This window comes from Felis catus, chromosome B4 (assembly GCF_018350175.1).
Source record: "Felis catus isolate Fca126 chromosome B4, F.catus_Fca126_mat1.0, whole genome shotgun sequence".
In the NCBI taxonomy this organism is placed as follows: Eukaryota; Metazoa; Chordata; class Mammalia; order Carnivora; family Felidae; genus Felis; species Felis catus.
The window spans coordinates 80169150-80282435 of NC_058374.1; the positions used below are offsets into that span (position 1 = coordinate 80169150).

The 113286-nt window shown below is 54.6% G+C and overlaps 8 protein-coding genes and 6 long non-coding RNA genes across 24 annotated transcripts; 8 read left to right on the forward strand and 6 right to left on the reverse strand.

Moving 5' to 3' along the window:
* The first annotated feature begins 3891 nt into the window (after positions 1-3891).
* On the forward strand, positions 3892-6900 carry HOXC12 (homeobox C12). Its single transcript, XM_003988780.3, has 2 exons — positions 3892-4649; positions 5442-6900. The coding sequence occupies exons 1-2, from the start codon at positions 4043-4045 to the stop codon at positions 5678-5680; spliced, it is 846 nt and encodes a 281-aa protein (XP_003988829.1). The 5' UTR covers positions 3892-4042; the 3' UTR covers positions 5681-6900.
* Positions 6901-11377: 4477 nt separating this feature from the next.
* On the reverse strand, positions 11378-20126 carry LOC109501598. Of its 2 annotated transcripts, XR_002743889.2 has the most exons (5): positions 17635-20126; positions 15125-15221; positions 14524-14626; positions 13251-13353; positions 11378-13105 (listed from the first exon to the last, which is right to left on the reverse strand). It is a non-coding gene; the product is annotated as an uncharacterized LOC109501598 (long non-coding RNA). The 2 variants fall into 2 exon arrangements; XR_002743888.2 differs by lacking the exon at positions 17635-20126 and having other exon boundaries at positions 15125-15368.
* Positions 20127-22310: 2184 nt separating this feature from the next.
* On the forward strand, positions 22311-25727 carry HOXC11 (homeobox C11). The gene is made up of 2 exons (XM_003988781.5): positions 22311-23180; positions 24451-25727. Exons 1-2 carry the CDS (start codon positions 22499-22501, stop codon positions 24681-24683), a joined length of 915 nt encoding a protein of 304 aa, XP_003988830.1. The 5' UTR covers positions 22311-22498; the 3' UTR covers positions 24684-25727.
* Positions 25728-32638: 6911 nt separating this feature from the next.
* Positions 32639-34361, reverse strand: LOC109501602. The gene is made up of 2 exons (XR_006600749.1): positions 34201-34361; positions 32639-33331 (listed from the first exon to the last, which is right to left on the reverse strand). It is a non-coding gene; the product is annotated as an uncharacterized LOC109501602 (long non-coding RNA).
* Positions 34362-34630: 269 nt separating this feature from the next.
* On the forward strand, positions 34631-39817 carry HOXC10 (homeobox C10). Its single transcript, XM_003988782.5, has 2 exons — positions 34631-35494; positions 38683-39817. The coding sequence occupies exons 1-2, from the start codon at positions 34744-34746 to the stop codon at positions 38958-38960; spliced, it is 1029 nt and encodes a 342-aa protein (XP_003988831.1). The 5' UTR covers positions 34631-34743; the 3' UTR covers positions 38961-39817.
* Positions 39818-48712: 8895 nt separating this feature from the next.
* Positions 48713-49686, reverse strand: LOC109501596. Of its 2 annotated transcripts, none has more exons than XR_006600748.1 (2): positions 49255-49686; positions 48713-48954 (listed from the first exon to the last, which is right to left on the reverse strand). It is a non-coding gene; the product is annotated as an uncharacterized LOC109501596 (long non-coding RNA). The 2 variants fall into 2 exon arrangements; XR_006600747.1 differs by having other exon boundaries at positions 49386-49681.
* Positions 49687-49737: 51 nt separating this feature from the next.
* HOXC9 (homeobox C9) lies at positions 49738-53099 on the forward strand. The gene is made up of 2 exons (XM_003988783.5): positions 49738-50425; positions 52168-53099. Exons 1-2 carry the CDS (start codon positions 49888-49890, stop codon positions 52410-52412), a joined length of 783 nt encoding a protein of 260 aa, XP_003988832.1. The 5' UTR covers positions 49738-49887; the 3' UTR covers positions 52413-53099.
* Positions 53100-54979: 1880 nt separating this feature from the next.
* Positions 54980-105606, forward strand: HOXC4 (homeobox C4). 8 transcript variants are annotated; one of them, XM_045061885.1, is made up of 4 exons: positions 54980-54997; positions 102746-102862; positions 103011-103951; positions 104447-105606. In XM_045061885.1, the coding sequence occupies exons 3-4, from the start codon at positions 103513-103515 to the stop codon at positions 104800-104802; spliced, it is 795 nt and encodes a 264-aa protein (XP_044917820.1). In that variant the 5' UTR covers positions 54980-54997; positions 102746-102862; positions 103011-103512; the 3' UTR covers positions 104803-105606. The 8 variants fall into 8 exon arrangements, with proteins under 8 accessions (XP_044917820.1, XP_044917818.1, XP_044917816.1 ...); XM_045061884.1 differs by lacking the exon at positions 54980-54997 and adding an exon at positions 102150-102579; XM_045061880.1 differs by lacking the exon at positions 54980-54997 and adding an exon at positions 102150-102576.
* On the reverse strand, positions 54999-58641 carry LOC109501597. The gene is made up of 3 exons (XR_002159775.3): positions 58501-58641; positions 56199-56470; positions 54999-55721 (listed from the first exon to the last, which is right to left on the reverse strand). It is a non-coding gene; the product is annotated as an uncharacterized LOC109501597 (long non-coding RNA).
* On the forward strand, positions 59138-62615 carry HOXC8 (homeobox C8). The gene is made up of 2 exons (XM_003988784.4): positions 59138-59647; positions 61020-62615. The coding sequence occupies exons 1-2, from the start codon at positions 59212-59214 to the stop codon at positions 61310-61312; spliced, it is 729 nt and encodes a 242-aa protein (XP_003988833.1). The 5' UTR covers positions 59138-59211; the 3' UTR covers positions 61313-62615.
* Positions 65925-66830, reverse strand: LOC109501600. Its single transcript, XR_002743891.2, has 2 exons — positions 66725-66830; positions 65925-66285 (listed from the first exon to the last, which is right to left on the reverse strand). It is a non-coding gene; the product is annotated as an uncharacterized LOC109501600 (long non-coding RNA).
* On the reverse strand, positions 73849-87570 carry LOC109501603. The gene is made up of 2 exons (XR_002159783.3): positions 87460-87570; positions 73849-74302 (listed from the first exon to the last, which is right to left on the reverse strand). It is a non-coding gene; the product is annotated as an uncharacterized LOC109501603 (long non-coding RNA).
* HOXC6 (homeobox C6) lies at positions 75819-80610 on the forward strand. 2 transcript variants are annotated; one of them, XM_019835029.2, is made up of 2 exons: positions 75819-78707; positions 79412-80610. In XM_019835029.2, the coding sequence occupies exons 1-2, from the start codon at positions 78308-78310 to the stop codon at positions 79741-79743; spliced, it is 732 nt and encodes a 243-aa protein (XP_019690588.1). In that variant the 5' UTR covers positions 75819-78307; the 3' UTR covers positions 79744-80610. The 2 variants fall into 2 exon arrangements, with proteins under 2 accessions (XP_019690588.1, XP_003988834.1); XM_003988785.6 differs by having other exon boundaries at positions 75826-78707; positions 79436-80610.
* HOXC5 (homeobox C5) lies at positions 82407-85277 on the forward strand. Its single transcript, XM_003988787.6, has 2 exons — positions 82407-83441; positions 84156-85277. The coding sequence occupies exons 1-2, from the start codon at positions 82988-82990 to the stop codon at positions 84368-84370; spliced, it is 669 nt and encodes a 222-aa protein (XP_003988836.1). The 5' UTR covers positions 82407-82987; the 3' UTR covers positions 84371-85277.
* Positions 105607-113286: the final 7680 nt, after the last annotated feature.

Here is a 113286-nt window from a genome sequence, read left to right on the forward strand (position 1 = left end):
TAGAGGAGGTAAGGAAGCTCGCTGCTGACCCCAGGCCTCTTGTGTGAGCTTGAAAGCCTGACTGGGCCCCTCACCCAAGGTTCCTTTAAAGCCTCCCCCCTTCTTCCCGTCAGGCTGCAGATCCCTAGAAAGCAGCACCTGGAGAAGGGGTCTCCCTATTTTCTTCTGAAGTCCTGGACACCCGGAGGGGTGGCTGGGAACCAAGGTGGGCTCCATGGAGGAGTTAGGGAAGGGAAGAAAGAGGAGACGGAGTCCCCCTACCTCCATCCCTCAGCCTTGTCTGATCCCGACAAAGATGCTGACCCAAGGCGGACCCGCCCCAAAGGAACGAAATAGAGAGGTCTGAAGGGTCGGATGGGGGTCCAGACCTTCCTCATCGGCCGCTTTTTCATCTCCCCTATCCCCGCCCGCTCAGTGCCAACACACCCCCCATCCGGGGCCCAGGCCCTGACTCATTTGCATACGCGGCAGAACCGCTTTCTGCAAACTAGGCAGTGACCTTGAACTGGGCCACCGAGGCCTCTCAAGTGACCGTGGAGAAGGCAGCACCGCGCGGAATAATTCTGACCTGGGGTCGGTGGGGGAGCCAGATCACAGCAGCTAGCAATGGCTCCTCGGTGGCCTGAGCCTCACGCAGCCGCTTGGCCCCTGTCACCCGAGCCCGCGCGGACGCGGGAGGGATGCAGACAGGCGGCGCGGGGGGCCAGCTGGTGGGTGCGCCGGGGCACGAGGGCTGCCTCGGGTCTTCAAGGAGAGCCTTGGGCCGCGTCCTAGCCTTCAGTTATAATTAACCCCTGAGTTAATGAGCGGGCAATGGTGGAGCCAGGCCAGCTACAGCAGGAGCCCGTGGCTCAGGGGCCAGCAGGCAGGCCGCCTCCACTAACCTTGTGATTTGATGAATGTGCGGGCGAGCGGACGCACAGATCGCTCCGCGGTTCCAGAGCCTGGGTCTGGCCAATTATAGTTTTGCATGTGGGCTGCGAAATGCGGCGGGATAAAACTCTCGGTTAGACGCAGCTACCCGGCGCTTTGAGCTGCGAGTCCCTCCAGGTCCCCCTCCCTCAGCCCCAGTCGGTTCCCGCCGCCGAGGCCGGTTTTAAATTCGAGGCTTCGCACCCGAGCCTCCCGCCGGCCCCGGGGACCCAGGCTGGGCGCGGCGCTCAGGGGCCTGTTCGTGGGAGCTTGAGTTAAGGCAGGGGCCGAGCTGCGTGTGTGGCTGGGTTCCCTGAAGGTGGGCAGATCAGCGGTGGCGCACTGGGATTGCCTGGGTCCTCGCCGGCATCCTGAAAACCCTCAGGCTCACGATGGGCCTCGAGGAGCTGGACCGGGGATGCGAACGTGGCTGGTGGTTCTCGGCGGCTCTCCCTGAGAGGAAGCAGGGCCAGCTGCACGGAACCAGGAGGGATGTGTGCGTGTGCCACTGCCCACAGAGTCCGAAACCTGGGGAAAGTGGCCTTTTCAGTTGGGGCCGGATCCGACTGGGAGACACTGGAAGAAGGAAGCCCTCACTCCGTTCTCATTTCCCCCAGCGTTCTATCTGCCGCCCTGTGGCCGCGGCTCTGTGTGCTCAGCGGCCTGGCCGGAGGGCAGCGTGCCGGGCTCTGGGCCTGAGATTTTCCAACTAGGGAGGGACACGGGGAGGCTGAGGCCTTCCTCCTGGGGTCGCCTCTCGAGGACACTGGAGTCATCTGGAAGAGTCAAAGAGAATGGGCAGAAGCCTCTGCCCCACACGGACTAGTGATTACTCCGCGCAGCTCAGCTCGGCATCCCTCACACCAACAATAGCGGCTGAGCACCGAGGCCTGGAGGCCTGGAGACCTTGCTGCCCGCGCAGTGTTCTGGTCGAAAACAGCAACAATCTTCAAGTCACACACACACCCCCCTTTTTTTTTTTTAATCTGGAGGACCCAACTCACCCCAAATAAACGTTTTAAAAATTAAATTTTCAGTGGTGCTCACCAATGCATCTCGGAAAGGGGCATAAATAGAATGTTGGAGATGCAGTGACGTGGAACTTGCGGCGCAGGGATGCTTCCTTCTGCAGCCGCGCAGCCCCGTAATCAATTAGGCACCAAAAGGCCAATCCAGGCGGTCTCCTGCCCGCCGCTCGGCGCCCCGGCTCGCGCGGTTCTGACTGGAGGTGACTGCACGGGGCTAGCATCTCACCGCTCGGCCTCGGTTCCGGCAAGTGGGCCCGGCGGACGTGGGGCGGGCTCCTGGGGGCGGGAGGGGCCTGGCCGGGCAGCCGGGGCAGCCGGGGCGGGGAAGGGGAAGGGGAAGCGGGGCGAGGGGCGGGCGCCGCGCTGGGAGCTCTGAGCTGCGCCGGGCAGGGCGACGCTCTTGCAGACAAATTTCTGTCCGAGGGAGCAGTTCGGGTTTAGGAACTGAAATCGCCTGGCGAGCTGTGGAATTCGAAGAATCTGAGTTTCTCTCTGCCGCGTCCTGCAGAGGAGAGAGGGAGAAAAGGGGAGAGGAGAAGCCTCAGCCTAGATCTGCTTTTGTAGGTTCAGCTCATTCTCAGATACTTAACTTTCACCTACGTGGGTTGCTTTCTGCCCGATTCTCGCGGAGACCCTCGGTTTCTCCATCTAGCTCTTCTGATGCTTCCCCGTATGTAGACGTTTGCTGAACTATCTGTTGGACTTTGTGTTACTTAAAGCCGTTCCTATTGTAGAGGAGCCTGAAACGATCAAATAGAAATGCGAGTATTTGGTCTACTAGGCATCAATAGGATACACCTAGCGCTGAAGGCTTTGTTTTGTTTTTCATTGTAATCCGCTTGTCTGTAGTCTGTGGACCTAGTTGAGATCAGACTGTGGTTTCCAGATGTCGATTAATCTCATCAATGGCCAGCGTCGGGTTCTCAGCCTTTTCTGAAAGGAGCTGCCAAGGTTAGCACCGTAAATATAATTTTAAGCCCCCAACAAGATCATTCTCCGGATCCCTCTCCCTCACCCCCAGCACACCTACTGGCATTGGCACCGCCATCTGATGGTCCCAGCGGCAGGCTTAGACGGTTCTTGGTTCTGGAGTGGGGGGGTCTACTCCGAAGTGGGAATCGGGAGCCTCTCAGACCAGCCCAAGCTCTGCTGGAGTCCCAGAGCCTCTTGCTGCAAAAACTCCGGAAGACCCCCCAGAAGCTCATGTGACCCACAGAAGTCACAAGGAAGAGTAGTTCAGGCCCCCAGGTTTTCAAGAGCAGGTAGTCAGGTCCTCATCGAGCTGGGCACCTCCTTTTCATGCTTCCTTTCTGCATGCATCCTATAATGGTGAGTGGAAATGTGAGGCTAGGGTGGCTTCCAGCTTGGGGGGGGGGGTGAGGAGGTGGGAGTACCCAGCATTGCAATTCTCTCATCGTCCTTCCTGGAGGAAAGGACCCCAAGTGTCCCCCCAAATTCCTGTGCAGATAGAGCTGAGGAGGGGGAGTACCGCAGTGGCAGGGCTGGGAAAGACCGTGGCAGGGAAACCTGTCCTTACCCCCACTTCGCCTCTACTGTAAATAAACCCCGAGCCAAAGGGCTCATCCGTCTCCTTAAACAGCCAGTAAACTTTATATGACACAATATCTAATAGTAATTTATTGGGGAGATATTGTAAATTCCAACGGTTTTAGTTAATAAAGGAGCTAATTAAAGAGGGACAGGCTGTGCTTGGCCAGCTGTTGGCGAGAAGATAATACATCTGGGGGGGGGGGTGCATGGTGCAGAAGTGTGTATGTGCGGGGATTTTTGGTGTGGCTTTTTCCCTTTTGCCCCGGGTCGGGCGATTGACTCACTGTCTGCGTTAGGTTTTACGATATTTTTAAAAACCAGAAACCAGCGACTAAATCTGCCCCCGAGTTTTGTCTCTCCCCCCCCCCACCCCAGAGTGGGGAAGGGGGAAGTTGGAGTTGGTGCAAGGTGGGGGGATTCGCTGTCCCCACCCATCCCCCTGGCGGCGGCGCCCACGTGAGCCGGATGGCCAATGGGTGGCCGGTGCAGGTTTAACTATGTTTAATGTCAGATAGCAATAAAGTAGAAGCTGCCGGCCGGGCCCCGCGGAAATGGGCGAGCATAATCTCCTGAATCCCGGGTTTGTGGGGCCGCTGGTGAACATCCACACGGGAGACACGTTCTACTTCCCCAACTTCCGCGCGTCCGGGGCGCAGCTGCCAGGGCTGCCTTCGCTGTCCTACCCGCGCCGTGACAACGTGTGCTCGCTGCCCTGGCCGTCGGCGGAGCCCTGCAATGGCTACCCGCAGCCCTATCTCGGCAGCCCGGTGTCGCTCAACCCGCCCTTTGGCCGCACGTGCGAGCTGGCGCGCGTGGAGGACAGCAAGGGTTACTACCGCGAGCCGTGCGCCGAGGGCGGCGGGGGCCTGAAGCGTGAGGAGCGCGGGCGCGACCCGGGCCCAGGAGTCGGGCCGGGGGCGGCGCTGCTGCCGCTGGAGCCGTCGGGGCCCCCTGCGCTCGGTTTCAAGTACGACTACGCGGCGGGCGGCGGCGGCGGCGACGGGGGCGCGGGACCCCCGCACGACCCGCCCTCGTGCCAGTCACTGGAATCCGACTCCAGTTCGTCCCTGCTCAACGAGGGCAACAAGGGCGCCGGCGCCGGCGACCCGGGCAGCTTGGTATCGCCTTTAAACCCCGGCGGCGGGCTCTCGGCCAGCGGTAAGGACCCCGGCCCACTCTTGAGGCGTACTCAGGACCGGACAGCTCACCGGGGCGGGCAGGGTAGGACTGAGCTAGGGCCGCCTGGGGTGACAGAATGTGTGGTGAGGAAGGGCTTCTTTTAAAAAGAAGTGCGGGGTGGGGGGAGCGCCTATAAACATGTAAATATCCCCATAAAAGAACTGGAGAGATTCCCCTTTTCTGGACCTGCGGCTGGCTAGAGGGGGCAGGGAGCTCCGGCCAAGGGGATTCTGACCTAGACTTCCCCAGGCCTAGGGGTGGTGGGTGGGGACCGAGAGCTTGGTCCCTGCTCTCTAGGACCTCACCCCCCCGCCTTCGCACAGACTCTGTTACCTACATTTTTTTCCTCTCTCTCTTAAGAAACGCCAGTGGACCTGGTTTACTCTGGCCACTGGCTCATTCATGTCTGTTCTAGCTGATCAGGGACCCAGCACATCCTGGAGAAGGTGAAAGGAAGGGGCCAGGATATCCAGGAGCAGAAGAGCTTTGGGGAGAAGTGAGGGGTTCGAAGCACAGAGGGTCCAGGGATACTACGGTGGGAAGTCCAGTCGAGGAGGCCAGGAGGAGCGAAAGGGGGGAAAGAGGATGGTGAAGGTGGGAGAGTTGATGGGGATGGGGGTCTGCGTAGAAGAGAGGAGATGGGAGATGGGAGAGCCGGGGCCTGGGGTGGGGCGGTTAGGCCAAGGTGCAAAGGGCTGGGGAAGGACCGAGGGCACTGGGCTTGTCACCTCTTGGTCCCCTGGCCAACGCTGCCGGTTCGTCTCCACCCAGGCGCGCCCTGGTACCCGATCCACAGCCGCTCCCGGAAGAAGCGCAAGCCCTATTCGAAGTTGCAGCTGGCGGAGCTGGAGGGGGAGTTTCTGGTGAACGAGTTCATCACGCGGCAGCGCCGGAGGGAACTCTCAGACCGCTTGAATCTTAGTGACCAGCAGGTCAAGATCTGGTTTCAGAACCGGAGAATGAAAAAGAAAAGACTTCTGTTGAGGGAGCAAGCTCTCTCCTTCTTTTAGGCGGCAAGACACGGGCACCGGCCCCGGACTGAGCCTGTCTCTGGCAGGGAGCAAGAGGGGGCGCTGCCTGGGACCCAGTCCCCGCTTAGAACGCCAGGCATCTCTGGCAGGCCCTCCCTGGACATCCTCTTGTCTGTTTTGTTTGTGGTTCCCTCCCACACACCCCCAGCAGGCCCTGCCAGGTCCCAGCGAGAAGGGAAGAAGCCAGCCAAGGAGAGAGGAAGCCCACAGCTGCAGGCAGGGGATAGGGGCAGGGAAGGCTGAGGTGCTGGGGAAGGACTGGTTTGCAGTGGGACCGGGGCACTGGGCCCGGGGCTGAGGAGCTGGAGCAAAGGTAATCCAGGCGCCCCCCTCCCACCACTTTCCTCCCGTGGTCGGAAGTCAACCTGCAGTAGGCAAAAGTGGGGACAGTGGAACCGAGGCTCCCCAAACTCCCAGCGGTTGGGGTTAGGAGAGGTGGAGAGGAGGGAGCCAGAGAGGAGCGTCGGCGGAGAGATTGGCAGGGGTCAGCGTAGCTATGCAAGGGCAGGAGGAAGTGGAGAAACCTGGGAGGAAGTGCGGTTTGGGAGAACAGAGTGATCATTAATGCCCAGTAAAGTCCGCTGGGGTCTGGTCCTCTAGGCCTGGAGGCCGAAGGGGCCGAGGCACAGGCGTTGGACAGAGCCGGCTGCGGACAAGGCGACCATCAGCCTTAAGTCCCCTCTGGGGCGGGCTGCCTGAAAAGTCTCCTGGTCTCCAGCCCTCTCCCGACGCCTCTGCCCGCCCATTCGCTCACAGGTGTGCTGCCAGGCACTCTTCCTGCCGCCTAGGCGGCTGCGGACCGGAAGCCGCAAGCGGCGGAATTGAGAGCCCAGCGGACGCAGCCTCGGGCATAGTAGCCACCCCAGGGACCCCCACCTGGCCCTCCAGGAAGCCCAAGGGGCTGTGAAAGGGTCTGCGAAGCGCGGCATTGATTGGCCGGGAGAGTTTCTGGCAGCCGCGGCTACCGCCGCTGATTCTCCCTTCCCCGCTGGCGTTCACGGTCACGGCCGGCCAGAGGCTGGACCGGCATAATTTACGAGGCAGGAGGAGAATCTGCCCCTAAAGGGGCTACCGGCCGCAGAGGCCCCTGCTCAGCCCTGGTTTCCCAGGCTGGTGACAATGAAGGAGGGGGGCGCTGCAGTCCCCCACACAACTCCTTTCTCTCTTTTACCCACCCCCATTCCACCCGCCCCCCACCCCCCACCCCACACCCCACAACGTCGCCCTTTGTCTCAGGATCCTCTGCCTCCGCCTCCCCCTGGCCGGCGAGGCGCCGAGTACAAGGACCGGAGCTGAAGGAGGGACACATCCTCAGAACCAGTCGGAAGCCAAAGAGTGGCTTCTTCTGCAGAGGGCCTTTTATTCAAAGCCCCCTTCAGGCCCCAGCCCCAGCCCACTAGATCTAGGCTGGCTTAGGAGAGAGAAGCAGTGGAGAAGCTCGACACCTTCCTGCACTCCGTTTTTATCCCTCTTGGTGAGAGTTCCCCCGACTTCCCCTCTGCCCACCCACCCACCCTTGCAGGAGCAAGAAGGGCAGAAACAGGGAGCTGATGAGAGTTAAGCCCAGCCTGGACACTGTGAACTGGCCTGCCAGCTTGGGAGTTCTTCCTGCCCTGGAAGAGTCTCTCCTAACACCCCCTCCAATGGCAATCCACAGAGCCTGCCGCTCTCCCACCAGCACACAGCGTCAAGTCCCTGGACAAGACTGTGCAGAGGCATGGGCAAACGCAGGCACAGCGGAGCCTGGCACCCCCATTGGATCCACCCCCCCCCAACAGTACTTGTAAGCAGACAGCCTCATGTCCCCAAATGCAGCCCTGCAGAGTGGCGGTACAATCACATGCCCTCATCGCCACTGGGCACCTGCCACACTTCCCCACTGACATAAACTTGTTTCACCCATATACAACAAGTTCACAGAAATCAGCGCCATTCCTGCTGTCTGCACAATCCCTTGTGGGCTGGCCCTGAGTGTGAGGCACTCTCCCCTTTGCCTGGTCACCCATGTACCCCTTCGTGCAGCCCCTCCTGTGACCTTGTGGGCTCTGGGGTGCTGGATTCAAGCTTCACCCCTCCAGCCTGACTCCCACAGCCTACGAGAGAAGAGAGACCAGAACACTCCAAAGGGGGTGGGGGTGTAAAGATATGCAATATTCTCTTCCTGTCGCTTTAAACTTGACTTCCGTGAGCTTCTCTGTCAATCTGTGTCCTGTTCTCTGTGTCCCTTGCTAGTACCTAGTCTAGTCTCTGTGGGTAGATCCCCTCCCCAGCTCTCTGTAGTGTGCCCTCCTAGTCAAACGTCTGTCTTTAGCACGTTTTCCCTTTATAGAGTCCTTGTACAGAGTTGCTTCATCATATTAATATTAATAATAATAATTAAAACATGACTGAATGATGATGTGATTTTTTTGAGAAAAAAAAATTTGAACTGGGTCCCCATACATGGTCTTTTCTGCCTAGAAAGAATGGGATTCCCAGGCTCCTGACTGTCCCCTACTTTGTTTTCTCCAGTTAACGTGAATAATAAAAATGATAAGTGTATAATTATAAAGGAAGAACGGTGCAGGGGCAACAAAAAACATACAAGCATGTTCATGAGCTGCCGTCCCTAGTCCCAAGCAATTATTAGCAGAGAGAAAATTGGGGGATAGTAGATTGGGGGGGAGGAGAGGGACAGCTAAGGAGTCATGGGGCCATAAAAATAATGTAGACAGCCCAGAGGAGACTGTAACCACTTTCAGGGCCAGAAAGAGGAAGTCTGGGCTGCAGGATCCCCAGAAGTGAAGCCAGAGTAGGGACTCTAGCAGGTTGGAGCAGGGATGGCAGGAGTGCCCTGGGATAGGGGGCAGGGGTTGGTGGAAGGACACTTCAAGTCCATGGTCTAACCCCATGGCTTCACTCTGAGAGCACATTTTGAACACTGCACAATGAATAGACAGGGGACTAAAAACCCCTTGGAGCTGGTGAGATAGGCTCCATCTTCCCCAGCCAGCAACTTCTTCTGGGCCATGCCAGAGACCCAGGGCAGAACCAGAGTCCAGGTCCCAGCAGAGCCCAGGGGCCCTCTGTACCTCCACCTTGCCCCTTCCTTCCGGGCGGGTCATCCTTCCTCTGCCTCCACGCTTGTGCCTCTGGTCCCTGAGTTTCCCTTTCTCACAGCCTGGCTCCAATTATGGAGTCTCCTCCAAATTCCTTCTCCACCCCTCTGGGGCTACTTTGGAATAAGGAGCCCCCACAGAGCCCAGTATCCAAGCCACACCCCTGCCTTGAAATCTCTCTCTCTCTCTCTCTCTCTCTCTCTCTCTCTCTCTCTCCCTTCTTTTCCTTACTCCTGCAACTAGAAAAACTAACAGATTTAGATTGAATCCCATTCTCCTTTAGCCCCTAACCCACAGCTTGTCTTGTGCAGCTGAGGGGTTTGGGCAGGAAGGAGATCCCAAGCTTTGGGAGTTACTCATACAAAGGCCCCCACAGAGTATAGGCAAAGCTGGGGACAGGATAGCTTCTGGCAGCCATGAGCTGGGAGAGGGACTGGGTGGCTGCGCCTGCGTCTGAATTAAGGCGGGGGTGGGCGTGTTGAATCCCAGTGAATCCAGGCCAGAGACTAAGCTCTTCTTAGGACACATCTATACGGGGGGGGGGGGGGGGGGGAGTTAACAGTGAAGGCATTTCTGGCTAAAAAGAAAGGAGTAAATTTAAAGAAGTTAGGAATAACTAGCCTTTAATTTATTCCCTTGATTTAGTCCCAGAGACACTGCAGATCTGAGAGAGGAGGTACTTTGTTGGGTGGTGTCTACACAGGTCCCAAGAGTCAGTAACTGAGAGACTATCAGAGAAGGAGAGACACTATAACCTCCTCCCCATGGCTGAACAACAAATCCTTGGGTCTCTCTGCCAAGGAGAGTGTAATGGTGGGAGCGGCAACCCAAATACTCAGGGTAAGGCTGAACTCTGCATCTGGGCAAGGATTGCATCTATTTTGCAACCGTTTGTCTGATTTAAGCCCTCAAACTACTATTTACTCCACGGACTTTAAGACAAAGAGCTCCGTGTCACAAACTGGGTCTTGAGGGGCAAGAAATGGAGAGAATTATCTGGATAATGCAATGCGGGTGGAAATAATTCTGCTGCTGTGTATTTGTAAGCTTATATCATCCAAATGAGCTGTGTATTTGGCCCTGGCTATCCACCCAGTTCTACTCCACTCTGACCTGCATAGATACAGCTAGGGTATTTAAGGCAGCTATTGAGCGAGCGGGCGGGAGATGGGCCAGGCAGCCCGGGTCCCGTGGATAGTAATGCAGCCGGAAACCGGGCGCGCGATCGATGGCTCAGACCCAGAGCAGAGCAGGGACCGCCAGCTCGATCTCCGAACAAAGCAAACCCCCGGGACCTTGGGTTCCGGACAGGCCGGAGCCCCCGCCCATCCTCCCCGCCATTACCAGGAAAGCAGGAGCGGTTCTTAGGCCCCGGGCCCGCGCGGGAAACGCACCCCGGAGCCCCCAGCCCTCTCCGCGCGGCGGGCACATGGAGGCGCCGAAGGGTCCGGTGTAATTCAGAGCGAGGTGGGCTGCAGGAGGCGGATCCTGCAGCCGCGCGGATGCCGAGCCTTAGACCCCCGCGGCCGCCTTCCGGCGGCTGCCTCCGTCGAGACGGAGTTGCGGGTTTTCCGTGGAGAAGCGTGCTGCCGGCGCCCGCCGACCCGAACGCCGCGCACCGCTTGCAGCCCGGCGCCGAGCTCGCGGTCGTGGCTCTCGGGGACGCTCCGAGACAAAGGCGCGGCGGCCGCTGGTGGATGACGCGGGCGCCTGGAGCTCCCAGTGGCCCGGCCCGGTGGAGAGGGTTCTGGGAAGTCGGTCCACTTCGCCGGCCGGCCGGGCCCCGGCGCCGGATCCGCTGCAGGGTCCCGGCGAGAGGGGACCCGGCGCGCCTCTCAGCCCCTGCTGCCCCGCGCAGCTCGCCGCCCAGCAGCGCCGGCAGCTCTGGTCGGCGCCCGAGGGCCGCCGGGCCCCCGCAAAGGACGGGATGACCCCTGCTGGCGGGAGCGGTGGAGGCCGCCGAGCCCCGCCCCGCCCGGCCGCCCAGCCCCGAGCACCCTAGGCCTGGGGGCGCCCCGCGAGTTTGTGGGAGACCTGGAAGGACAGCCCGAGTCGAGGCGCTGCCGGGCTGTGGGAACCAGGCCTCTCTGCTAAGTGCCCTCCCTCTGCTGGGCACGCGGCGTCCCCACAGCGGCGGCCCGCCCTCCCGCTGGGCTTCTCACCGCCAGCGGCGGCGGAGATTCCCGAAGCCGGTGGCTCCTAAAGGAGCCGGGGAACTGGGCTTGGATGAGACCAAACACAGCCGGACCTTTAGCCAGGGTGACCCAGCCGGCCGCCGGTAGGTGATCCCTCCTCTCTGAGCCAGAGCCACTTCCTGGAGACTAAGAGACAAGCCCTCACTTTGTCAGTTTCCATATCCCAGAGTGGAGGACTTCCTTCCAAGGACAGGTCTGCGCGGACGGAACTCGCCGGTAGTTCCTGCTAGGAGAGCTCCCTGTGAAAGATGCAGAGTCCGTATACAGGGCACGAGAGAGAGGTTTCTGCCAACATAACCGATATATGGAAACAGTCTCGAACGCACAGATATCCATGTGATATGTACACCCTGGGCATGGAAAATATATTTCTGTAGAAAATGTACAGACAGAGGCACTTTTATTTGCACGGGAAAGCAACCTTCTGGGAAAAGGTTACACATAGCATGGATAAACACCACATGTAAAGATTCATTTACATAAACAGTACACTCGCATATCCATCCCACACCGGGAATACACAGTCCCGCATCTCTTGAGCTACATAGATGTATACACTCCATAGGACGTATAAAATCATGCATGGAAAATGCATCCCGATATTAATGTAGCCACATAAAAAGTACACGGAAAAGGCATCATTATATATACAAATTGAATATCTACCCAATGTATGAAAAACGTGTCCTGTAAATTAGTTTGTTTACATGGTGTGCAGGTACCAAATCCAGGGAAGTAAATTCTTTGAGCTCGCATATTATTGTATTTATAATACGCGTTTATTTGGCTGTTTTGCAAACAGTAGCTGGAGGAAGCTCATGCTTTGGCAATGACAGTCTCCATCAACGGAGCCTCTTTTCTGTTTTCCTATTATTTCCATCTTTTGAAAACCCCTTCTATGTCTACATGGACTGTTTATACAATAATCGCTGGTCGCTGATCTCTATTTCCCTGTTACATCTCTTGAAGTCAGGGTCTATATTTAGAATCCTAAGTCCTGTTTGCAGCGGAGTCTGACTGAATAATCACAGCCTGATAAAGAATTAACATTATCTAATTAGGTTACTTCCCTTCCCTCCGTGTCTCAGGACTTGTTCTTTTAGACCTAAGGTAAATATATTACAGTTACTCCAGGCTGCCAGTTGGAAAGTGGGGGGGAGGGGGCGGCGGGAGGGAAATGCAATGGCCTGACAAGGTGTGTAACAGGCAGGTTGGGGTAACAGGCAAGTTTCAGGTGTGCACTGGGCACGCACTGCTCCTGAAAGCCAAAGTCTGTTTACATTTTTTAAAATTTATTTTTAAAATCTGGAGTCTAGAGAGACAGCCTAAAGCAAAGGCTGGACCTGGTCTTCTACTCTTCTACGACTCTCTCAAACCACAGAGCAGCTCCACTCCCTCTCAGCCAACCAGGGAGAAGATTCTGGCCCACCTAGCCCCTCAGCTCTGACTCCCATCCCTAAGGTTGGCCAGGTCTACACCAGCAGCAGGGAAAAGTTATCACATGACCCAAGTTTTTCTCAACAAAATCCACTCCTAAACACTTTCGGAGAGGCAGTAACAGCTTAAAGCATTTTCTGACACTGAGCTAGCTCTGTCTCGCCCCGGAGAAATGAGTCCCACTTGGGTCTTTCTTTAGTGGCGAAAAATCCGCTACTTGACACACGCCTATGGAAAAATTCTTTGAGAGACAATGCACTCACACCCCGCAGAGATATTGTTTATGGGTTCCGTGTAGACGCTGCCATATTTTACTGTCCAGAGGAATCAATTAATTAGTGCCTCGCTAGTCCCCGCGCCGGCCGATGCTTGGCTGAGCGTGAGCGCTGAGATAGATGTGCGTGGCCAGCTCGCTGGTCTTGTTAACAAGCCTCGTCATAAAGATGGAGATGATAAGGAGAGCGAGGAAGCCCTGGCGGCCGCGAGGGGGGGCTTGGAGGGCCCAGCCCTCGGCGTGTGGGGCAGCGGCGGGTGGGAATCGGAGCCAGGGCCAGGGCCCGGTGCTGTCCTGGCATCCGCGCGCGGTTATTCCGTCTTCTCCCTTCTCCCCTTCTGGGGCGTTCGTGCTGTGATCTCGGATAATTCCCTCTCCACTCCCCCGAATCTTCCCTTTTCTTCATCGAGCCCCGAATTAAAAAAAAAAAAAAAAGTTAATACAAATACGTAAACCTCTGTCTGTGAGTGCCTGTCTCGCTCTCGGCCACGTTTGTTCCGAGACCTGCCGCCTCCTCCTCCCCCCCACCCTCCGCCCCGCATTACTTAACCGCGTGGTTCCTTTTCATCGCTGTCTGGAGCTCTCTTCCCTCTCTGGCTTCGTGGTTGCTTTTTCTACCAGGTTGGTGCTGGCTCAGGCCCCAGTGAGCTTGTAAAACAAATAATAATAATACAAATAACCCCTGGTTATCTCGCGGCAGAATGAACACCCCCCAGATAAGCCAGACCCCATGGAAGAAAAAAAAAAAAAAACCTTTTGGATGTAATTGCTGGTTTGGGTTGCAACACTTAATTCTGTTTATTCTCACCAATGTGCATATTTAACGAAGAGATATTGATATTAAAGGGCAGGGGGGAATTAATTTTACTTTTATAGTCATCTATTAAGAGCACAAGATGATCTGAGTCTCCTTTAAAGGGACCAAAACGGGGGGGAGGGAGAGAGAAAGAAAGGGAGGGGGAAGGGAGAAATATGACTGAAGGAGAACAAAGATCTTTGCCTGAAGAAACAATGTAACACTAGACAGAACTATAAAGTCTGGGAATGTAACAACGCAAGACCCTCTCAACTTCCCCCCTTTGGAATCCTGTCCCCTGCGCTAGGGAGGGAGAGAAGGCATTTCCCTTTTATTGTCTGATCCTCTCTGGTGTCAGCTCAGAGGAGGGGGGGGTGCTAGATGGCATATAGAGGAAAAGGAGGTAGTAGGGTCTCCCAGTGTCACCCTATCACCCACACCATGGTGACTCCTAGACCAAGGAGGTCCTAAGCAGGAGCTTATAGATTCTTAGAGATTTCAAAGGCCCCAGTGATCCAGGCTCATTTTTCCAAGATACTTGTCTGGCTTTACTTTGTCTGTATAGACCTGCCTCATCTAGTATTGTAATTATCACAAGTAAGCGAATAATAGATAATTATAGGGGTGTTGATAATATCATTTATTTTATAGCCACACAAGATATGATTAGAGTTAATGTCAGAAGCTCTGTTGGAGCCTGGTAGGCAGCAAGAGGCAAGGTAGAGAGGCCTGATAGCATTTCTCTTTCCGATTTTTACATGAGTGTGAATCTCCAGAAATCCCTAATTCTCTCAGTTCCCTGTCCAGATGTCTTAAGGGAAATCTCTAAAATTTTAGGGGCTGGGAGCTCAGAGAAGGGCTGAGTACTTAACAATTGGTACTTAAATCTCCCCTTTAGTCTCAGGAGCAGTGGTCTCTGCTCTCCCCATATTTCCCCACAATGAAGGGCTTCGCCCTCAGTTCAAGACTACTAGGATCACAGAGACTTAGGTTAGGCCAGTAGGAGGAAGACAGGGTCTTACCAAAACCAAGTTCATTGTCATCCCCAAGTGGGCACTGGGTCCAGAGTGAAGCCTCCTTTGATCCCAAATTGCCTTCTTTTCTGCACCTCTTCCCCAGGGACACCTGGATGGGGGCAGAAGCCAGGCTAGGACTGTGGAGGTTGGTGGGGATGGGGATGAAGACAAAACTGAAAACATGTTTTATTGTTTCTGGTATGCAGAAGACCAGAAGGCTGGGGTGTGTGTGGGGGGGGGGGAGTGAGCGAGTGAGAGAGAGAGAGAGAGAGAGAGAGAGGTTATGATAGAGAGCCAGGCAAGAGGGAGTCAAGGGAAACCATGAAATTGGAAGGCAAGAATAAAAGGAACGAGTGAAAAAAAAGAGCAGGAGAAACCTGGGGGGGGGGGAGGAAGAAAGGAAATAAAAAGGAAAAGGTAAAAAAAGGAAATAAAAAGATGGGAAAGGAGGGACGTTTAAAAAGGAAAGAGAAATTTGGAAGAAAAAGAGAGGAAACAGGGAGGCAGAGGCCAGGGTCTGCAGGGCGCTCGCTGCCTCAGGCTGCCTGCAGCAGTCTGGGTGGGCGGGGGGCGCCATGACAAAGTGAAGGTCAAGTTAGCATCGTACCTTATAAGGAAGGCGTCGGTCCTCCATTTCAGCCTTTCTTTCTGCCGGGACATGGCTGTAGCATTTCTAGTCTTGTAAACACCAGACTCTTTGGGGCCTTAGAAAAAAAAATAAAGACCCCCTTCCTTCCTTTATTGGGGGTGAGCCCTGCTGGCTGGGGGAAGCCGCGGACAGAGAAGTCAACTAATGAAGACTCCAGGAAACTTTTCTCTCCTTTTCTCTCTCTCTCTGGCTCTGCTCCCGCCAGCTGGGGCTCCCTCCCTCCCACCCTTCCTCCCTCCCTCCCTCCCTCTCTCCCTCCTCTCCCCAACCAAACGTCTCTTTTGCTCTCTGTATCTCTCGGTCTTCTGTATCTCTCACCACTGTCTGTAACTCTGGGCTCCGTCTCCCCACACCCCCCTCCCCTACTGCAGACTTCTAAATCCTTTCCATTCCACCGTGAAAGGCAGCAGGACGTAAGAACTGGAAAGCGAATTAGCCATCTCAGAGAAAAGTTCATTTACAGCCTCTGTTCTATTAAAATTTCCTTCTGAAAACAAGGCGGTTCGCTCGGTAAGGAGGAGGAGAAGTGAGGCAGCGCCAGTGGGGAGGGCTGATGAGGTAGGAGACTTGGATTTATTTATTTCTCAGATCCAGAGGCGGAAAGAAAGGGGGAGAAGCAGAAAGGAGGGAGAAGCGTTTCACCCGGCTGAATGAAGGAGAGACTGCGGCGGATGGGGTTGGGAGCAAAGCCGCCGGCCAAGGACCCGGTCCTCCCGCGGCGATCATCCAGCATAAGCCGGCTCAGCCTAGGCCTGGGGTGCAGAGAAACAAGTATATCAAATATTTGTTAGCCTGAGAAGGGGGCGCGGGGTGGGGGCGGGGGAGTAGCAGCAAGGCCGCAGGGAGGCAGGGAGAGACCGAGGCAGGCGGCGCCGCAGCCGGCCAGCCGGAGGAAAGTGAGTTCCGGACCCGCAGCAGCAGGGGCGACCCCGGCTGGCTGGCTGCGGGCCGGGGTCAGCGCGCTGCTCAGCCGAAAACGAGGGGCGCGGGAGAAAGGAACCTGAAGTGGAATCCTCCAGCTTTTCCCTGCAGGGTAGCAGTGGAGGAGAGAGAGAGAGAGAGAGAGAGAGAGAGAGAGAGAGAGAGAGAGAGAATATAGCATAGGGGTGTCTGTGAAGGGCTCACCTCCTTTTTCCTGAACCTGACAGCTTGTTTCCTCCTGCTCTGCGCCCCACAGAGCCCTTTTTAGGGCTAACCAATGCTTTTTAAATGGGAACTCTAGGGTAAGGGTAGGGAGGGATGCTCAGAAAGCAATGCTGGGGGCCTCTGGTTCAATCTGGTGCTCCACAAGGCCCTCATTTTGTCACCTCTGGCCTCTAGGATCAGTCCCCTCCCACTTTACCTACCTGGTTAAGCTGCTCAAGGGCTACTGGCACCTGAAATAGGGCCTGGGACCCCGGTAGGAGCAGCAAGAAGCACTGGGGTGGTCAGTGGAGCTCCAGGCCTAGTGTCTAGAGCCCTCCCACCCTGCGTTCTGATAATGAAAAACAAAGGGGGGATGATTTGATTATTTCTGGCGGTGTTAAAGGAGCCAGGCTTTCAAAAACAGTCTCTGACCCTGAGATCTAAGGTGATAGGCATCTCTCCCACAGACATTTAATCTGGGCAAATGTCCTACTGGCTGAGCTCAAGAAGAGGTGGCCAGGGTGAGGACATTTGCTGCCAGAAAGCCCCAGGAAGGGAGAAGCAGGCCCAGTTTGGTATTATTCAGTGTTGTGTGGAGACTATTTTAAAAGGTCAGAATGAAATGGGGGAGGCCTCTCTGATGTCCCTCTCAGCCCTGGGAAGGGGAGCCCCAGGAAGTGAGGGAGTTTATGAGCTGGGACGTTTCCCCCTAGTTTGGGAAAGACAGAGATAGCCAGACCTCATCCTGCAAAAAATGTGTTTCGTCCCTGTCCCTGTGACAGAAAATTGGTAGCCGCCTCTGGACTTTCAGGGAGTAGAGCAAAGCCAGAGGCTCTGGGGAAGGCAGAGGCTGAGGTGTGATTTAGGGGAGGTGGGAATCTGAGGGAGCCAGACTGGAAAGGTACCACCTAAATCCGTTCCCTTAAGAAAAGCCAAACACGTACACAATGGGCCCCAATATTGAAAAACACCAGATGATCTGCTTCGAAGGGACATAAACAGGCCAAGCGGATGCAGGTTCATAAAACCTGCAAAAACCCAGACAGGAACACTTAAAATGCCCCAGAAACAAAGCGCACCGTGACAAATTCTCACCCAACACAAAAGTACATGCACCAGAATGTTCCCAGGCACAGCGAGACCCTCCCCACCCTGAGCCTCCCCACTTGGACACCCAGGTGTACCTGCCCAGCCCCAGGAGCACACACAAATTTGTGCACTTTCCTAAACCTACCCCCCCCCCAAAAAAAACCCTTGGGGGCAAAGGGCAAGCGCTCAGCCGCACACACACCCCACAGAGCCAGACCCGTGTCTCCTGAGCCTCAATAATGCACGATCCATACCCGGAGATAAAAGTCTAGACAATAGATGGCTGTTTATGACAACGGGGCTCTCCAAGTTTGGAGCCAGGCGATAAATCTCTGGTGAATCTTCCTGTAACTCAACTTCTGGCCGCAGTGACGAGAGAACCACGAAGACCGCAGAGAGGAAAGCAGCAAAATGGGAGAGACTTTTAAATCCTGAGCCGAAGGCGACTTCCCCGCCGGGGCAAGAGAGTGCAGGCGGCCACACTCGCCCCACATGGCGCGTCCACACTGTGGAAGCTTTCGGATCAAGCTTCAGAACACAGGCGAGTCAGGTTTCCTGGCCCCCCGGAAATCGGAGCGAAGCGTGCAGGCAGATGGCGGGGCCTGGAGGCTGGGAGAGACCCACAAACCATTTCTGCTGCAAGCAAGGGGTCTTTTTTTGTTGGTGACCACGATCTTCCTGCTATGTGTCACCTGAATTTTTTCACCCCAGTCCCCTCTTCTCCCTCTCCCTCTCTCTCTGTCTCTCCTCTCTTCTCACTCTCCCCTCTCTCTCTTTCTCTCTCTCTCTCTCTCTCTCTTCCTTTTCCTTTTTGGATTGATGGGCTGTTCCCTTTTGCATTTTCGACCTAGGCATCTGATTACAAGTAAAGAGCCACCGAAGTTCATCTCATAAAAATGCCGCGAGCTCACTTTGATCTGCGCGGACTGGGTCCGAGCCTAAGTAGGCGCTAAAGCCAGGGAATGGCGGCTCCGGCCAAGCTGGGCTCAGCGGCGGCCAGGCCAGGGATCCGGGTGGCCCAACAGGGCAAATCCCGCCCAGAAGGGGCATTTCTGTGCTGCTGCGACTGGGTTTGGACACCAAGGTCCAATGGCAGTGGCTCCATTTCAGACTGCTTTTAAGGCATTTCCCTCATTTTAGAGCATTTGGTGAGGGGCCCAGTGAAACTGGCTCGTAAAATGGGACTTTTATGGGGAGAAATGGGGTCGCGTTGCTAGCCTCCTGGGACAATCCCTCAGCGGAGGAAGGTGGGTGGGGCTGTGGGGGCAGAGGAGCTGCCCTTGTCCTGCCCCTATCCCCTCCAGGAGCCCGAGGAACCTCGGAGCAGCGGCGGCCGGCTTGGGTGACCTGTCTTGGGCCCCTGGCCTTGGGGCGATGGCCAAGGCTGAGAAGAGGTGGGGGCCAAGAACCAGCAATCCCACCCCTTTCTAATTCTCCGGCTGGGATTATGAAAGGGATTATGAAAGGCCTCAGTATTGCTCTAAGGGAGAAAAATTCGCGCAGAAAGTGCATGCCGATTTCTAACGGGGGCTCACCCTGGCGGGCCAAGCCTCTGGCCCGCTGAGGTTGTTCACGCGCCCGTTGCTTATCTTTTACTGACTCCACATGGGACTGAAGTTACGGTCCAAACCCACCGGAGCTCTAACGGCCCCTCTTTTCTCCTTCCTGGCTTTCCCTCCCAGTGCTCGGTCCGTGGGATGGGACCCTTTCCCGGTTACCCCAGTCTGCTCTCTAGAATCGGGAGGTGGGCAAGCCGGAAGGCCAGCCAACACCGTGTGTGGGGTGTCCCAGGCGGGAACTGGGAATTCGGGAGCTACCGCCCCCTTCTGAAGCCGCTTCTGGTATCCGTGTGTGGACTGGAACATCCCTGGAGTCTGTCACGGCCCTGGTCAGGGTACCGCATCAGCTGCCCAGACTGAAGCAGATGCCTGCTAGGGGCCGGGCAGGCGGGCAGGCGGGAGGTGGTGACTGAGGCCCCCAAGAGCCAGTGAGGTAGGCAGGATGGATGGTTCTGCCCTGGAGGATTTCGGTTGAAAGATGGGACTCCAGGATTGTGGAAGGGCCACAGGCACCCATGAGGTGGGGGAGGGGAAGCCACCTCCGCACCGAAGAGTGAGGCTTGCCAGGGCTCTTAGGGACTGATTTGGGGCCACAACTGAGTCTCATGTTGGGGGAAGCACTCCTGGGGTGCAAGCTGGGGCGAACAACTCAGTGTACGCTTTGGAGGGGGCCTGGACCTACGGTTGGGCAGGGAAGGGGCCAGCCCACACCATGGGCATTCTTGCCAATCAATGCCTTGCTGACCTCAGCAACTAGGGCCTTCTTTCCTTGACCCCAGCAGCAACCTCCAGTTGCTAGGATCTTTAAAAAGTCGTTGAAAAATTAAAAGTCAGACCAAAACTGGAAACAAAACATTGATCTTCATGCCTGACTTTTAGGGGGAAGAATATTAATTCTCAGAAGCCTCTGTTGGGAGACCCTAAGAGTTTCCTGGACATCAACCTCTTTGACATTCTTTCTTGCCTTCGTTTTTGTTTCAAGGAAATAAAGCTGCCTGTGGCTCTTTGCAGCCGCCTTGCTCACTTTTATGGTGGCCCTGGAATAAACTTTGGTGGTCAAATTCAAGTGCTCAGGCCCACAGCTGGCTCCTCACAGGAAGCATACCCCCTCCCTACTGTCGGCCCTGGCAGTACAGAATTTGCCTTGGGGGCTTAGGCCCCACAACACCCCGGAGACCAGGATGGAGAGGGAAGCAGGGCCCTGGGGGGGGTGGGGGTGGGGAACTGGGTAAAGCTGAAGCTGAGACTCTGATCCCTTATCCACACCTCTGCAAGGGATAGGGGTACCTCTCACTTCCCTCTTGCTGGTTCCTATCACTGTTTGGGGAACATTTTGCCTCCAATAAACTTGAGTTTAATGAGGTCAGCACGAACCCCATAAAAGCCATAGTCCATAGTTCCCCATCATTATAATTAAAAACGCTAGCCTCAGGTCACCCTATAAAAAGGGGTAGAGGAAGCAGGAAAAGCAACAGGATTTTCTTCTTGCAGCCCCTCCCTGACAGAGAAGTCCTAACACTTTAGCAAAGCCCCAGTCCCGGTCCTCTTTGCCCTCATTTAAGATCCGGCTGGGACTAAAGAAGGGCTCAGGAAGAATGGCCCAGCAAATAATGGGTAGAGGGGTGCTGGAGGCCTACCCTTGGGTATCCCAGAGCTAGCTCAACAATGGGACCCGCGGCCAAGGTAACTCCACCCTGGGTGATGCTCTAAAGGCTGGTCAAATTTGGGGAGGCAAGAAGGCTGAGAAAGAATGGATTTGGGGAATTATATCTGGGAACAGGATGCAATTTTTTGTGTCGTGTCCATCTGGTTTGGGGGCCGCAGTACCTCACCAAGATCAGAAAGGAAAATAAAATCCAAATGATATTTTTAAAGTGGAAATCAATTTTAGCCAAGGGTTAGGAGTAAAAAAAGAGAGAGAGAGAGAAAGAGAGGGGTTGGGCCATTTCTGGCTTTCCTGAGTCCTTGGGGACGGTGATCCTCCCCTCTTACCTGAACAGATCATGCCCTGGCAGCTTCTCCTGGGATCCAAGGGTGCTTTCTGCTTGTAGCGATTGCTCAGGCCCCTTGGATCCAGTCCAGAACCTTTCAATAAAGTGATTCACAGCTGCCTAACTGTGTCCATGGTGCCCAGAGGGATGAGAGGCAGAGGGGGAAAGAACCACTGAGTTCACCTCTTGGGCCACAGCTATCTAGGAGGCTGGCAAATGTGGATGAGGGCAAGGAAAGGCTGAGAAAGGGGAAAGAGGCACCAAGGCCTGCCTACAGCCCCCTTGGGAGCAGGGCCTGGGGGCCTCCACTAGGGAGTGGCCCCGGCCCTGCCCTGCCCACCCAGGTTCCTCAGGTCCTTTCCACTGCCCTGCCAGTCTGTCCAGTGGACCCGCAGCTGGCCCCACTGGCCACCCCCAGCCCCCCAATCACTCAAGGACAGGAGCCCCAAACCCAGTCCCCCATCATGTCCTTCCTGGACCCTGACTCTGGGCTTCTTTTCAGCCCCCAAGCTGAGGCTGAGCCCCAGACCCAAAAGACCTGGGACAGAGAAAATACACAGATCTCATTTCAATCTTTGTCTTTGGGGTTGGAGATTTAAAAAATCCACAGTGGATGTAGCTTTCTGCACATTGATTGACAATAAAGGCAGGCATGAAATATTCACCCAGGGCCACTCTCTCATACTAAATATTTAACACAACATTAGAGAAGGTTTTTCCCAGACTTCGCCAGGCACCGGCTGGGCGGCTGGCGCACTGCTTACCACTCGTTTATGACTAATCTGAGTCCCTAGCCGCCGGCAGCACAGCAAGCCAGACAAAGTTGGGACACTGGCTTGCTGCTGGGCTGCCTCACCTTTGGAAAACTTCATATACTCTTCTGGGGAGTCTCTCCAAAGGGGAAAGGGAGTCTTAACATACAGCCCTGGCCAAGAAAAGAATGGACTTCTTCAAACTCTTGTAAACAGGCACTGGCCCTCTGCGGGTTGGCAGGGTAAGAGTCCCTGAGAGTTGGGGGGAAGGATTCACATCTCTTGTGGGACCAGGCAGTGGGGAAAGAGGTCTTCATTCCCCTCCTCAATCTTGGGCTCATCACCGGCAGGAGGCAAGACCCCCAAACGTGGCAGCCCTCCTCCTTTCCCCAATCCTGGGTGGGGGGGGAAGAGCAGCGGCTAGAAAAAAAAATACAATTACCCCCTCCCAGCCACCGCCCCCGCCCATCCCACCGCCCACCCCACCCCAACCCTCTCTCTCCTCCTTTGCTCGCTCTGTGGAATGGAGAGGAGGGGAGTGACGAGAGAAAAACGAATACAAATCTGCAATTGATTTTCATAATGTTTCTGCGGTGTTTGCAAACCAATCGCCTGAACGTCCCCATCTTACCTAAGAGAGAACCCCTCCTACGTCTGCGAAGTGCTCCGAACTGATATATGACAATATCTACTTTGGATCACGTGCTCGGGGAGAGAGACTAAGACGGATAACGCGTCATCTCGCCTTCCCAAATTTTCCCCCCTCGCTAGATCGGGTCCAAAACCTCCATCTGGAGCCGGCAGGAGAAGAGAACGATGTTTAACTCGGTCAACCTGGGCAACTTCTGCTCGCCGTCGCGCAAGGAGAGGGGCGCTGATTTCGGCGAGCGAGGGAGCTGCGCCTCCAACCTCTATCTGCCCAGTTGCACTTACTACGTGCCCGAGTTCTCCACGGTCTCCTCCTTCCTGCCCCAGGCCCCCTCTCGACAGATCTCCTACCCCTACTCAGCCCAAGTGCCCCCGGTCCGGGAGGTCTCCTACGGCCTAGAGCCATCCGGCAAGTGGCACCACCGGAACAGCTACTCCTCCTGCTATGCGGCGGCCGACGAGCTCATGCACCGGGAGTGCCTGCCTCCTTCCACGGTCACCGAGATCCTCATGAAAAACGAAGGCTCCTACGGCGGCCACCACCACCCCAGCGCCCCGCACGCAGCCCCCGCCGGCTTCTACTCCTCAGTCAACAAGAACAGCGTCCTGCCTCAAGCCTTCGACCGTTTCTTCGACAACGCCTACTGCGGCGGCGGCGACGCGCCGGCCGAGCCCCCCTGCCCGGGCAAGGGCGAGGCCAAGGGGGAGCCTGAGGCGCCCCCGGCCTCGGGACTGGCGTCCCGGGCTGAGGCGGGGGCCGAGGCCGAGGCCGAGGAGGAAAACACGAATCCCAGCTCGTCCGGTTCAGCCCACTCGGCGGCCAAGGAGCCGGCCAAGGGAGCCGCCCCCAGTAGGTAGCAGCGGCCGGGATACAGGCGGGCAGCGCGGGAGGGAGCGGGAGAGGGAGGGCGAGAGCAGGGGGGAGGCGAGGGGAGCGGGGACGGCCTCGTGTTTTGGGTCAGTCCGATTTTATGTGGAGTTTTATAAGCATTCAAAGGATTTTATTATAACCTACAAAGCCCTCTCTCCCAACGACTCGACTTTTTACGATGGAGAAGGGGTGGGGAGGGAGGGAAAAGGGCTCTTTGGAAAAGCCGGGTGAACCCCCCTCCCCGTTATCTCCCTCGGTCTGTGAAATTTTTAAAAGCGCCACCATCGCGAGCGATATTAACTTTGATCGTGAACTTAGAAGAGCATTTAAGGAAGGATGGGGAGCCGGGCTGCCGGGGGGTGGGACGGAGGGGAGGGGTGGAGGGGGAGAAAGGGGAGGGCGAGGGAAAGACAGGGAGAAACTCAGAGAGGGGGAGTGGTGGGGGAGAGGCAATGGAGCAGAACCTGAGACCGGAGAGGCCAGCCGGGACTGCTCCGCTTCTTTTAAAAACTATTTTTGAAATGTTCAAACTATGTGTTCGCGGGTCCTTGAGCAGAACTCCAGCCAGCCAGCCGGGGAGCCTGGCGACAGGGGGTGGGGAGAGGCGGCTCAGGGGGCTCCCTAGGCTCCAGGCCTGGGTCTCCGTGTTTCACTGCGGTCCTCGGCCTCAGCGCCGGCCTAGCCCGGTAGCTGGGCAGGCGCGGCCCCGCCGGGCGTCCTGGGGCGCCAGGGCCCCCGGAAGCGGCTCTCGGGTGGCTTTGGTGCCTGCTCGCTCGCTTCCTCCCCTCCTCCCCACTGCTCCCGCCCGATCTCACTTCTTCGCGCCTGTTCTCCGCGGTCCCCCTAGATTTGGGGGGGGGGAAGGGTGGTGGGTTCTCAGAGCCACTAGGAGGGCAACGCAGGAAGGGGCAGAGGACAGCGGCTGGGCAGGCGCCCCCCCCCCCCCGCCCCGGGACGCACTTGGCCCGGTGGCTTCCTTCTCCCCCAGACTCCGTCAGCCAAGGCTCTCGCCCGAGGGGAGGGGCGCCGACCCTGCGGTGGCCGGGATCGGACGAGCCGGACCTGGCAGGGGGTCCGGGGCTTGCCCCAGCACCGCGGCCGGGGCGAGGCGAGCAGGCCGGCCCGGCGGGAGGGCTGCCTGGCGGTGGGCTGGGAGAAGGGCCGCTGAGCGCTCAGCGGGCTGGGGTCGCCCGGGTCTCACGTGTCTCTCTCCCCTCTCCTCGCACTTGCCCCCTCCCCTCCCCTCCAGACGCCCCCCGCACCCGCAAGAAGCGCTGCCCTTATTCGAAATTCCAGATCCGGGAACTCGAGCGAGAGTTTTTCTTCAACGTGTATATCAACAAAGAGAAGCGGCTGCAGCTGTCCCGGATGCTGAACCTGACGGACCGACAAGTGAAAATTTGGTTTCAGAACAGAAGGATGAAAGAAAAAAAACTAAGCAGAGACCGGCTGCAGTATTTCTCGGGAAACCCTCTGCTGTAACCGCAGACCGGGCCCTTTTGGGGGAGGGGGGGAAAAGGGGGAAATTATTTTATTTTATTTTTATTTTTTATTTTCTAACTCGCCTTCTTTCCGCGGGTGGAAAACTGGACTGTGGCCAGGGCTGGCCCCCACTGCCGTCGCCCGCACTTCTTTCTGGAACCTCCTTCACCTTCCGTCTGACTCTCGCTGTGGGACAGGGACCGAGCCTGGAAAGAGGGTGGAAGGGAAGTGTCCGACCCAAGGCGAGTGGACATAGCTGGCGCCGAGGCCAAGACTCTTTATTTAAAAGAAAACACACCTCGCGACGATGTCTTGCTGCTTGGATTGGGTGGGGGAGGGGCGAGAGTCGTGGGCGCCTGAGAGAACAATCCTTGAACCAAAAGCCTTCCCTTGCCCAAGTGAAAAGATCTGCTAAGACACCGTGTCTGCGAGGGGAGACATCTCGGGCTCCCCGCCCCTATCCCACCTAGCCCCACTGCTAGGGGGCAGCTAAATGTGATCCTGCCTTGCTGTGAAATTTCTGTACCTTCGACCTGGTGTTAGGTGTGCAAAGTCCTTGTCCTACCTCCGTCTGCGCCCAGGCCCCGCCTGAGCCTAGTTGTTCTCCCCGTGAACGTGTAGAGTCCTTTTTTGAAATTTCTTAACTGGTGCATTGAGGTTTCCTAACCTATTTCCAAACGTGCCCCACTCCATGGATTTATAGCTATAGAGTCTATGCAGTTGTTACTTCCCTTTTTTTTTTTTTAAGGAAAAAAAAAAAAAGATTGGGGTGGAGGAAGCCGTAGGGAGGTGGGATTGGGCGCCTCCCCCATGCTGGGGCCTGAATTTTTGTAAATAAATTTCACAAGCGTTGCTTTCTACCCAGAGGGGACGGGGTTGGGGGGGGGGAGGACTCGCCTGGAATGAGATTCCAATCATCTATCTCTCTCCATGTGCGTGAGTGCGCGTGTACGTGTGCAATCCCCACCCTACTCCCGTCCCAGAGGGATTGCTGTGAATTTTTTTTTTTTGGTGGCAAATAAAGATATTTCATTCTGTTCAATATTATGATTTTATTTGACCCTTTTATTAGCCCCTCTCCTCTTAAAATCCTCAGTGCTCCCAAGGCGGAGGAGGAGGAAGGCGGGGAGAGCCCAGCTGGTGAGGACAGGCTGGTGAAGTTGAGGTAGGCCGGAGCTGGTGAGCCTGCACCCTCACTCCGCTGGCTGGGGCAGAGCCTGGCGGTAGCTTCCTCCTGCTCTCAAGCTGAGGACATTCCGGTGCTACTCTTAAAGCTCTCCTTTCTCACGTGCAGCCCGAGCCGCGTCCAAACTCCCAGCAACGCTTTCTGTTTAAGTACACGTTTGTTGTGGAGTTAATTGTAACCATCATCGAATTTAAATTTATAGGAATTTTCTTGGCTCCACCGCCCTCCCGCCAGATGTCTCCGTCTGTCGCAGTTAAATGTGCAGGGTTGAGGGTAGGGCTTTCATTTTTTTTTTTTCTCCATGAGAAGACTGTATTGGAATTTTTATATACAGTTTTGAAGGAGGGAGGGGAGAGGAGGAGAAACCAGCCCCCTCCCTTTCTTCACCAAGACTGGCCCCTGAGGGTGGAAAGGTAGGGCCGGGCCCCCCTCCCCTCAGGCACAAATGGCCAGGGTCCGTCCTCCAGACACAACTAGATGCCAGATTGGGGCCACCCTGATGTTTGTACCTTGGGTCTCCCAGAGTAGAAAGCCCCAGAGATTTGTTTTGTAAAGGGTTGGCATGAGGTGGGGTACTGGATAAGGAGGTGACCCATGGGGAGATTCACCACACCCATCTATATTTGCTGCTTTTTTTTTTTTTTTTTTTTTTTTTTTTTGGTATAAAGATAACCACAGTCCTTTCAAGTGCTTTCAGTGGGGGCACTCTGTCAGTCTCTGCTCCAAATTCGTTATTTAGGGGCAAAGATTTGGAACTAATTCTTCTCATCTTTTCCGTCTCTTTGGAAACTGTTCTTATATAAGTCAAAGAAAATGTTTTGGTCAGTACACCTCTGTGGAATGAAAGGCAAAACACCTTGAGGGTGGACAATCACATCCAGGCTCCGTCGTTGTTTTTGATGACAGGGATCCATGAAGCTTAAGTATCTGAATCTGTAATGTGTACATGTGAGTCTTCAGATGGAATTTGCAAGCTAAGGTATATAGGCAGCCCCACAATTCCCTTATGTGCCCACACACAAATATTTTAAGTCAGTGTACCTATGGGTGCACATGAGAAGGGATATTATATGTATACTTTTTGCTGTAGGATGGAGTAAACCTGACCACATGCACATTAAGGGCTTGTGTCCTCTGTGGTGTGTAACCACTGGCAGTGTTTATGAGCGTCAGCAATAATGCAACTGAGGGTCCTCTGTGTGTGTATGTATGTGTATGCGCAAGACCCCTCTAGCCATGATATTTACCCCCTAGTCGTATGAAGGAATACTGTTGGCCTGCTGGCCATGTTGCCTATAAAATAAGATGGAGATAACTCTATAGAGCAAACCTGTTTATAAGGCAAAATATTAATCTCTGAATGGATAGTGATTTTGGAGAAGAAGATTTAAAACCTACAACCACCACTTTCCCTGCAAGATGCATCCCAGGAAAGATCCCTGGCCCCAGAAGGGATTTCGGAAGGCTGGGGGTGTGGGGGTGTGGGGGTGTGTGTGGGGTCATAGCAAAAGAAAAACAAAGGCTTCTGTGACCCCGGCCCAGGAACCTGCCAGTCCTTGGCGACCCTCTAAAAAGAGAAAAAAGGGGTCTCTGTCCCCCAAACAAACCCACCTTCTGGCCCCTGGGACGTCCAACCCCCCTCGCCGGTCAGGGGCATTCTGGGCTCAGCCTCTCTGGGTAATCCCCTCCAGCCGAGGCGCTGGCCGGGAACAAAAGATCTTCGTCTAGACGCCGCCATAAAGCACCCCCCCGCGCCTCTAAACCCAGTTTCATTTCGCCCTTAACGACCCAGTCTGGCCTGTGTTAGAAAATGCTTCCGCTCTAAATAGTAAACAAACCCACAGCGGATGGTCTTGGCTCCCCCAACACACCCCAGACCCCCACGCCATTACCCTCTTGCCCCGCATTTTCCCCCTCTTCTCTTCCAGCTTTTCTCAGCTCCCAGCTCCCCACCCCCCCCCACCCCCCAGTAAATAAACCCGAGGCCGAGTTCAAAGTTTCTCGGAGCTAAGGAGGAATGTTGGTTGTAAAAATCCAAGTTTATAGCGCACGTGGGAGTTTACAAGGGTATTAAGTGGTGTGGGCTGCGAGAGAGCACTCTGGGCCCCTCCCCCTCTCGCTAGGGGCTTTAGGGGTGCAGGGGGAACTTTGGGAATTTGCAGGGAGAAATAGGTTGGGGCCAGCCTTGAGCTGGGGTTTCTTTGTCCCTCAGACCCCTGGGTTGCTGAGGAATTGGGATGCCAGGGCCCCTTGAAAGACAGCTCACACAACCCCACCGAGCACCCCTGAGAGAAAGCCCACACGTTCTAGGTGTCCCGGATGGAGAGGACGGGCAGTTCTGCTTTGGGGAAGCAAGAAAGATGCAGACCAGGTGTCTGAAAGGTAAACCGACATGGGCATACCTAGAGCCACTTCTCCACCAGAGGGAGAAAAACTACTTGGGGCTTTTTTCTCGAGTGGACTGAGGGCAGAGAGGGATTTTCTCACCAGAGCAAAGAAGAACTTTGAACTTCAAGGAAGTCAAGGGCGCCACCCCTTCCCTCTCCCCGCCCCTCTCAGGAATCTGTAGGGCAATTCGTTTCTGGGCCAATATTCCCTCAAGGGGGCAGTCCCAGGGGTTTCCTGGTGCCCCAGGGCGGGATAATGCTGTTTGCTGAACCCTCCCTGCTCCGAGCCCGCCAGAACCCTGTGCACGCGACTACACTCTTTATTATTCATATAAACCTTTGGAAAAGGCAACGCCCGGGAAGTTTTTATAACTTTGTTTGGCATAAAAGTTTTACAAGATTCCTCCTCCCTTTTTAAAAAACTTAAAGTTTTGGTTTCGCCATGGAATGAAATTTCAGGATCTTTGGGAGGTTGTGGGGAGAGAGGTTCTGGGGCCCGGGTGGGGGAGGCAGTGGTGTCTGAAGCTGCCTCGCTCTGCCTCAGGCAAAACAAGGCTTAAAGGTTGGAGTCCGCTTCTTCCTGAGGCCCACCTTGAACCCAGCGTTGGGGGCTACCGGCTAACAGAGGCTGTGGGCCTGCAAGAGTCCCCGCCACTCAGCTCTTGAGACATACCCTCACAGACCCCCAAAGTTTGGACAATGTCAGCAGGCCCAGACATTCCCCATCACACCCTCTTGTTCTCTTGCAGACATCATTCCCCCCCCCACACACACACACAGCCCCAAACACTCCCTCAACCCACTGCACAAAGTAGAGACCCATAACCTTGACTCAGACCGCTGATTTGGGAGAGTCTACACACATAGTTTTGCCTCCCTGTTTCTTGCAAGGTCCACACTGGGTTTCGAAGAAAGACAGGATTCAAAACGCCAAGAAATTCCTGCCCAGAGGTTCCAGGGCTTGAGTGGTTGCAAGACTGAAGGAGAAGGAGGGCCAGCAGGCTGCAGTCCGGAAGCTCAGAGAACAAAGGTGCTCATGTGGGAACATGGCTTTGGGCTGCTAAGCCCACCAATGACCCCTTGGATCTGTCCCCCCCCCACTCGTCTGGGACTGACAGAACCCCACTCCTTCATTTCCCCAGCCTTGGGGATGCCAGTTGGGCTCAAGTCAAGGCTATTTTACTGTTCAGCTCTGGAGATCAGGACAAAGGTGGAGCGACTTCTCCAAAGACAGACCTGGTGGACGAGCCTCCTTTGCGGTGATGGAACTGAAGACACCTGAGCCCTCGAACCGGGCCCTTCAGGGAGCCATCGGAGTCAGTAGGAACGGGCCCCAGCGCCTGCTTTTCTTTTCCTCTAATGGCGACTGCTGAGGCCTGGCCGCCGGCCGCTGGCAGCCATACACTTCGCCTTGTAAGGAGCCGAGTTATTAAGGCTGAAGGCAGGAGAAGGTCAACTCCAAGCCTGAGCAGTGAGGCTGGGGAGAGATGCGACCGAGCCTGGCGCCTTCCCCTCCCTGAACCCTGCACAACAGAGAAAAACAAGAAAGGTTGGCAGAGGGGGGGAGGGTATGGAGAAAGTCAGGGGGGGAAGGAAAACATTGAGGAGGAAAGAAAAGAGCAAAGAACAAATTGTGTAATAAAGGAAGAAAAAGGGAAGAAGGACAGGAAGAAAACGATGAATTAAGAAAGAGGAGAGATCAGAAAAAATGAAGGAAAAAATAAATTGCAGGGGGAAAAAGAAGGAAAGAAAAAGAGAAAGAGAAAGAAGCAAATAAAGGGAAAGAAGGATGAACAAAAAGGAAGGAAGGAGGGAAGGAAGGAAGGAAGGAAGGAAGGAAGGAAGGAAGGAAGGAAGGAAGGAAGAGGAAAAAAAGATGGAAAACGGATCTCCGAAAAGGAATTTAGTCGGTAAGGGAGGAATGGGGTTTTTCTCCGGAGCAAGCCGGCCCGACCACAGCCCTGACTTCCCGCTGGAAACCCAATCTACTGGGGCAACTTGGGAGCAAATCGCTAAAGTGGGGGGCAAGGCTCCCCCTGACAAGGACACACTCCCCTCTGTCTCCTTCTCTCCAAGCTTCTTACCAAAGTCTTTTCTGTCTGGTTTCGATTCAAGAGGCAAAGCAAAATTACTGGCCGGCTTCGGCAGGGCAAGAATGCAGTTGTGCTGGCTTAGATTATCAGACTTCAGGATATGGGGAGTGCAGGGAGCGTGTTTTTTAGGTAAAGGTGACTGTTTGTGGCTGTGTGCACACAACTAAGCGCAATTTCGACAAGTACATGAACGGGTAAATTCCATAGCATCTGGGTGCAAATGTGTACAACGTCCAGATGTGAGAGGAACTCTGACGGCCGGGTTGCCAGGGTGGCTGTGAGATCCGGAGTGGACTAGAGGTCCCTCCAAGTGTCCTGGGTCTCCCATGTCTCTCTCATACCTGTTTGAAAATCGCCTTCCTGGGCTTCTGAGCATTTTCAGTTTGCCCAGGATTTCCCTGCTCCCAGCTCAGCCTGGCCAGAGCCTTGTGTCAGTGAAGTCAAAAGCAAATTTTTCCTTCAAGTTTTGGGATGAAAATGATTTGTCTGGGCCTCCAAAACAAGAGGAAAACCTCCTGCAACTTTCACCACTGGTGTGATTTTGCTTTCCATTTCACTTGAAGAGATTTCAACACGCAAACTTCATTATTATTTTTATTTTATTATTTTACCCCAAAGGGAGAGACACTCTTCCTTTTTTTCACTTCACCTTTGGAATTTCCCAGATGATTTCCTGAACCTCTTTGGGAAACTCTAATTTTTCCTTGGAAAAATCGGGGTGTTTCTGGGGGGCACTTGGAGGGCTAGAGCCCGGAAAACAGTCGCGGTCCCTTTCTGTTCGTTGAGCACTACATTTTCCTTCTTCTGTTTTCACATGGGGACCCCTAGTGCCCCAGCCCTCAGCCTGCCCTCTGGAACCACCGATCTTCCTGGAATATGCAAGGAGCACCCTTGTCCGCTCTCTTACTCCCAGTCCCACAGGCCCAGCCCCCCATCCCTGCTGCCCTTCCAGGTTCTGCTGTCCTGCCGGGAAGAGGCGCACACAATGCCAGGGTTCTCCGGGTGGGTGGGATTGGTCGACAAGTAGGCACAGCCTGAGCACTGGTCTGGCCGGCAGCCCTTGGATTTTCACATCCCCAAATTGAGGCAAGAAGGGGAGCCCCGGCGTCAGACATAGGCACAGGTCTCTCAGCCCTCCCTGAAAGTTGGGAAAATGGTTTAACAGGGTGAATGCAGCAGCGCGGACTTCTCTGGACCCCAATCCAGTTCCCCAGGGGCGCAGGCCTGAGGGTCTTGGCTCTGCGGGGTAGGGCCGGTGGGTGCCGGCAGCGGCTTGGCCGTGGCAGCCCGAGTGCCTTTGAACGCCAGGCCCGGACAATAGGACGAAACGGCCTTTGCTCGTGGCCTCGGAAAAGACGGAGCCCAAGGGGGCAGGGCTGGGACCCACACCCGACTGTACTTCCTTGGACCCGCTCAAATGCCCCCCTCGCCCCCATCCTCACCCTCACGCTTTCCTTTCTTTCGCCTCCACTGGGGCAGAATCCCAAAGTCTGCAAAAACCCAACAAGTTATTCAAGTCTGCGTCCGCTCGGGGTCTCGTTTAACAGCTCCGGGTTTGCGTTTATCCTGCGTAATTAGAGGCAAACGTTTGTCCCACCGGGGGTCCCACTTAGGCTGATGAATTTGATTTCTTTTTTCATTAATGGGCCGTGTTTATCATACTTTTAATTATTTCAACTTTAAACACTATTCGTTCTTGTGAGGAGGTGAGAGCCTAGGCGGGAGGCTCCTTCTCCCGGGGGGGGGGGGGGGGGGGATAATTTCCATTAATAATGGCAAGAATTCTGAAGCGACTCCAACCCCTCCCATGGCTGAGGTAAGGAGTGAGTTTGGGGTGGGTGTCGGGCTGGTAGGGAGAGCCGGTCCGGAGGCGGAGTGACTCCGCTCCTCTCCCGTTAGTTCCCCAGGTTAAGTCTTGGGGCTTGCTGTTTTTGAGAGGTAATCTGGAATTTGTCCTCTTCACCCCCCACCCCCTTCCTCGCCCCCTCCCAGGCTGGGCTCCCATTCTTCCCCTGCGAAGCTCTTGGCAACCCTCCACCACCCCAGCCAGATCCCAGCGTGGCCGGGGCAGAGGCTCCGGGAGGCCCCCAGCTACGGACGCCGGGAGAAAAACCAGGAAAAGCTAAGGTTGGCCAAGCGGTACCTGGGTGTGAAGGAGAGGGCCCAGCAGACCCCCAAACAGGGGGCAAGGGCAGGAGACTGGGACGCCAAACTCCAGGGACAGGCACACCAGGCGGGAAAATAAAGGAGATGTGAAAGAGGGGGGGAGGGAACCCCCCCAAAGCCATATAATTCTCAATTGCTTTGGTCTTTAATTTCATCGCCCCATAAATGAGGAAATATCAGTTCCCATACTAAATTTTTATCCCCGGCTGATAAATATGACGGGGAATTTTCGTTGGGTCCTCGTAAAAGCGAACAGTTTCGATCAAACTGGTGGGGAAAGACTTATGCAGATAATACAAACAGAGTGGCCATAAAGTCTCCGCCGTTTCCCGCGGGGTGGGCGGTGGGACAAATGGCTCCCTGGATTGAGTGCCGCCCGGGCTGTCCCAAGTCTCGTCTGGGGCCTAAACAGCCTAACCTTGCCCCGGCCAACCCCTGCGCCGAGCCCACGGCGACCCCTGCAAATGAAAACACAAAACCCTTTCTACTCTCCCCCTGGCTGGCCCTGCAAACAAGTCACACATTACACATTTTCTTCCAGGATTCCCGGGGGTCCAGGGACCCCTGTGCCTCCTCTCTTGCCCCCTGGATGAGAGAGTTCGGCTGATTTCTTTCCGAAGTCCTTTCCTAGCAGCCGCTGGCTTGGGCCTCTCCAGGAGCGATCCAGCCTCCACACTCCACGCCAGGGCGCCCTGAGCACCGGTCCTTGCCTTGCCAGACTCCAGCCCTTTGGAAAATCGAAACCCCGGGCTTCGTCCGGGGTGGGGGGAAATGCGGGGCGACCGGAAAGACAAGTTATTCTCCAGATTCCGTTTCCTGAGGAAGGGGTGGAGAGTTTAGTTCGCTTTGGGAGAAAGGCCATGGAGAAACGGAAAGAACTATTTAAAATATACCCTGTCCCTTATTCCTCCTTTCCCTTTATTAAAAAATAAAACCCACAAAAACAGGCTGGTTCCTCTCCCCCATTTAAAAACGCCCCCCCTCCCAGCCCATTCGCTCTGCAAAGGACACGTCTCTGGGTAGGATTTTGTCGCATCTGGTGTCCTAGTTTCCCCGTGTGATACGTGACTCCCCACAAACCAGCGGAGGCCCCGCAGGCTCCCTCTTTCTCTCTGGGAATATTCCCTGTTTTAGTGGGGGCAAGGTCAATTGGAAAGCGAGGGCCGCCAAGGCCTGCAGCAAAGCAGCCGAACCGACTCCAAGGCCAAAGCCTTCCAGCCCCTGAGATGGTGACCCAGGAGCCGCCCACCCTGCAAAGGCCGGGCTGCGCTCCTGGGGTCGGGGAGCCGGTGCCTGTGGTCTTCGGTTTCCTCCTCCCCCGACCCCTAGATCCACTGGAAACCTCCTTTACCCTCCTGGAGCAGTCCTGAAGTGATGGTGACCCCCCCGCCTTGGTCCACTCCAGACACGGGAGGTTCCTCCGTCAAGCCCCACGGGGCACTTAGAACTCAACCAGCGTCCATGAGCGGAGAGGTCCGGGAACTGAGCTCCCGGGCCAAGCCCGGCGAACCGGGACGCGGGAGAGCAGGAAGTTTAGTTCTGTTTGGGATTCCTTAACTTTTTCTCCCTTTCTCTGCCCACTGGAGCCCTCCCCACCAAGTTCACCCCACACCCATCCCAAGGGAAGAAGCGGGGCCCAGAGGCCAGGAGAGGAAAAGAAGAGGTGAAGCGAAGGGAAGAAGTACCTGAATCGTGTCTTGACCTTTTAATTTGAATTTGACTGTTTTGAGCCCCGAGATGCCTTGATCTCTCCCTCTCTCCTGCATTTCCCCCCTCTCCGCCCCACTTTCCCCAAGAGTTACAGGCTTGTTCCCGGGTAAACAAACCCCATTCTTCCTAGAACCCCCCCTCCCACCTTCCTCCACCCCTCTCCTGCCCCTGCCGCCCCGGGGGCGCTTCCTTTGTTCGCGGGGAAGGGCTCCGGCGCCCCTACCCCGAGGCGGCTGCTAGGTGGCGCTGTTACTCCACGCTGCGCGCTCCGCCTGCCGACAACTTGACCCCGCTGACGTCACGGCCGTCTGAATCATCAAGGCCATTTTCAAATCCCATTGGTCTAGCCGTCACATGGTGAGGACTGAATGCGCGGATAATTATGGAGCTGATATTTCCCCCCCCTCCCCTTCTTTTCCCTCCCGCCCCTCCAACCGCCCCCCCTCCCGGATGGGGAAAAAAAAAGATGTCAGCTCCTCCGCTGTAGTATTGCTCCTTAAAAACCCCTCTCTCTGAAAATGACATGCCCTCGCAATGTAACTCCGAACTCGTACGCTGAGCCCTTGGCTGCGCCCGGCGGAGGAGAGCGCTATAGCCGGAGCGCAGGCATGTATATGCAATCTGGGAGTGACTTCAACTGCGGGGTGATGAGGGGCTGCGGGCTCGCGCCCTCGCTCTCCAAGAGGGACGAGGGCAGCAGCCCCAACCTCGCCCTCAACACCTACCCGTCCTACCTCTCGCAGCTGGACTCCTGGGGCGACCCCAAAGCCACCTACCGCCTGGAACAACCTGTTGGCAGGCCGCTGTCCTCCTGCTCCTACCCACCTAGTGTCAAGGAGGAGAATGTCTGCTGCATGTACAGCGCAGAGAAGCGGGCGAAAAGTGGCCCCGAGGCAGCTCTCTACTCCCACCCCCTGCAGGAGTCCTGCCTCGGGGAGCACGAGGTACCCGTGCCCAGCTACTACCGCGCCAGCCCGAGCTACTCCGCGCTGGACAAGCCGCCCCACTGTGCCGGGGCCAACGACTTCGAAGCCCCTTTTGAGCAGCGGGCCAGTCTCAACCCGCGCGCCGAACATCTGGAGTCGCCCCAGCTCGGGGGCAAAGTGAGTTTCCCTGAGACCCCCAAGTCCGACAGCCAGACCCCTAGCCCCAATGAGATCAAGACCGAGCAGAGCCTGGCGGGCCCAAAAGGCAGCCCCTTGGAGAGCGAAAAGGAGCGGGCCAAAACCGCGGACTCCAGCCCAGACACCTCGGATAACGAAGCGAAAGGTAAGGCCGCCTGGGCCGCGGCCCGGCTGGGACGCTCGGGCACTTGGTCTTCGTGGCTGGGGCGGGGGCAAGGGGAGGGTTGGGCCGAGGAGGCCCTGGACGGTCCCGGGAATGCGATCCCGGCTTGCGACTCGTGTCTGCTGAGCGCCAGGCTGGTGGCGCGTCATTTGGCTAAGGAAGGTAAGCGGCAGAGTGGAGGGGCCGGGCCGGCAGCGGCCGTGGGCGCCGAGACCCGGGAGTGGTGCGCACCGCGGGCAGCCTGCAGGCGCCTGGTGCTGCCCAGGGCTGATGACGGCTCCCGGGCGCGTGCTGGCTTCGGTTTGCTTGCTTTGCGGTGGTGACTGGGGGGCTGATGTCCCCCATACGGGTCAGAAGCTGGCAAAAAGCTTAAAATGGCGATCTTGGGCCAGGGACTAGGGAAGGCTTAGGAGAAGGGGGATTTCGCTTTCCTGCGTTTTCCCAGTTGAAAATTGTTTCCTTCGAAGCGCGATTTGTTGTTTGTGAGTCTGATTTGTGCTTGTGGTTTGGGCTCCTGCGGTTTGGGCTCAGCTGGGGGGGCCTCAGGCAGCGGGGCTGGGGCAGAAAGAGGTGGAGGTGAAGGGCTGACCGCCACGTCCCTCCCTCCCTCCCCCAAACGCCTGGCTTGGGGATGGCGTTGGAACAGGGCATTTGGGATGTTGTAAGTTCTTTTTTGTCTCCCCTGTTAATTTTTTTTCCTTTTTCTTTCTCTACTTAAATTTCAAAAAAAAATTTTTTTTTTCGTTGTCTTCCAAAAGCAGCTTACAAATGAGTGGTTGGAAAATTTCTGTGTGCGTGGCAAGCGGTCTTCTCCTGAAAGGGAATGTTGCTTTAGTTGGATTTCATCGTGATTTGGGTTGGAGAGAGAAAGCCTATCCAGAGTTCAAGCTCAGGGTTCAAGATTCATTTCTGCTGCAGGAACTGGGGGCCTCCAGGACCTTTCTCTGACACCTGGAGAAAGAATGTAGGGGAAATGGAAGCAGCCGAGGGAGCCTGAGGGGACCGACTTTCCCTGAAAAGTTGAAACAAAAAACATCAGAAAAGGCCCAACTGGGAGGAGAGGAATAAACCTGTTTCCCATGGCACTGGCTACTGGAGGCTGTATATAAATGGGGCTCTTTGGGTGTAGAGGGAGATGGAATACTGAGAGAGAGCTGAGCAGACTGGGGGCGGCCTGGATCTTGTGGTGCTTTGTATATGGATGCGGCGCACACGCATGCCTGGCGGCGACCTGTGTCACACTCACACACACGCCTCTCTCAGGCTTCGCGCACACTCACGCATGCCCGCTCCCTCTCAAACACGCACACACGCACACACACTGTTTTGGCGGGCAAGGGTAGAGCTGTGCCCTCTTGGGTGTCTCCTCAGCCAGAAGATGAGCACGGGTGTGTTCATGAGGCTGCAGGAGTGAGGTACACACACCCACGGAGGCTTCCCTGTGGCACATGTGCAGCGTGAAAGTTTAATTTTGTGCCCCCTCCCCAGGCTCTGAGCTTTGTTGGGACACGATTTTAGGATGGGAAAACCTGCCTCCTAACCCCCCACCAAAAGCAAAGTCAAGGTTAACAAGTCTACCTCCTAACTGGGACTGCCCCCGTTGGGGTAGGCAACCCTTCCTCTCCTCCCCTGTCCACAACAACCAAAGCCCCTCCACCCCAACTAATCCCTCTAACTCTGCACTTTGCCTCTGCCTTTCTTGCTTTCACCACCCTCCCCCATATGGTGTCTCAACCAGGCCACAGCCAAGAGGGCTTTTGGCCAGACTTCCTCATTTGTAATTTCTCCCTTCCCCCCCCCAAACCCAACAACCCCAATAAGAAAATAAATAGGACAGAGTTAGATGCGGAGAGCCTGGAAACAATTTGGCAAGAGGCTGCAGGTGCAGAGGCCGGAGCGGAATTAAGGACATTCAAATGTCTTAAACTATAGCCTCAAGTTTGCTTTTGTGTGTGTGTGTGTGTGTGTGTGTGTGTGTGTGTGTGTGCGCGCCTCTTGATTCCCCCAGGGCCCCGTCCCGCTCCCCAGGAAGGTAAGAGCGAGGAATCTGGCAGTTTCATTTGGCAAAGCGGGGAGATAGAGCACAGAGCCATCAGCAGAGTCCTTTGCTGGGTGCCCTTCTTGAGTGTCTGGACTCTGGGGTTTTTTTCCCCTAGAAAAGATGGCCAAGGTCTCTTCTGCTGCTTGAGGAGCAAGGCTGGTCCATTCCAGCCAACATGTGTACCAAGGAGAGAAGTTGTCAATAAGATAATGAGAAACACACACTATGTCTACAGCGTCTCCTTATATAAATAGACACGTGTGTGCCTATGCGTGTACATATGTGTGACAGTGTGCATCTCTACAGGAATACACATGTACGTACAGGCATACATATCTCTGTAGACTAGGTGGAGATTTCCAGGAGGCTGCATTTCCTCAGGATATCTCTCTCCCTTGACCTTAGGTCCCATGGCTAGGGCAGTTGTCTGAGGACCCCTCAGCACGCCCCAGAGCTGTTGCCCCTGACCTCTGCTGCCTGCACCAGCAACCCTGCTTCAGCTACTCACACCTGGGGGAAATGGCCAGGAGAGGAAGAGCTGGCAACGGGAGATTGAAAGGGGCAGAGTTGCTCTGTGGCACTTCAGGTGGGAACAAGGGCTGGGGGTCTGGTGCAGGGACAGCTGCGGTGGCCTCTGGCCACAGAGCCTAAGGCGACAACATCCCTCCACTGAGTTGAAAGGGGTCAAAGCTCTCTGGGAATTGCTCTAGGCAGCAGGGGGGACTCTGCAACCCCGTATGAGGCCTGGGAGGCGCTTTTCCTTCTAGTTGGATTTTTCCAGAACTGGAATGAAACACAGAGGAGGGAGGGCCTGGTGAGGTTGAGAGCGCGTGCCAGGGTCAGGAAGCTGAGGGAGAGTGGGAGTACTCAGAATCTGCTAGGTCAAGGTGGATTGGGGTAATTTAATTAATAAATGCTTTGGAGGCGAGAACTGTCTGTCTTTCCCCCCACGTAAGTCAGGACCCCAAAGAAATTCTAAGAGCCCTGAGCCCAAGAGGACCCCACCAGTCAGGCCTGTGGGGTGAAAGCAGCCCCCCTGTGCTCCCTCAGCCGCCCCCACAGCTGGCTGGCAGCAGCGAGGGTTTGCCTCTTCAAGGGATACTTATGTAAATAATGTTATTTTTAACAGAGGAGATAAAGGCAGAAAACACCACAGGAAATTGGCTGACAGCAAAGAGCGGAAGGAAGAAGAGGTGCCCCTATACTAAACACCAGACGCTGGAATTGGAGAAAGAATTTCTGTTCAATATGTATTTGACGCGAGAGCGCCGCCTGGAGATTAGCAAGACCATTAACCTTACAGACAGACAAGTCAAAATCTGGTTTCAAAATCGCAGAATGAAACTCAAGAAAATGAACCGAGAGAATCGGATCCGGGAACTGACCTCCAATTTTAATTTCACCTGAGCGCGCGGCCTCCCCTCCCCCTCCCCCCTCTCCCCGCTCCTTCCTTTCCCCGCCCCTCCTCCCTTTGTGCCTGGTGGTATATTTTTTTTTTTTTCCCTCCCTGAGTATAAATGCAACGCGCCTGCAAAAAAAGGCAAAGACCTCAGACTCTCCTTCCAAGGGACCTATGGTTCGTGCTGCGAAGATGCATCCACCTAAAGCATGAGAAATGGGGTGCCGGGGTGTGGGGTGTGGTGTGCCCGCATAGACAAGGGTGGGAGTGTGGCTGGTGTGTGTGTCAACCCCTCACTCACCCACGCACTCACACACACCATCCTGTCCTCCATGCAAAGTTAAGGTCGAATCCACCCGATCATAGGGGGGAAAAGAGGGGAAAAAAAATCAACCAGAGAAGGTCTGTAATCTCGCAGAGCACAGTCAGAATCGCTCCTTCCTTGCTGCCTTTCCTCCTTAGGATAATAGACGTTTTGGAAAGTTCGGCTAGTGTTTTGTGTGTTTGTCGTAGCGCCCAGCGCCTCCAGCAAACCCTCTCCGTGTCTTTACCTCCTGGTTGCTCTGAGAATCTGCTTGAAGTCTCGTATTTGTACTGCTTTCTGCTTTTCTCCCAATCCTCCCAGCACCCCCACATCCCCCCGCCACTGACACCTCAGAAATTCCATCCAGAGGAATACAAAAAAAAAAAATTTAAAAATTTAAAATAGAACATAGTGAAGCAAAGACAGAATCCCCCCCCCTCCCAAATATCGCCCTGTCCCTGTCTGGGAGTTGTGTTATTTAAAGATATTCTGTATGTTGTATCTTTTGCATGTAGCTTCCTTAATGGAGAAGAAAATCCTAATAAATTTCCAGAATCGTAATCCTCAAATGGGTGGTTTTTTGTTTTTAAATGTTTTTTTTTAGCAACACCCCCCCCCCCAACGAGGCTGAGTGTGTGGATGTGTGTGTTTTGTGTTTGACTCATCTCCTAGAGCCTTTCTAGAATGTCTCTTGGCGGGTTTAATGTAAGTGAGAGACCATAACGTTGATTTAAATATTATCCAGGTGACCACAATAAGTCAAGGTCATAAAACAGTAATGTCAGGACGGTCTTGGTGCGCGCGAGAGGTGGATTTTATGATCTGCAAATATAATGTGGTGCTGCAGTAAAAGATGCATTTAAAGGTGACTGGAGGAGGGAAAGAGGCAGAGAGCAAACTGCAATCTTGAGGAGCAGACGGATCTGATTGCCTGGGGTGCTGGGCCAGGCACACCCCACCGCTGCTGGGGGAACCCCAAGAGCCCCCCACCTATCCAAGGAGAGGAATAAACTTAACCGCCGGAGGGGGACGAGGAGCTCAGCCACCCCCCCCCCCCCTCGATAGCAGCAGCAGAAGCTCGGGCAGAGGCAGGAGGAGGAGGCGGCGACAAGGTAAGAGAAGCGGTTTCTTGTTCTTCTCTTGGCGGCGGAGTGGGGACTAGCGGCGTCCCCAGGTGCCCGGCCGTGCCGCGGGCACAACAGGGAGGAAGGTGTTTCGGGCATCTGAGCTTGCTGAGAACCCAGGCTTGCCTTGTGGCCGCTCGCAGTGGAGGGCAGTGGCCGGGAGCTCCCTCTCCTCCCCTCCCCGACCCCGCTGCCTTGGGGTTCGGCTCTTAAAGGGGTGAATTGGTGGTTTTTGGCTTCTTTCGCTACACGGGCACTTAGGGTCGCCTTGAGGTCGACACATGGGTCTAGATGTTGCTCAGTCTGGTCGTCTGCTGGGGGAAGCAGGGGGAGGGTGGGCTAGAAAGGGCTGGAGCTTGAAGCTTGGGTTTCCTGCTTTCTGCTGGTTTGGATGTGAGCCTTATTCAGGCTCTCGGTCCCCACGCTCCCTGGCCGTGGGGCTTTGCCAGGCAAGTGGCCTGATTGGAAGAGGCTCTGGAGCACAGGCGCCTTGGTTCGCCCACCCATAGATGTAGGGAAGCAAAGCAGAGCTGAGAGAGGGAGAGGATCGGAGGGATTCCAGGAGGAGAGCACAGGAGAGCCAGATGGACAAGACAGGGGACCCAGCTCAAGAGTGGAAGGACCCTCCAGCCTCCCCCCAGGGCCAGAGCCAGAGGCAGGGGAATAGCTCCACTGCGGTGCTGGGGGCGGGGCGGGGGGTTTGGCGGCTGGAGGTCCCATTTCACCAGAGTTTCCCTGAGCAATTTGCTTAGACCAGAGGCTGATGAGGGCAGTCAGACCCCCTACCCACCCAGCCACCCAAAGTCTACTCTCTAGTCCTTAGGGAGGTTGTGGGGGCGGAAAGGGGGACGGGGCTGAATTTCTTCCTTCCCCAACCCCCTTCCCTTCTCCTCCCGATAGATGCAAAGCCGAATCTCCCGCCCTGCTCGCTCAGCTGATCTGTGGCTTAGGTAGTTTCATGTTGTTGGGATTGAGTTTTGAACTCGGCAACAAGAAACTGCCTGAGTTACATCAGTCGGTTTTCGTCGAGGGCCCCAACCCACCTACCCGGCTCCTTCCCTCCCCAGTGGGACTGCCCCACAGCCCCCTCCCAGATAGGGCAAATGGGCACAGACTGATGAGGGCAAGCTGTGAGTGGGGCCGCAGGACAAGTCTGGAGAGCCCCGTTTTATACTGTCCACTCCTCAGCCTGTCCCAATCCCTGTGAGTGAGGGAGAGGAGTTTTTTCCTGCAGCTATTGTTTCCTGGGCCCAGCTGATGGAGACAGACAAAGAAAGTCTAGCCAATTCCAAGGAAATTCAGGAATTTGAGTAAGAGTTGGCCTGGTGGGCCAGCTCAGTTGGGTAGCTGGGTGGGGCAGGATCAGTAGAAGAGAGGAGAGCACAGAAAGAGAAGGGAGTCTCTGGAAGGGCCAGTTTCTCTCACCTGCCACCTCCAAAGACAAAAATCTGCCTCCAGTTGGCTGGGGCTGGAGCTTCCCCTTAGGAAAGTGGGGTGACTGGGGTGGGGGGGGTCCCAAGAGTTGGGGAACTCTGAGCGCCAGCTCAGCCACCCCCCTTCCCCTTCTATAGTTCCATCCCCAATGAGAAAGGGCATATTTAGAGTATTAGTAGGTTAGAGGGAAGCCATCAAGTCCAAGTAGAAACCCCCCCCCCCCAACACACACACGCCCTACTGGGAAACATCAGGACAGGAACCTGGCTCTAGTCTCTGTCTTGCTGTCTGTGGCCCACAGGCCTCGGTCTGTTGTGTCTGTGGCTGTCAGGCAGCTGCTTGTCTTTGCGCTGTGTGGAAATGTCTGGGTGAACGGAGGCTGCCAGCGCCCACCATTACCATATTGTTGGGAAGGTTGTTGGCTGATGCCAGGGGGAGGAGGGGAGGATAATGGAGTAAAGGAGAATCTGAGCAATGTGAAACTTTGCAAAGCTTCTTCCCCTCCTTTCTCCATCCGGTTCCTCAATCCTGGCCCTGGTGGCTAGAGAGAAGGCTCCCCAAAAAGGCTTCTCTGCCTGCAGAGAAAAAATGGGGGGGGGGTGTCAGGGAGAATGGGGAGATACACCCCTGCTCTCAGAGAGATTGGGAAAGAGAAAGCCAAAAGGAGGAGGACAGGCTGTTGGTTCTCTTACTTTGGAAATAGTATGGTTATTAACACATTCTCAACTTGGAGACGGGAACACAATTGTGTCCCTGTAACAAAATATATACCTGGAGTTCTATATTCTCACAGTGGTCTGCTGGGGGGATATTTCTAACCCTGTATGAGTGTGAGTCTCTGTTTCTGTATCTCTGGCTCCTCCAGGCTCTCTCAAATCCCACGTCTATTTTTTACGTGAATACTTCACGTATTTTTCTGTCTTTCTTATACAAAGAGATTTCCTTTGACCCCAGGGAGGCTGGAGGAGAAAATGGAATAGAGCCTTTCTTCTCCCTAGCTGAATTTGTTAGTCTGTCTTTCCGTCTGTCCCCCAGCCCTTTGTGGGGGAAAAGAATCTCTTCCCTTGAAGGAAAACGCTCAAATCTCTCTATGGCTCCCGGGGAAATAGGGAGGTTTTCAGAGAGGAAGGCCAGCTGGTGCGAGGCAGGCAGGGGCTCCCCTGGTTTGGGAGCCCTTAGCAGTCTCTGAGTTTTCAAGCTGTCAGAATCACAGGGCCAGTTGGAGTGAAGGGAGTCCCAGGCAGGGGCGGGGTGCTCAGGAGTGCCTGGCTTGGGGAGAGCGTCCCTCATGGGCCGAAATTCACCAATGAACGACTTTTGCTCTTTGAGTCTCTCTCTGCCCCCATTTCCATTTCAGAGCTGGTGGGCTTGATGGGGGGTGGCCACAGAGCCACGAGTCTGGGGTGTCCCCCTCCCCAAATCCTGGGAAATGGGGTGAGTTCTCATCCCGCCAAGGTGAGGGCCAGGCTGGTGGCCAGAGTCCACCCCGGGGCCCTGGGACTGTAGATTATGGGTAAGGCGATGGTGATTATTTATTCGCTTCGCTGGAAGGGAGTCTTCAGAAGAAACAGCGTGAAGAGGAGGGAAAAAATTATCTCTCTCGTCTGCGGATATTAAGATGGATTTTTATTTCTTAAAGGACCCTCCCCGCCGAGAGCGCATAAGCGTAAACTTAATATATGCTCCGCAGCCCAACTCCAGAAATCGCAATAAAAGTTAAAACCTCCCCTACTGGTTTTTTTTAATTATGATATGGGAAAGAGGAGCAGGATTTATAGAGCTGAACTCTCGGCGTGTGAGTGTTTAAGACTTGCGGGAGACCGAGGAAAAGGCAAGAGCTCGCCAAGGAGAGCTTTGGTCTCTGAGATAATCTCGCGGGCTGCGGGGGCTCCGGCTTAGCCCGGCGGATCTTCTGCAGCCTCCCTGGGACCTCGGCTCCCCGGTTCCCCCGGCACCCTCCGCCCAGGCCCACGGCTTTGCCCCGGCTCGGAGACGCAGCCTTTCTCGGGAACAGGTGAAGGGCAGCAGCGGCTGGGGACTGGGGGCTGCGGGTGGGAGCGTCAGGGCACTGGGCTTTGTGTGGGTCCCGTGCAGGGGACGAGGTTTGCAGTCCCGGGCAGGACCGTGGGCCGAGTGTGGCCCGGCGGGCGCCTCGGCCAGGAGGGGCGTCCGGGCCCGGCGCGAGAGCACGGGCAAGGTGGATTGTGTGTGGACTTTGGCCGCAGACGGAGCAGAGCGGGCTCCGGGGCGGGCGGAGGCCAGCCTCGAGGCGGGCGACCGGATGTTGAGTCTGTAGGAAGGACCTTGAGGTCTGTTTGGTGTTTGGGCTGCCGGGGGGCGGCGGCCCAGAGTGTGGAGCGCGCTGTGCGAGGGGCGCGGCGGTCAGCGTGGGCGAGGCAGCAGGCCCCGCACACCTCTGCTGCTACAGGGCCGTGTCCAGGGCGTCTGAACAGAGGCCGGCCAGTGGTCAGAGCTTGGAAAATAAACGCGGTTAAGGGTCTTTCTTTCTTTCTTTTCCACGTAAGAGGTCCTTCTCTCTCTCTCTCTCTCTCTCTCTCTCTCTCTCTCTCTCTCTCTTTCGGAGATACCTGGATTTGGTCCAGAACAGGTTGCCCGCGGGAGGGCCCCGCGAGCGGCAGCGCGCGAGGGAGGGAGAGAGGGAGGGAGGGCGAGAAAGAGGGAGGGAGGGAAGGAGGGCGGGCAGCGGCGGCGGCTGCGGTGGCCGGGGCTTCCCTCCCCCGGCGGGAGGCGGCTGCCCTGCATCTGTGGCCGTGGGGAGCCGAGGAGCAGGTAACGAAGGCGCTTCCCGAGGCGGGATTGGACCAAGCCAGAGGGACGGAGTCTTCCGGGTCTCTGCCCAACGCCCTGGAGGGGAGAGAAGGTAGGGAGATCGGCGCCTGCCCGGCCTGGCAGAGAGGCCTCGGGAATGTTGAACCTGCATTTGATTTTAGGCTCACACTCATGTTGTGAGTCTGTCTGCCTCCGGAGATGCGGTTTGCCTGTCTGTCTGTCTGTCTGTCTGAGACGTCCCAGACCCTAGGCTCTCCTTCCAAAAGCTGAAAAAACCGGGAATTTTCGTCGGAATGTGCACTTTCATTCATTGGATTCGCCGCAACACAGCAGGGCTGGTTGCTGCGCCCCCAAGTTGGAAGGGAGCTCTCCTCCAACGTTCTGGATGCCGGATCCTCTGGTTCCCTCCGGCACGGGCTGAGTTTCCGGCTCCAGGTTCGCGGGTTGCCCTGAGGTTTGAGGCCAGACAGCTCCTAGTCTGGCAGGGAGGGCGGGGGAGAGACTAGCGGCTCTGGCCCCTTAATTGTACTTCGGGCCCGTATTGTCTCTCCTTTCGCCACCTCCGCTTCCTCAGTCTGGGCTCCAAAGTCACTGCAAATTTCCTTGCGACACACACATCACACAAAGATCAGGTAACAAGGCGCCCAGAGCCATGGGGGCATCGGGCAGAGAGCACCCCTGGTTCTGGGGCCGCTCCTCCTTCAGCCACTCCCCAGGCTGGGAAACCAGACCGGGTTGGGGGAGCCGGAAACAGCCCCGTTTGCTGCGGGGCGGCAGGGCGGGCGGGGGGCCGGCGGGAATGCAGGCCGTGGCGTTGAGAGGGCCACGTTCACAGGCCCTAGGGGTTTCACTCCTGCTGGGCTTAGGGGCCTGACTCCTGGCTTGTAGGGATCCCAGATACCCACCTGGGGTGGGGGCAGGACGCGGTCTCCTCGCGGCGGGCCAGGAGCATTCAGTTTCTGCTTCCAGCGCAGGCCTTAGCCAGGAGGAGTTGTGTGTGGGTGTGTTTTTCCCAACAAAGAGGGACCAGGAACGAGAAGGGGGGAAAGAAGAGGGGAACCGGGGAGGGGGCGGGGAGGGGGAGAGGGCAGCGGAGAGGTGAAACGAGCCCATTTCAGGGGGAGAAGGAAAATGAAAGCAAATGGAGCACGGCCTCCTCCGCGCGGGCGGGTGCTGACGAGCCGGGGAGCGGGCTCCCTGCCTGCGGCGGCTGCGGACCGGGAGAAAAGCCTGTTTTAAATTTAATCCGAACTTGACGGTGTGGATTGAACCGGAGGGAATTTAAATCACTGAGAGGGAGGCGCAGAGCAAGGGGAGGGGATGACGCTAACCTGTCCGTCTGTCTGTCTGTCTGTCCTTCCCACGGTGGTGCTAGCTTGGTTGTGGTCGCAGCTGTGCAGGTCTGAGGTGATGGAGTAAAGGTGCCCCTCCCCCTTAGGGGGCTCTCCTGTGCCCAGTGTAATCTTTTGGGGTCGGAGGCAAGCTCTAAGCACCAGAGCGGATGCAGAAGTGCCAGCTAAAGCTGGGGTTTCCCCCCCTCCCCAACAGGGACTCCCAGTGTCCTCCAGTCCCTCGGGTTTGCCCCATCGGTGCTGAGGAAAATTGAAGGGAGTGGTGGGGGTAAGAGGGAGTCTGGGAATCTGGCAGGAGATTCAGAAGGAGTAGGTGATCCTGGAAAGACGAGCGGTTCCTTACTGGTGCCCCCACATCCTTTGTGCCCCCACATCTATAGGCCTGGCTTTGGGGGGGGGGTGTGGGGGGAGCCTGAAGTTCTGCTTCAGGGCCCTGACCTGCCTGCCATCCCACCTCCAAATGCAGAGACTAGGGGGTACAGCCCACATGCAGCTGTGGAGCCCGAGGGGCCTCGGCCTGGTGAACTCAGGGACTCCCAGGCTCTTTCAGCCCCCTCCTCATGGCTGCTGCTCTCTGCAAGGCCTAGGCAAAGCGGGGCATTGGTGGGGAGGGGGCTGTGGGCGAGGCCTGCGTCCTGATCCACAGCTGTGTCTGTGCCTGAGTGGGGAGGGTCTGAGTTCACGCTCTCAAACGAAGGCGACAATCTCCCCTCAGTTTCACGGGGAATTTGACGGCAGCAGGGAGCCTGGGCCTTGGGATCCCGGCTGTCCCGCTGCTGTCGCCTCTGCTGGGTGGGCAAGCCGGGTGGGCAGGCAGCTCAAGAGTTGAAAAGAAGGCAGTGGCCAGAGGGGGTAGGAGAGAAAGGGGCATCTGCTTACAGCCACTCTGTCTGAAGGGCTCTCCCAAATAGTAGAGGCCCATGGAAGACGGTCTTTCGGGGCGCCTTTCTTCTAGGAGACCTGAGGTTGGGGCAGATGGGCCCTGTCGCCTGGCGAAGACGAAAAAGGAGGAGCAGGGCTTGAGACCTTCTCCTTCATCATGTCTTCTTAGCTCCTTGGCTAGAGCGTGGCTCAGCCCCCAGCCGCCTGGGTGGCTGCCTGGGCTGAGACGGGGTTCCACATCCCCCGGAGGCCTAGTGTACCCACCCCAGCAGGTCGCCCGGGAGGGGCCAGAGAGGAGGCCTCTTTCTCCTTTGTGTCCGGACAGAAGTGGCCGCCGCGCCCTGAGCCGGGTCCCGCGGCAAAGGCCCGGCAAGCAAGCGGACTGCACAATGCCACGGCTGCTCCCTGCTCGCGCCCTGCCCCGTCCTGCCTGCCTATCGCCGCCCTTCCTCCCTCACACTCCCCGCATGCCTTCCTCTCCCTGCTCTCCCATCTCTTTTCATCTTGCCCCCCCTCTTTCCTTTAATTCTCCCCTCTCCTTTTCTTTTTATCCCAGCCCTCCGTTTTCTTCTCTTTCCCTCCTTCCTTCCTCTCCATGGGCCTGGCGCCGCGTTTCAGTTGTTATGTCTCAGGCTCAGTCTCTCTCGGGCTCTGTCCCCTGATGTCCTCTAGGTCTCTGTCTGGCCCCCGGGCCCGCTGAAGGCTACGCGTCTCTGCTCATTGCTGCCAGCAGCCGCCCAAGAGCCAGGCAGGGTCCCCAGCCGCCAGGGCTGGGGGAGGTGCTGACGGTGCTGGGGATTTGGAGAAAGCCTCGGCAGGGGGACGGGAGGGAACCTCCTGTCTTTTCCTTGAACTAGTGAGGGAGAAATTTTGATTGACAGCTAACCCGACTCCATCAAGGCCAAAGAGATATTCTGTTTCTTGCTGTAATTTGGGTTTCCCACACCAGTCCAGTCCGGGGGAGGGGAAGACAATCAGAGCTGAGGGCAAAGAGGCTGAGGCCCCGGGTTGTCTATCCCCAGCCAGGCACTTCTCACACACCCCCCGTGAGTCGAAATCTCAGCCCCGCTAGACCGAAAAGGAAAGAACCGGAGAGGGGGAGGAGCAGGGACTGGGGAGGGGGCCTGGAAAGCTGGGGTCAGTGCTGCAGGCTGTAGATCTCCCCTTCCCCCCTCAACTTTCCTCCCCCCCCCCCAACATGCATGCTACACTCTCTGGGACACCTCTCTCTAGCCCTTCTCCACCCTAGAGGAGACAGGTCGACAGAGATGCAGGAGAAAACCATCCTCCACCCCCACCCCTGGCGTTTGGTCCCCTCCTGGGGACAGGAGTGGGAAAGAAGGGCAGGCGTCTCATGTCTGGGAATCCTTGTCCTTCTGCTGCCTCAGAACCTGCGTCTGAGCCTCAGCTCCTGCCTATCTCCCATAGCACAAACTGGGACCCTTCTTTTCTGACCCTGAAATTGCACCCCTCCTTCAAACTCCCTCTGCCATACCTAGGGTGCATTGTGTCCCTGGGGACATCACCTGCCCTTCTCCCTACCCCCAGCCAACCTCCCTGCCCCCTCTCTTGCACCCACACTGAGAATTCCCTGCCAGCTTAAAGCCCACCTTTACTAAACCACCATGGGGCAGTCTGATGGAAAGCAGAGGGCTGGGCAGCAGACCCCAAATTCAAGGAGGAAGGTAGCAACCAACTTATTGGGGGGAGGAATCCAAGTTGTCTGATCTTCCCTACAATCACACTGCCCCCTCCGGAATCCCTGCGTCCGACCCCAAAGAAACTGCTCTCTCCCATCCCTCCGTTGCTTTTTTCCCGTTCCAAAAACAGCCTACAATTTTATTTAATGAAAGACACATTTATGAACAATCAAATGATCCTCATAAAAATTTTATTGAAGGACGTAAAAACAAGCTACTTGCCCACGACCGAGGTCGCTCTCTCTCTCGCCTTGCCCGCACTCACCCTGGCTCTCTGCAGACAGAGCCCTGGAGTGACTTCTTTTGGGGGGGCAGGGTGTCGCAGAGATGGAGTTGGGGGCAAAGGAGGGTGAGCAGGAAGACGGGATGGGGACGCCCCACTTAACTTGTGCTGATCTCTCCTCCACTTCTTCAAGCTGGCAAAGAAAGATAAATAGATAGAGACAATAAATTTAAAATAAAGGAGCTTGCATATCTGTGCCAAAGCAAAGAGAGGACTTCTGAGGATAAAGGTGTATGAGGTCCCGAGGTCCTACCCCTCCCACAGGCGGACCACCTTCCCCAAGCTGCCCTACCCCAGATTTGGGGGGCTGAGTTGGCCAGTGGCAGAAGGACGCTCCCCTTTCCCTCCTTCCCTCCCTCCACCCCAGCCTCCCCAGTCCCCTCCCACCCTCCCTCCCTCGCTGCTGCTGCTCCTGAAAGAAATACATACATACACACTATTTAAAAACGCATTTTTAAAAGCCACGTTCCGAACTGACAATCGCTGATCTCGGCTCGCGCAGAGACTGCGGGAGCGTCGGGGCGACAGAGACGGATTACGTCAAGAAATAGTTCCTCCACCTACCTCAGCCGGCCTCTCCGCCCCTGCGGGGCTCCCGCGCCCAGCTCGGCCCTGGGGGTCCGGGAGCCCTGGCTTCGGGGACTGGCATTTTCACCCCATTAAGAAATCCTCCAGGGTGGGGGGGGGGTGCGGGAGGCCATCTGCTTATGGGTGGACATGGGCAAGAGAGTGCTCTGATGAGATACCAGTTGTCCTGAGGGGGTGGCCGACGCTTTGGGTCCAGAGTTCCGGACCCCCAGGAAAACGCAGGTCGCGGGGATCAGCAGAGAGAAGGGGGTGGGAGAAGGGAAAAAAAAAAAAAAAAAAAAGCAAGGAAAAAAAAAAGCCCCTGCGCATTGATCCGCGCCGTATTTTTGGGTAAATACGATCACGTGGGGGCCGGGGAACCAATGAGCTGCGGGGAAAAGGCTGGAAAAATAATTACCTGCCTTGATTGTTCTGTGAGCAGATAAAAAGTACATATACAGTTCATACAATAATCTTATGTATGTAAAACCCTGTTACGATGTCGGCGACGGGGCCCATCAGTAACTATTACGTGGACTCGCTCATCTCTCACGACAATGAAGACCTCCTAGCGTCCAGGTTTCCGGCCACGGGGGCTCACCCCGCCGCCGCCAGACCCAGCGGTTTGGTGCCGGACTGTAGCGATTTTCCGTCCTGTAGCTTCGCGCCCAAGCCGGCAGTGTTCAGCACGTCGTGGGCGCCCGTGCCCTCGCAGTCGTCCGTGGTATACCACCCGTACGGCCCCCAGCCCCACCTCGGCGCCGACACGCGCTACATGCGGACTTGGCTCGAGCCGCTGTCCGGCGCCGTCTCCTTCCCCAGCTTCCCGGCCGGGGGCCGTCACTACGCCCTCAAGCCGGACGCCTACCCCGGACGCCGCGCCGACTGCGGCCCGGGCGACGGCCGCAGCTACCCGGACTACATGTACGGCTCGCCCGGGGAGCTGCGCGACCGCGCCCCGCAGACACTGCCCTCGCCCGAGGCGGACGCACTCGCCGGCAGCAAGCACAAAGAAGAGAAGGCCGACCTGGACCCCAGTAAGTTGGGAGCAATTTTCCTTTACAACCAGCGCGGGAGGGGAGGGGAGGCCGGGCGGGGGGGAGCCGGATTACAGCCCCTCGGAGCGGCGCAGGGAGCGCGGGAGAGGGGCGAGGGCGAGGGGGCGAGGACTCAATAAAAGCGAATTACCTTGGGGAGCTTTCAGGGGCAGGAAGGTCTGAGAAGGGAGCCCAGGGAGCCAGGTTGGGAGAGGGCTGAGGGGGGCTCCTCTCCCTGGAGCTGGCTTTGATGAGAGACCCCCCCCCCACACACACACAGACACACACCCCCAGCCCAGGCTTTTTGGCTCAGTTGCTACTTTCGAAGAAATGCAGACAGGGCCAGGGGATGGGGTAGGGTTGAGGTTCATTTTATGGTTTGAGGTGGGACTGGAGTGGGGGGGGAGATGAGGAGGACACTGGGGACAGAGAGGAAATACCCCAGGGAGAAAAATCACCCCTACCTCCCAGCCAGCATGGGGAGTCTCACCCCAGGAGGAATTCCTTAAAGAGAAGGTGCATGGACTTCTTATATACCCAGGAGCACTAGGTGAGGGGTCTGGGGGATTTCACAGCCTGGGAACTTGGAGAAATCAGGACTTACAGAGTTGGGGAAGAGAAGTGGGGTCCCAGTCTCCTTAAACTTGAGAGCCCTCTTCTGAGGGTCTGCAGGAAAGAGGGTTGAAAACCGGGCTCAGGGATGAGGAATGGGGGGGGGGGAGCATCTCCCCAGATTAGAGAATTATACACACACACACTCACACACACACTCCCCATCAAGGAGACTGGAGCCTTCTGAGTATTGCAGAGAAGGGCAGGGGTAGGTGTGTGGGGGTGGGGGGGGCAGGTGGGAGCTGCTGGGCCAGAAAAAGGGGAAAGAAGGAGAAACAGCAGGGGAGGGGGTGCAGCCCCTGGGTGTGAGGAAGTGTCTGGGGGAGTCCCAGGAGGGGGCTGCAGGAAATCCTTTCCTCCAGCCCCATAAGGGGCCAGGGCCTAATTATACCCCTCTGAAGGCTTCCCTCCTTGCCCTCAGCTACTCCCATAAACCTGAAATTGGAGGCTTGGCTCCTGCAGAGCCTGTCCTGGGGCTGGCAGGAGGGGGGCACTGGAAGCCAAACAGGGAAGCTAAGATATAGGGGAGCCTGTCCCAAGGCCAGCAGCTCTCTGGGGAGAGGAGAAAGGCTCTCCCCATTCCAGCATCACTCTGAGAATTCGCCTCAGCAGGGTTGAACTCCGAGAGCAGAGATGGGCGCTGAAGAGGGTGGTGAGGGGCTTAGGGACTCTCAGGGTCAGGAAACAGAACTGCTGAAATTTCAGGACTTGGTCGTGGGCTGGGAGGGTGGGAGGGGGCAGAGGAGGAGGGAAGTGGGGAGGAGAGAGACCTCGCTATAAAAATAAAAAACAAGAGAGAGAAGCGTTTATGGGCCTATGAAACAGTTGGGAATTTGGACTTTTTATGAGCATATTCTCGAATTACTACTCTTGAAGCTGAGGACCAGACTGTAGGGGCTTTGATAGCTTTGATTTCCTATAGTTTTAGGTGCTAGAAACCGAAGAGGGGGAAGATGGGGAGAGGGCAGAACGCAAAAGGAGTCAGGGAGAAAAATTCCAAAAACCAAACGTGTCCAAATTCAGGTTCAATCATTGCGTTTGGGGAGCCTGGCTAAGCCTAGGGGTAGGGTGGCAGGGGTCCTGGGCTAGAAAGGGGCTCCGCTGACCCCTGCCTGTGTTTGGCCCTCCAGGCAACCCCGTGGCCAACTGGATCCACGCCCGCTCCACGAGGAAGAAGCGCTGCCCCTACACCAAGTACCAGACGCTGGAACTGGAGAAGGAGTTTCTCTTCAATATGTATTTAACCAGGGACCGTCGGTACGAGGTGGCCCGGGTTCTCAACCTCACCGAGCGGCAGGTCAAAATCTGGTTTCAGAACCGGAGGATGAAGATGAAAAAGATGAATAAAGAGAAAACCGACAAGGAGCAATCCTAAACCCTGCCCCAGCCTGCTGCCTCGGCACAGCCAAGGGAAAAACAAAAACCCCACAAAAATACCCCAACCCAGGCGGGAGAGAGCACGAAAAGAAAAGGAAAGAGCAAGATAGAGAAAAGCCCATCAGCTTAAAAAGAGACAAAAAAAAAGGAAGGGGAAAAGGAAAACTCTTGCGATTTGGGAGGGTTCAGTGTTGAGAAATTGGTGTTTTAGAGTTAGTTCTACCCAGCGAGGAGGAGGAGGCGGGGAGAGAAACCGCGTTCTCTTCTCCCAGCGCAACTGAAATAAATGACACACACAAATGTGATTTTTTTTCCCCTCCTTTCTTCAGAGAAGCCAGTACTTGAATCGCTATATTTCTATTTTTTTTTTTTTTCTGTATCATATGTGGTCCGGGCCATCCCTCCCCAGGCCTGGGGTGCTCTGCGTGCAGATTTTGTACAAAAAAAAAAAAAAAAGACACACACACATACACAATAACAATTCCCAGCCCTGGAGCTGAGGGGCGAGGGCCCGGACCGTGCCGCAGGCTGGGTCCGGCGGCGCAGGCCGGCGCCTCGGGTGTGTACATAGCAGTGTTTCTTCTGATCCCCAGCGTCCGTCCTGTAACGTGCTTCTGTTTGTTATGGTAGAACAGCTCTGTGTTAATATATCGAAGTCACTTAAAAAACCAGAAACCCAACCGCATCCAGTTCTCGTTATTTCTCCTCCCTGTGGCTCCCAGGCTGCTGTCGTGGAGGAGGCAAGTGCTCAGATCCTTTGGGGGAAGCCGGAGCCAGGGAAGGGGCTCCCTCTACCTCGGAAGGGCAAGTGCCTGCCATTGCTCTCCAGGCAGGGTGGGGTGGGCGTGAAGACTCCAGGGGTGGGGTGGGGGCTGCTGAGGCCCGGGCCCAGCTCGTGCCTGCCCCGGCTGGCTGCCTTGTGAGTTTCCTGGTAGCTCGTCGTCGGAGTCCAGGGGTGGGGGGTGGGGGCATGGCATGAATGGTTTTCCCTGGCTGTAATTAATTGTAATAATTTATGAGTACACGAGATCGGAGGGAAGAGATAGGTGAAGATGAAAGTTGGGTGCTGGGTGAGGGCCCGGGCTGGATTCTTGCCTGTCTGCATTGGTGCTTCGAGGGATGGCTGGGAGGGAGGGAGGGTGTGCGGTGAGCGGTGAGGAAGAAGGCTGAGCAGGCCTCAGGGAGCAGAAGAGGCACTGGGGAATGCGTTGCGAGTGAAAAAGGAAAGAGAGAGAGAGAGAGAGAGAGAGAAACAGAAGAGGGAAGGAGAGAGGGAGGGAGGGAGGAAGTAGGGAGGAAAAAAAGGAAGAAAGGAAGGGAGGGAGGAAGGAGAAAGATGGCAAAACCAATACAATCAGATTTAGATCCACTTTCAACTTGTCAGTGCATTCTCAGCTTCTCTCTCTCTCCCTCTCCTAGTTCTCTTTTCTTCTCAATCTCTCTCTGGTGTTTAGTTTGAATGTTGGTTTGGGGGTGACGGGCTTATGCTGAGTGGCTGCAGCATTTCTGGGAGATGACGTGGCCAAGGCCCAAGGAAGTTGGTCAGGGATTAGGCAGGAGTGGGGTGTTCCCTGGTGGTGGTGGGACCGCAGGCGCAAGGGTAGGCGGCCATACGTGTGCAACAGCCCGAAGGGGCTGGTCAGTTGCACTGCACCCCAGAGCGCCTTCCCCAGAACCGGCAGTTTTCATCTGCTAATCAGAAGCAGACACAAGCTGCTGGGTATGCTTCGGCCCGGCGCCCCCTTTCTCGGAAATCCCCCAATCTGGAAACTATTAAACTCAGACTGCTTGAAATATAGCCCTTTAATATCTCAGGCTGCCCATTCTGGTGAGGGTGCAGGGTGTTGTTCTGAATACTTGGGGAATACCACCGTAAAAGAAAATAATTGGGGATCCCAGTCCTTCCGTCGCTTCCTCCATCGCATCGCCTAACAGGATTGGTGAGGCACTTGTAGGGACCAGCCCCTTCCCCATCATTTGAATCTCCTACCCCCTCCTTCCGTCCAGCACGCCAGTTTGGGGGGCTGGAGGAAGGTGGGAAGGCACAAACATTTTGTTTGGGTGATATTTTGAGGGGAGCCATCAAAAGTCGCAAACGCTGGTTTTCCCAGTGGCTGAAGCACCCTCTCCTTTTTCCCACTTAAGAGACCTCCTCCCCAATTCCAGAAGCAGTTGTTCTCTTGGTCCTTTTGAATGGTGCTTTGCCCGTAGTTTTGTCTCTTTTCGCAAATCCTCACTCTCCCCTTTGGCCACTGCGCTGTTCTGAGACCCTGGCGTCAGTTTCGCACGGGGCGGAGGCCAGGGCATCCGTGTCCCTGGGTCCTGACTGCGGGGACTGGGGCTTTTCTCCCAGCCCAAGCTCCGCGGCGTTTCCGGGCTTCCACCCCGCCCCTGCTCCAAGGCCCTGTCGCCTCCCCTCCTCCGTCAGCGCGGCCTGCTTCCTGCAGCCCGCCCGAGCCGGCCTTACTCCGGGCAGGAAGGAGGGCCGCCGGGCTCCGAGGGCCCTGGCGAGACCGTGGGATCCAGAGCAGGCCCACCCGGCCCAGCCCACTGTTCAGTTCCAGCTCAGCCTCCAGCCTGCAGGTCAGGATTCGATTCAATTTTTATTTATTACAATTCGTGAATTTAAACCACAACACAACGCAAACCCACATCTAGGGAAAGAAACGAAAGCTGGGGGAAAGAGGGGCTGGCAAACGCCCTCCTGCCCTAATCTTCCCCTCCCACCTCTCCTCTGCTCCTTTGTCAGAATCACAAAACCCTAAAGGTTGTTCCACTTGGGAAGGCAGCGGATAGGTACATTTCCGCAGCCCCGAAATGCCACTTTTATGGCGCTGTTTGTCTCCCTGCGCTGGATTCTGAATGGGGCCGAACAAAACAGCAGCGCGGAGCTGGCTAGACGTCTGGGCTTAATTGTTTTATGGTTTAAATAAGGTGGACACTCTTTCCTTTGAAATCGGATTATAGGAATGTTTTGTCTATGGCCCACGGAGAACGGGACCTCACTGGCTGGGAGGGAGAGGTGGAGAAAGAGCGCGCGTGAGAGACAGAGAGAGGGATGGGCTACAAACCAGGGGGCAAACAGTCGGGAGAAGTCACAGTCCCACCCCAAAGTCCTGCAGGCGGCGGCGGAATAGGCAGTGCGGAACCAACGGCAGGGTAAGAGGAGCGAGGAGTTTAGGGTGTGCGCCGCGGGCAGGAGGTCGCGGGAGCCTCGGAGCGTGCATCTGCGTGAGCGGAGGTGTTCTGAGGCCAGAAATGCGCCTGAATAGGGGGGAGATCGCGGCAGTTCCTTTGCACAGTGTCTCTTAATGCGGGAAGGGAGGGTGACAAAAAGAGAAAATTGTGTGAAACCTTTGACAAGGTTTATTTGGAGAACTTGGAAAACAAAAGGACAGAGGTCCCGATGAAACTCCCTTCTGGGGAACCCCCCCCCCATATCTCTCTCTTCTCTCTCTCTCTCTCTCTCTTTCTCTCTCTCTCTCTCTCTCTCTGTCTCTCTCTCTCTCTTTCTCGCACCCATTTGGAAACTCCTTCCTCTCACTTCCCACCTTTGGGCCAAGGCTGGGACCTGCCTGCTCTGTTGGCTTTTTCCTGGCCCGACTGCATTGGAGAAAGTGGACGCGAGGTGGCGCTGTTGCTCAATGTTAGAGGCGGCGGCAGTGCCCCTGGCCGGCCTGGCCGCACTGACATTTGAGGCCCGGCCCCGAGGAGCAACCGGGAGAAGGCCCCGCGCCCCGGCCCAGCCCGGCCCCAATGGCTCTGAGCAAATCAATCCTCTCACCTGCGAGGTGTAAATAAATCGCGAGTGGCGGCGGGAGATGGGCCCTAGCTCTGGCAGCCGGCTCGAGAGGCTCAGGAGGGCGGGCGTCGAAAATAATCGCTTTGCGAAGGAGATAAGCACCAAGCAGGCAGCGCGTAATTAACACAAAAAGGCAGAATGACCCGGACAAACGAACATAAATCCGTGGTACCTAGGAGGGCGGAGCAGGCCTCGGGGCGAGGGGCAGAGACGCCCCAGCGAGGATGGCTGCTTGCGGTTCCTTTATATCCGAGCTCCGGGAGCGAAATCAAGCAGATACGTGTAAAAGAAAAAAAGAAAAAAGAAAAAAAAAAAAAGACAATCAAATAAAAAAAGAAAAGGCGAGGGACCCCCCCTCCAAAAAGGGGAAATCGAGTCCAGCCAGGGGGTTCAGGACTGGTGGGCTCTCAGAGCAGACGGTGGTGGCGGCACACTCGGGACAGTTGCATTCCAAGACACAAAGGCCTGGAAGAATAGCTCTGTGGCAGGGTTTTCGCTGGACCATAAAATGTCGAGATATCCCCCCACCCTCTAAAAGATAAGGCGCAGGCCCCAGAGCGGATCTGGCCTGCGGAGCCTCCTCTTTCCAGGCGGAGAAGGGAAAATATTTATGACAGTCCCCAATGACCCAGATGCTGGGAACCCAGAGCCCATCTCCTTCAGCTTGGTACTCTGAGCAGAGTAGGCTCAGAGACCGCAGGGCTGGGACCAAGGCTGCAGCTGGCTCTGGTAGTGAAGGAGACCTCTGTCATGCCCCACACTGTCCTGGACCCTAGGGAGGCCTGCAGCCCTGGCACAGCCCTCCTCTGACCCTCCCCTCCTGCTGCTCCAGGGCCAGAGTTCCCGGATGTTGCAGAGTTTGGGCAGTCCCTAATTCAGGTGGAGGTGGGTTCCTCCAAAATTCAAGGGATCCTGGAAGTGTCCTTTGCTGGGGCACCAGGGAATCTCCTTTGGGAATTGGGCTGAGAGTGGCCATCTTCCCAGCAATTATTTAGATAATAGAGGGACTGGGGGAGGGGTCATTCTACACCGTCCTTTCCTGCACTGCCATTCCTTATCCATCCCCAGAGCTGGGCTCCAGATGGGGAAGGCAGAGACCTGGATTCCTAACAGCCTCCTTCCTCATCCAACCTGGAAACCCCAGGATGTGGAAAGAAAATAGGTAGCAAATTTTTTCATGATGCAAAAAGCTAAAGATGCCTGCGTGTCTGTCAGGTCTTATTTTCCTGTGTGCCTGAGTGCACAGGGTCTGCGAGGTGACAGGGGCGCTTCTAGGCATGCATGATAGTTTAGGGAGCATGCACTCGATGTGTCTCAGGGTGGAAGGTGGCACATACAGGATGTGTGTATCCTGAGTGTGCCCCAGTATTGCCCTGTGTGTGACATCCCCGCACAGCCTTGGAAGGGGAAGACCGGAAAAATCGTTCTTGTTCCTCTTCCTCATTCGTATGCACACAGCACACGTATCCACAGCTCTCCCTCTTCTCCCTTTTCTCCCTTTTCTCTGTCTGTGTTAAGCCCCACATAACTGTACACGCTTATGGCCAGAAAAGGGTCCTGATGGACTAGGGTTCTTTTATCCGTTAGAATTACCTTGAATTTCCCTAGTCTTGGAGATAGGGGAGGAACCCCCTAGAGAAACTGTGGGTAAATATTTAAAGAGTGTCTGTTGACAGTTCCCATCCACATCCCGGCCTGGGCAGCCGGCTTGGGGAAGTAGGGGGTGCAGTGAAGCCAGGGGGCCCCTCCGGGCTGAGCTGGCATTTCCTATAGGGTTAGAGTATGTGGAGACAGTAAGAGGCCTGCTCCAGTCCCTTCCAACCCAGATACAAATAGTCTCCTGAGAAGAAACATCCTGGATCGGCCCCGCCAGAGGGCCAGGGACCCTCCAGCGGCCCTCTCCTCTGTCCCCATAAACTGCTTTGCTCTCAGAGCCCCCAGCCAAGCCTCAGGCAGGAGCTGGTGTCTGAAGGGGCAGTGCCGCCCTGACTGGGTATATGGAGAGCGCCCCACCTCCGGCCCCTCTCCTCTACCCACAGCGGACAGGCCAGGGAATGTTAGGGATGGTGGAAGACAGGGCGGCCTCCCACCCTGAGGAGGGGCAGGAGACATGCAGAGGGTTCGGATGCCTGAAGTATTGGGGGATAGGAGGTACTCATGTGCTAGCTCCTTCTGAGTGCCAGGCTTAAGGACCCCCTGGGGAGCCCATCGTTGGGGTTAGGGGACCTGCTCTCTCTTCGCGGCATCCGACCCCCTGGGGCGGGGTGGGGGGAGAGTCTCATACCTGTTGAGGTAACCTGAGTTGACCTGCTGGCTCAGGTATCTCTGAGAGGAAGGAAACGGGAAGGGGGGAGAGGCACCTTCAAATCCGAACGCGCACCTTGGAGAAGCTGGCCCCAGCCATTAGCTGGGGCTGGCTCACCACCCCCCCCCAACACACACACACAGACACCACACCCCCCTCCCTCCCCCTTCCTCCCCTCCCCTTCCTCCAGGTCCCCCCAGCCCTGAACCCCTCAACCCCCCGCCACCATCCCTCCTTCTCCCTCTCTCCCTCTCTCTCTCTCTCTCTCTCTCTCTCTCTCTCTCTCTCTCGCCTGTCTTCATGTCGTGGATTGATGAACGCGAATCGCGTGTAAGCGCCGCCACCGCCGGGAGTCTGAGGAATTCGCCTGGGCTGTTAAAGGAAAGAGCTAAGTGCGAGAGCGCGAGCTCTACCTACCGACAGTGAAGAGAGCCGCCGCCGCCGCCGCCGCCGCCGCCGCCGCCCGCCCGCCGCCCGCCGCCCGCCGCCGCCGCCCGCGCCCAGCCCCGGGAGCCGCGCGCGCCGAGCCGGCCGGGCCCGGCACCCAGGCGCCCCCCACCTGCCCAGCCCAGCCCCGGGGAGCCGGCCGGCCCGGGGTTCGCTCCCGGGGGGAGGGGACTTTCGGGGGTACCGGGCGGGGGGGAGTCGCGAGCCAGAGGGGAGGGGGCGGCGGGTTTTCATGTGCCCAGCATGAGCTCCTACTTCGTCAACCCCCTGTTCTCCAAATACAAAGGCGGCGAGTCCCTGGAACCGGCCTATTACGACTGCCGGTTCCCTCAGAGCGTGGGCAGGAGCCATGCGCTGGTGTACGGGCCCGGCGGCTCGGCGCCCGGCTTCCAGCACGCCTCGCACCACGTCCAAGACTTCTTCCACCACGGCACCTCGGGCATCTCCAACTCGGGCTACCAGCAGAACCCGTGCTCGCTGAGCTGCCACGGAGACGCCTCCAAATTCTATGGCTACGAGGCGCTCCCCAGACAGTCCCTTTATGGGGCTCAGCAAGAGGCGAGCGTGGTGCAATATCCCGACTGTAAATCCTCCGCCAACACTAACAGTAGCGAAGGACAAGGCCACTTAAATCAAAACTCGTCTCCCAGCCTCATGTTTCCATGGATGAGACCCCACGGTGAGAAGCCTTTTCTCTTTCCCCCTTGGTCTCCCGCGCTCCGGGGTCTTTCCCCCCTCCCTCGCCTCCTTTTTGTCTGCCCTCGCCTTCCCTCCTGGCTTTGGGGTCTCTCCGGCCCCACCCCCGGGGGCCTGAGTGGGTTTCTCGAGGTTGGGAGGTTCGGCTGGGGGTGGGGCGCGGGGCTCGCCTGGGGTATTGGGGGGACGGGGGGCGAAGGTGGTGTCCGGGTGCAAAGGGTTAAAAATCGTTTTCTCCACCACTGTCTGTCTGTCTGCCCGTCTCCCCCTCTGTCTCCCTCCCTTGCCATCTCTACAGTCAAAGTTGGGGAGGTGGCTGGGCAGGGGCCCCGAGGACCCTGAGGTTATCAGCCTTTGGAGCAAACCAGTCTTTCCATAAGGCAGAGAGCCTCAGTCCAGAACAGTGGCCAGGCTTTCTTGGGGGCAAAGGGAGACTCCTGTTTCCTTCCCCTAGCGGGATCAGAGGGTGACAAGACCCCAAGGACAGGTGCCCTGGCTCTCTGGGGGTACCCACTGCCTCCTCACAGAGAACTAGCCTTAGGGCCACCACCCCAACTTTGCTTTACTTCCCTCAGTTGGAGAGAAGAGAGGGAGCCAGAGAGGAGAGAAAAAGAGTGCACGGAAGGAGAGAGGCCATGCAGATTAGAGGGCTCTGGGCTCCAGAGGACCCAAGCCCAGCTGCCCCCAGTCAAAGGTTTGTGGGCTTTCCCTGAGACCTTCAGAGTGGCTCAGGCCATGAGCCCCTCCAAGGGTGGCCCCTCATGGCCCAATTTCGAAGTAAAAGGGGAAGCGAGAAAGCGACAAGTTCCAGCGGGGATGGCCCGTGATTTATTTGCTGGTCTCCAGTTAGCAATCAGGCCAAGCAGTGATACATTCCAGGAGATCAATTATTTTTCTTCCTGGCAAGGCATTAGGCAGAGAGATTCAAGGAGGGGGCAGTGAGCAGAGTCCCTCTTCCTCACCCCCAGACCTTTTTCCTTTCTTTTGGAAACAAGACTGTCCCCAGCTCTGCTCACCAAATGCCACTCTGCACTTGTAAACAAAGCTGCAAGGGCCAGTTTCCTGAGCCTGCAGGCCTGGGGGGGACTCTGCAGTGCTCCCTTGGCCCTTGCCATCCCCCAGTTTCCTGACAGACCCCAGTCCCTGCCCCCACCCCCACCCCACCTCCCAAGGTGAAACCAAACAAAACAAGCCCCCAAACTTTCCTGCCCTTGCCTGCTCCCTGCTCTCTCGCCTGGTCTTCAGGAGGGAGGGAACTGGGGAGATCAGAGGGGGGACTTCAGGGGAGGAAGAGTGGCAGGGGAAAGCCGAGCCCCCACCCAAACATAACCAGACTGGGGTTCTATTCTGTCCAGCTCCGGGGCGGCGCAGCGGAAGGCAAACTTACAGCCGGTATCAGACCTTGGAACTAGAAAAGGAGTTTCTCTTTAATCCTTATTTGACACGAAAGCGCCGGATTGAAGTCTCTCACGCCCTGGGACTGACTGAGAGACAAGTGAAGATCTGGTTCCAGAACCGAAGGATGAAGTGGAAAAAGGAAAACAACAAGGATAAACTGCCCGGAGCCCGAGATGAAGAGAAGGTGGAGGAAGAAGGAAACGAGGAAGAGGAGAAAGAAGAGGAGGAAAAGGAAGAAAACAAGGACTAAGCAAAAAAGAGAGACCCCCCCCCCTTAGCAACTCCCTTGAAGTTTCGTTTTATGGTAGCGGATAAATTGAGAAGTTTACGACTGTCATTTGCTTTTATAGAGAATAGAATGACACTCACAACTCTAACTACCTGTCAGATACTTGCAGCTCTGGTTTTATTACCTTTGGACTTCCCCCGATCTTTATTTGTTTGGGGGCTGGAGGGGGGGGGGAGACGGAGACACAGCGAAAAGTTCGGACTCTGTCTCAGTCGTTGCCCCAACACACACACTTGTCCCTACCCCCACCCTTCGGAGTCCTGCCTGGATTTTGAGGTCTGAGACCTGGCCTCTCTGCCCCTCTCTCACCCCTTCCTGCCACTCTCCCACCTCTCTGCTTCTCTGGTATTTATTTTAGAGGGGAGCCCTCTCAAAATGCAGAAGAAGACTTGTGGCTTCGTTTTTATGCTAGGGTTAGTGTATTAGATTTACTTTTAATTTTTTCCAAAAGAAAGGAAAGAAAAGGGAAGGAAGGAAGGGAAGGGCAATGTTTAAAGAAACGTTTAAAAATGATAGCAAGGAATGTCCCTTCCTCCTCCCTGGGGCTCCCCCACTTAGAAAGACCCCCCCCCCTTGACTTTCTCTAGAAACCTGATGGAAACCTGAAGGAGATGCGGGTCTCTCCCCTCCCCCCTCCCCTCGGGGTAGATAGGAGCCTGCAGTCGCCGTTAAAATCCTACCTAGCCATCCCATGGTCACTCGGGCCCATGCCTTCCTCCCCTTTGCTGTCTGATTTCTGTTGTTGGGCCCAGCTTCCTCTGAGCTGTACTAGTCTTAGCGCTCAGAAATCACCATAATCATGAAAATAATAAGAATGATAATAATAAAAATAATAATAATAATAATAATAATACTGATAATAAATCTTTAACATACTACCTAAAGGGAACCTGCAATAATCTTGAAGAAAGAAAAAAGACATTTTTGAAAATCCTAATATGCAAGAAAAAAAGAGAAAAAATTTAAAATTAAAAAAAAAGAAAGAAACCTCCAACGTATTTTATCACTACCTATAGAGAGAAATCCTGCTTTGAGAGTATTCGTAATGCGGTTTTGTTGTCGTTTGTTGCTGCTTAATTTCACTAAGAAAACCCCAACAACTGAGACTGCCTAGCCCACCGGTCCCGTGCGCTTTTATTGTGCTTCTAACCCCAGTAGAGTAGAGCTAAATTGCACTGAATGTATAGTTAACTCTGTCTTGAATTCTCTGTTTATGCAATGTGCTCGAAAGAAAAAAAACGTTAAAATATATCTATAATAATAATTTTTGGTCATTTGTCTTTATGTCCAGCTATGAATGTAGATTTTGTGTCCCGGCAGCAGCCCTGTTCCTGGTCCAAGTACTTTGTATTGTATACGTGAGTCATAATAAAAAAAAAAAAAGGAGAAAAACATATTTGAAGCTGGAATGACTTGCTTTTTTCCCAACGCCCCCTCCTTCCCCCCCCCCAATTCTTTACTCCTCCTTCCCTCCTTATCCTCCTCTCCCAACACTGTGGAAAAGGTGTCCGCCACTGGTCTGACTGGGCTGGGGGAGCTCACGTGGAGAGGCGCCTAGGAGTGGAGAGGGCAGGCTGGGCAGGGAGGGCAGGTGAGAGGTGGGGGAGGTGTAGAGGAGGAGGAAGAAAAGCAGTTTGCTGCAAGTGTGCTTTTGGGAGAAACTTGGCTCCAAACAAAGTGGGGTTCTGGATCCCAGTGGGAAGAAAGCATCTCCCCCACTGAGTCACCTTCCTCTTCCTCAGCCTTGGGCTGGGCCCAGACAAAGAATATGCCCCCCCTGGGCCCCTCCCACAGCTAGGCTCTTTTCTTCCAGGGGCTAAGGATGAGGCACTGGGGTCCTTTCTGATCTCCACATGCCCCTCGTGACCGTGACCAACCCTGGGCACCCAGCACCCAGCACTAGGACAGGGAGCAGGGGGGGAAGGATATGAGGCTGAAGGCCGCCTGGAGGACTTGGCTGGAGGAAGGTGGCTAAGGGTGGGGAGGAGGAAGCTGAAGCCTGGGGGGGTGGGGAGGAAATAAGGGGAAGGTGAGGGAGTTGGTACACCAAGCAGCCTGGGTCCATATTCTGATATTCAGATTCTGCCAGCAGACTCATCACTGTCCCCCAGGTCGCTAGCATCTACTCAAGCCTCTGTTCTGGCTGTTTCACGCTGGCCCCTGGCTTCACCTTGGCAATTGGGCAGCCAGCCCTGCCCTCATAGTGTGGGCCACTGGCCTGGGGGGTGGGTAGGATGGACCCGCTGAGTGGACAGTCCTCCATCCCAGCCACAGCAGGGGAAGGGGGGTCTTCATGGGACCCCTCATTCCCCAAAATAAGGGGTTGAAGGCTAAGGGACTCAGGGGGTAAAGGGGTCTCTCACTCCTTCCTGGAGCGTCCTAGACAGAGAAATCTGTTTATGCCAATAAGATTCTGGTCAAATAATACCAAATTCCAGAGATAACAAGTCTTCTGACTCAGTCAGGAGAAGGGGGAAAGGGAAGGCGATGGGATCTTCTGGTCCTTAAAACCAGATCCCCCCAAAGACTGAAATATTTTTGACAGCAGATATCTCTCTGTCTCTGTCTCTGTCTCTGTCTCTGTCTCTCTCTCCCGGTCAATTATTTCCCCTTAGGCCCAGGCTGACTCTTATTTTTGTGTAATTTCACCCGCATCTGGGTTCCTGGCACCCACGCAAAGTGCAAAGTGGTCGTGAATACAGGATTGGGTGAGGCATCCTTGATAGGGGATGCCTGCGGCCGGAGAGAGGCTGCCGACTGCAAGCACAGGCTGCCAGCAGCCGGGAACAGCTTTGCACAGCTCTGGGGGAAATCTTTGGAAACTTGGGGTCCCTGCTGCGAGCCGCTGCGCCAGCCAGGTAACCCCGCTTGCTGCGGGAGGCCCAGGCTACCCACCGGGGAGGCCCCAATAAACAGCATTTCGCTCCGACCTCAGGCCTTCCCACGGGCGCCCCTTCCAGACTCCGAGGGCCGGCCGCGGGCTGTTTCATTTTTTAATGTGTCATTATGATTTCTTCTAATAAACATCGCCGGCCCCGTAGCCAAGTTGCTTGAACCCTACACTAAGTGGCTCCGGAGGACCTCGCCGAATTTTCCCCACACCCAATGCCCCCATTCATCCCTGGCCTTCTCAGCAATGCCCGTGGCCCCAAGCCGGGCGTCGGAGGGCGGGGTGCGTCTGGCGCCCGGCATCGCTTGAGACGCAAAGCCTCGGGTGGGCCAGACCAAGAGAGCTCCAGCCGCCCCGTTCTTGCAGCACCCGCTCCCCCACCCCTTCTGCCCACCGCCTCTTTTTTTCTCGTTTGGAGAGAAAAGGAGGTAAAACCCGTTTTATGGGGGAACTTAATTGCGAGCGGGATGCGCTCTCTTTAGAAACGCGTCCTCCCAAATGCTCCCGCCGTCCCATTACCGGAATGGGGACCATTCGGCTGCAGCAGATAGGACTTTCTCCCATTCTTTACTTTTTTATTAGCCAATCAAAGTGGCTTCCGAAAGCTATTTGTGATTTGTGAAAAATAGTATCTTTCAAAATGCTGAGTTGAAGCATCTCGCTCATTTCGCCTTGAATTTATTATTCTAATCTCAACCGTAGAGACGGGATAATGCAGCTATTAAGTTGGGGGGTAAATTCGTTTCTCGGGATTTTTTTTTTTTTTTTAATTCTCGGCATTCTATCTCCCCTCCCATTTCATTGCAGAGGCCAAGGGAGGTGTGGGCTTGCAGGGGACCTGGGTGGGGGGTTGAGGGAGGTAGTGAGTGCTCTAAAGGGCTTTGGGGGGGGGGACCCTAGGGTGAAAGAGTTGACTGGCCTTCCCCAGGCTCATCTTCCTCAAATGAGACGCCCCACTGGCTGCCTGACGGCTGCAGAAAGTTACGTGGCCCCAATTAGAATGAACTGGGGACAGGTTGTGCCACAGACTAGAAGTAAAATTTCCCGTGAGCAGGCCGCAGTGCTGTCCCATTCTTCCAGTGGCCCATTGTGAAAAGCTGGGCCAGAGCTTCCTTGTCGTAATTTTTAACTACCTGTTATAAAATTTATGGGTGGGTTTGTAAAAGAAACTAGGTCTCTGCATCCGGCTGAGGGAACTGCTTCCCTCACTGAGGGAGGAAGTTTGGGGAGGGGATGAGGGACCCCCTATTGGTTGGGGTGGGGCACCCAGCCCTGGAAGTCCCTGTGCCAGCTCCAAGCGGGATCAAGGGGAGAGCCTTGGGCTTTCAAATCTCCAGCTGGTGCAGAGTCTTGGGCTGTTGACTAGGCTGGGTTGCGAATGGTTGGCAAATGATCTCTATGGGGGAATTTATTCTGGGTTCCCCCACATTGGACTCATCGCCAAAATTAGGGGTCTGGAGAAAGTGGGGGAACACCTTGGGTGCTTGGAAATTAGCACAGAAGGTGGAATTTGGAGAAGGATAAGTTTCTTTTTTTTTTTTTTTCCGGGCCTCCAAGGTGTATCCCAGCTGCTGGGACACCAGAATTTTTCTGAAAAAAGGCAGGTGGGTGTGGGTCACTTGACAAGGCAGAAAAGGCTTCAAACTGCCTTACACTCAAGGGGAAAAAAAGCGGGAACCAAGATCTTGGACCTTCATTTTATTTTCAATTCTAAAAAGATTGGGAATAAGCTGCCCTCTGAACCTAGGAATTGAGGAGACTTGACACCAGGGATAGTCTTGGAGAAGGAAAAATGTCATTTTCTCTGAGAAAGGAGCCTGAGGATGACGGGCTCTTTGGGGGTCCTGGAGGCCGCCCCCAACTCTCACCCCTCCTGCTGCCTCCGCAGGGCTGCCCAGTATGGGTCTAAACCCTCTCCGCTCGTCAGAACACGGCCAGGTCAGGCTTGGCTAGGAGGTTTCCAGCGGCGTGTGTCTCCTGTTCCCGTCTAGGGTGGAGTGGGGGGCTGCCTGGGCTCCCCACTGGGAAGGATGTAGCTCTCTTCCTAGAAAAGAAAAGGTCGGAGTAGGAAGCGCATCCCTGCTCAGTCCCTTCACCCCTTCAGCAGTCACTGCTCCACCAATGCCACAAACCTTTGCAAAGCTTCGGTTCCCCCAGATCCGACCTTAATACCCCATTTATTAAGAAAAAGATTTAAAATTCCGTGTGGCAAAGGGAGGCGGCCGACTCAGCGCCAGAATCCTTCCTTTCCTCCTGTCGCGTCCCTCCTTTGCCCTTTCGGCGCTAGCCTGGAGCTGCCTGGCCCGTGGGGAGTGGGCGGTGGGTGGGGGTGGGGTGGGGGTCGGGGGATGCTCCCTCTCCGAGAGAATTGGGTAAACATGGCGACCGCGGCGCCCATTTGCACACGCTACACAAATGCATCGCATTCCCGGTTGTTTGCAGAAAATTTACAGCTGAGTAATAAAAGTTTACGATCGACTCACAAGTTGGATTGGCCACAAGAAGTCATGTGGATTCCATCCATGAACGTGAACTTTTTATTGTGGTTTGTCCGTTCGGAGCGCTCCGCAGAACAGTCCTCCCTGTAAGAGCCTAACCATTGCCAGGGAAACCTGCGCTGGGCGCTCCTTTCATTACCAGTATTTTTTTTTTATTAATCTGATTAATAATTATTTTCTCCCCCCATTTAATTTTTTTTCTCCCAGGTGGAGTTGCCGGAAGCTGGGGGCACCTGGGGAGGGAAGATGGGGGGGAAGGGCAGGAGTTGAGGGCACCTCTCTCTCCCTTCCCGATCCTCTAGCCCCCCAAGGGGCAGGAGGAATGCGGGAGCAGGAGTTGAGATAGGGAGCTGCAGATGCCTCCGCCCCTCCCCTCCCAACCTTTCCCTCCTGCCCCCTTCTTGCAACTCTCCTTAATTTTATTTGGCTTTTTGATCATTGGGACTATTCTTTTTTTATTTTTAAATTTATATAAAGTATATATGTGTGTGTGGAGCTGAGACAGGCTCGGCAGCGGCACAGAATAAGGGAAGACGAGAAAGAGAGAGTGGGAGAGAGAGAGAGGCAGAGAGAGAGAGGGAGAGGGAGAGTGACAGCAGCGCCCGGTAAGTGTTTCCTTATTGGTTCAAATATGTAACTAATGGTCCGTAGCTGGGTGGCGGTTTCAAGATAAGGACAGCAGCGGCTTGTCTTGGTTAGAGAGGAGAGGGGGGCTGGCGAGAGGGTGGGCGTGCGGGCAATTATGGGGAGGAAAAGTGGGGGGGGGGCGGTTAAGCTGTAATATGGTAGTGTGGGAAGTCTGTTGTCCTGATGTCACTGTGCGCCGAAGTTGGGGGTTGGGGGGCAAGAGGACTGCGCCTGTGGGGCTCAAGGCCGGGGTCTAGTGCGCTGACCCGCTGCCTTATGCCCACCCTGTCCTTACCTATTATAGATCCGCGGCCTCTTGGCTAATAGGACTGGGATGGAGGGGGCCCGGAAGCTCAAACTCCAGGGCAAGAGAGAGAACCTGTAGGCTGTAACCATTGCCCCCTAAGCAAAGTCAGCCCCCCAACCCCCAAACAAACTTTCCGGCGCCCCCTCCTTGCCCGCAGCCCCCTCCCTCCCGGAGAGCGCCGCCGCTAGAGCTCACACATGCGCAGTGCGGGCCCAGGGCCGGGCTGCGGAGCAGGAAGAGAGCGCAGCTAGGCTGACGGCGGGGCCTGTTAATTGGCAATTAGGGGGGAGGCTGTTGGCTGGTGCGCGTCAGCGGAGGGGAGTGCGTCTGCCCACCCCCAGCTCCCGCCCCCACTCGAACGGACCGAAAGATGGGAGGTGCCCTGCACTGCGGGTGGATGGGTGGATGGGTGGATGGGTGGGGGTGGGGGACGCGGTACTCAAAAGCCATCTTGTGCTTGGAGAAAAGGGGCCAATCTGCCTTCTCTCACCCGGCCCAGCGTCCCCCACCCCCAACCGCGGCCACCGCACCAGGGATACCCACTGGGCTGCTTCACCCGCCTCGCCTGGCTGCCCTGGGCTAGGATCTGCCTAGTCTGGGGCGGAGGTGGGAATTGGGGAGGCCCCAGGCTGGGTGGGGACAGGCATAGGTCTCGCTGGCGGGGTTTCTTGGGTGAGTGGAGGCAGTGAGGACTCCAGGCGCGGCTGGCTCATGGGGTAGGGACGTCAGAATTGGGCGGCCCGGAGGGTCCTGGGCGCTCGGGATCTTCCTAATAATTGGTGCTAATGGCGTGTTGTATGGTCTTAACCCGACACATATGGTTTCATAACACAGTGGCTTAATTTCTTCCAAATGTACGTGGCCCTGAATGTGTTGCAGTTTGATATATGACCCCGCCCTGCTGCCTGGCCTGGGTCCGAGGCGGCCCCTATATGTGTGAGCTTCTGTTTATAAAGGGCGATGCACACACAAACGCTTACACACCCAGGCAGACACACCCCAGAACTGGGGGAGGGGAAGCGCTTATTCCTTGGAGAGGTTTGAGAGTCTGGGGGCCAGACTCACCTTCAATCCGAGCTAAGAGCTGCCCCCCACCTCCAGTCCTCTCTCTCGTGGCTCGACTGGGCTTCTCCGCCAAGCCCCAGTGGGGGAGGGGAACGCTCCTCGATTTCCTGTTTAAACCCTGACCCGTCGCCTGGGGGTCGGGGGGGGGGGTGGGTGGGAGGGAGAACCTGTTTTTATCAAATTCTTAAAAAACATAATTCGCCTGCATTCAAATCAAACCCCTTGGGTCCGAGTTGATGGTGAATCTTCTCTCCCCTCCCCCCACAATCCCCTTCCCTTCCTCTGCTGCCCCCCAAAATTCCCGTTTCATATCCGACATAAAGGCCTCTGAGGTATTCTCCCGGGGGAAGAAATGGCATTTTCTCTCCCCCTTTCACTCCCCCCCCTCAATAGGACTTGTGTGTCGGCAGAGGCGTCTGCCGAGGGGCTAATTTCGCGTTCCTTGTTTACGATCGAGAAAAGCGCTTGGCTCTCCCCAAATGGGCCCAGCCCGCCGCCTGCTCAGGCTGCCGCGCGCTCTCCCGCCGCTCCAGCGCGGCCCTGGGGCTGACGCCCCGGGTACCAGGCCGCGGCCGCGAGACCCCGTGTCTGTGGGACCTGAGAAGGGCAAGGGGAGTGCGGTGGGCCAGTGGAGGGGCCCTGGAGGCCTGAAAATGGGAGCCTTTCTCCTGGCGTAATGTGGGAACCGCCGACCGGTGAGGCCTCTATTTCTCTCTTTCGCCTGTATTTTGTAAGCCCCCGCTGTCTGCCCCCCCCCGCCCCGCCGCCGAAGGCCGCACTGACTGTGGGGTGGGGGGGCGCGAGTCTCCTTTGTTTGCCCCCCCCCCCCGAGGAAAACAGTTTCCGGGGAAGGCCACTCAGGACAGTGGGGATTCACCTGGGATATTAGAGGGGCCCCCTCCCTTCGGAGGGTTGGGCCTGGGTAAGGCTGGGGTATTTATCTCGGCCTACAGGGATCTAAACAGATGTGCTGCTGGCGAAATTTCAGGGTGCTGGGTTCATGGGTGACGGGTTAACGGCTGCATCTGAGGTGTCCTTATATAATATTTTTATCAATTGATTTTCTGTCCCTTCCTGGCTAGGGTCCTGCAGGCCCCCACGTCCTTCACCCCCTAGATCCTCCTCATGAGACAGAGGGCTGCAGAGAAAGCATAGCAGCAGTGACTGATCCTGGTTTTCTGGTTTTCTAGTCTGGCCAGGGGATAAATCCAGCCCCAAACGCCAGCCCCTTCCTTCCCTCCTTACTTTCGATTTTCTTTCCCTTCTTTCTCTCCCTCCTGGTGCTCAAACAGAAGCACAAGAGGGGCCACCAGTGGCAACCCCCAGCATCCTTGCAGGCCAGATTCCCTGTAAACGTGGTCCTTAGTGCAGGAAAGCACTGGTGTGATTATCTAATAATAGCCAGGGCGGCTGAGACTAGAATCTGGCTCAAGGACTCTGCACACGCCCAGGACGCCCAGGACGAAGGCTGGGCAGAGGCACTGAATCTGTGGGTCAGGTTCTGGCAACACTCCCCGGAGCCCAGGGCCCCTAGCGTTCCCCTCTTTGGGCACCTCAGGCCTGCCCCTTCTAGGCTTTGTCAGCCCTGCCATGGACTGTATTTCATGCACCAGTTCCTAGCTAAGGAGAAATGGGCAGAGCAAACCCTTTCTCCCCCTGGGTCTGACAGTTGTGATCCCCACGAAGAATGCACCCTTGTTTGGAGAAGGCGGCCTTGTTGGGTTGGCTGTTGTGTTGCAAAAACCAGGCTTGGTAGCTTTATACACTTATTATATACAGGCTCAAATGTACAGACTCTGACTTATGCGTGAATATATACAGACTCATGTTTCCTCGGTGGTTAATTGTATATTACCATGCTTATACTCGCTCAAACACCGTTTTATGTGCATGCAAAATTTTGTTAGATGGGATTGGGCTCAAGGAGGCACTGGGTGCACCAAGAAGGCTCTCTGGGCATGCTCTCCTGGAAATGTGTGCACGCTGGAATCGGAGTATGCGGGTTCCAGTAACCAACGGATGCCACAAAGGCTCTCTCAGACCTTATTGCCTTCACAGTCCAAGCAGCTGGGCCAGGGAAATATTGAATCCCTTCGGCTTTCTCTCCACACTTCCCCCCCAAACTTCCCCAACTCAGAGGCTGTTTACCAGGGGAACACTGTTGTGTTGAAAGTGAGAGTTTTGTGGGAAGCTCTTTTCGTGTTTTCGTGGGTAAAGTGGACGTTTGAGCAGTTCTGAGCACTCGGCTAGGCCCTGGTGCCTGAGCATTGCTGGGACAGCAAAGGAGATCTGAGTGGCTAGTTAATAAGGTGGCCTCTGGGAAGTAGTCTGGGGCAGCTGTTTGAAAAGGCTGGTGGAGAAGGCGAGACAGAATGGGTTAGGGGTGCGGTGAACATCTATCCCCGCTCTTACCCCTGCTCACCGGACCCCAGATTTGCCTGCGTTGTCTGGGGGGCAGATTAGGGGCTCTCTACGCTTCCCAAATAGGCAGATCTGGTTACGGGTGAGATTTCGTTTTAATTCTCTCAGCTACCGACCGAAGCGGGGCGAAGGCTGACCGGCAGAGCCGGAGAGGAAACTGGGTCTAGCTGCCTGTGGGCCTGGGGCACTGAGTGTAGCCCGGGGCTGGGAATTAACAGCCTCCTTTCTTAGCCTTCCTCCCTTTTGGGGCCCCCGAAAAGACAGAGCAGGGGAGAATATAAATGTCCGTGAAAAGCTCATGAAAGAAAGTAAGAACAGGAAAGGGGCTAGTGGGGCTTTCCTCCACTCCCTAGGCAATCAGGTTCCTCCCAAGACTCCTGTCCAGACACGCTGCGGGTGCCGGGTGCCGAGACATGCAGCCTTCTTCCACCTTCTCCTACCAGCGCTGGGGGCAGCCTAGGGCTTTTGGACCTCGGCCACCCGTGGGTGCTGGAGTGACATGACCCCCAAATTGTGCCCCTTACGCAGCCCCCCGGCCTCTGCCGCTGTGGCTGCAGCCGCCCCTGTTTATTGTGTCTGTGAGTTGTTTACTTGTTTTGTCTGCTGCCACCCTGCGTCAGAAACCCGCCAAACCAGCAAACTCACCCAGGAGAACAAAGTGCGGCGCTATCCTCTGCTCCCTCCCCTTTCCGGCACCCTGCTCCGGCCATTACCTCCTCCCTCACTCTCTCTTTCCCAGGGGACGAAGCAGAAATCGGCCTAAAATAGGGCAGCTGTTTATAGGGTTGGGGGAATTATGGGGACACCATAAACCTCCGGGTGTCCTGGTGGTGGAGAGACTTAGAGCTGCCCTCCCCTCGCCTCCGGCTTTTCTTCTTTCCCCTTGGCAACTGCTTGGTTAAGGGGGCCACAGTCATTGAGGAAGCCGAGCCCCCCTTACCCCACTCCTCCACTCCTTTCTGCAGGAGTTTTCCCTGAGACACAGGTTGTTGGGTTTTAAATCAGGGTAATGTTGGCGGATGCATAAAACTAGATAAAGTGTTGTCACTCTCCCCTCACCCTCCCTTCTCCTCAGCCCCCCAAAATAGCAGTGAATTTAAGCAAATCCTACAAAATTAAATTGCCCCTTCGCTAAAGATCCTATAAATCTCCAATCCCGCCAGGTATAGAGTCGGAGAGGCCGCTGTTTGCCTCTAATCTTGCTCCTGGCTATCAAATCTAAAAGAGTATCATCGAAGTAAGTAATATTCTCGTTTCTGAAATTAATTCCCCCATCCCCATCTCTCTCTCTCTTTTCGCCAGTGCAGATTAAATGGTTCTCTCAGATCTGCAAACAATAAAGGATAAAATTATTTATAGGGAAATGAGGACGATGTTTCATTGTTGGCTTATTGTTCCAGAACATAATAACATTTTATTTTCAACTGGGAGAACTTATGCCAGGGGAAAAGGGAAAAGGAAAAAAAAAAAAAAAAGGCAGGGCACACCCCCCCCCACACACAAAACTCCTACTGTATATAACTTATATGACATTTACAGTTTCCTCATGACAACTCACTGTGACGTCATAAATGCCATGCTCCTGAATTTTACAATGCTCATAAACCAACAAAGTGGGTCCAGGCAGTGCTTAGTGGGGAGGGGATATGAGAAGCCAGGAATTTGAGGATCCTTTGGCCTCATTCTGGGGGCCAAAAATATTCTTAATATTCTAGATTCTCATTCTTCCTCCTGGGCCAACCAGGGCCACTTGCTTTTCCGCCCTGAAATGTCACTCAGCATCTGAGTTCCCTCCCCATGCCCAGCAGGGATGAGATACTGTGTCCAAAGGCCCTCTCCTCAGCTGGTATTCAGCTGCTTGGGACAGAGGTGGGACGCTTGGGGGCCAGGCCCCCAAAAGCCAGAAATGATTTCTTCCAAAGGGAGCCCAAAGGGGCTCAGGGCTGAGTGGGATGGGACAGAGATGCTTGGGATCTCTTTTCCTTTTTAACCTTCAGTTAGTGAAGTGAATTGAGAAGCTAAACAAATGGCATTGTGGGAGCTTGTGTCGGCCTAGTGGAGTGGTGGTAAAGAAAGGTCAGTAAGAAATCTGGAAAGAGAGAGGGAGGAGAGAAAATAGGACGTGAGTTAGCAGAGCCTCTGCATGTACCTTTCTTCTCTGCTTAATTGCAAATAAAGCAAAAGCAGCTTGGGCAGCCTCTCAGCCTCTTAGCTCAAAAGAGGAACTGCCAGCCCAGGCCTCAGAGGTGTTTGGGGCAGTTCTCAGGCACTTGACATGCCCCATCTGGCCTCTTCCTCCTTCTCCCCTCCCTGCTGACCCCCAACTCCATTCAGCTGGCCAGCCTGGGCCCTGTCCCCAGAATATCAGCACCCCCAAATGGGATCCATTTCCGGGTTGGATGTGTCAAATTTCGCTTTTCTCCAAGTGTCTCCATGCCTGAACTTTGAAAGGAGGAGGAACGTTCTGTTTTGGAATGCAGTGTGTGCATGGGGAGGCATGCGCTCAGACAACTTCCCCGGAGCATATCTGGCAGAAACTGAAGGCTCCTTGGGTGAGCTATGCTTTGGTGTCCCCAAGCCGACCCAGTTTGCCGCATTCAGGTTCTCTGGCGGACTTGGAGACTCTCTTTTTGCAATCCTTTTACTCCGGATTCTGTGGAGATCAAAGGAACTTATACGCAAAACACTAGACATTTGGAGTAGGATTTATTTTTCAATTTTTCAATTGAAAGAATTCTAATCATAAGCCAGTCGGGCCAACTGAGCAACCACTCTAGAACAGCAAAGCCTTAACCAAACAGTGCAATTGTAAGGTGAGCTGAACAATTATTGAAACTGGGGTTTCTCTGCAAGAGAGATTTCGGCCCTTGCCCAGTGGCACAGAAGGGGCTGGTGGGGCAACCGCTCTTCCCCTGCTCTCAGAATTGAGAACTGGCAGGGGTGGGTCCGGCAGCTGCAGAGGCTTCCGGGCAGCCAAGCGCCCAGGCCGAGCGCTGAGTCCTGGCGGCCCCGGTGTCCAGGTCGTTGAGCAGCCTCCGGAGGCGCGAGCTATAGTTGTGGCGCGCGGGCAGCCCGAAAGGGAGTGTGTGTATCTGTGTGCGAGGCTGGGTGAGTCACAGACATCTGCGCAGAAGTGGGGGGATCTAGGGAGAGAGAGAAGACTGGCAGAACACAAACTAACCGGGACCTCTGGAAAAGACTGTCCAGCAAAAATTCCAGACCTCATCCCTCTCACTTCAGATCCCCTTCCCCAAGAAATTAATATATTTCCCAGAGCAGAGTGGAAAGCAAAGGCAGGCAAGATGAGGCCTGCCCACGAACCCCTTCCCAGCCAGAGTCCAGTCACACCTATCCTCTCCCCAGTTCAGAGCTGCCCCGGGCCTCCAGCCCCTGGCCTGGAGCAGGTTCAGGCTGGGGTAGGAGCGCTGGACTCGTTCTGAGAAACCTTCAAGTGCCCAGCCTCCAGAGCACCCCATAGCCTTGGGGACTCCAGGCCAGTGACTGCCCCCCATGCAGGCCCATGGCGCCTGCAGAAGGTCCCTCTCCTATAATTAGCGCTCATGAAAAGCATGTGTTTTGGGCTGGGGAGATAGGGGGACTGGAGCAGCTAGCGGCAACGCTCCCCCTTTATTCCTGTACTGTGTTTTTTGAATTCTGTTTCGAATCCACTAATTACAGCTCCGAAAGTGAAAATCTGTTTTCGCCGCCAAACCCCCTCGGAATGCCTGATTCCGGAGGCCCAAGGGGCAGAGCAACTCGGAGACCTGCGGGCCTGATGGGGGTGTTCTCTGATTGCTCTAGGCTTGTTTTATAGAAACAAAGAACAAGTCCCCCCCCCCAACCCCTCCCAGGACTTGTGCATATTTACAGAGCTCAACTGCAGTTTTAATAAAACATCTGTTCTTGCTTCTGCTGATGAGTTTCCATAATTGTTTTCAGACAAATTTAACAGGAAAATATAAATATATTTAGAAAAACCCAAGTCCCAGCTATCCCCCCATAGACAGTCATTCTTTTGCCAAAAAAATAAAATTAACGTAAGATGAGAAAAGGAAAATATAATCCAATGGAGGGAAAATCGGGCTCATCTGACCTGCTCTCCCCCCTTGGAGCGAATCCTTCCAGCAAATTTCAGCTGCATAATTAAAGATCCAACTGAAAGAAGGAGGCTTCTTTTCTCAGGAATGGAAGGTGATGGGGGAGAGTATGTTGGAAATTAATTTGGCTGAAAATCTTTAAGCAGTGGGGGAATTTATTTGTATTTCTGCTTCCCCTCCTCTCCCCCTTCTAGCATTTCTGCCTTTTTCCCCCAGCAGCTGGTTTCTGTTCATTATAAATCGGCGAGACCTTTCAGTCTCTGCCCTCTGTTTAGGGACGTAATAAAACACTTAACTTTCCGGGGCTGAGACTTACATTCTGCTCCTCAGGTCGCCCACCCCCGCGCCCACTGCTTTTAGGCCCCAAATGAGACTATCCCCAACTTTGGGGCCCCTTTCCCCTCCAGACTTTGTTTAGGAGGGGCTCAAGGAAAGCCAGGCATCCTTGCTGGGGAGCTGCAGCACATGCTTCCCTAGAAGTCCCTTCTTTCTTCCAAGGTCCTTCCTTCCCCCACTCCCCCACCCACCCACCCACCCATAAAAGAGATTTAAAAATACATAGAAAATCAACACTCATTGAAAACGAAACCTCATTAAGACATCCTATCTTCCATCATTCAATTTGTTGTACATTGCAACAATTTAATATCTTGAAGGAAATATCACTGACATGATTTATCCCTCTAGCAATCTCTCTCTGAAATGGGGGGGGGGGGAGGAGGGAACTTATTCTCTCTTCCGGCCTGTTCTATGTGTTACACTGTTACCCTCAGGGCAGAAATGAGGCTGGGAACTCTGGGAGCGGCTACTTGTGTCCAGGGGTGCGCTGACTTGTTTCTTAGCTCAGCCCTCTGGGTCTTCGCGCCCCCCCCCCACTTCTTTCTCACTCTACCTCTTTGCCCTCCAGGGGGCCTGGAGCCCCAGCCAGCTGTTGAAAACCTCTGTCCAGGCATGCCATGAATTTGAGGACAGCTGGATTCTAGAGCAAAAATCAAGTCACGCTGGTGTCTGTGTTTATGTACCTGCCATGTCACCCCCAAATGAGACAACTCCTCTCAGAATTTCCCTCTTAAATTGGAACCCTCCTCAATCTTTCACTTTTATCTCGCTGGGTAGAAGAAAGTATGGTCCACAAGGGGGAACCTTTATAATATGGGGGTCTTTCCCTTAACCCTTTTAAATATCAGCAAATTTCCCTCCTTTCTGAAGGTTTGGGGCTGTATTTTTAAGAGCGAACACAAACTGTCAGACAGGGAGACTCCTCAATCCCCTAACGAGGTTCATGTATTAACTAACATGTTGTCTCCACCAGCTCCTACACACTGTCTGCTTTTGGGTTCGAAACTTTATTTTTCCCCCCTAGCGACACTCCAGGGAAACCTTAACGTTACAGAAGATGAATAAACGAGTTTTTTCCCAGCGTAGTCCCGTTTATGGCTTTATTGCTACCCATTGATTACTCCGCTTTGTTACACAGAAGGAAAAGATCATAAAATCCGGCGACATCCGGGTTCTTGTTATAGCCACCCCCCCCCCAAAATGGTGAAGAGAAAAATATGAGCTTCCACTGCTTCCTTCGCTAGCCCCACCGCCCCCTCTTTGTCAACTCAAAGCATTTTCAGCCTATGTCACGATATCAAATTAAGTTTGGATTAATCAGGAGAAAACCCACATCTGCACACCTTCCGCTGTTTCAGTTCGCCCACTGCGGCTCCCTCAGAAGCCTCGTACTCAGCTGCCTTTTTCCTAACCTTCCCTTCCTTTTTCTCGGCCCCAAGGTGGAAAGAAAATAGGGGTGGGGGCTGCTGAGAGGCCCGGCTCTACCAGGTGTGGCTGGCCCTTGAGGGAGCTCCCCAGGAGCCCTTTGCTGGAATCTCCCAAGCCCCCAGGGCTCAGGTCCAGGGGTGCCTCCCTTGGCAGGGGCAAGGGGCTTCTGACCTGTGTAGGGGCTCGAGCCTGCCAGACGCTTACTGTCCTTTAGAGCCCCACCAGCCTTGTCTCTCTGCCTGGATCTTATGTGAATTACCCCACCGGCCTTCCCTGGCTCCAAATCATAAATTCTCACCAACATAAACAGGAGTTGATGTGTCTAGAAAGATTCTCAGAGTTCTTTCTTCTTCCTTATTTTCCTTTCTCTCTCCCACCTTTTACTCCTTTCTCTCTTTTTCTATTGTATTTTCATACATTTTTCCCTTTTCTACCAAAATGCTGCAGCAGCTTCCCCCCAAAAAGGGGGTTCTGAGAGGCAGAAGGAGGCTAAAAGGAAGAGGAAGCGGATGCATGGCCCTTTTGCCCACTTTAGCTTGCCACTGTACCCTGAAGTCTCATCCTTACCCCCTTTAGACTTACTTACTCCCTACATCCCCCTTACACCTAAGCCTACCAGCCACACTCTCCTTCCTCTGAGCGCCACGTTTTATGCAGTTTCTTTCTACTTTTGATTTTTTTTTTTTTTAATTACTGGGGTGGGGGAATCCTGGCTTAGTGATGAGGACTCACTCCATGGAGGGTCAAACCAGGATTTCCTGCAGGATTTCTGGGGATTCCCCCCCTGAGCTGGGAAGGGGCTCTTCCCATGGAGAAATCAGGGTGTAATTTTAGAAGGGGGAAGATATAAACGATGAAATCGGATCGAAAATAGAGGGATTTCTCCAGCCCTGGCTCTAGCCACAGCACAGTAAAGTTAGCTGGAGCTTAGAGATTTCCTAGCAGTGTAGCCCCTCTTTCCTGGGCCCCAAGGCCCTGCTAATGCATATTCACCCTTCTCTCACCTCCAAATCAGTTCCCTAACATATATATTTTTAAAAGAAATCCAAGTCTTACTTTCAAAGCACACACTTAGTCTCAACTAGGGAATCAACAGAAGCAGAAGCGATTTTTTTCCCCCTTCTTGACATCTGGCTTGCGATTGGCTGGAAGGGGGTCAGCTGACTTTGTCATTTTGTCTGTCCTGGATTGGAGCCGTCCCTATAACCATCTAGTTCCGAGTACAAACTGGAGACAGAAATAAATATTAAAGAAATCATAGCCCGACCAGGTAAAGGCAAAGGGATGAATTCCTACTTCACTAACCCTTCCTTATCCTGCCACCTCGCCGGGGGCCAGGACGTCCTCCCCAACGTCGCCCTCAATTCCACCGCCTATGATCCAGTGAGGCATTTCTCGACCTATGGAGCAGCCGTTGCCCAGAACCGGATCTACTCGACTCCCTTTTATTCGCCACAGGAGAATGTCGTGTTCAGTTCCAGCCGGGGGCCGTATGACTATGGATCTAATTCCTTTTACCAGGAGAAAGACATGCTCTCAAACTGCAGACAAAACACCTTAGGACATAACACACAGACCTCAATCGCTCAGGATTTTAGTTCTGAGCAGGGCAGGACTGCGCCCCAGGACCAGAAAGCCAGTATCCAGATTTACCCCTGGATGCAGCGAATGAATTCGCACAGTGGTGAGTTTTACAGCTCCGAGATATAAATTAAATAAACTGAACTGGCTTTATGACCGGCTTCCCTAGAAGAACGGGCGGAGAGAGTTTTTTATGGCCCCATAAAAACAATCACGCTCGTCTCCTCGCCGACGCCGAGACAGGGCCCCCTCTTCTGCCCCCTCTGCTCGCCTCCCGCTTGCTCGCAGGGGCCTGGCCCCCTCGGCCCCTGACGCATTGGAGGGCTCCAGGCTGAGGGGGCAGGAACAGGGCAGGGTATGAGGGGAGGGGGCAAAGGGTAGGGGAGCCCCCCAAAGTCGAGTCAGGCTGAGGAGAAAGGAGGGGGAGAGTAGGAGGGAGAGAAGTGGGGAGAAGTTTCCAAGGAGCTAGGGTGCTTGGGGAAGTGGGGGAGCCCAGTCGTTGAGAAATGGGGCCCTCATCCCCAGTATTTGGGATTTTTCAAAAACCAGTTTTTAGACTTACAGCTTTCTGCCTGATTCTTGCCCTCCCTCCCCCCCCCCACCTTTCTTTGGGACACTCACCCACCCACATACGGTGGGGGACTGAATGAAGTTGGGATCCTGGCTGTACCCCCAGTGGGGGTGGGGCAGGGCAAAAGGGAGAAGGCTGGAGTCTGAGGGGGCCCGTCAGCTGCTGGCCAAGTTGGGAGGGTCAGGACTTTGCTAGGCTAAATCGTCTACGGAGGATGCCTTGCTGATTGTTTTTAGTGTGTTTTGTGCCCGGATCTCTAGGGGTCGGCTATGGAGCGGACCGGAGGCGCGGTCGCCAGATCTACTCGCGGTACCAGACCCTGGAACTGGAGAAGGAATTTCACTTCAATCGCTACCTAACGCGGCGCCGGCGCATCGAGATCGCCAACGCGCTCTGCCTGACCGAGCGACAGATCAAAATCTGGTTCCAGAACCGCCGGATGAAGTGGAAAAAAGAATCTAATCTCACGTCCACGCTCTCAGGGGGCGGCGGAGGGGCCGCGGCCGACAGCCTGGGCGGAAAAGAGGAAAAGCGGGAAGAGACAGAGGAGGAGAAGCAGAAAGAGTGACCAGAACTGTCCCTGCCACCCCTCTCTCTCCTTCTCCCTTGCTCCCCCCCAATTCCCTCCTAATCACACCCTCTATATTTATCACTGGCACAATTGATGCGTTTTGACTCCCTAAAACAAAATTAGGGAGTCAAATATGGACCTGAAAGTCAACTCTGGACCCCTCCCTCACCGCACAAACTCTCTTTCACCACGCGCCTCCTCCTCCTGCTCCCTCGCTAGCTCCTTTCTCGGCTCCTCTGCAGGCCCCTTCCCCCGCCCAGGCCTTGGGGGCTCCGTCCCTGAACCTCGCTTCAGCTCCACAGATCTCCTTCCAAATGAGGACTTGGCCTCCCACCCCCTCGGCGCCCCCACCCCCGCCCCTGCGCGGAGAGCTGGCTCCCGGGCCGGGGCCTCCGCTCCGGGGCCTCAGGGCCCGGCCTGGCAGCCGGGGAGGGCGGGAGGCCCAAGGAGAGCGCGTCGTGGCCCCACAGCAACCCCCAGGGCCTCCCCGCAGCCCCTGCCCGGCCCCTCTGCCCCAGCAAATGCCCAGCCCAGGCAAATTGTATTTAAAGAATCCTGGGGGTCATTATGGCATATTACAAACTGTGACCGTTTCTGTGTGAATATTTTTAGCTGTATTTGTGGTCTCTGTATTTATATTTATGTTTAGCACCGTCCGTGTTTCAATCCCATCTTAAAAGGGAAAAAAAAAAGAGGGAAAATTACAAAAAGAGAGAAAAAAAAAGTGAATGACGTTTGTTTAGCCAGTAGGAGAAAACAAAATAAATTAAAAAAAATCCCCCTCGTGTTACCCTCCTGTATAAATCCGACCTCTGGATCCGTTCTCGAATATTTAATAAAACTGATATTATTTTTAAAAGTTTATATTGGGATTTCTGTTAATTCGCTCGCCCGCCGGCCTGGGGTGAAAGTTGGAGCAGGCTCCGAGCGCTCCCGCGTCCGCCCGCCGCCCGCAAGCCCCCAGCCCCCTGCGCTCGCCTTTCCCGAGAGCTGGGCGCAGAACCGGGGCCTCCCCGCTCTCCTGGTGGACGTGCTGGGGGAGCTGGGAGGCCTCTCTGGGCTTCCCAGCGGAGCAACACACTCACCCCGCAAAAAAAAAAAAAAAAAAAAAAAAAAAAAGGCTGCATAGGCTCTCGTTGGGGGTGGGGGGAGAAACCCGGTTGCTCGGATTGGTCTCCAGCCGCACACAGGCCTTTCTTCCAGCCTGTGGTAGTCTGGGGTCCTCGGCTTCTGAACCCCGAGCCCCCAAGGGCCAGAAAAGAAGCATTCTCCAGGCACCAGGGCCTCTCCCGTCCACTTCTGGGAGTGAGGATGGGGGGCGCCGCGCGAGCAGCCCCCCGGGCCCGCGCCAGGCCGACTGTTGCGAAACGTGGCGGAGGCGGAGAGCCGAGGGGAAAGAGAAGACCGCGGGATTTGAGCCCTTCCGCAGGGATTGAGCGATTCAAGGACATCTCGAAAAAGAAAGCCTGGAAACTGAGCCTGCTCTGGGACTCCTGACAGGGCTGGGACAAAATTCCTTCTTCCTTACAACCCCAGTCCCAATCTGCTTCCTTCCTCCTTCTTCCCCCTCAAACTCGGCGAGTGAGGAGCGCAGCCAGACCCTACCCTAACCCTTTCCCCAGCTCAGGCCTTCTCTCCTTAAGCCCAGACAGAGAAACCTGAGTGGACCTAGGGGGTGAGGTGGTGAGGGGGTCTCCCGGAGGGAAAAAATCCGCCAGAGTTTTCCAGACCTTCCAGATCCCCGCCAGCGCCCCCTCCAGCGCCTCCGCCAGCGAGGGGGGGGGGGGCAGGAGGGGGGCTTCTCCTGGCAGGGGCGGGGATTTCCTGGGGAGAGGCAGGCAAGAAAGAATAAGACTTGGGGCTAGGGGAGGGGGTTCGGAAAGGGGCCGAATGGCTGCGGAGCCCCTGGCCACAGGCTGTGAAGGTTGCCCAGGCGCCTGACCTGCCCACCTCCCCCATCCCCCACCCCCAGCCAGGTCCTTTACACGCCTCCAAATAGCTCAGAAATTGCTCTCCTGTGGACCTTCTGTATCTAGGTCCCTGGAAAACCTGTTCCAGAGGAATTTTCCAAAAAGGGCACAAAACAGGCCTTTTCCTCTGCCATGCTCATATATTTGTGGAAGCTTGAATCTTGCTTCTTTATGCCCTCAATTAACATCTATTTTCTATCTCAAATATCTGGCAAAGGTACCACATGAGGATCATGCATAGGGATACAGAGCAGTCCTCCAAGCCCATTGTGTCTGGTTACACACACACACACACACACACACACACACACACACACACACAGAATTGCCTTTTGCCACTCTGGAGTCCAAACATGGTGAGGTCTACCCAACTCCCCCTGTATCCTCACCTCCAGGATCATCCCAGAGTTCCCAGGACTCTCAGATTTGTGACCCTCAACCCCCCCTATCCAGTTCTGCCCACCCAGGACCCCTCCTTCTCTGGACATCCTGTCCACTTCTCCAGGGACTGGGTTCACTTCCCCATGCTGACAGTCACCTCCTCAGCAGTAGCAGGGCCTTGGGGCCTCCAAGGAGAGGGACTTCAACACTTAGTTTAGAGAAACTGAGATAAATCCCCTGGGATCTCCAGCCTGGGCAGATTCCCCCCCCCCCCCAAATCTCCTTCCCTCAGCCATTTTTGGAGATTGAAAGGCTCTGGGGGTGGGGAGGACAGAGATATCCGTTAGTTTTTGTATCCTAAATGAGGCCTCATCTTATCTTAAAATTAAACACAATTTAAAAGGCCATTTCAAGGGTTTGTTGCAGCAACAACCAGCTTCTCCTCTACAGGGTAGAAAATCCAGCGGTCTGAAGGCGAGCCGAGAAGCCAGGCTGCAATTCCTCCAAGTAGGCACCAGGTGTCGCTGTGGGCTCGTTGTCCCGGCTACCCCCCAATTCCAAGAACCATTTTTTTTCTCCCCCTTCTCTCTCTCTTTCTCTCTCACTCCCTCTCCCCCTTGGTTGGGCTTTGCCAACATATCAAGATGCGTTTCGCCGGCTTCCATCACTAACCTCCCGGAGGTCATCAAGCCAAATTTATGAGTGGCCGCTCGAGTCACGTGACTCTATTTAAGGCTCCCTTATTTGGGAAGAGCGCATAGGATAAAGAAAGAGATATCTCCACCTATAAATTGTGCACTTTGGAGAACAAAAAACCCCTCAACTTCAAAGAGTCACAAATCACCCTTAATCAAAAAGGGTGCAGAAATTTTTTTTGGGCCCTCCCCGCCATGAGCTCCTACGTAGCCAATTCATTCTATAAGCAGAGCCCCAATATCCCTGCCTATAACATGCAAACTTGTGGGAACTATGGATCGGCCTCAGAGGTGCAGGCATCCAGGTACTGCTACGGTGGATTGGACTTAAGCATCACTTTCCCACCGCCTGCGCCTTCCAACTCTCTCCACGGGGTAGACATGGCTGCCAACCCCCGGGCTCACCCCGACCGCCCCGCCTGCAGCGCCGCGGCCGCTCCGGGACACGCTCTGGGCAGAGATGAAGCGGCTCCTCTGAACCCCGGGATGTACAGTCAGAAGGCGGCTCGCCCAGCGCTGGAGGAGCGAGCTAAGAGCAGTGGGGAGATCAAAGAGGAGCAGGCGCAGACAGGGCAGCCCGCCGGACTGAGCCAGCCACCGGCCCCGCCACAGATTTACCCGTGGATGACCAAACTGCACATGAGCCACGGTAAACTTTAGGACTTCATTTTGCGCGCTCGGGTCCGCCTGGGTTTTATAGGCCATGCGGGGCAAATAAAGAAAAAAAACCTGCGGCCATAAATTTTACGATCCAGGCATCAATGGCTCGTAAAACTGTCCACTAAAAGGCTTAGAGGCTGTGTGCGCCCAAATTTACGACGACATAATTGGATCATAGGAACAAAACGTGTATAAAAGGCAATATTCAATTTTGGGGGGAGAGGGAGGGAGTTAAAAAAATAGAGGGATCTGAAGGGTGAGGAGCGCGGGGCTCCAGAGCGGGGATCCCCCCGCGGCTCCCTCCCTCCCTCCCCTGTGGAGCCGGCTTGGCCGGCGCTGGCCGCTCCGGAGGATTCCAGCGACTCCGGGAGGGGCGGGAGGGGGGTCCCCGGTGCTCGGATCTCGAGGGTGCTTATTGTTCGGTCCGAGCCTGGGTCTCCCTCTCCCCCCAACCCCCTCAGCCCCTCCGGCTTGCTGAGTGAAGGCTGCGGCGGAAAGTTTCCTGCCAGGGCGGAGGCGCCTCTCCCGGGGCTAGGCTGGGCTAGGCTGGGCTGGGCCGGGCCCGCCTGCGGCCCGCTGGGCCTCTCCTGCCCTGCTCGCCTCCTCTCCCTCCGGCCGCGGGTGGGGGCCTGGGCTGGGGTCGGGACGCTGGGGCGCTGCACGCTATTCACCCCTTCCTGGCTTGGGGGGGTTTATATTCCAGAGACGGACGGCAAGCGGTCCCGAACCAGTTACACGCGCTACCAGACTCTGGAACTGGAAAAAGAATTCCACTTTAACCGCTACCTCACTCGCCGCAGGCGCATAGAGATCGCCAACAACTTGTGTCTCAACGAGAGACAGATCAAGATCTGGTTCCAGAACCGCAGGATGAAGTGGAAGAAAGATTCCAAAATGAAAAGCAAAGAGGCCCTTTAGAGGCAGCGGGGAGGCCCGCAGATAGCGCCCTGAGCCCGCTTTGGTCCCTGCGCCTTTCCTTTTCGGTTTTCCGCTCTCTATATTTTGGGGCAAGGGCGGGGGCTGCAGCACCGGCTCCGGGGCCTCACAGACAAAAGCGCTTTTCCTTGGCATTCCGCATCCCCACCGACCCCAGGTTCCCGCGGGGCTGCCCGCGCTGCCCGGACTCCCCTCAGTTCTGCTTAGTACCGAGGGGGCCCAGGGCAAGCTCCGCAGGGGCTCTCCAGAGGGCTGTGGTATATCGGCTGGTGCCGAAGGAACCCTGGCCTGGGCCGCCTCTCAGGCTTCCAGCCCCAGAGCGGCCTGCCGGAGTTAAGGTCGGCCTTGCGGGCGCCCCAGGCCCCGCGCCCCGACCCTCCAGCCTCCCCTCTCCTTTGTTCCTGGCTTAGGCTGGACAGGCGGCTGCGGGCTGCGGGCTGGCGAGAGTGGTTGTGCCTGGCGGAGTCCGGCGCCAGACTCGGGGTGCTTCGTTGTAGCGACTAAACTCCTTGTTCGGTTTTTAAATGATTTGCATATGAAAGGGGGGAATGACTGTAGGTCCGCCTAGGGTCCCCTCGGTTGCCCTCGGCTCTCCAAACCTTCTCCCCCATCCCTAAGCCCGGTAACCTCTCCAGCCTGCGCCCTCTGCATGTCCTCTCAGGTCCTCCCCACCCCACCCCCGCTGCAGACCATTAGCTAGCTCAACTATTGGGGTTCCTTGCCACTGGACCCCAGCAAGCAGTCCTAGAGGCTCCTGGCTGCCCAGTAGTCCCTGCCACGACTTTCTGTGCCCTCTTGCCCCCTCGCTGTTGTCCAACTATTTATTGACTCCAGGTCTTTCCTGAAACTATATTTTGTCATATCAAATAAAGACAAAGAGAGAACAGGACTAAAGATGCAGCAGTGCCTCTCTGTTTGGGGCATGTATTGGGTAAAAGTGTCTAAGTGGGCTCTGGGGTGTAGGGGAGGCCCACGGCCTTTCAGCCTCTTTTTTTTTTTTTTTTTTTTTTTTAAGAATTCTTAGGAGCTTCTAGGGGTATTGAGAAGAGGAAGGTGAAAGTGAGCTCCTTTCCAGATCCCTGGTTCCCAGAAGGGCCTCTGGAGAAAGGGGAGGGCACCTAGGCAGTCTGTACTGGCTTCTTCCCTGCTGTGGCTCTCCAAGGCTTGCAGGCCTCTGCACCCCGTTCCCACCTTGGCTGGCTGGATCTGAGGCCTCTAGACTGGCAGCAGCCTCCACTGCTTGCCAGAGCTAACTTGCAGGGACCGGTGGCTCTGTGATACCTCTGAAGATCTCTCCCAGGGCCAGGGGGTCCCTGAGGGGCCTCGCTGGACATCGAGGGAGGGCTGAGCCTTCAGCCCAGGGGCCCATTTGGTCCCAGAAACATCCTCAGGAAGAGTTGGTACTGCTTGGTGAAGGGGGTGTGGGGGAGTTGGAGGAAACGTGTCTTAGCTTTTTATGATACTGGGGGAGATGGGAGCAGGGAGGGCAATCTACAGCGTACCTGCCTGGCAGGAAATGTTCTGACGGCTTCCCCACTTCTAGGGCCTAAGGCTATGCAGGACAATTAGCTGGGAAAGGAGCTGCATAGACTGGTGCCTGAGTCCTGTCTGTTTGCCGTCATTTGTCTCAGTCTCTGGGATTTTGTGTGGAGGGGGAGGGTGGGCTAAGGGGAAGGGGGAAAGGCAGATAATTCAGGTGGTGCCCGAGGCTGGCTGAGGCCCAGGCTCTGCTCTGCCCCAGGCTCCTGGGATGGGATGGGGGAGGAAGTACTTTATAGGAGAAACAAATGTGGGAAGGGTCCATAAAACTTTACTGCATTTCCTCTCCCGCCTCCCACAACGGGGTGATTTCCTGGAGCCAAGCCTAGGCCCCCCACACTGGGGGAGGGTGCGGTTCAGGAGCTGGGCTAGAAGACTGCTATAGCAGCCAAGAGGGAAAGGGAGCAGAGAGACTCTGGGGAGGGGCAAGGGGAATATTTATGATTATTAATGCTGATGCTCCTTGGATTTATTATAAGGACTGACTTCTCTGCATCCCACTGCCTAAGCTATCCATCTGTCTTTTTTTTTTTTTTTTTTAAACCCAGGAGCCTCTCGTCACCCCATGCCTAGCACGTAGGAGGTCTGGACAAATGATTATTGAACTGCACCCATCGCTGTACCCTTACCTTCGCCCTGCACTCAGGCCAGGTTAGGGCGCCCGTAGTGTCTCTCCATGACTAGCACACAGCAGTCTGCCCAGCCTAGCACCAACTCGGCTCCTCTCTCAACCTCTCACTCTCTCTCTCTCTCTCTCTCTCTCAAATAAAATGTGTAATTTTCTTCAGGGAGTTATTTTAATTTTTTCTCCATGCTGAGGAAAACTATTGGGCGAGTGGTGAAGCGTGGAGAAGCACTGGCGTCTCCAGTGGGTAACAGTTAACTAAGAAAGAGGCCGTGGCGCCCGCCATCGCGCGAGCCGGCATCCCGGGCTGCCGAGGCCCTGAGCTTCCTCCCCAGGGGACGCACCGCCCCAGGGATAGAACCAGGGGCTTGGCCGGGGCTAGGGCCTAAGTGACTCAGACCCGCAGGGTAGGGCGCACAGGCCCCACCTTGCACTGAAGGCCTCCTTCCGCCAAGGCAGGGCAGGGTGAAGGCCTCTCTTTCCCTGGAGCAGCTGGAGGGCTGAGGTTGGCCGGGCTGGGGTAGACGCAGCCGCGCCCGCCCGCCCCCGCCCCTGCCCCTCCTGTCAGTCTGCAGGCCTGCGCCCAGGCCCCAGCCTCTGCTCCAGCGGCGTCAGCGGCCACAACCTAGCCAGAGGCCTCGGACGCACTCCCCTACACTGGGAGTAGGTACCGCCCAGACCCTCGCTTTCTCTCCGAGCAGAGGCCTCTGCTTTGAAGTCTGAGGTGGTTCTCCCACCAGCCAGCCTCCTGGAACAATCTGCGAGTACCAGGATTTGGCGTTGCTCTGGGAAAGTTGGTGGAGGGGCTTCTGGGTCCCAAGCAGAGACCATGGAGCCTGCCTCTCCACTTTGCCCTGAAGCCCACCCCCTCTGGCAGCGAGAAAAAAGGGCAAGAAGCGTGACTTACCTTCCCCGGGGGAGTGGGAAGAGGGGGACACGGCCCACTCTGAGCAATTAGAGGAGAGAGGAGGAAAAAAAAATAGGAGGAAAAAAATATCAACACGGCCTCGAAGGCGACAGGTCCTTATGGAAATAAGTAAGTAAATAAATAAATAAATAAATAAATAAGGATCCACCCTCTCCCCCCTCCCCACCCTGCAAGGGGGGTGTGGGGGTGGGGCAAAGGAGCAGCACAAGGGCTTTTTAGTGTAACTGAGCATTAGAGAAATACGCACGGCTTCTATGTGAATTTAGGAGTTTGAAACTTTTGGAGGTTATTTATGTGAATGGCCCGAAGGCAAGCCCGTGAGTGGCTCTTGGGGGACCACGTGATGTCATTAAACCAAGTTTTATGGTGTAGGGAGAGCTGACAAACCCACAATATATTTACATCATATATAATCTTAACTGTCCAGCCACGCAGCTGCTGGTGAGGTTTAATGCTAGGACAGAGGGCCTGGCAGTTAGAGGGGATTACGGCGCTGGGGATGATGGTGAGAGTTACATCTTCGCAAATGAATCCCAGGCGAACGCTGTAAGTTAATTTTCTCTCTCTCTGACCCTTTCTCCCGTTTACCTAATCCCCCTCCCCAAGATAGGAGGCAGTTCCCACTCATTAAGGGGAGGGGAAGAAGGCCTCCCTGGGCATCCCCAGGCTAGGGTGGAAGAAGAAGAGAAGAAGCCGCTGGGAGGTAGGAGGATGGGGGAGCTTGTCTCCTCTGACCAGCCCTCCCCTCCCTGCCCTTTATTCCCTCCAGCTGGGAGTCAACTGCGGTAAAGAGAGGCCTGGGTCTTTAGAGCTTTGCTAGGTCTTCCTGACCCCCTCTTCCTCCTCAGCTGGGAAGAAAGACTGCGGCACACACATGGGTGTTGGGTGCTGGTGAGAGTGTGTAAACTCTAGGTGCAAGCGCACCTGGGGGGCCCTCGGCCAGGGAGGGGCCAGTTCGGCCCTTGGGCCAGGGCAGGTCAGGCAGCTGGAGAGGGAGGCCGGGAGGGAAGCCGTTGGGACTTCTGAGCCCATAGGCTGCGACCTGAAATGGCAGAAGCATCTTGAAGGTGGCTGGTTTGAATCCAGGGAGTCCCAAAGCGTTTTCTCTTTCCTCACCACCAGGCCTGGGTGGGCAGCTGTCCCAGCGTCTGTAGTCTGGGGTCTTAGTCTGGCTGGGGCCAGTGTGGTTTCGTGCCTCCTCCCTCTAGCTGCTGGGGTCTTTGCTGGCTCCCCTAGCCCTTGCCTGAGGTAAAAGTAGGCCGGGAGGCCTAGAGGTTCTGCTGTGAGTGGAGTGTAAATGAGTGGGAGAGTGGAGGCAGTGTCTTTACTGGGCTGGCCAGGAAAGATCCTCAGCCCGGAGGAGAGAGTGGCCTCTGGGGGATGGAGCCATCAGGGCCCAATATGGGCAATGATTCCTGGGGCCAGTCTCAGGCTGGGGCACCCTAAAGATTTCTAGGAAGGAGCAGTGAAGGCGTCGGGCACGGGAGGCACGTGTCCTCCACACCTGCAAGTGCGTACCCCTCCCCATGAGTCACCCGGAGCTAAGCCAGGATGGCGAAGACATAGAAACTCAGGCTCCTTGAAGGGGCCGACCATATCTCCCATATCTCGAGGGATTCCGAAGCAGGGAGGAAGGCGGGCCCATGGAGGGCTACTGGCCTAGGCCAAGGGAAAGGGGAGGAGAGGGGAGGGGGCGAGCCAGGTCAGCGCCTACCCAGTGGGGAGGACTGCCTTAGGGCTCGAGGGGGGCCTGGACACCGTTTTTGTGGAGAAGTGTTGGTGGGGGGACGGGGAGAGGACGCTGTCAGTGTGCCCCTGCCGCCCAAAGAACTGAGGAAGAAGCGGGACTGAAGCAGAGACGGAGAGCCCAGGCAGACTCCAGGAGGGTGAAGGGGAACAGAGACCCAAAGACATCGGTGTCTGAGCCGATCCCCATCCCTGGCTCTAGTGGGCTCTCGCCTGTGTGAGGAGCGCTGGCAGGGGACATGGGGAACTCCCGGATGCCCTCCCTCTGGAGCCCTCTGTCCCACGCCAAGATTGGGCCTTCCCACCATCCCCCCCCCCCCCACTCCTTTATTTCCCAGGGAAGCGTGAGCATCCCAGAGGATTTCCCCAGTAGCCCATTCAAAAAGTTAACTCTCAGGTTCTCCCTTTCTCATAAGCGGCCCTCTCCATTCTCCCCTCCCCACCAGTCTGTGATGTTAAGGGTTTCTGGAAACCTTCCATTCAAACCTCAGGGAGACTGGAGTTTTCCTCGGTCTCTAACTTGACTCTGCCCTTCCGCCGGCCTCTATAGGGCTTTAGGGAGCGAGTCTAATGGCCTTTAATCAAGAATTTAGCCGGGGCCAGAGTCCCACACCCAGGCAAACTCAGCCTTCCCAGACTCCTGGCCAAATTGCAGTCCATTCCCTTCCTGTCCGTGGAGAGGGGTGTGTGTTTCTGTTTCACAGATTTATGCAACATCTGTTGGGGGTTCTATGACTTCTTCATCTCCTTTTCTGTGTCTTAAGCTCAACAGTTCCATTTAAGTATCACCCTCTCTTCCTGCCCCAGTAGTAATAGATCGTCCTTCCTCTCAAATACCTGGGCCAGTTTTTTGCTGTTTTGTAGGACAAATACACAATACACAAATGGAAGAAAGACAAATACAAATTGGGCCCGAGACTCTTGGTTTTCCACCCCGCCCCCCACACCTGATTTTGGGGTCTCCTGGAGCAGGGAATGGGTGATCAACCAGGTGCCAAGGTGCCCCAGTCAACCTGGGAAGCTTTTGATTTTGTTCCTAGGTCTTTAACCCTAGAAAAGGTCAAACAACCAATCAGAAATGCGCTAAGCAGGGTCACATGGGCCCCACAAACCAATCAGCCAAAAAGCACTTGGGTCTCTGTCTCACTTTTCCCCTCAACTCCTCTTCCTCTTTCCCTCCCTCACCACCCGCGTTAGCCCCTGAGTCCACCCTTTCTCAGCTACAAATGGGACAAGCGATACTGAGAATATTCTAGCCCCTCTCTTTGTCCCTGAACTAGTTCTGGGGAGTCTTTGGCTTGCGTTCTCTGGTGCCTCGAGGTGAATATCAATTGTACGGGGATCTGAAGTTGGAGGTGTCCTCTGGATCATTCCCATTTCCCCCCCCCCCCCAGTGAGGTCCTACCCAATTCACTGGGCTTTATAGACGTAGACTCGAGATTAGGGTGTACAGTAGGTGTGGATAGGGACTCCAGCCCTGAATTCAAATTCTGACAGTGATTATTCCCTAAACACTTACCTTGTAGAGTTTTCATTCTCTTCAGATCCTCCTGGAGGCAGGTGGGGGCGATTAGAAGAGACCTCTTTTGATTTATCATTCTGGAAGTGCTCAGGAGCCATTAGGTTTATCAAAGGACCTCTGAGGTGGTTGGGGAAGGGAGCAGACGTGGAGATTTTTGCAAGTTGTGTTTGGTATCTTTAGTTTGTTGAATAACTTTTGAGCCAGTTGAAAAAGAGATTTGGTAAAGGAAGTGAGCACAGAAAATTAGGATCCTCCCCTGTTATATTAAACAGTTGATCAATTTAAGTCCCTTTCCTTTCCATTCTTTTAATACAATAATAATATCAATCTTATACAATTATTATACAATAATAGTAACAACAATAATAAACTAAGTGATCATCCTGTGTCCTCGCCACAAAGGACACAGCCACTGAAAGTGTGGATTTCTGTGTTTGTGTTTAGATGGATCAAGTCAGAACAAGCAATGGGTGAGAAACTGTTTTGGAGCAAGATTGTCTAATGGCACAGAAACTGTGCACGTAGGACAGAAAGGCTGTGTTTTCTGAATGCTGGGGCTGGGCCCTAAGCCACTCCACTCGTGAATCCAGACCCAGAGATTTCTCCCTCCAGTACCCCCCATGCTCTAGGGCTTTGTTTTGTGGTTAATTTTATGGTTGAGTTCCCTCTCTTCTCTTGATCTTCTGCCCTCCTTGAGCTGACTGAGGGGCAGGAGCTCTGATGGCCTGTGCCACTCACACCTCTAACCCCTCTTTAGGGGCATCAGGAGTGCACGAGTGCAAGTAGTAACCCAGTTTGAGCTGGGCTTTGTCAGCACCACTCTGCTTGTTGGTCTTCTGCGTGGGCCTGATTTGGGGACAGTGCCACAGGACAGAGGGGAAGGATTAGAGTGAGAAGTCAGAGGGAGGGCAGCTCTTCTCAGAAAGCATGGGACCTCCACTTCCCACGTCTCCGTCAACCACACTGCACCACTGACCTCTTTCATGAGTTTGAATTAAAGCACGCACATTTATTTTTCCCTGGTAGATGGTGTGGGAGTCTTTGAGACCAACTTTCACCTCCACTGTGGATTTCTCACACTGGAGTTTCGAGATCTCATGAAGGGTGGGAAAAGAAAGATGGGGGCTTGCTTCTGTCCCCACAGGCACTGGGAAGAGAGGTTTGATTGCTCCAGTCCCTTCTAATACCCATGTGAACTTTTTCTGTCTCTTTGACTCTCCCTTTCTGTGTATAATTGCTTTGGGCTGAGTTTTTGAGCTGAAACATCATTGTCCTAGGCTTCAATTCTGTGTTTTCTTTTGCTGGGGAAACAAGAATTACCCTGAGCCTCCTGCTGGTGGGACTGGAGACCCTGGAGCCCTTTCAGATGGAGAAGGGAGACAATCCGGATTTGAGACCCCAAGCTAAGGCTTTCTGGGTTAGAGATTCCATTTAAGGAAGGAACTAGATTGCTGGAGGGCCAAGAAAATCACATTCCCTTTTATTGGGTCTTTGTCACCCAGAATAGTATATCTGTATACTCCCAGATATACTATTAGTATATATACTATTATACTAATAGTATAATACTATTATATTAGTATATATACTAGCATAGTATATAGTATATATACTAATACTAGTATATACTACTAATAGTAGTATACTATTAATAGTATATCTCCCTTGGCTGCTTTGAAGGGACCCCAGAAGCCCAAGGAGGCTGGACTGAGGAACTGGGGTGAAAGAGATCTCTTTGTCCTTGAATCCTACAGAACCCTGGGATTCACCTGCCTCTGCCATTGCTAAGGCTCACTGTGGGGCAAAAGGAGAACAGAGATACCCAGGAGATTTTCTGAGTGTGTGTGTGTGTGTGTGTGTGTGTGTGTGTGTGTGTGAGAGAGAGAGAGAGAGAGAGAGAGAGAGAGAGAGAGAGATTGGGGGTGTGTGTGATGCAATTTGGGACTTGGGAAAGTTGGGCTAGGTAATCCAGGACCTTATTCAGCCTCTGATGACCAGGCCTTAAGATCTACAATGAGAGGTTGGATAGGTTTATGCAGGAAGGCAGCTACTTCTCTACACCTGACACTCATACAGAGAAAGTTCTACCATGATCTGCAGCCCCACACGGGCTGGGTGGGATGTGTGGGTTCAGTTACCTGGTGTTCCTTCAGTACCGCAGGTGTCTCAGTTCTCTGAGAGGCAGAGCAGGTTGGGTTCCACCCTTGAAAAATCCCCAGCCCTCGGCCCCAAACACCACACCAGAACACACAGTAGCATATGCACATGCCCAGAGAAGCCCAGTAAACCAACTGACTTGAGCCAGCCTCGCACTCATTGTCCTGCCCCATTTTTCCCATGGGTTCAGCCTGAAGACCATTTGTCCTCCCCAGCTCAGCCCTGCCCCTCAAGCCCTGGGCAACTGTTAAGTTTCCTCTCTCCTGCCTCCCTGGAACACCAAAACGCTGGAGCAGCCCCCACAGATGGGGGCAGCCAGGCTCTTGGTGACCTTTAGTGTCCTGTTAGCCTGTTGGGTTGTGGGGTGTTGAAAGGCATTGAACTGGGACTTTTGAGACCAGACCCGTCTCTGATCAGATTCTCCTTGTACTTGCTATCCTAGGCTCAAACTCCAAAACTCCAAATTTCTCAGGGCTGCTTCTTTGGTCAGTGGGGGACAATTTTGTCTAGTAAATACTTCTTTAAAAAGTCAACTTTCTGGAAAACCCAGTGTGTGTGTGTGTGTGTGTGTGTGTGTGTGTGTGTGTGTGGTGTGAATGAAGGGAGTAAGGGTCAGGTCCCTCATTTTAGATTGGGTCTCTCCCCCTTCTCTGGGTGGAGGATGGGGGCGTGGGCTGAGGTTTTATTGAGGGTGCTTTTCCTGTTGGGAGTAGAGATGGGGTCATAAAAGCCTAGAGGAGGCTGTTTTGATCTGGTGACTTCTCAGGAAGTAGCATCTGAGGTTTTGCTTTGTAAATCACTCTGCCCCAAGCTGGCCAGCTAGATTGGATTGCACTTCCCGAAGCCCACCTGGGGCCCTCTTGCCTCCCTTTCCCCAGTAAACCAAAGAAGAAAAAATAAAAGGAAGTCCAGGGCTTTCCAAATCTTATGCCTCCAATAAGAAAAGCGCTTGTTGGTGAATTTTCCCCCCTCAAAGTTCCAGATTTACAAGCCATGCAATCGCTCATTTTTCTTTTGCCCACACAGACCTTGGTGTCCCCAACCCCTCAATTAAAAAGGAACTAACATAGAATGCAATCAGCTTTTGAGCCTGGTGGTTGATACTATGACTCCTGGGGGCTCTACCATGACTTCTGGATCTGCTATCTCCCTGTGACCCCTTTCCTGAGCCCAAACCCCTTCTTGACAAGACGGGACTTCAGAGGTAGAAAGAGCTCTTGAAAAGAGGCATTGGGAGTGAGCATATAGAAGAACCCATCCAGCACCTAGCACCGAATGAATGGAGAAAACCCTCTGTGACTGGGTTTTATGTAATTAAGATGGGTGTAGGTGTGTGTGTGAAAGCCCACAGCCTTCTGACAGCTCACTGTAACTGAACTGTCTCCAAACAAAATCATATTTTACCTGAATAGCTCCATTTTGTAATGTTAATGAGCCTTCCCCTTCTAAAGACACCCCAACTTCCCAAGGGTCCCCCCCACCTTCCCCAGCCCTGGGCTAGGGAGCAGAAGGGAAAGGAAGAAAAGAGCTCTCTACCTCCGTCTTAGCAAGGGCTATATCAAGTCAGGACGCTTTCAGGCCCAGGGATCAGGGCTCCTATCCATTGCCAGAGAAATGCCCCCATATGCTGGAAATGAGGCCATAGATTATGAGTTCCTGGGCTTCTTAGCACTTGCACAGGTCCTAGTTTACCCTCATTTGTTTCCCAGAGAAGTCTGGGCTAGGACATCCCAAACGCACAATCACTAGAGAATCTCCCTCATTCCTAGGACTCAATGCAAATACACATATTGTTATAGAGAGCTGAGCAGTCCAATAGCTATACACGTGAAAATGTATTTATAGATCGATCTATGTCTATATAACAGGATGTATGTTTTATATCACTTTCTGCTCCACATTTAAATGCAGGTATATAGATCTTTAGATTTATAGATCCACAGTGAACATACCAGTCCTCCGTCGAATTCCTGCGTGCGCATTACCAATCTTTCTGTAGTGTTTGGATGTATACGCTGGGATGTATTGGTACAGTCTCTCTAAACATCTAGATGAATCTTTGGGGTTTTTTTTTCTCTCGATGGGAAAGAACTATGTGTGTGTTGCTCAATCTCTATTTTGAAAATTTTATCTAAATTTATGCAAGGGCCTCTCAACCCGTAAAATAGCTACATATTGAGGCTACATTTGGAGATCTTTACGGCCTTTGCAGTTTTGCTGCAAACTTAAACATTTGAACATATGTTTAAAGGGGTTCCATAATGCATACATCTGTATGTAGGGGCATAGATCTCCCTCTGGAAGGATTAAAACTTCCTGCATCTCTCTATCTCTGTGATCAATAGAGACATCAGGCGAGTGGGGATGGAGAACAAATACCTTTTGGATGTTTTGCTTGTTAAAGTGAGTGATTCTGTTGCTATCTCTAAGGCTATCTCCAAAACTAGTCCAACTGAGTCATCTGCCTCTTGAAAACCCACTCTAGGGACCATAGCCTCTCTCTCCAGGCTGTCTCTGTGACAGCCAGGTTCCCCATCCTGCAGTACCTCTCAAGACAGCCTAAGGAGAATGCGAGAGAAGGGGAGAGCCCTCAGCTGGGCTGTCTTGGCTCTCAGGGTGGAGAGGCTGACACAGGCATGAAAGTCTTCCCCAACCCCAAATGGGCCTTTGAAATTTGGGAAAAGGGCGTTCAAGTCCCCGACTATTTTTGTAGAGTGCCCAAATGGTGCCAGGGTCACTGCCCGACCCCTAGGTGCCCCCCTCCCCAATTGTTCTTGGTGCCCAGGGCCCAATTAAGCGGCCGCCTCGCTCCCGGCAGCCACTCTCTTATCGGCCCGGGATTGATGCCTCCGCGGCTCCTGTATATCATTTCCAAGATTTTTTCTGTCCAACTCCTCGGCTCCTTTGGCTTCCGCGGCTTTGACTAATGATTGCTACAGATGCCAACGTCTCCAGAATCCTAATAGCCAGGCAGGCGGACTCTTATTTACCCGGCAACATTGCTGCGGGGTCGGGGTTGGGGGGGAGGTTGGGGGGAGCAGGGGTTGGGGGTGTTGTAGGTCGGAGGACAGGGAGAAGGTTGTGACCAACTCAAGTTTCCCTGAACTTCTTCCCCAGTGGGCAACACATTCATGAGTCCCTCCTCTCCCTGAAGGAAAAAATATGTGTATGTGTGTGTGTGTGTGTGTGTGTGTGTGTGTGTGTAGTCATAAAATACTGCTAATAGTAAACTCATTGCTTGCCTCGTTGGAAGGGATCAAAGAATGAACAGGACGTGGGAGAATACTCAGAGAAGTGTTTATTAGTTGTAAATAGATGAGAGAGTAAGCGGAAAAGCAGTGGTTTGGGGAGGAAAGGGAGTTGTGTTTTGTTTTGTTTTGTTTTTCTTCCGGAGACAGGGAAAGAGGTCAGCCACGGTGGGCGAAGGGGCTCCTTTTCTTTATTTCATGGCTTCCCCTTCCTCTCCCCACCCCAAACCTACACTTCTCATAAATGAAAATTCCTCCCCTCTTTCCCTTCCTTCGCCTCACCTTCAGTCCCTCCGGGGAAGGGGCTGTCGCCCGGCGTGTTCCTGGACGCAGGTGCCCGCGGCCGGGCCCGCTGGGGCTGCCAGGGCGACGGGCCTCTGTCTGGGGCCGGGAAGCCAGAGCAGATTCAACGACCGACGGCAGGCTGGGGGCCGCCAGCCCCACGGGCCCGCTCGCGCTCGGTGGTGCAAAGTTGTGGCCGAATTTTCTTGTCCCGGCGCTTCTCGAGCTCCCGCGCGGGGCTGCTCTTTGGGGGAAGCGGCTCGAGCTCCCCGCGGAGCCTGGAGCCGGGCGTGGTGCCGCCTCGGGTCTCCATCCAGACCTTCTAATGCACACCACATTCGGGGGAAGAGAAAACACAAAAACGCGGAGCAGCCCAGCTCCGGGCCCAGGCATGGAGTGATAACTCAGACATGGAACATTTTTCTATCAGAGGATAATGGAGCACAAAATAATTCAGGAAGGCGAATGGGCAGGACCCGAGTATCAGAGCCCGGCGGCGTGGGGCTGCTGCAGCCAGGGCCGCGCCGAGCACCGTGGGAGGACCATTTCGTTGGCGTGTAGGGCGAGGCAGCAGCCCGGACCCACCGGACCCAGGCCACCCGAGGGGCAGTCTCTAAATTACAGCCCGTCAGGAGGACTCGGAAACACAAAAAGGGAGCCGAAAGATTTAAACAGTCGGAGGCAGAGGCGTCCCGACGCGACCAAAGCGAAAATCAATCACGTAATTAAACCGGGGAAAGGGCGAGGCCCGAGGCTGGGGGTCCTGGGTTCGGAGGAGGCGGCCAAGGTGCGGGCCGAGGCAGGCGAGCGGCCTGGGGATGGGGCTCGCCCGCCGCGGCCAGAGCGCGGAGGGGGCTGCGGGCAAGTTTAGATCAGATCGCAATGGATTCCCGCTTGGCTGGGAAGTCCTGAAGCCGCCGATGGCCCCTTATCGAGCTCCCCCATTTTTATGGAGCTGTGGTGCAGCATTAAAGGCTGCTCCCTATATTCCAGTGGTGCCAGGGATGTGTCTAGGGAAGTGTGTCCGGGAGCCCAGGTGGCACCAAGATGCTGCCTCTGGGTTTGAGGGGATAGAGGGAGGTGGCACCCTAGTTTCGGCCCTTACATGTTGTCCTGGGCCTTAACTCCCCCAACCCAGGAATCAAGGGTCTCCCATCTGTGGGCCAAGGCTGGGAAGGGGAGTAGGAGGCAGGTAGACTTATTAAAGGAGAAACTTGGGGCTGAGCAAACTGGGCCCCTTTGGGCAGGGAAGGAGAAGGGAAGATTCCTGGAAGAAGAAAATTAGGCACACTGGGAGCTCTGTTTTGTGAGGGAATGATGCTCTTGTTATTATAGAGGTTAATAATGGTAATGATCTTGAATGGCTGGGTCAGTCCAGAGAGACCAAACTCTCCACAGTCCTTCCTCACAGAAGCTTTTCTGGAGAAGTCAAGGGGTCCCCAACTTGGTTGTGGTTGAGGAGAATAAAATAAAGACCTTTCCTCTCTCTCCCTGCCCTTTCCTCTCTGACTCCTTGAGGGCCCCAGGAAAAAAAGGAACCTTATAAAATCGCCATCACCTTCCCCACCCCCATTATTTTTCCTCTCCCCTTTGCAGTTCATGGAAAATGCACTGTCTTCTTCGGGAGGTGGGCTTTCCTGGGGTGCCCTGTTCATGAAGCAAGCAGTTACCATTCCACATCCCCAGGAATTCTGTCTCTGACCCTGGAGGAGAGAGATCCAGGATTCTCTTGCCTGCTCCATGGAATTCTCCCTCTATCCTTAGCCTTTCCCAAGCTCTGCCTTCCTTGGTCCTGGGTGCCTGGTCCCATGGGTCTCTGGCCTCTCAGAAGCCAAGAACAGATTGGGGCATTTTGAGATGCCCTCATCAAGCCCCTATCGATTCCTTAATTCTGGGTTCCCAGCCTCCTATCATTTCTTTAATTCTGGAAGCACCAGGCCAGGGAGCCCTCCATAAGCTACCCTAAAGCCAACCTAATTCCTAGAACTTTCAAAACTGCCTTTCAGCTCCTTTGAAAGTAAAAGTCCTTTCCCCCTCTAACAGGGAAGTTTAGGTTACAAATCTCCAGCAGCGCAAGCTTCCTGAAGCCTTAAGTCAGAATTTTCAACAGCAACAACAATGTTAATAATAATAAGAATTAAAGCTTGCATCCAAGGGAGAAAGGGACACCCCAGCTCAAGTTTTAAAGGGGATATAATCCAGCAGCCTTGGATGAGAGTGGGGCAGGGGGGTCAGTGAGGCCAGGATGAGCAAGGAAGGGGGTGGGGAACCCAACCTCTAACTAACAATTTCTCCAGCATAAAAATGAAACATCAAATTCGTTAGCCCAGGGCCTTCATTTTTCCTCTTCCACATTATAACTAGTTATTGAACTCGCTGGAAGATCTAAAGGCCATTTGCGAAGAGACAAATTTCAATGGAGTTTCCCCATCAATAACCCCATGGCAGTGACCTATTGGAACAAGTCAAACACCCGAGGTGAAATGCAGGTCACTCTGTCTAACCAATATTAAAATGCGGCCACTTTTTAAAAAGCCACTTTAAACGAGATTTGAGGAAAATTGAATTCCAAGGAAGGCAAGGCAAGGAGGGGGAAATCCACGAGAGGACCTTGCCTATGGTCTCCGAACAAACAAGAGAAATTCATCTTTAATATTTTAAAGGGGGGCAAATTAACATTCCATGATTGCTTTTTTTTTTTTTTTTTTCACTATAAGCGATTCCAGGAGAAAAAAAAAGGTTTAGTATTTTCTGGTGACATGTCCGGGTTATTAAAATCATTTTAGACCAATTCATTACTTTTACTGACAAGAGATTTAAGAAAAAATCAATTAAGCATTTGCATATTCTTTTGCATACATTACCTCTGCCTGCTGGCATTAGAAAGGGACAAAAACACCCATCTATACGTACACACACGACAAGAAATAAGATAGGAGTCTTGCTTTGGTTTGGGGTTTTCAAGTTGCTTGGAGAAAAAATAAAAATGAAATGAATTACTTGATTGCATACCATCTAAAAGTCAATTTATTTGAGGAAGAGGAAAGAGATGTGATTTTTTAATCTCTAAAACAACAACAAAACCACACACACACACACACACACACAATCCTGCACTTCTGAGAGTGGGAGAAGGAATGACCCTCATTTTCCTTCTCTTTGCCCTCCAAATCCCGAGTTGGCTCTCCCATTTATTTTCTCCCTAGGAAAATCTAGGGAGTCTGAGAGGTGAGATTTTAATGCAGCACAGAACGTGTGGAGCCGCCGAGGTCCTTCAGCCGGCTGCTTGTTACTGGGGAGGGGAGGAATATGGGTTATCCAACGGTCAGTATGGTAATCCGGGCACAATAAGGCCTCGCACACAATGGACACATATTTTTCTTCAGTGGTGTCAGAAGGGAAGCGCTTTGTACTGAAACAGGTTTCCGAAAGAGAAACCAGATCGAGATTCAGAAAGGAGATGGGGAGGGTGGCATTCAGAGAGTGTTTGGAAGCTGGCAAAAGGTGGTCAGAAAAAATTTAAAAATAAAATTGGGTCAGGGAGAGAGAGGTAGAGGGCAGAGCAGGGGTGGGGGTGGGGGGGTGGAGACCCCCGGGCTGGCAAGGCAGGAGCAGGAGGGCAAAGCACAAAAGGAGACAGGACCAGATAAGAGGGCTCAACACAGGCAGGAGCGGCTTTAGTACTCCCCCCTCCATAAAGCCAATGCTAAGTGCACTGCCTCTCCAGAAGGATTTCATTTCTGTGATTATAATAATATCCAGGTGAAAATGTTTGCATGTATGTGTATGGTGGAGTCTGGCTGGCTTGCTATTTTCCCTTGTGATAGGTGACTTTCTTGCTATTAAGCTATAGGCACCCAGAAGGAGTTTTATGGCGAATGATGTAGATGAATGTGGACAAATTTGGGGGAGTCTCCCAGATTTCACTTTCTGGAGGTGCGTGTTGAATTGGCTGTGCCAACGTGGAACGAGAACCCCACATATTTATGGCTGCATAAGGAGGCATCTGATGTATTAACAAGTACTAATAGTATGTATGCATATATGTTAGCCGTAATAACCAAAGACAGACTTGACATTCAGCTGGAGGCAACTGAACTCTGTATCTATGTCTACATATTGGCCCAAGGTGGGTTTTCTGCTCCTGCTCCCTTGAACCACCTGCAGGAGCTCAGAATCTTGGGGAGTGGGGGTGTGGGACCGGCAATGCCTTGGGAAGAACTCCCTAAGAATCCCGAGAAGGTGAAGAGATGGAAGAAAAGAGGGTTGTGGTGGGGGCAGGGCTGGTAGAAGGAGAGTGGGAGGGCTGGGAGCAGAAGAGCCAGGCCCAGACCTCACCTTTCCAAGGTGGGGAAGAGAATATTCCGGGCCAGGACTGGGTGGGGCAACCTGATCCAGGTGCTGGCCTGAAAGGGAGGTTGGGGGTGGGGCTGGAAGGCTTTCTTCTTCTTCAGCAACCCTCCCCCCACCCTACCTGAGCTCTCTGGAGCTTTGGCTCTCCCTGTGGGGCAGTCTGGGGCTGCGGTTCAGACTCTTTATGTAGGCAGCATCCAGCGTTGGTTTCCCTCTGCCCTCTTCCAGCAACTTATGATTAACCCGCCCCTACCCCCAATAAAGACGACAAATCAAACCCTCCCAGACTCCAACCACTATCACCCAAGTAGCAGCCTTCTCCTCCTCACAGTTTCACGTTCCTCTTCCAGCCAAACTGGCCAGTCCTCACATGCACACGGTCCCAGACAGGAATGGGCAGAGGTTCTCAACCCACTTGGGAAATCTGGGAATCTCCTCTAAGAGATGGTGGACCTTCAGGGAATTCCTGTTTCCTCAGCCACCTGGTGGGAGGGGGGCAGGGCACTGTCCTCTTGGGGAGAGGGTATCCAGGAGCCCCCAAGCACTCCTCACTCCTGGTGAGCCTGGGGTGAGGGGGGCCTCGGCATGACATCGGAGGATGTAAGGTGGTCAGCGGGCCCAGGCGGTTCTCATTTCTGCCCTCAGGGTGAGCCCTAATTTGGAGATGGGAACCCCCCCCCTCCCGCATCCCTAAGGTGGTAAAAGATAGGTGGGGAATCTCCTGCCTTCGGTCTTCCCTCTCATGAGAGAGCTTTATTTTTTTTTCCCTTTCCCCTCCTCATTCCCTTAATTGCAGATGTTCTAATTAAACCCTCAAATAGTTGTTATGCCGTTTTAAAAGGTACTTATTCAAGTGTCAACCAGGCTGGGCTGGGAGGAGGCAGCGTAGGGCGGCGAATTAAAGGTAGATTGACTAATCACGGCGGCGATCATAATAATAAAATCAGAGGGAAAAAAATCACATTACGACTTTTCGTGGAAAGGAGGGAGCAGGCAGCCAGCGGCCGCCAGCCCTGCGCCGCCGCCGACACAAAGAGTGCGGGCGATTCCGCGAGACTGATTTATGACGTTTTACAGCCCTATAAAAGCTGGAGCGACGAGGCAAGCGCTCCTACCACCGCTGGCAGATTTAGTCTAATAAATAAAACATAAACAGTTAACTTTATGTGTCACTTTTATTGTTATCAAGTAAAATATAGCCGAGCCCCGGCAAGCTATGATTTTAAACTATAATTGTTATCAAGTACAACAAGGGGACCCAGCTCCCTCCCTGGGCTCTCCCTTCTGCCACCCCCCAACTCTGAGTTATGGGATCAGCTAATTGGAATTGGTGGCACGGCGTGGCCACCCCTGGCTGCGGGGGGGGGGGGCGTCGGAAAAAGCAGCCCTTCCTTGCCCCCTCCCTCCTCCAGGGCCCTGCCACCCCGCCATCAGGGTGTTCCTGTGGGTGGGTGGCAGAGACAGGGGAGGGTGGAGGAATGGGCTGGAGACCCCCGAGGCCTGCCTAGCCTCCCCAGCTCGGTGAGCTCACCCCTCAGCTTTTGGAAGGCAGCCTGGAGCTGGCCCTTGGGAGTGTGTGTTTACATGTAAACACATGTGTTACATGGATACAATCCCTGGCCGGAAGCAGGCTCTACCCACACAGGCCTCCCTCTCAGTTAGGTCGGCTCACTGTGGGGATGAAGAAAGAAGAGCGCTCAGGGCCGTGGCTGGGCACCATCACAGGGCACTGGTTCCTGGCAGATCCCACTTCTCCTCGCCCTTGGTCCTTAGGAACCAGTCCTGGAGGTAGTTGTAAGAAAGCAGCAGGCCAGACGGAAGGAGAGTGGAAACAGCAGCCAGCGGTGGAAGAGATCATCTGCTCTGGGGCTGGGGCAGGGAGGGTCAGTGGGTTCTAGGGGAGGAGGGCAAGGCTTCTGAACTCTGCTTTTGCCAACCACTTCCTGTCTCTCTTCAGCGGGGGCTCAACCCCCAGACTTCCAGAAATGACGTCAGAATCATTTGCATCCCGCTGCCTCTACCTGCCCGGTCCAGCTGGGACCCTGCCTCGCCGGCCCCATGGCCAGAGGGTTGGGTGAGTGTGTACGGGGAAGGGGGCTGGACTCTGGTATCCTTGGATGGGGGGCACCCCAGGCTCTCCAGCCTCCTGGGCTTAGCCTGGGCCCCTCCCCATCCAACCTCCACTCCAGTCCTCCTCATTCAACTTCCTCTTCCTGCAAAAGAGGGGCGCTGCCCGGTGACCTACACAGACTGAGACAGGATCGCCATGAATGGAGACCTCTGGAAAAGCTCAGGAGCCGAGGCCCAGGGGGCCCACCGGAGGCCCAAGGGGAGACCATGGGAGGGGGCTGAATCACAGCCTCCCGACAGCCCCCCAGTGCCCAGGCTTTGGAAGGGAGCTGGGGGCTTCCCATCTCCTTTTGCAGGGGAGGGCTGTCAGTCGGCGGCGTGCGCACTGGGGGCACCTCAGCCCCCGCCAGCTAACCCCACATCACCACCACCACCACCCCCAGCACCACCACCACCACCACCACACACAAAAAAAATTGGATACATTTTGAATAAAGCGATTCGGTTCCTTATCCGGGGACTGGGTTGCTCCGTGTGATTGGCCGGCGGAGTCACATGGTGAAAGTAACTTTACAGGGTCGCTAGCTAGTAGGAGGGCTTTATGGAGCAGAAAAACGACAAAGCGAGAAAAATTATTTTCCACTCCAGAAATTAATGATCATGAGCTCGTATTTGATGGACTCTAACTACATCGATCCGAAATTTCCTCCATGCGAAGAATATTCGCAAAATAGCTACATCCCTGAACACAGTCCGGAATATTACGGCCGGACCAGGGAATCGGGATTCCAGCATCACCACCAGGAGCTGTACCCACCACCGCCTCCGCGCCCTAGCTACCCCGAGCGCCAGTATAGCTGCACCAGTCTCCAGGGGCCGGGCAATTCGCGAGGCCACGGGCCGGCCCAGGCGGGCCACCACCACCCCGAGAAATCACAGCCGCTCTGCGAGCCGGCGCCTCTCTCAGGCGCCTCCGCCTCCCCGTCCCCAGCCCCGCCAGCCTGCAGCCAGCCAGCCCCTGACCATCCCTCCAGCGCCGCCAGCAAGCAACCCATAGTCTACCCATGGATGAAAAAAATCCACGTTAGCACGGGTAGGCAACTTTGCTTTTTGCTCTCCCCCTCCCTCCCCTCTTCCCCAGCGCTCCCCACCCTCCCCGGCCCCCTCCGGCCCCCGTCCTCCTTTCTCTCCTTCCCCCTCTCTCTCCAGGAGCGACTCTGGGTTAGCACAATTGAACTGGATTTACGAGCGAGAATGGGTAATTACATCCCCCATAAATTTTATGGCTTAGCTACTCTGGGCAGTCCGAGCCATGTGCTACGATCTGTTATGTATGTGTGAAAACTATGCTCGCTTTCTAAGGGCGCATAAATAATTCAGTGTCGTTACAATGAGGATTCCCCTCTTATTACACTACAAAGTCTCCAGCTTCCTTCAACTTCTTTATAACCCATTTAGCTTGATGACTTTATTTCCACCACCCCCTCCTCCTGTTCCACAGAGCTGAGGATGGGGTGAGGGTGGGGGGCGGGAGCCTGCTGCCTCTGAACCCCACTATTTGCTTTTCCCCTCCTCCTCCCCCCCCCAGTGAACCCCAATTATAACGGAGGGGAACCCAAGCGCTCGAGGACAGCCTACACCCGGCAGCAAGTCCTGGAATTAGAGAAAGAGTTTCATTACAATCGCTACCTGACCCGAAGGAGAAGGATCGAGATCGCCCACTCGCTGTGCCTCTCTGAGAGGCAGATCAAAATCTGGTTCCAAAACCGTCGCATGAAATGGAAGAAGGACCACCGACTCCCCAACACCAAAGTCAGGTCAGCGCCCCCGGCCGGCGCTGCGCCCAGCACCCTCTCGGCAGCCACCCCGGGCACTTCTGAAGACCACTCCCAGAGCGCCACGCCGCCGGAGCAGCAACGGGCAGAGGACATTACCAGGTTATAAAACATAACTCACACCCTGCCCCCACCCCATGCCCCCATCCTCCCCCTCACACACAAATTGACTCTTATTTATAGAATTTAATATATATATATTTTTTGGTTCTTTTCTCTCTTCCTCCCACCTTATCCCTTGTCAATTCCAAACTGACAAAACAGATAAGCCCTCTGCCCTTCTCTCCCTTCCACTGTTAAGGACCCTTTTAAGCATGTGATGTTGTCTTAGCATGGTACCTGCTGGGGTTTTTTTTTTTAAGGCCATTTTTGGGGGGTTATTTATTTTTTAAGGAAGAAAGCTGCAAAAATTATATATTGCAAGGTGCGATGGTCTGGTTTGGGTGAATTTCAGGGGAAATGAGGAACAGAAAAAAAGGAAAGAGATTTTTAAGCCAATTCTCCTCCTTCTCCTCCTCCTCCTCCCCCCCTCTTTCCTTAGGCCTTTTGCATTGAAAATGCACCAGGGGAGGTTAGTGAGGGGGAAGTCATTTTAAGGAGAACAAAGCTATGAAGTTCTTTTGTATTATTGTTGGGGGGGGCTGGGAGGAGAAGGGGGAAGACAGCAGACAAAGCTAAATGCATCTGAAGAGCCTCTCAGAGCTGTTCAGTTTGAGGAGCCAAAAGAAAATAAAAATGAACTTTCAGTTCAGAGAGGCAGTCTATAGGTAGAACCCCCCCTCCCCACCATCGTGGTTATTGTGTTTTTGGACTGAATTTACTTGATTATTGTAAAACTTGCAATAAAGAATTTTAGTGTCGATGTGAAATGCCCCGTGATCAATAATAAACCAGTGGATGTGAATTAGTTTTACGTCAATGTCTGATGGTTTCTTTTTATCCCCTCCTCCTTCTGGCCTGATAACATCCCCCCTTCTCGATAGTTGCCTAAGTTTACTCTAAGCAAACACACAAATCTTAACTCTCCACTCCGTTTCCAATGTCCTTAGAAGAACCAGCAAGGGGGTTGGGGCAGGGGATCCTCAGGAGAGGGCATATGGAGGATTAGTGCTGATCTCTCCTGTCCCTTCCCTGAGTCTGCAGAGGCCAGACTCTTCTGGGGGTACTTAGAGTGGAGCTGGGAGGGTCTCACTTCTCTGTAGTTAGGTACCCGTCTTCTTTTTGTTGATTTCCCTCTCCCCTCTTCTCTTTTCTCTCTGCTGAGTAGGCCTGCCTGATTTGCAGACAAGAAGGCAAGTTTAGGGAGTGGGACAGAGAAGAGTTTTCATCGTTTTGGACCCTTTAGGGATGAGGGATTAAGGAAGATGCCCCCTCAACAGCGTGTGCTCCTTAAAAGAAGGAAGATTTTGAGCTGGTGATTCTGTAGCAGTGAAGTGACCTGTCAGGGTGGCTTCTCTGTTTGTTTAGACTTGGAAAGAAGGGTGAAGTGGAGGCCAGAGGCCTGGGAGGCCCCCTTGCATGGGTAGGCCTCAAAGCCTGATGCCTGGAGATAATGAAGAACTTTTATTTTTTTCCATAACTTTTATCATGGACCTGCGAGGTGTTGAGAAAAGACACAGGGAGAGGCAGGGACCACCCCTTTTCCTATAACCTCCCAGGTCCTGGCAGGGATTGAAGTTAGCTGAAACAAGGCTCTCCAGCTGTTAAAAAAAAATTTTTTTTTCCAGTTGTTTCCCCGGGGGCTAAAATGAGGGAAACAAGCAAACAACAACAACCAAAACTGGCCTGGATTACCTGAATAATTAATTTAAGCCAAAGGCTCCCAAATAATCCTGATCTTGAAGACCAGGCCCTAAGCAAGGCCTGCTCAAATTTTTGCTTGTTTGTTGGGAGAAGTGGGGGGGGGGGGTAGTATTTGGTGAGTTTCTCAGACAATTTATCCAAATTTCCGAATTGAGGTCTCCAAGAAGTAGAAGAGATGAGGGAGAAGAGATCTGGGATTTGTAGAGGAGCCAGGGATACCCTTATCCTCTCTCCCTAAATTCTGGAGTGGAAGGTAACAATGGGACCAGTTGTGAAAATCTGTTGTTCAGTATGCTTTGGATTTATTTCCTCTTGAACCACTTGCTGGCTGGTACTTGGAGTGGAGTGTGTGTGCATGCGTGTGTGTGTGTGTGTGTGTGTGTGTGTGTGTGTGTGTGTGTTGGGGGGAATCACTTGGTCCTGGAGGTCTACTTTCCCCTCCCTCAATGGTGCCCTGGAGACAGCAAAACATGCTGCCTACAGTGTGCGGAAGCAGGGCCAACAATTATCTGGAGTTATTTTATGTGATCAAGTGAATTAGGAGCCAAATCTGACTGTAGCTCCTATCATCTTGAGGCAATTGACTTTGGGGCAGTAAAAGGGGGTCTAACTGTGCTTGGGAAAAGGGAAAGAAGGTCGGGGGGGGGGGGAAACTTGGGTGTCTTTTCAACCCTGTAAGGAAGTTTAAATGGAAAAGGGGGGTGGGGAGAAAGAAAAGGAACTTAAGATCCATAGTCTTTTCTAACTTTGCTTCTTTGGTTTTAGAGGAATTTAATCCCCTCTCCTCCCAAAAGTGGAAGAGATGAAAGCAAGAAGGAGAAAAATTACCATCTTTTATTTCTTAAGCTTCTCTCTGAACTTGCGAAAGGGACGCTGTCTAGCGCAGGAAAACATCCGGAAAGGATTGGGACTGTTCCTTTATTTCCCCTTCTTTAGGGGCTTCTCTCTCCTCTCACACATACTGTACACATAGTTCTCTGTCCCGCTCTGTCTGAAAAGGGGAAACATTAGAAATCTGTAATTCTTGACCAATGAAACAAAACGAAACCCCCTTACATCTGAGTTTGTGAAGATTTTGGCCTCTGGCCTTCCCTCCAGTGGGCTCCATTCTCTCCTCTTTCCCCAAAGCTCTCCCTTCCTTGGACCTGACTGCCCAGAATGGGATCAGGGTGCCGGAGAGGAATGGGGTGGGGGGGGGGCAGAGGAGGGAGTGAGGGGCATGAAGGGCCGACCCCTTGGCCGGACCCCTAGTTCCAGAGGTCTGGGTCCCCGCTGCTGCTCCACTCGGGGCTGCTCCAACCTCACTGGGAAGCCGAGGGCTGGAGTTTTTATTGAAGTTGGGTTGAGCAGAGGGGAAAGGCTGCTGGGGGGGGGTGGGGTGCGGGGAGGACGCAACCCAGGTTCACGGGGAGGACACAGCATTTTCTCTCCCATCGCCTTTATATTCGGCAGCGCCTCTGACCTCTCCCCCACCCCCATCTCCGACCCTCCCAAACCAGCCCTCGCTCAGCCCCTGGTCTCCAGATACGATGCCACTGCTTTTGTAGGGCTGGAGATTTCTTGCCCACAGTAATGGGAGAGGCAAGGCGCATGAATGCCTGCCAGCGCGTTGTATCTCTCTCTCCAATGGCTAAGTTAAAAGAAGACGGGGTGAAAGCGGCAACGCCAGTCTTCCAAGGTCCTTCTCTCCAAGCACCAGGAGATCCCCACAGGTCAAAAATCCCCTTGACATGTAAGTAGTTAGCACTCGATCTGCTCAGGGCAAGGAGTACAGCATTTGCAACTCTGTCTCGTTTTGCCATTCAGTTTTTAGCTCAACTCCCGATCTTGGGGAGGGAAGGCGGGAAATCCAATCCTGAACGGAGGGCTTCCGCTTGGGGGAAATGGAGTTTCTGGGCCGAGTCTTGTACCTGGGGAGTGAAGAAACTTCGCTCCAAAAGGAGAAGGTGGGGAGGGAAAGTGAGCCTGGGGTGGGGGAAGGACTGGGGAACTTTACTTCTCCGAGGGCCTCTCGCTGCTGCTTGCATGAAGTTTCCTACAAAGTTTTCTCTGCAATCTGGGCATCAGCTTCTGGGTTGTTTTTTTTTTTTTTTTTTTCTCCTGCGTGGACTTAGCAGATTGCAGTGCAGAGCAGCCTTCCTGCTGTGAGATGGATGTGTATGTGTGTGTTTGGGGGAGTGGTAGGGAAGACAAAACAGGGGGTTCTCGGAGCTTGGGACCAGGGTACCCTCTGCTAGGCACCATTTGTCTGCTTGTCCAAGATTAGGGGAGACGGACTCCGAAGGGGGCCCTTGAGGTGGAGGGTGCTATGATGGGAGAAGCAGCATGCCGACGTGATTCCACATCTTTGCCTCTGCTTTTTGCCAAGTCCTGGGGGGAGCATTGGTGTTGCCCTCACAAAGCTCCTTCTCGTGGTTTTCCACAGCTTCTATCTGGTACCCCACCTTCGAAGAGCTAATTCTGAGAAACCCTTCCCAGCCTCGGAGAAAGAGACGAAGGATTCCCCCCCAACACCAGCGGCCATCAGAACAGAGAGGATATTTATTACCTCTCTGGATATCATTATCTAAGAATACAATTTTATGAACTTCCTAATCTGTTAGCTTGATTTATCTGGTGGGCAGAAGCCCAAAATAAACATTTGGGGGATTTGGTAGGAAAAAAAAAAAAAAGCCTTTGCCTCTGACCACTCTTTCTGGTAGAACTGATCACCCCCTACCAACTTGGCCTGCTTTTGCTACACCCCATAGAGCTACCCCATTTTAATTTTTCTCTGCAGCGCGTGACTGTTTGGGGTATCGGAATTTTAGCTGCCTCTTGGGGGTTAAAAATGGTAGGGTACACTGTGTGAACCAGAGACCTGAAGGGGTCCCTCAGCCACCTTAAAGTCTGTGTACCTCCGGGAGCTCAGATCCCTTTTGGCTTTTGCTAGCAGGGAGAAACCAAGGTTTGCTCCTCTGCCCTCTAGGTCCAGGAGCCCCTTCTCAGACCTGGCTCTGTCTCCACTCCTCAGGATTTGTCTTCTCTTCTCTCTGCCATCAGCTCTGTAGCTGCTTTTTTAAAAAGGGTCCATCCAGCAACGGAGCCCACATCCGCGCAAACAGGGTCAAGGGCCTTTGCAGTTTCATCCTCCTGTAGACCCAGCTAGCTGATGAATTAAATTAGGAGGCAGAAAAGACAAGGATGGGTAGGGAGGGTCTCCCATGTTTGAGGGTGACTAGGGTTACATAGCCTAATAAATGGAAAGGACTATTTAAAATTTCCAGTCCCCAGCAGCAATGGCCAGATTTCCTAAAACGTAGGGCACTCCAGGGTCTGTTCTGCCAGCCGTGATGGGGATATGGGTCAAACCCAAAGAAGTGTCACCTCGGCTCACTCCTCCTTTCTGACCCTCTCTTCCCACTTCCAGCATCTAGAGAGGGAAGTATATTTGAACTTCCGGGGCCGAAGCGTTAAAACGGAGCGTGTGGGAGGCACTGCCAAACAGTCCGACCCCAGGTCCCCGCTGCCGGCCTCTGGCCTCCCAGGCAGCCGGTGCGAGAGAATGGGGCCCAGAGCGGCTGCCGCCACCGGGGGTCCCGGCTCCCTTCTGGAGCGACCGGGGTCCTGAGGATGGCGAGATGGGGCCGGCCCGGGCAAAGGTGAGGTGCGAGAGGCCGGCAGCGGCCCGGCGCCCCCTCCGGGTTCCACGCCACGGCCGCCCCGGGCGCCGTGTCGCCTTCGGCTGGGTCACGACCCCGGGCTCGGACCGCGGACAATAGGCCTCTGGGCGGGGGCCTCGGGCTGCGCGGCCGGCCAAGCGGGTTCACTGCGCGGTGAACTCCGCTCCACCTCCGGGGTCTCGCCCTTTAAGAGCCCAAGCTCCCCCCACCCCGCCTTTTTTTTTTTTTTTTTGCCCTCTTCGGCCTTCATTTTTTTTTTTTTCGTGGAAAATTGAGCACGCTCTCAATTGCTCCTCGACCGACCGATCCCCCACAGTTACCACCACCGAATGAGATTTCATTTTCGCTAGCAATGAATGCATACTTTTCCCCGAGTTACAAGAGTGGGGAAATGGGACCCTCTCAAGATTTTTGTGGGCACAGAGGGAGAAGCATCCCAGGTCATCAAACCAACAAATGGTCTCCTCCATCACAGGAATTCCAGGCCAATGGGTCTTCCCGGCACCTCCACCCCAACTCAGGAAGAATTGCTTCCCTCTTCCCCTGGCCTTTGTCTCTGGGCACTAGATTAGGATTAGGGCTCTTATAAAAGGGGGAATTTGCTCTTAAATCTGATGGGCAGGGACAGGGCTGGGTGATCCACGGGAGGGTGGGGTGGGTACAGAGTGAGTAACTTGGGAGATGTCCCCCAACCAGTTTGTTCTTGTTCGCCCCATCTCTCCCCATCCCTACGATGGCCGGGCTCTTGTTTGTGACTCTGTCCCTTTTGTCAGTTGCACAGTGTTTGTAACTTTGCGCGTGTGGAGTCCTTCTACTCAGCTAGAATAGACCTTGGAAAATATGGTTGCTGAAGAGCAGTTGGTCCTAGCTGGAGGCAAAAAAGGAAGGCAGTTTGGTGAGAGGAGAAAATGGGGGAGGCATGGAATATTCCCCATGTACATTTGCTCCCGTCTTTCCCCAGCCCCCCACCTCAAGCCCTGTCTTGCCTGAGCAAGCTCAAAGGTCACATGGAGAGATGTGTGCCTCCCCCCACCCCTCGTTGGAAACCTTTCTTCTTGGACTCTGTCTCTCTGCCGATTTCGACCCATTTTGCAATGTGACTGCCTGCAGCCCTGCTTGTCTTTGCTCAGCTGTTTCAAGGTCTCTGCCTGGCATTTCTACTGCTTTCAGTGCTCGGTGTTTCCTCATATCCCTGCTGCTCTGCCCCTTTCATCCTGCAGCAATCCTCTAGGACATTCCCCAGCCTCAGTGCTCCTCCTAGAACTCCCCTCCAACTGAGAAAGTGGAGAAGGAGAACCAAAAGGTGGGGGGGGGGGCAGCAATCTGGAGGGACAGCTGACGTTCAAAGGTTCCTGGCTGAGCCTCCAGTCCAGGCCATCTCAGGGGCTGATCTGACTGCTCCAGAGCCAGCAGCAAATAGAGCAAGGTTTTACAGCCTGGGCAGATGTCTGCTTAGCCAACTCACTCGGATTCCCCTTTATCTCCTCCACCAAAGAGGCTCCAATCCCCACTATACCTTTGTTCTCTTTCCTTTCCCCCCACCTCCCCCTCCTCTTCCTCCGTTTGATCCTGCCTTTCCCCCTCAAATTATTTCTTTAGATCTGGAAGCATCTGTTCCTGCCTGCCCCCCTCCCCCCACACCCTCCTTTCCTCCTTTTCCTCCTCCCTCCACTTCTGGGAATCAAAGAGGCCCCCAAATGGAGGGCCTCTGGCTTCTAGAGGGCTCTGCTACCCCAGGGCTCAGAGACCTGTGAGGCCAACCCTTGAGAAGCTTTCCCAACCCCAAGTCACTTGAATCTCACCTTCCCAGCTGGAGAGGCACCCCCCCCCCATGGTGCAGTCTGAGTCCTGGCCCCCAGGGATCAGTCTCTTCTCTCACTGGGACAGCTATCCATTAAATTCAGGTAAAAGCAAGGTATCTGAGGTCGAAAGGTTTGGTGCAGAATTTTTCAATAATTGCCCCAGTTCTCTGAGGGCTGTTTTGGGCTTCAGAGTTTGAATGTATCTTCCTATCCTGACCACAGAGGGGAGATGGCCTTTCCTAACCTCTCTGTCTGGTCATTCTGGCCCTTCCTTTGATGGCCAACACATTCTCTGAGCAATTAGAATGTCCCTCAATAGCTCCCAGAATTCTGTAACCCAAACTGAAGAAATCAAGACAGTGTCCATACTGTGCACACTGGAGGGCCTCTTTCCTCGATCTCTCAAAAAAGAAAAAAAGAAAAGAAAAAATGACTCCCTGAGATCCTCCTTTCCAACACTCATATCCAGGAATATGTGGTCTCCGAAGCTTTAGGAGAGTACGGTAAACCCAGTCAGGGTAATTAACAGGCTATCTTTTCCTCTCTGTGTCAATCCAGTTGGGTCTGAGTCCAGATAATTCAGGCCAAGACTCTTGAACTCTGACTGGGAGACCTGTCTTTAGCAAGAACCCACTTCATATCCCAGAGCCCCAGACTGGAATAATCCCAAGGTCTTTGCCCTAGTGCCCACAGTTGAAAGCTGGTAGGAGAGCATAAGTTCCCCTCCTCCCTTCCTTCCCTCCAGCTCCTTCCCGAGATTTAGCCTTGCCTGGCATCCTGCTCCCTCTTCTGTCCTTGAAGACCAGTGGTTGGCCAAGAGCCCCAGATTCGTGCTCCCCGTGGCTTGCCACTCAGTTTCCATGGCAATGAGAGGCAACTGAACTATTCCCCCCTGTCCCCCAACTGGTTGGATAGACCCATACCAGCCAGAATGTTCTCTGGGGGAACCTGACCCAAGAAAAATACAGGAGGTGGTGGGAGTCTGCATTTTGTTATGGAATTTTTGCTAATGGGGACGGAAGAGGAAAGACTGGGAAGAGAGTCCCTCCCTCCAGCCTGTAATTTCACACAGTCCTTTCTCTCTGCACACGTTTACCTACAGACACACCCTCAAAACACTCATGACAGATTCATGCTAGGACCTCAACACATTCGTTTCTTCTGTTCCTGCATGTGTGGGTAGGTGACTTTGTTGAAGGCGCGCGCGCGTGCGTGTGTGTGTGTGTGTGTGTGTGTGCGGAGGTGATTGGTGACAGACAATAACATCCCAAGTAGAGCGCCTATGAAGTAACTTCTTTGACTTATCCCTGGTAATCAAGGCTTTTG

What these genes read in the sequence shown, in the direction of transcription:
- HOXC12 (XM_003988780.3), top strand. Translation starts at nt 4,043, where the DNA reads ATGGGCGAGCATAATCTCCTGAATCCCGGGTTTGTGGGGCCGCTGGTG. An exon ending in CGGCGGGCTCTCGGCCAGCG is followed by an intron (nt 4,650 to 5,441) that starts GTAAGGACCCCG and finishes GTCTCCACCCAG; the next exon opens with GCGCGCCCTGGTACCCGATC.
- HOXC11 (XM_003988781.5), top strand. Translation starts at nt 22,499, where the DNA reads ATGTTTAACTCGGTCAACCTGGGCAACTTCTGCTCGCCGTCGCGCAAG. An exon ending in GGCCAAGGGAGCCGCCCCCA is followed by an intron (nt 23,181 to 24,450) that starts GTAGGTAGCAGC and finishes CCTCCCCTCCAG; the next exon opens with ACGCCCCCCGCACCCGCAAG.
- HOXC10 (XM_003988782.5), top strand. Translation starts at nt 34,744, where the DNA reads ATGACATGCCCTCGCAATGTAACTCCGAACTCGTACGCTGAGCCCTTG. An exon ending in CTCGGATAACGAAGCGAAAG is followed by an intron (nt 35,495 to 38,682) that starts GTAAGGCCGCCT and finishes TATTTTTAACAG; the next exon opens with AGGAGATAAAGGCAGAAAAC.
- HOXC9 (XM_003988783.5), top strand. Translation starts at nt 49,888, where the DNA reads ATGTCGGCGACGGGGCCCATCAGTAACTATTACGTGGACTCGCTCATC. An exon ending in GAAGGCCGACCTGGACCCCA is followed by an intron (nt 50,426 to 52,167) that starts GTAAGTTGGGAG and finishes TTGGCCCTCCAG; the next exon opens with GCAACCCCGTGGCCAACTGG.
- HOXC8 (XM_003988784.4), top strand. Translation starts at nt 59,212, where the DNA reads ATGAGCTCCTACTTCGTCAACCCCCTGTTCTCCAAATACAAAGGCGGC. An exon ending in TCCATGGATGAGACCCCACG is followed by an intron (nt 59,648 to 61,019) that starts GTGAGAAGCCTT and finishes TATTCTGTCCAG; the next exon opens with CTCCGGGGCGGCGCAGCGGA.
- HOXC6 (XM_019835029.2), top strand. Translation starts at nt 78,308, where the DNA reads ATGAATTCCTACTTCACTAACCCTTCCTTATCCTGCCACCTCGCCGGG. An exon ending in GCGAATGAATTCGCACAGTG is followed by an intron (nt 78,708 to 79,411) that starts GTGAGTTTTACA and finishes GATTGTTTTTAG; the next exon opens with TGTGTTTTGTGCCCGGATCT.
- HOXC5 (XM_003988787.6), top strand. Translation starts at nt 82,988, where the DNA reads ATGAGCTCCTACGTAGCCAATTCATTCTATAAGCAGAGCCCCAATATC. An exon ending in CAAACTGCACATGAGCCACG is followed by an intron (nt 83,442 to 84,155) that starts GTAAACTTTAGG and finishes TTTATATTCCAG; the next exon opens with AGACGGACGGCAAGCGGTCC.
- HOXC4 (XM_045061885.1), top strand. Translation starts at nt 103,513, where the DNA reads ATGATCATGAGCTCGTATTTGATGGACTCTAACTACATCGATCCGAAA. An exon ending in AAAAATCCACGTTAGCACGG is followed by an intron (nt 103,952 to 104,446) that starts GTAGGCAACTTT and finishes TCCCCCCCCCAG; the next exon opens with TGAACCCCAATTATAACGGA.